Source organism: Cygnus atratus, chromosome 20 (genome assembly GCF_013377495.2).
Source record: "Cygnus atratus isolate AKBS03 ecotype Queensland, Australia chromosome 20, CAtr_DNAZoo_HiC_assembly, whole genome shotgun sequence".
Classification (NCBI taxonomy): Eukaryota; Metazoa; Chordata; class Aves; order Anseriformes; family Anatidae; genus Cygnus; species Cygnus atratus.
The window spans coordinates 4126204-4241115 of record NC_066381.1 but is presented as its reverse complement, the minus strand read 5'-3'; the positions used below and the strand labels follow the sequence as shown (position 1 = coordinate 4241115).

The following is a 114912-nucleotide window of genomic DNA, read 5'->3' as shown; positions in this document are numbered from 1 at the left end:
GCATTGTTCTTTGCTTGTCAAAAGCTGATTTAGTACCTACAGGCACAGAGTGCAGGGTTCATCTTTTTAGGAAGGATCTTCAAGCTCACAGCCAGTAAGACAATTTGGAGGAGTCACACCAACATTGACTGTGAAGACCAGGCCTTCAATGGAGCAAAAGATCAGCCCTGCAATGAATATTGAAGGATTTTTACTCTGACCCTAGGTTAAGTGGTAATACTCCAGAAACTGAGTAACCAACTGCCAGTCCCATAATAATAATTCTGGGTCATTAAATAAAGATATGTCGTAAGGAAAAAATATTGCTTAGGCCCCAAAATTGTTATGCTGCATTTGGAATCCTAATAATGGCAGAGGTTTGACTGGAGCTCCTAACGATACCTGGATCTTGCAATCTTATCTGTAGCTAAGATAATGAGCCTGGGTCCTATGCAAAGGTATTAGGAGGCCCTTCTTCTGCTCAGAATGGCATATCTTTACTTTTAAAGCAGATCATTAAAAGTATTATCTAATGAAAGCTCCATCTGTTTTCCATTGAGCATACACATGGAAGCATTGGCTCCCCCCCCCCGCCAAGGTTGCATGTAGTTTTGCAGCACACAGTGCTGACACCTTCACAACATAACAAGCCAACCCAACCTTTGATGCAGTTCCTTTGCCCACAGAAGTTAAATATTTGGTATATCTGGATCTATTAAAATAAAGCTGAACTTCTGGACCTTAAATTTCTCCAACAACTGGAGAGAGATGTAAGTCTTAGGTCGCATGTGTCTGAGTTTGCAAACCATAAAGGTTATTTTACAAAGCACTACCAACAAAAGCTAAAACTTGCACTCCGTGCACCCTTCTCTACTCAGCTAAATGGGAATTTCCATGGCCTGTTAAGATACGGAGTCTACGACACAAAGCTGGGCCGTTCTGATCCCATCTGTTAATGCCCTTTAGACATTGCTGGAGTTTTCACTAACATGAGCTCACAGAGGCCAAACAGATACACACACATTTTCTATTACTAAATAATTTGTTTGCCATCCCCATAAGAACCTAGCAGTATTAGATAAACATTTTATCCTAAGTGCCATTGAAGACTAGTTTCCAGCAGAATTCTGTCTTAAGAATTCACCGAAGTGTAGGTTTTCTGTCTTCTTAGACAGGTCTTCCTCCCTTATTCTCTACAGACATGGCTACCTATACACAAGAGTTTTTTAGAAATTTCATAACTTCAAGACTTCCCATTCTGTGAGATGGGGTTGAAAATAATAAGAAGGGACAAGTGAGATAAACAACCGAACACACAGCTAGAGAGCACATTCTTATAGTCATGCTAACAGTCGAAGTTAAGTATGAAGGTGGAATCACACGACAATGAGATCATTAACAACACTTGTGTGGTGATCAAGAATGTTTGTGCACTTCTGTGCTGGTGATATGAGTGTATGCTATGTGCCTGTGGTTGCTCTTTCTTATGTCATTTGCTGAAGTCTAATATTAAAAAAAAAAAGTTGGGACATTCATCCTCAATCATCTGCAGTTTCTGTTAGACTCCGGAGACTCCATCTGATATTTCCTTTTTCTTTTACACCCAGACATGGCTGGCCAATATCCACCATCTTTCCAGTTAACAAAGACTTGGAAGACTTTGTCACAAGTTGAGGGTCATCTGGCTTCCTTTTGTCAGCCCTGAAAGGGGACAGAAAACAGGAAAAATCCCTTCCAACCTCAATCTGCCAGGCACAGGGGAGGTTCCTGGGTGAGGGCTGGCCACCACGCACACCCTTGCAGCCCCCTGGGACAGGGTGAGGCTTGGAGGAGGCAGGGAACTGATGTGGAAGATGAGTTTAGCTGCATTCCACTCCAGTTATCTTTGGCTGCCGATATGTTTGGGGAACAAGGATGAGCAATGTTCAGAAATCACTCAGATCTGAAGAATTTGAAGGACCTCTCTGCACCCAGTGTCTGAGAGAGCTGCACGTGGTGTCTGAGCGTGGCTGCTCAGCACCGAAATGTGGGTAACTGCATAAAGCAGACACTGGTTCCAGCTGACAAAGTCTCACGAAGGAAAAGCTCCACAGCAAGAACACAGTCCCAGACCTGGGGTTTAAAATTTCCATTGCTGTCTTTCTTAGGACCCTCCAGATTCAACTCAGAATCAAAGGCTTAATCTGCCACCATCAAATATAATGAAGAAATCTGGCTACTTTGCAATGGAAGATGAGTGAGCCCTGATCTCCAGATCTTGTTCTCTTTCCATGTAATAGCTCCTCTTTAATCACAAACAGATGCTACATTTTGTATTGGCACAACAAACATATCACATTCATGTCTACTTCTTGCCTTCTTGTCTGATCTATTTCTCCTGCCTCTTGAATTATTGCCCTCCTTCTTTTTCATTTTTAAGTTAATTTACATTAAGCAAACTAACCTTGCAGAAGGTTAAAAAAACACAGTGAGAGGGACTTCCAGAACTGTCTGGCTTTGTTCTCAAGTTGAATGCAAGGGCTGTTCTCAAGTTGAACACAAAAAATTGGATAGGTGCCTTTTTTCTTCACTCTTTGTGACTTTAATGTATCAAGGAGGTTTGAAAGAAGACACTGTGATTTTTTTAAAGCTTTTTTCTTAAATCCTACTCACCTTTTCTAACAGTAATGGAATCATTTTTTTCTATAGGGGAAGCAGAAGTTATATTTCCATCGTAAAAAATAACCAGGCAGTTTGAAGAGCTCGTAGGTTTATTAATTGGAAAGATGAGAAGGTTAATCAAAGTTACGCAAGTAAAATGAATAAAATGAAGATGGACTCTTCTCATCTCTGAGAAGGACTTGAAAGAAAGGTTTTGTGCTGAAACTCAAGGAAGCCTACAGTTTCGCAGATCAGGCCACAAGAAACCCCTGTTGAACCATATGAACCATATGACCGGGTGTTACCAACATATGAAAGATCAACATGGAAGAAACAGGGAAAGATTTCAGGCCTCTCATTTTGTATAAACAAGCTAAAATGGCTGTGATCTCCTCACTTTTTTCATGGTGTCCATAACTTTTATATGACCCCTTTAGGCTGTGCAAAAGATCATTCTTCTATAGTCAGTGAAACTGCTGCTAACCTTCCCATTGCCATTCTCAGTTCTTCTATTATCTTGGAAGCTTGACCAGTTCCTCTAATTATCTATGATCCACAAGAACTTTCTCCTTGCTTAATATGACATATCATGACATAATGACATAAATGTACCATGTTGCGCATTTTAATGACATAAAATGCTTAGCATACACTGTTGATAAGAATTTGCTCTAAACAGCTAAGGTATGAAGGAACCAAGTGAAGGCTGGCTACAAAGACTAGCTCCTGCCTCCTTTCCTGGACTTGGCACAGCAGAGCATGTTCACAGTTTCACTGTAGTTCTATGGAGAAGAAAAGAACTAATCAGCCTAAGGGATGTTCCTGGAATAAGAACAAACACGCATAAATTGACCACGGAAATTAGCAGGTTTCTTCGTATCAAAACTAGGAGATTCTGGAGCAGTCTCCCAAGTAAAGTAGGTAACTGGGAGGATAGGAGACACATCAAGGAGGAAAGAGTACATTTTTTGAATAGCACAATCTGTTTATGAAAAGGATTGGGAACTTGGCTCCCTGCAGAAGCACAAGACTGGACTCAGCAACCCAAAAGGTCATTTTCGGTTCAATGTTTCCGTCCTTCCTTTCCAAACCAGGACTGGAGAGGTCTGATTCTAAATGAACAACGATCTATTCTTCGTCTGCACTCACCTGTGCAAACATGGAAGTTAAAATGTATGGCACCTCTTTTCCATGTCCAACAAGGACAAAAAAAATGTAATCTCATCTGGCCCATAACAAGAATAAATTAAAGATGCTTTAATGTGCATTCAGTGAAGCAAAAAATACCATATTTTAGAGAGGTTTACAAATAAAACATATCCTATATGATTGGTCACAAATAGAATAGGTAATACATAGCAGGTAAGGACAAAATACTCAAAAAATACATTCTTACATTTTGTTTTTGTAAGAAAACAAGATTCACATTGATATTTGTTTATATCGGTCAGCCCCAAATAACTCTAGAACTTGTTCATAAATCCCAGTCAAGTTTCACAGAGGGCATTGAAGATATTTAATTCCAGCAAATTTTGTGAAAATAGATGGCCAAATGAAGAAGACAGATTATTCATCCCTAATAGAAGAAATAGGCTAAACATGAACTCAATCCCCATTAAACACCAGAGAATTCTTGCCAAAATGCAATCCAAGATATAAATCCATAGGAAAAAAAGGTTTCACTGTTTACAGAACTACTTGTATTGGATGAGACCACAGAGAGATAACATCAGTATGACAGAAACTAATCACCACTCAACAAACCTTTTGGAAACAAGTCAGCAAACACATCTGCTTCGACAGAACCAGAGCCTCATGTGACAGGAAGCTTATTAGAGACCCTGTCTCTCATTATTTTGTTTTTGCTTATAACTTTCCCAGCATGAATATTCAATATTGCAAAATAAAGTGGTTTCCTTCACAGACCATCCAGAATGGAGAAAGAAATTGGCCTAGACATTCCAGATCCTGAAGAAATTGGTGCCTGTGGAGCTATGGATTTCTACCAGCAAAACATCTGGCACAAAGTAACATTAAACATGAATAACTTGCTTCTCTTTCCTCTTACCATTGGTGTGAGGCAAGAATGACTCCACTGAAGTTCGTTTGATGTACAAAGCCTGCAAAGAGGAGAAAAGAGAAGAAAGTCAGCCCTTTAAACCTAGCAAGACATCTTAGAGGAATGTAATTCAAAATATTTTATTTCCTCAGTAGCATAAAATTGTGAGCTGTTTTTCCTGGTTACTACATGTGAAACAGTTGCCTTGTAATATTATAAAAGTATCTTAGGAATTCCCATTTGATGCTCCTTCATGGCTTTGGTCATAGGTCAGGTAAACTCTGGGGATCTTCTACACCACCGATCTGAAAATCTGACCTGGTGTGGAGCCAAGGCCCAGGAAGGGTAATGGGAGCCCCATGTGCTCAGCCTTTCTTAGCTTTTCTTTAAACACTTCCTAAAGTGAAAGGAGTTAATCTCGAACACCTCTAAATTAGATGGTGTGTATGGATCAGCCCTCAGTGTGCCTCTGCTACCTCAGTTATTAGAGCGAAAAGCATGTAGGCCTCTTCCTCACTGTGCCCAGTGGCTTGTCATTTGGAAGGCTGGGGCTGAGGACCTCTAAAGCACAGGCACGTCCATCTGTTGTATGGCATCAGTCATACAACATGACAACAGCTCCCATTTCCCCTTCTCACTCTTCAACTCTGCAGGACTTTTCCTCACACATAAAGCAGGACTGGCAGTGGGGCCTGGCAGTACTGAGCAGTGGGATACCATTCACCCCCACCCCCCCGCCAGGGAAGTCTTACATGGATGTATCCACACTGGGACTCTACAGGGGCAGAGAGGTTTTATACAGAAAAAAACTCTCACACAGCTACACTTTGCAGACATATCAGGCAGTATCTTCCCTCAATGTCTGGGTGACCACTCCTCCCTTCTCCATCACCTTGCGGGCAGATAAAAAGCCTTTCAGGGACACTTTAAGTCAGCCTTGCCATTTCAACCCCGCAGATGCCAAAGTGATTTTTATATTCTTTCTGCTCAACTAATTGCCAAGCTCCAACAAAGGGACTTTAATGGGTTGTACCAGGCAATAAACCATCTTCTACTGGCACCAGAAACAGGAAAGTAAGAGAGGGAATGTAAAGCTGGAACAAGGCACAGACCCAGAGCAGGTCCAAATACTTGCAGGAACTGATTTATCTGAAGATTTGATACCAGATGTTCTATTCAGACAACTTTAACAGAGCTCCACAGAACATTAAATGCTTCTCATGTTTTCAGCATTCAAGCCACTCCATCTGGGCACTTCTGCCACAGGGCACAAACAAAACATTGTTTAATATTAATCAAAGAAGTGAGTCCTGCTCTGCGAGTCCAATATAAAAAGGGTAAGAGCAAACACATGCTAAGCTGTTCCTGGGAATGCTGAACACAACAGAGGGGCAGTCTTGGATTACAGTATTTCTAATGTATGCCAGCCCAAAGTCTGGTTTCAGGAAGGATATATTACTGATACGTTACTGCGAACATTGTGCTAAACTGGAGCAGTCTGCATCTTTGATTAATAAATATAGTTCATAGTATATCCAAAATTTCTGTTTCCTTGTTTACTTAGGGTTTCAATAGACTGTTGCACAACTACTATTCCACAGATAAATTGCAAGCTTTTACTTGGACATTTATTTGGATGTCACTTCTTCACAGATAATGTTAATTGTTGCCTTTTCCTCAGACTTCTGACCATTTTTAGCCTTGCAGTCTCCTTGTTCTCCTATTTGCTCCTTCTCTCTGGCCTCCCCAAATCCTACAGCCATTTGTGATAAGAACTGCAGCTCATTGCACCTTTCTGTGCAAAATCTTTTTCCAAATCATTTTAATTCTTAAAACCCAGGGCTACCTACATTTGTCAAGCTATATACAAGGCTGTCAAGACTGAGCAGGGGCAGCTGAAGTCACTTCTCCCTTTACTTTCTCAGCTGCCAGTGCAACATCCCAGCCTCTTTTGGCTGATTGCTCTCTACAAGGGGGAAGGATTACAGATAAGGATCTGGCCCAATTTTCTCTCTCTGCCATGCCTCATTCCCTTCATAAAATCAATTTGTTTACTATTCTTGCCCAACCCCTATCTATTGCTACCTCCACCTCGTCCTGCTTGTGTCCTTTACTCCCTCAATCATCAATAAATCCAGTTCTTTTTTTTAGAAGTTGTGACCTTCTAGGTTGTCTCGTGTTTTCATGACAGGCTGACAACTTTGCCAGTCTTCCTTCAGAAGTCCCTTCTATAATGGACTGTAGCCTCTTTCTATTTAGATCACCATGTGTAGCTTGACTATGGGATATGCAGAGATGCTTTTGTATCAATGACATTGAAATTGTATGTATTTACTCTGATTAGACACTTGATGGTGCTCTTTGCACTTTCATGCCAGCAAAAGCTCTTTCAAAGTAAGTGAACGCCCTCTTCTCATGAGAATTGTAAAAATTCCCCAGGGTCAGATACAGTTATACATCTAAGCCTCTAAATCCTGTGGGAAGAGCATGTTTTGACTACATAAAATGTAGCTCAAGCTGCCGTGGAAGAAGCTCAGTTAGGTAAGGACAAATGCCAAATAAAATGTCACTGCCTATTACACACAAATCCACCAAGTAGCGGTTTTCACATTCCTCCTCAAATATTTTATTTGCTAATTGGTTCCTTATCAATGTTCCCCATAGCAACAAGAGAAATCTAAGTGGCACAAAGTGGGCTGAATGACATTATGTCTGCATGTAAATGTAACTTGGATTTTGCATGGAGGAGATGATCTGAAGGAGGTTAACAACATAATGTGAAACCTCCTGTGGTCTCAGAGGAGAAGAGAGCTCCTTAATGCTGCATGAGTGGTGAGAGAGTAAGGCAGGAAAGCATATCCCAGTGGCAAACATTTTTGAAAGAATCAAGCGGAGTTTTTGTAGAAAATGAGTCCATTTGATCTCTTTAAGTGTTAAGAAATATTCATTTTACAACAGATGTTTGTCTTCAGCTATTTTCAAAGGTCAGAAGCTTTTTAATATTTTTAAATGTGTAATGAATAAGTAAAGGGAAGAAATATATTTCATGGAGAAACAAAAAACAACTATAGGGAGATAGGAGATATAAGTTTTATTTTTTTCCCACTGTGCTGAACTTCTATGTATCCCTGAGCAAATCATGCTCTCTCTCTGGGTCTTAGCTTCCCAACCTGTGAACTTGAGATAATTCCTTCTCTTCTGGCTGTACTAAAAGACTTTCTCCAGTGAAAGGTACCATAAAAGTACAAAATATTTTGTGTTGGCATGTAAAGGACACAGCTCTGGAAAGGACACCCTACTAAAATGAAGAGACAAGTAGAGAAAACATTGTAACTCCAAGGAGAAATCAGGGAAAATAGGACATAAAAGGATTCATAATGGATGGCATTGATGAGAAACAGTTGGACTAGCTGGGTATGCCCATTCACCTCCATGTGTGATTTCAGTTTGTACTGACAAGTATTTAGGTAAGTCGATCTCTGGGAATACGGACACAGGCAGAGCCACAGAAAAGGCTCAGGAATCACTGAAAAGTCTCACTTGGAAGGAGGCCTCAAGCTAGACTTTTGGAGCATCCAGAAATCCTATCTGGACCAAACTGTTCAGAACAGTGGATTTATTCAGCTGAAGGATTTGCAGGGATTTGGTAATTCAGTGAAACCTTATCACATCTCTTCAGCTGCAAAGTCCACTGCTTCTACGAAGACTGCTCAGACTTCTTGGATAACATGTTCTAAATATCTCCAGTGACTGTTCTGAAAGAGACATAGTGAGAGTTAACAGTGGTTGGATTAATAAAACACTCCAAAGCAAGCACTGCTGTTGAAGTCTTAACACGGAAATCTTTTGGCCACACCATTTAATACAATACACATGGGACAATGAATTTTACGGTACTTGTAACATTCTCTCCTTCTCTTGGCAAGTGGGCAAGGCAATCATTAGAATTTATGGGATATCTGATCTGCTTGTGCCTTAGAGGGAGAAAATGGGATAAAAGGCCCAATCCTGATGATCTGACAAGACTCACTGATGTTAATGAACTGGTCTTCTCAAGATCAGGAAGTTGAATGAATGAGATGTTGACATGGTCTGTTGTTTTGAAAAACACTGCTACATGTGATACTTGCCACACTGCCATTTTCATGTTCCCAATTCCAACAGATCTATCTTAAACAGCCTCAAAAAGCAGAACCCGCTATTGCTATTTTAGCTTTTTAATGAAAAGTGTAATCCCTTAGAAAGGGAGACAAACAACAGAGTTCTCTCTGGGGTTCCATTACCCTTGTTGTCCCCGCTGCTGGATCATGTTGGGCTTTGCTGGGTGAGGTCCGATGAGCATGTGGTGACTGACATGGGCCTTGCTGGTGCCTTCTCTCTTTTGTTAGAAATTCCTGCTACAATAACAAGGCTGGCAAGAGGGACTACGAGTGTTCAGACTCCAACTACTGCAAAATGAGGTACAACATCTCCACTTAAATCACTGATGAAGGCTCAGGATAAACATGGCTAAGCACAGTCCTGCTCTTCTCCCTCTGCTCCACTCCAACAGTTCTCTCTAATGCAAGGGCAGAGCAGGCTACGTAACACCGGCAGTTTAAACCACTATGGGAAGGTTTGCCAGTATTGCCTGAACTCCTTTGCATCCTTCTCTGTGTGTCTGTAGACAGAGGCAGGTGATTGTGTTAATACAGATGTGAGTCTGAATGGTTTATGGCATATGTTTAGATTTTTCAGTGAAGCAGCATGTAAGCGCAAAGTGGTGTTGTTTTTGTGCCTCCCTGCAATGACAATTCTAATGAAGTATCGCTGAGCAAAGTTACCCAAAAGACTACACTCTTAATGTGTCGTTTGTTACGCACACGTAATGAGTTTCTGGTTCCTTGGTTATTTTGCAATAAGAAAAATTGTTTAGTTTCACGGTGCATCACAGTATTCAATGAGCTTGTCCCTTAGGAACCCAGAGAGCTTTCGAATCTTGATATAGACATCTTTCAAATGAGATCATTAATGTGCATATATCTAGATTTAGAGCCAGTGCAAGCACTTCAATTTTTGCCTGCCATATTTTCTTTTCTGGCTTCATTCGCTTCCCATATATTCAAAGAACTTTACCACATGGAATCCTTTAAACGATCGATGGGATAACATAATTTTTCAATTGCTCTTGAAAAGGTTTTTAACCACATAAACTATTCTAAGGTTTGCTAAGAAGTTACCATTGCAAATAATGTAATTGTTCCAGATTAAATTCCTTGCATTGCAGAATAGCTTTTGAAGCAAAAAGCATGACTGGTTTGGGATTTTTTACCAACCTCTTTATGGTAATACTTAGATGAATGTAAATTTTCTCCAAAAGCTTTGCATTAAAGAGAAAGAACCAAAGCCTACAAACACTCATGTCTGCAGGACTAATACCTAATGCTAATGACCCATCAATCTCAACACGAGGGAAATAAATGTTTAAACATTAGGAAACACGAGGGAAATAAATGTTTAAACATTAGGAAACTCAGAGCACTTTTTTCTTTAAGCTTTTTTATTTGCTTAAATAAAAAAGTAAGAAAACAACAACAACAACAAAAAAACAGTTGACAAATTCTGGCAAACCTAGAAACATTTAAAGTACAAGCAATAACTTCTGTTTTCCCTCTTCTCTTTTCCTAGAAGGCCAAGTCTGTTACTTGCCTGTTGAATGAACCCAAGGCTTGCTGCTGGGAACGGCTGAGTGCTTCCTCAGAGATGTGTGCAGCTTCTGTTCTCTCAGGCTTCACCTGCAATAAGAATACTTTTTTTTTTCTGGTCATATATTTACTTTCCCCATCCAAACCATATCGGGTCTTTATTGTTGCATTAATCCAAAGACAATGTCTTTTTGCGGTTTGTCCAGTGAAGGAGACTGTTACCAAAATCTTCACTGTGTAACACCTACTGGTTGAGTCACCTGGGATACAAGCTGTTGCTCCAAAGTTAGTTCTCCTAGTTGCTCAGGCAGACAGTCCTCACTTCTGCAATTTTCTTCCACTGTGGAATGGCTGTGGAGTCTAGCTTGGCAAGCAGCTTCCCAAATCTACCTTGTTACTCAGCTTTCTTGGATGAATTGAATTAAACAGTGGGTGGTTTATGAGATGAACTACATTGGGGAGCAGGGCCTGTAATTCGCTGCATACTCCTACCATGCAGGGCACAATGGAATTGGACTAATTTGTGGCCAGCAGGCCAGCACAGCAATATAAATGGGAAACAGCACACTTTGCTGGAACTTTTTGATCTCCATTTTGATTCTGTTCTACAAGCCAGCTTCTCATTTGCCACACATCAGCCCCTTTCCACTGAATCCACACCAGATGTAGACTTGGCCTTGCAAGTCAGGAACTTCAGTTTATCTTTCTAAAGTCTGTGCTCTTTGTAGAATCGGCTTAGTTACGGTACAAAACAATGGTATCTTGTACCATTTGAAAGCAAAGGAATTAGCTCTGTATTTTATTAGCTTCACTTCCCAGTAAAATAAAGCTGCTATGATCATATTCCTTATTGGTCTGATCACAGTCCCAGTCCCCTGAACGTCCACATGAAGGGACTTGCTGTGACTTCTTCCTAAGCTGTGTACTTTGCTTCAAGTGGACGTAAAACATATGTAATTGGGTCTTGTTCTGACACGGAGTTGGGACATAGCCGGGGTAACTCAATCAGACCTAGGATTTGGGGCTAGTTACACAGATAAAGGCAGCAATCATTACATTCTTCAAAGCATAATGAAAATACATGCTTCAGTTAAGATTAAAGTACTGCAATGAAAGAAAAAGGGAAAAAGCAAAGCCACAAAAAGAGAAAGATCTTTTTACATGCTCAAAAAGTAGGAAAAGTTTTAATTTTGAACTTAAGTGTTCAAAAGGACTGAAGTCAGTCAACCACAAGACACAGATCTATCAGGAAAACAGATTTAATTAGCTCTTCTGCTTTTTATTTATTTCTTAGGGGAAAAAAAAAAAAAAAAAAAGAAAAAAAATGCTGCTTCTCTCCTGGATGTGTTATGTAAATGGCTTCACTACGCCCTACCCAACCAAATAACCACAGTCCCCTTCAGTTTACTCTGGGTCTCCAGACAACCATGGACTGTACACACTTGCTGCCTGTCACTGGATGTTACTGTTTAAACAAAAGCTGCGAACTTATCTTTTGCAGTAAGCCTGCAAGATTAAATTTCAGGCAGAGTGCAAGGTGACAGCTCCTCCTGCAGCTTGCTCTAATGAGCACACACCTTTCTGTCTGCTGCTTGTGGTACTGACGCTGACAACGCCTGTGCTAGACTTTTAGGCCAAATACATTTGATAAAAGTGCATGTAATTCTAGGAGCTTAATTATCGTTGGAGAAAATTATTCTGATGAATGAACAAGTCTCTGCCCACCTGCAGCTCTCTGGAACTAACTCATGTGTCATTGATTCATTAACACTACACTTGTCTAACATTTACAGCATGGAGATTGGGATTTGGGCCTTTTGGTCTCTGCTGGATCTGCCACTGCAACAGGCCTGTTTCCATGACTGCAAACTGCTGTTAAACTTCGCCTTGTGCTTTTCAGGTTTAGCTGAGTCATGTTGGAAAATCCTTTGAGGCCAAGACTATAAGGACTACAAGTGATTAGCACTAAATAGTACATTTTGGGAGGCACAAAGGAAGTTACCCAATTGTCCCAGGTTTCAAGACATTGTGAATAGATACCCCATAAACCTTTGGATCTGTCAAGTCCAATTGCCATCCAGAAAAAGGAGGAACGATTAAGTAAGAACTATACCGATAAAGCTAGTACATTGGAGAACAGGAAGGGAAAAAAAACAGTATGAGCTCCTGTAGGAGTTGTCTGTTCTTCTTCAAAATTCTGTATAAAACCCATTTAATATGTAAGCTCAGGAGTTTTGATGCAGATTTTGAAATGTTTTGATTCCAATAGTCAATATTTTGGTGGTAGAAGTGATGGAATGGATATGGCATTTATCCTTTCATAAGTGTTTGTAGGTAGACAGTTATCAAGCTTGATATTATCTTACTCTCTTTGCAGCAGGGAGTGATGCTTAAGAGTGTGATCCTTGACCAATTGACACGAGCGGGAGTTTTGCCTGGACAAGAACAAGATCAAAGTAGCTGTTAATATGGGTGGTTGGGGGTACTTACTGTAACACACACAAGGATAGAGTTCCCAAACCTCAGTTCCCACAGTTAGAACTAGATTTTCAAAATGATTTATTGTGTTGAATGCTTATAATATCCAGCTACTTCTAAAAGAGCATAAGCAGGAGCCAAGAAATTTTTGAAATGGAGCTCAAGTGATAGAAACTCAGTCCTTTGAGCATTTTGTCACTAAGCCAGCAATTTTGTGACCATTTGTCAATTCTAAGTTTTCCAATGAGAAGAAAAGCCTCACATCTCACACTGAAAACATGGATTAAGTAAGTCTTTACTTCGGGACCACTTTTTACAACAGCAAAGACTGAGAAGATTTAATTCAACTTGGGCAAAATGAGCAACTTAATCAAAATTGGCAAAAAGTAAAGGAATATTTTTAGACTCCTTCTCCATTTCATGTTTGCATTTAAGTGAACAAAAATGTAATATGAAATGCAGAATCCTGTCTTGCCATACCAAATAGTTTGATAGCAAGGCCTAAAGAAATGTGGCTAAAAGTAAGGGGTAGAAATGAAGCCCTGTGAGCCCCAGCTTAAAAATGACTGATTTTTTTATGTGCAATCCGTAAGACAACCAGAAAGATCTTGCTCTTGACAGGATTTCTTATAATACTATCCATTCCAATTTTTTTTTTTCCTGTGGGTTTATGTGCCCCTGAAGGATGTGTATGTCTTTCTGTATTGAAAAAGACTGGGTTTGAGACATATTTTCCCAGTTAGGTGGAAGGATTCACACTCTCCTCTGTCAACACTGACCAAGGCCTGACTTTCAGTGGGCAGGAGCTCCCGTGACTGGACTCCTGACTCCATCTATCCAGACCACGCCTGCATCCCTCGCCGCATTAAACACCAAGAGTATTTCGTTGGTGTCACACCAACCCCACGAATAATAAAAGCTAACTATATTTTTATAGGAGCGGACCCAGGGATGTTCCCCGGCCTGGGCAGCCCCGGAGCCCTGCTCTGGGGGGAACCCGGGGCCAGCAGAACCCGGACGGGGGCCTCCAGCCGGGCCGGGCCCGGCCCTGCCCGCCCTGCCGGCCGTGAGGTGACAAAGCACCGCGGCATGGGGCCGGGCGGCAGCCGGCCGGGGGGAGGCCGCCCTGCCCCGGCCCTGACGGCCCCGGTGGCGGCGGCGGCCGGTCCCGTGGTGGCACCGTGGGCGCCTGCGCGGCGCTCCACCTCCTCCTCCACCTCCTCCTCCTCCTCCACCTCCTCCTCCTCCTCCTCCTCCTCCCGCCGGCGGCGGCCGCTGTCAGGATGAGGCGAAGGAGGCGGAGGCCCAGGCCGGCAGCTCCCGTCTCTCGCCGGGGCCCCCTGGCGTAGCGGTTCCCGCTCCGACGCCGCGGCTGGAGGCGGAGGAGGCCGCGGCGGCGCCGCCCGCCCGCCCGCCGGAGCCATGGCCCAGCCGGGCCCGAGCCCCCCGACGGACGGTAAAGGGGGACGCGGCCTCGCTGCGCCGGGCCGGGCCGGGCCGCCGCGGCCTGCCCAGCCCCGGGCTCGCCTGCGGAGCTCTGCCGGCCTGGGTGGCGGCGGCGGCGGCGGCGGCGGGGAGGTGGCGGCGGCCCGGAGCGGGGGCGTACAGCGCGGGGAGCCCCGCGCCCAGGGGAGAGGCGGCTGGGGGAGGCCCTGCGGGGACGGAGGGGGCCCGGCGGGGGGCTGGTAGCCTGTGGTGGGGCGGGGACGGCTCCCGAGCGTGGTGGGGCCGGGGGAGGCCCGGCGGGGGAGCCCCGGAGGGCTGGGGGGGAGGTCTGCAGGTCCGCGGGGTTCTGCGGGGCAGGGCTTGTGGTGCACAGGGTTCTGTCGGGCAGGGCTTGAGGTGCTTGGGGTGCTGCCGGGCGGGGCTGGCTCGGTGCTTTGGCCGCAGCAGGTGCGCCGGGGTTGTCCTGGCCCTGTGCGTGCAGCCAAAAGGCGCCCCAGAAGGCTGAGGTCAGGATCCTGGCGGGGACAGTTAGCTCCTGTGCTGGAGGAGACAAAGGAAATGACAGCTCGCCTCTCGGGAGGAGCCCTCTCTACCTGTGTAGGAGCAAGATAAGCTGTCCTGAAGGTTTTTATCATCAGAAGGTTACTTGTTTTGGGAGGGATTACAGGCAAGGAAATATTATTTTTTTTCCCCATGGGAAAAAAAAGGTTACAGAACTGCGTACGTATCAGAAGAGCTGTAATCAGTGCTTGGTTTGGGAGATGGGATTGAAAGGACAATCCCATCTGGGCATCCCAGAGTTGTATGGGATGTGTGGGAGAAGGGCAGGAGAGCAAGAAACTGAATTGAAGCTGGTCATGCTGTAGGAGGGCTGGGGGGAGATGTGCAGAACCTTGAAGGATAGGTGCTTACCTGGCCATGGCGCTATGCCAGAGCTCTCTTTTTTTCTTCTTTTTATTTAGAGAGCAGATGAGTTTCCCTGGGAAAGTACTCTGTTAGAAAAGGGCAATGATGTATTCTTAATTATGCATATCTAGGGAATTGTGTGAGCTTTTTTTTTTTGGTGCCGTTACACAAGAAAGTGCTAATCTATGGGGATTTCAGTCTACCTTGTCAAAGTGTTAATGATGGAGGTGCTTGGATTTTTTTTTTATTTTTATTTTATTTTTCTCCATTAAGGTCAATGATTGCATGTTCGTCCTTTGAGAGCACTAGGGGGAAGGTGAATTTACTTGCTTTCGTGGTTGTAAGGTTGTTCTTGGTATGGGTTATTCATGTGCTTTCTGGCAAATAACCATTGTTTATTGTTCTTTAGCGTTTTCTTGTGAGAGCTGCAGAACAGCTTGCAACAATTTTTCTTCTTGGCTCTTGCAGAGAATCTGGCTGCAGGTGTGCAGTGGAACTGAGCAAATGTTTGCTGCTTCTTGACCAGGAAAGGTAGTTGTATGTTAGTTGTGTATTAGAAGTTACAAGTTGGATAGAATTTTGTTCTTGCTGTTGTTGTTTAAAAAGACACAAAGGTGCGAGTAAAACGTAGTAATTTGATAGGTTGATGAAGTCTGTCTTGTAAGAGATATGGGTTGCTGTCTTTCTCATGTCTTTTAGCTGTGGAAAGATGAGGATGCTGTAAATAAGACCCATGGTTGAGAGGGAAGTGGCTGGAAGTTGGATGGATTCTGAAAGTTGTTGCTGTGTCCTCGCATTGAAGAATTGAGAGCTTCTAAAATGGCTCCTCTCCCCCATCCTCCTTTGGCAGTGATAGGCCCAGTTTTTGATTTTGTTCTTTTCGTCCACTTTGATCACTATACTACTGTTCTCAAGCCTGATGGGCTTTTTTTTATGTAACTTGCAAAAAGTGTGCCTTGAAACTTCTCCGTTGTGTTTTAATATGGGGAAAAAATAGAAGTGATTTATTCAGTGTTTTTGGCTGTCTGCACTGAATTCATCGCTTAAAGGAGCGGTGTAATTTCTGTTTTAAGATTACATGTGACAAAATAGCACTGGATTAGTATGGCGCTTCAAGAAAAAGTTACAGCTTTTGTATAATTACTTACATTGATTGTAAATACTGTGCGCATTCTTTACCTGTGCAAGATGCATTGGCTCCAATTTTTTTTGTTGAAAGCAAGTATAAAAGACTCTAGTTAAAAAAAATAATAATGAAACAACGTGAGAGGAATATTATATAGAATATATAGTCAATTCTAAAGCCCATACTGAAATGAAAATGGTACCAAAAGAGAGGTAGAATATCACAAAGAAAGAGGAGAAGAATGGATATTGGGTCCTACCCTGTTTTTGTACTTTGGCTTAGTGTAGAAGTTAATAACCCTCTAATTCTTTTGTATGGGGTAATAGTTTCCATATGATAACAATCGCAAAAGGCTAAGTGCAGAGTCCTCTGGCTGCTCATGTGGCTTTGTGCACTATGCTGTTAACTCTTAGCTGATTGTGTCAACCTGTGGTGCAAGTAGGTGTGCGCTCATTGATCCTGGTCAAGGTGGCTTTTTGTGGATTTTTTTATTAACACGTCATCTAGATGGTATGACTGGAACAGTAATGCCTGATTTGTAAAAAAAAAAAAAAAAAATAAAAATAAAATAAAATATATATATATATATATATAAAAAATCATATTTTCAAAGGTGGGCAGCTTCTTTGGGCTTAATTCAGATCTGGATGCTTGCCATCTCTGAAAATAAGGTTACCAAATAAAATGTTTTGACATAGTTTTTCCCTGTCAGATTGTTTGGGGTTTAATATCGCTCCTTCTTATATCTGGAAAATGCTTCAATGAGGGAGCTGCTACTACAAAAAGTACTAATTCTTCAAGACTTAATTTGCATATCCTTGTTGTTATTATTTGCAAATTATTGAATTCTTCTTACTGCGCTAGTGAACTTAAACCGTTGGTACACTCAGCCTGGTAAATAGTAACTGCTGATATTCTGTGATAAAGGAAACTGTTAGTGGCATGGTCTACTGAACGCTATAAGAAAAAATCACCAGCCAGGTGATCAGAGTCACTTTTTCTTACTCCTGTGCTCAGGCCAGTAAAAATGCTGTCTCTTTTTTGTGGTCAGAGTCAGATGGCAGTTGTCAGCGCAGAGAAGGGCTCAGCTGTATGCAGGAGGCTGGAGGACATTGCCATGTTGGTTTTAGCACCACTGGCAGCACCGTGGGCTGTGCTGCTGCCCCGTGCCAGTAACGTGGGATCCTCCCGACAGGAGCAGAGATCTTGCTGTCAGTGTACTTTTCACTTATCTCAGAGGTTGGCCGCTGCTAGTGGAGGGGTCTGGAATGTCACATAGAAAATGAACTAATAAAAACTTAAGCCTTAGCCACTAATATGTTTCTAGTTATCTTCCTTATACATATCACTTTTAAAATGAAGTTGAAGTATCTAAATATGCTATTACTCATCTCAAAAGCTAGGTGTGGCTGGTAAGGGACTGGTTTTGAGCACAGCAGTTTAGCTCGGTGTTGTTGATGTAACTGTCAAAAGTTAAACTTTTCTCTTGGGTACTAACTGCAGAATTGCCGGTACTTTCCAAGAGCCCCAAAATTCCTTCCCTTACTTTCATTTTGCTTGCTTTTAATTTAGCATGCTATTTAATAGTTATTAAACAAATATGTTCAACTTAAAAACAATCAACACAAATGAACACATCTCTTTTTTCAGTTGTACGGTTTTCTATGTTTATTCAGTGGACCCGTCTGGAATTTGGCTTCGGAAGTGAGGCAGACACCTCGAACATACACCTCTTAGAATTTCTGAGGAAGTTTTGATCAGCTCAGCAGGTCGGTTTGCTCTGGAGTGGAAATATGCACATTTGGGGTGTCTGCTTTCCATATGAAGCCAAGTCCCAAATCTCTCTCTTAATTTTGAGAAATGCTGTGACCCTGTTTGTTAAAATTAGCTGTTGACTTGCCTGAAGGCAGAGTGAATATACTTTACGACACGGACTGTCTGTCTCTCTCTTGCATTTTAAACGCTGGAAAATATAAATTCTCTGCCCGGTTTTATTGCTTCTTGGCCAGTTCACCATCATCATCGACAAGATGGCCTTCCTAAATGTTTTCTTTCCTTTCTGGCCTGCTGCCTGAAGATGCTTAGCTGCTTTCCAATAGCCCTCTGTGGGTGGAGCGGATTCCCACTGCGGAACTAGTTTGTGTGCGCTCCCTTGAAAGTGATTGAGGAAGGAATTTTGTTTTAAAACTTTTAAGAAGCTAAAACAAACAACGTCTCCCAGCGTGGGAGTGGACCAAATCCCATCGGCTTCATAACGGGTGATGGTTGAATGGCAGGCTTCCTGGGTTTTCACTCCAGGCACTTTATTAAAAAATTCTTGTAAGATGTGAAGTTTTCTGTGTTATATATATCTATATTATTCTGTTTAAATAAAAGTTTGTATTTAAAACAAAAAGCATGAGGTTATGGCTTTACTCTGACTGAAGTCTTCCAAGGTAAGCACTGATAGCACTGGTAAGCAGCACTTACTAAGCAGGCTTCCAAGCAGTACCTGACAACAAGGCTGGGATGGGAAAAGAAAACAAGACAACGACTAGCTGTAAATGCCATTCTGTGTGTGTTTAAGAGTAACATCTTTCATTCCAAAGGTCTAGTGCTTCTGAGTGGTTCGTAGTCGTTACTTGCAGAATTGTTTCCAGTACCTGCGCGAGTGGAGTCTGAGTTACTGGTACTAGTCTCTGCAAGTTACTCTATAAATAGGGTAAGCGTTGTGTAATTTTAGTCATGGTATAGTCAGTTTAACATGATGATGAATTATCTCTGGAAAAATGTAAATCATTTGACATCTTTATGTAAATTGGCATAGGAGGAACACGTGGGGAGTGTACCCTTAGGTAGGATTTCTGTATTTTTCAGAAAATACAGGGTTGCTTTTTAGTACTTCGCTGAAATATACCTGGTGCTTGAGAAAAATGCCGGGTTGTTGTGTCTCTTTATTAATGGTGCGTATCGTACCTTCAGAATGCAGAACTGCAGCACATCCGTTAATATAATGATGTCTTTCATTTGCATAGTAGCTTGTAAGTACAAAATGAAGATGGATGGCCTGACTGATCTATTTTCTTTCTAACCCAGTGGCATTTCAGCCTGTGGCCTTCAGACCCCTGTCACTCAGGTGCTACTTCTGTGCTGCCTTCCACAGACCCCTTAAAAAATAACTCTGTGAGAAGGGTTTAAGTCTGTTTTTTTTTGTTTTTGTTTTTTTTAATAAAGGAGGCCCGGGGGGTTCTAGGGAAAAAAAAAAAAAGGACTGAAAAAACACTGATTTCACCTGTCAGAACAGAGGAATCCTCCCTAGGTATCCTTAACACCAGAAGGGCCACTTGATGTCTGTCTCTGTAATTGCTTTCTTCTTAGCTTACAGTGTGCCCAAGTCAGTTATTGAGAAAACCTCGCAAATTACTGTGTTTTGTTTTGTTCCTGTTTTCCTTTTTTCCTACTCATGTCTGCTTCTTTTGGCCACGACTTCTGTTGGCAGCCAGCTGCCTTGCGGTGCCTCTTTTCTCCCTCCTGTCCTCATCCCGTGCTCATCTTCTCTGGTCAAACCCTTCCACATACAACAAAGCGTAAAATGAAAGCTTTCAAGTCACCCTTCACATCTGTTTCCGTCTCCCCTGGTAATTTCTGTTTCCACACAGCTAAGTGACTGGTTAATTCCTCTGAAACGTTGCCTTGCGTGACCTTTGGATGCTTCCCCTCCAAGGCCAAGCAGCTGTTCGACTGTCCTGGACAACTGCTGCTGCTCAGCTCATCCTCCGGTTTCCTCAGGGCTCCTTCCCAACCACCAACACCTCCTCTTCCTTAAACACTGCTCTCCCTCTCGCAGGCCTTTTGCTGCCTCCCGTCTGTGGACGTCCCCTGTTTCTTGTTTCAGCTGCTCCAGCCTTTGCTTGCTCCGCTCTCTGGTTGGGACGTCCTCAGTATCCTTCCTCCATGCCTCCATTCTTCTGCTGGAGAAAATTGTAGCAGTGCGCGAACTTCATGAAAAGTTTCTTCTCTTTTCTTTTCCAGACAGCACTGCTTGCCAGCTATGCTGATTCTTAGCTTGTTTGCTGTTCTGTTGTTGTGGACTTTTTTGTTAGTTTATTTTTAAGATCTCGTCTGCTTTTATTAAAAAGAGACGGTCTTCTCTTGCTTTCCTCTTGGTACAGAGCAGGTACTCACCTGCTTTTCAACCCCCCTGCCTTATGCATCTCATGCAGATGCAGTGTTTTCTCCGAACCAGCTGTAGTGTTTGGCAGGTGTTGGACCTCAGCTACTCACCTATTTATCATGAGTTTGGCTGACATCTGATTCTTTAATACCTTGGTTTCTTTATTTGTAAACCAAAGCGGTTATATGCGTCACGGATTGCAGAAATTAATTGCTGGAGGTTGACTGCTGATCTCCTTTGGAAAGGTAGAGAAACACAAGAGCTCCAAACCTCACCTGCCAGAGCAGTTCTGAAGACATGGCTTGGGTAGGGAGCAGGGCAGGCAGCCCGCTGTGCGACTCCCCACGTCGTGCTGCAGGCTGCTAGAGCCCTGTGTTGCCTTGTGTCCCCACCATAACTGGAAAATAGACCTTAAGATCTTAAAACAAACAAACAAAAATCTACCAAGCCTGATTTAATAAAGAGGAGAGGCTCGTTGTGCCGTGGTGCTTCACAACGAGGGAAGAAATTTAAATTTAGGTGGAAATTTTTTTTGTATTTGTTTCTCCTTATGTTTTGTGGTTTCTGAAAATAACCTTTCTAGTAAAACTGTTATTTCATTTGTGCTCCTTAGAAGCTATACATGGCAAAGAAAATCAGAATCAATAATTGAACAAAATCATTTCTATGGGATGCTCCTGAGGGTATGGCTTGTAGGTGAGAGGAAGCGATTAACTGAGGATCAGACCAACCCAGCTTTGTTGATTGAGCAGTGTTGCCACGGCTTTTAAGAAAGTATCCCAAATAGACTGCGTGATTTGTATTGCTGCTGTTGTTGATGCATGTTTTTAAATTATAGCCAGTTGCAACGAGGCTTGAAATGCTATTTAAATGGCAACAAAAGAGAAAAATATGCAAAATTGTAAAGAAAAAAGATCGCTCTTTCACCTTCTTAAATTTTTGTTTAAGTGCTTCCATGCAGAACTGTTTACCCGCTGCACCCATGCCTTGGTAGGGTAACTTTGTGTTTGCAGGCGTGGTTACCATTACAATATTCCTCAGCAAGAGATCTTTATGCCCTATGTTAACTGCTGCTACAGCAGTGCTCTATGAAATGATTAGGTTGGCAACGTGGTTGGTTGCGTTAAAGAAAAAAAAACACAGAATTGAGTAACTTGCAAACAGTAACTTGTCTACAAGCACAGAATGTAGAGATATTCCTTACATCTGTATTCTCAGTGTCACTGGCTTAATCTATAAAGGGAGAGGCACAGATGAGTGCTAGAAGTTAGTGCTCGAGCAGCTGATTTTCTTAACCATCCCTATAAATGTCAGTGTCTGGTACCCCTTCAGAAAATTGTATTTCCTAAGGCCTACTGAAGATGTTCTAGACTCCCATTGACTACAGACGCGAGAGTTGGAACATCCATCTTACATTAGCGGTGGGCTGTGCCAAGATCCCTGATGTAACTGAGCTGCGGTGTTACTTGCTTTATTTTGGTGAAATATGAAACACAAGTTTGGCTCTGTTTTCTCAAAGCGTCTCACAAACTGACATCTTTATGTCCCGTGCTACATCTTTTACATTTTCTTTTAGGGATGATAAATTGGTTTCACGTAATAACTTTCTTAATTGTCAGCTCACAATGCCTGTTTACATTTTTTCTTTGTGTGTATCTAGAGATGTGTGCTAAATTAATGGGAAAGCAATTAGCCAAACTCCAGATTCTGTGCTTGACTGACGCCTCTAACTGTGAACAATATAGCTGACTGCCTGGTCTGCACAGCTTCTGCTTGACTTCTAGATGAAACCGGGGGTGAAGATGCTAAATCTCTAAATAGTATAGAAAACCCTGGTGGATTTGCTGGAGGCACAGAGGCTAACGTTTCCCTGATGATACACCAGGAGGGGTTGTGATGGCACATTATAGGGTCCAGTCTAACTGCAGTTCTGTACTTGTGTACTTGCTTTCAAAAAAAAGTAAATGTGAGCCTAACCTGACTCTGGCATAGAGCTGTTTTCCCATGCATTTTTACCTCCAGCTCTTGTTTTTGTACCAGTCTAAATGTGCTTACACCGTAGACACACGCTCAGTTGGGTTTGTTCAAACTGTGTGTATACGAGCACGGATGGGAAACGCGAGCTTTGGAATTGGTGTTCTGGCACAGGTTGCATTGCAGCTGCCCCTGGATGGCCTGAATGGAAATCAGGATTTGAAGCAGGCCATTTATCACTTACAAATGACAGCCATAAAGTCTTGTAAAGAAAGAAAAAGGGGAAAAACCCAACCCAGCCCTACACTGAGCTCAGTCACCAGGAGCGCAGGGCAGAAGGAAAGCCAGGCTCCCACAGTCATGTTCCCCCCTCACCCTTGTGCCTGCTCGGCATGTGGCACCCACCGCTGGGCCACTTCAGCTCAGCCACCCGGTGGAGACCTGCTCGCTGCTGGATTAATGAGTTTAATTGATTTAGTGAGTATTAGAGCTGGCACAAAGGAAGGGGTGGAGACCTCACGGTGGCGATACGGATGTGCCGTGCAGACTCCTTTTCATGGTTTGAACCAGCCTACAGCCTCGCTGCCGTGTTTGTGGCAGTTCTGGTATATGCTCAGCCACATGACGAGTGTGGGCAGGGTCCTGATGGGCTGAAAATAGGTGGTTTGACACCTCTCCATCCCCAGCTTTTTGCTGTATCACTTCGCTGCGCCCATCGCTGCACAGCCTCACGGGTCCTTGTACCATGGTGGGGCGAACTCAGGGCGACGTGGGGGCCCGGGTTACCCAAAAGGGTGAACACCAGTGCTTGAGTTTACTTCAAATGATCATAACAACTGCAGGCTTAGTTAAGCCTTCATGTTGTTTTGCTTATACCCCAGGCATATATATATATATTGTAAATGTTGCAGTGTAAATGAAAAGTTCATGCTGGAAGAGGAATTTCTTCCTCTTTAACTGCTCAGAAATGCATTTAATGACAAGTGGTAGCAAAAAGTAGAAATATATAGACTGATGGCAGTGCTTCCTGTCAAGAAATAGATTATGGAGACTTGGGGGAGTAGTAGGCTGTTGTTCTCAGGGAAACTATTAAATTGCTGCAGAAACCTTACTCCGAATGATAGGGACTGTATCCTGTTCCTTATCGAATAAAGATGTTAATCATCTTTTATTAGTTGTCATACTGTACTTATCACCACGGTGTCTCCATAAATACATCTGGCAGCCGCATTTTCCAGGCCATTTATCAAGATTTATATCCTGGAAGTGGTTACTCTGAGGCACCATGTGTTCATGCCTGCAACGGGCTCTTCTCAGAGCTAACGCTTCTGAAATGACTCTGCCTCGAGATCGGGTCCTAGCCTGGTCCTGTCCTCAGTTCATTCTCTGGCTACCCGTTTGGGCCACCAAATGTAGGAAGGGACAGGGAACCGCAGAGGGAATGACGTGACATTAACCCCTCTTACGGTGCTTGTTCGCATTCATGACTCTTGGGTCCCGTGTGAGTTACTGCTATCTCAGAAGCTTTTCTGGTACCTGTGACAATACGTGGGTGCTGTCTGGTAGCTGCAGGGGTGGGATGAGTTTGCGTGCTGTTACTGACCGTGTCGGTTTTGAAATTGTGCGGAGAGAGGCAGACTTGCTTTCAGTGGTCGTCTCCTCGTACCTGTAGTAATGGTAAACTAGAGAAGCTTTCTGTTTTTCTCTGTATCATTGTCTTTTCCTGTTGGTTTGCCTGTGTGTTTCTCTCCAATTGGATATTTCAACTTTATCTTCCTTGGAGTTTCTCAGTCAGGTATATCATCGTTACTTTTTTCCTTCTGCACAGAAACAGGGTGGCAGGGCGTTGGGGATGGTACGTAGCCTGAAGGCTTTCAAAGGCACACCGCACTTAATCAGCCCTACGGCAAATGGCAGGACAGCGGACAGCGTGAGGTCTTGCATTAGTGGTATCCAGGGGAATTTGGAAGTAATAGGAATGGGTATGTTTTATACGTTCATCTACTTCATCGCAGAGAACAATGCAGTGGGGTGGTTTTGTTTCTCTGGGAGCTGAGTCACACTTTATTCACTTTTTTTTTTCCAAAAGAGGACAGCCATTAATAAATCTGTGAGCGATGTGACAAACATGTTAGAAGGAGTCAAAGGGATTTTTTCTCCTCCCACTGCAGATGAGTCAGCAATTACAGTATTGTGAAAGAAAATCAGCACCGAGTTTGTTGTCTGGGCATGGTAAACGTTTACATCTTAAAAAACATTTATACTAGCAGTGTTCTGAGTGCTGGCTTGTGTAAGTGGTCTCCTGCATAGTGGAGTGAGTGTCAGAAGCTTTCCCTAAATGCCCGTCCATCTGAAATGAGAATGTTTGATCAGAACAGCAGATTTCTGGTGGTTTACTAAAACAGATATCAACCACTGTTTCAATTCTGTCTTCCTTGCAAGGTAAGATCCTCTGAAAACCTCTCTGTCAGGTGTAATTGCCACGTGAAGTAATCTTATCCTGTTCTGAACTTTGTGGCTGTTTTGTACACGTGATGGTTAGATCTGGGAGCGTGGACAGGCTTGGCAGAAGCCTTCCTGCACAAACACGAAGGCTCATTCATATTTTCAATATTACTTTGGTCAAGAAGAATGGAGCTGCCTGGCTGTTTATTGGAACTTTAAAATACTACTGGAGGGGAGTAGCTGGTGCTGCTGGAGGGTTTTGTTTATGGGCTGAAGGAGCCTCCACTGTGTCTGCTTGAAACACCTTTCTGCTGCCTGCCTAGCTTACCACTTAGCGAGGTAGGACAGACTGATGAAATAAAAGGAGTGGCAAAGCGCACGTGAACGCTGACATGTTTGACAGATGCATTGTTTAAGCGTAGATACTGTACTAAATGCTTGAAAAGCTTTGCCAAGGGATCAAGTTGGACTGTGACTGCAGGGTATGTAGATCTAGACTAGCTTTAAGCTGATAGTGGTGTAATCGTAGCAGCAATGACACACGGCACAAGCTGTGAATCCTTTTAGAGAAACCTGACCAATACTTGGATGCTTAACCTTTGCTGAGTTTTGTGCTGTCATCACCATGCTCTCTTGTTTGCTCAAGCAGTGACTAGCCTGAGTAAATGTACACAGCCTGTAGAGTAAATAGACCCTCCATAAACCCAAGAAGTCATTGAGTTTTATTTCTGCCGAGACTTTTTTTTTAAATGAGCCTCTTATAAAGAGCGGTTATAAAAGTGAAAAATTGTTAGTGTTAAAGCAAGGGAGAATAAGATAGAAGCACAGAGAGATCAAGGAACATGGTGATGATTGAGATGAGGCTAGTAACTCAGTTCCCTCCTTTTTTTTTGGTCTCTATAGGTGAATTCAGTGTCTCTGTTCACTAAACTGTAACTTGCTTGCTGTTGACTTACAGGGAACTCAAACTCATTGTGTTTCTGAGCAGATTCGCTGATGGTGGCGGTAGGATGACCACGTGCAGCCAAAATACTTTCTCTGGGTTACCATCCGTCGTGATGTCTAGCTGACTTTTCCTACACTGTGATTGATCCACTGCTGCCCTATTTAAATTAGCACTTAACTGATGGGGCAGAGAGGGTGGTGATACTCTTGAAAAAATGCCGATAGTGTTTTCCAGAAGCTTTGAGGGATCATACTCCTCACTTCCCAAAGCATCAATGGCAGGAATTAATTAGAGGAAAAACTAAGGACAACAAAACCCCACGTTCATTGGGTTGAAACTTGCGTGGAGAAGGTCAAGTGTGTGCACAAAACTGCAAAAGGCTGGTTAAAGGGTAAAGGAAAAGGACCTGCTACTGTGGTGAGGGGTGCAGGAAAAACCAGGCTACTGATGGAGGTAGGGGACTGCCCTTGGGAGGTGAAGGTGTTTTTGGCAAATGTAAGATAAATTACTGGGGAAAAGAGTCCAAGCCCACTTCTATGCATACAAACCTATGTAAATAGCTGCATTCCCGTGATACCTGATGCGAGTGACCGCTGTTCCATTGCATTCTAATTTAAATAATGTTTAGCTAAGCATAAACTTAAAACTAGACTTAAATTACCTGGGGCCAGAATGACTAAATGTGTGGAAGAGGTGAGGAGCATTACTCACCACGTGAATCGGGCTTATCAAGATTGGGAGGAGGTAAGTTGTGATTCCCCTTCACCGAGGGTGAGGGGAATGTCAGGGGACGGAGGTTTGGACTCCAGAACAGCAGCTGCCTGGTTTTGTGTCCAAGAAGAAAGGCTGAGGGAGGCAGTAACAAAGCAAGGAAGTACCTAATGTGTTGTGTGCACCATAGGAAGGGGAGAAAAAGAGGGAAGTGGTAGTGGAGAAAAACAGAGAAGGAGAAACAATGTCTTTGCTTCTTTTTCCCCTTATAATTCTGCATGACGACATTCGCTGTGTAAACACGCTTCCAGGATGATTTGGGTAAAAATGGTTGCGCATCAAAGAGAGAGGACAACAAGTTGCTGTACTAGCAAGTACTACATGACATTTTTGGTAATCAGTGGTTGACCTGAACCTGGAAACGCTTTCAGAGTTGTTTGCTGGCCGTGCGCTTGGGCGCTGTTGCAGAACAGCAGTGCCAGCTGTCATTGCACTCGGGGTGGCAGCGGTCCCAACCTCAGCTGGTGGGCGCAGGAGCGAGTTCCTTGGGGACACCTGCAGCATGCAAGCAGCTCACTTCAAACGCCGTGGAGATGGTCATTCAAACGGCTGCATGGGTTTTTACAGTACCACATCAAACATTATTTAGTTGTTAATTAATCCTTGAATAGCTAGAAGTCACACAAAGGACCCTTGTTTTCTCTAGAAGAGACTCATTCTCATCTCACCTTCTCCATTTCTTTAGACTTTAATTATTTAAGTGTTGTGTTTCTTTGAGATCCTTACTGTAGCATGTCATACAGTGCTTAAAACAAGGAAAATAAAGAATAGGAGTAGGCATTACTGAGACTACAAGTTACAGTGGAAAGTTAGATACTATTTTAATAGCATAATGCAAGCTGTTCTGCTTGATGTTATGTATTTATAATGTGGTTAGATGTTTAATGTGCAGTGCTCAGTTGAATGTTTTTGATACTGCAATTGTTGATTTACTGCAATAAAAAGTTGTTATAACTGATATGCTGCAGCAAGGCTCAATTCAGCATCTGAAATGATACGTCCATTTGACTCCACCACCAAGTTTTAATGAATGTAGCATTAAATTTGTACTGGATTCTTGCTTGCAAATGTTTAGTCAGTACAGAAGGAATTAGGGATGTCAAATAACCTTCAGCTGTACCATAAACTATAAGTTGTTGGGCAGATGTAACAAGGTCTCTGAAAGCCACAGTGCTCAAAAGAGGGAACTGCCTAAAAGTTACTTCTGCAGAATTGCTGGTAGTGATATTGGCAAGCAGCAGCACATCTCCCATAGCACAGCTGCAGGATGGGCCTCTTTCCTTCTCTTTCTGGAGCCTGGCTGTCACCACTGCGTGCAGTGAAGTACTCGGGAAAGGAGATCTGTGACAATGCAAAGGGTTTTGTTGCCTCTGAAAATGAGTTTTATGTCCTTAAATCAAACTAAAAAAATGTATGCTGACCAATAAGCTTTAGACATTTGTCCAGAAGAGGTAAATAAAATGCTTGATGCTTACAAATGCAAGTTTGGGAAAGCAAATAATTCTTTTCTTCCTTCTACACCACTCCCCACCCCCTTTTATTTTCCCCTTCAGTTTGGTGTGCTGCTGCGCAAGTGTGTAAAGGAAAACTTTGCTCCTTGAAAAGAACACCAATTCAGTTTTATAAATCAGGAATTATTTCTGTTCAACTTGCTTACTAAAAAAAAAAACGTACTTTTGGGTGCCACTTACCAAACAACTGCATTCTTTGGATTATGTTTTGCAAGTCGTTTGTTTTAATCAAATCTTTAAAGAAAATAAAATTAAGAAAAGCTATTTGCAGTCAAAATACATGTGCTGGTGGCAGACTTTTAGACTGCAAATTTATATAGCACTGTAAATGTGGCTCCAATATGACATCATGGTGGATAAAAATTAGGGCTATTAGGAAATAAGTATGAAAAGAAATGAAAGAAATGTATGAAAGAAAAAAATGCTTGAGACGGAGGTATGGAAAATAAAAAGATATGGCTGCCCAATCATAACAGGAAAAGGAAGAGGTGGAAAGTGACACGAGTGACTTATGTCTAGCAAATATTTTGGAGGCAAGTAGTTTGTTTCTGATCTGTTTTTCAGATTTCAGCTGTAGGACTGAACTCTTGATGTCATGTTTGACATTCTATATATCAAGTGGAAAGCTTTGTGGTATTAATTTTATAAATAGACCTAGTACTCAAAAATAAACTTAGCGATAATCGGCTTTGTCTGCCTTAATTCAGGAATGGCCACTACATGTTTGCATAACTGGAAACTGTCATAGATAAAATTTAATCCTTTTGGGAGCTGATCTGTGAAGCCGCGTTTAAGTAACTAGTCTCATACAAGACGTGCGTGCTTGTTCGTGTGTTTGCCTTAAGTTGAAATCTTGCAGTGTGTTGGTTTAAGAGAAAGTTCGGTCTTTTTTTCACTGTAGTTTCTTGTTACGTATTCCAATAGTCTCACAGTCTTCCTGTAAATGGATGACTCCACTTGTAAGTGGATTTTGCTGCCCTTCTTTTGAGTTCTTCTGCCTGGTTAAGTCACGTAGTAGCATGCAGTATGTTTTATAATGTTAAACAGGTAGATGGTGATCCCTGCTTCTGACATGACGTACCTATGCGACATCCATTTAGTCCATTAGAAACAAAGCTGATAATTCCCTTGGCGTGTCCGACTGCCATCAGTAGTCCCCGATACTCTGAAAAATGCCTTATTTGCAGCTAATGGTTGGCCAAAGTGACTACTTGTTTGCTTGCTTCATTTTCAGTTCAGACTATCAATTTTAGTTTAAACTCTTCTCAGTGCTATTTCGGGAGTTACCAAGTGGGTCTTTAGGGTTTTGGTTTGCTTCTTCATAAGTTAAGGCCCAAACTGGGGAGTTAGGCCTCCCATATTGCCTCTCTTAGGGGATACAGTGTGCTCCCTGCCTCTTGGGGGCTGGCGTGTAATGGCGGCTCCTGTTGTAGAGCTGTTCGCTGTGTGCTTCATCGATGTCCTCAACCACTGATGGCTGCCACTGTGTGTGGGAGATGGGGGCACGGGCACAGTGACTCCAGCAAATTCATGAACACTGTCATTCAAAAATGAATGGGTTTTGGTGGTTTGGGGTTTTTGGTGGTTTGGGGTTTTTGGTCATCTTTAACCAAATCAGCCTATGATGGCAAATAAAAACTTTTCTTTCTCAGCTCTTTTACAGAACTGAGGTGATTTGGGCCTAACTTCCGAGCAAGACTTCAGCTATAAATGACAGTGATCTAATTGAAAATCTCTGAATGTCCGTTTCCTGCCAGTGACTTCAGTGCTTTTCCAGGCAGACTTTAATCCGTGTAATGTAGCCTGCGGTTACCTGCAGCTGGCAGTTTGAATTTGAGTTCGTTCTAGAAAGTGGAGCGTCTGTATTGCTGTCGTACAAATCATATCCACAGAAAAGGTGATCTTTTTGTGAAAATATGACCATTTACACTTAGTAGAGAAAAGGTAGTTGTCATGATGTCTTAAAAAAAAAAAAATCTGCTTTTCTTTTTACGCATTTCTGGAGGTTGACATATTATATGATTTATTGTCCTCAAGTGCGTGTGTCTTGTGTTAGTGAAATCACTGTGGATGATGCTGGTGCAGGGAAACTCCTCTTCTGTGCATGGAACACCAGGATCTGTCCTGAACATACCTCGTACGGGTGGTAAAAACACTTTGAGCCTAGTACGTAAACGAAAGCAATAATGCTAACACACAGTTGCGCTGATGTGTGGCCTGCAGTTCTCATGTGTCACCGTTTGCTGTTCCCAGTGCCTACAGCTGGCCTGGCAGCAGCCAGAGCGTTGTTGTGCTGGGTTATTCACTTCTTTCTTTTTACACGCAACTGGCAGGCTGGAGAGAAAGGCCACACTGTAAAAACAAAAACACTTGAAGTTTCATTTCCATTTCCTGCTTGGTGACTCTGCCACCCTTCTCTGCTTGGGCGGGAGGGTTTAGGAAGGCCGAACCTCTTGTTGGCTTCAGCTTCAAGTGTCTGCTCTTGTGGTGTCCTCTGCCCTCTGTCCTCAGCAGAAGCAAGTCTCCTCTTCAGAAGAAATGTAATTTGCTTGCTTTGCACAGCCAAAGTTTGCTTTCTGATGGGAGAAGTAGCACAGGCGCTGTTGTGAGGTCTTCAAAATGGCGGTCATACGGTGAGCGATGCCTAGGTTCCTTTTTGCTTTCTTTTCAATTTGTGTGTATGGCTTTGGACACCTGCCCGGCCGTGGCACAAGCCAGCCTCCCCTAGGCTTTAGAGCCTGTCATCGCATCCCTTCAAGAGCCAAAGCCGTGGCACCAGAACCACCACAAGTCCGGTTTGTCCATGCTCTGAGGCAGCGGCGTGGTGGCTGTGGGGGCTCCGCCAGGCGCCTCCAGCCCTGCCGTCTGGCTGCCTTGGCTTGCAGCATCGATCATCGATCTCTCTTGAGCCAGCAGGGAGTGGAAGCGTAGGCTTACCCTTCTGCAAGAGATCGAAGGCAGCTCTTTAGCCTTGGGAAGTGCTTTCGAGCCTGGGCCTGGCTCCACGTGTGCTGTTTCTACCCTGGTTTTGATCCAGCCACTTTCTGAGCTCCTGTGAGGCTTTCCTCTCAGTGAGCTGTCTTTGCTGCAGGCTTCTTTTGTGTTCTGGAGAGTACCCCTGTGCAGTTTGCCTTGCAGAATCCAAATAAGAGAGGGTGGCCGGGAAAGCTGATGTCTTGATATGTAAAGTTCAATTGAAAAAGCAAAACTAAAATTTCTTTGGTTCTGTAGCTACATATACCTTTTATCCAGCATGGAGTTGAACAGGTAACTTAAACACTGCATTTTATAATACCATAGGCCCTCATAAACAGCAATCAGTAAAACATACCCTTGCTTTTAAAAGATCCTTTTGTTCGTGTCTGCAGTTACTCTAAGTCATCTGGTACTAAAAATAAATATAACTCACACAGCCTCAATGGCGTTCACCAGCCAGCATTTTACCACTGTAAGCTGTAGATCTGCTGCCACCGCTTTGCGAGTCTAAACGTTTGCTGCTGCTGAATTTGTGTGGCTGTCGTACTACGTTTTCCCTACTTGTTTTTAGTGGTAAGTGTTTTGGGTGGGCTATGTAAGCTCTTCTGATGGATCAATATTTTGTGTATCTAGTCTGTGCTGTGTAGGGACTATAACTGAAACAAAGTGATTCAGTCTTTTCTACCAGACGGAGTTGGAACATGTCCATAAAATGCTTTTGCAGAACAGATAGAGGATTGCTTAGAGGAACGTTGTTTGCTCAGTGCGTTGCAGCATGGAGATGGGTTTTGTTCGAGCTCATCTGCCTCTTGTTTCTATTTTGAATTTGAATTCTGAGGTGTGCAGTAGGAAACCTTCTGGCACCTAAAGCAGACCTGTACTTCTTGGGGTGTGAAGTAGTTAATATTGCACATGGTCAGTATTACAGGGATGGTGCTTGTGCTTCTCACTCTGTGGGATCTTTATAGCGTCATACAGTGTAGTGATGATCATGTTGTAACAGTCTTTAGTGCCTTGTGGACTTCATACTACTCCTTTTGTTTGCCATACCACCAGATCATCTGCTAATGTGATAAATACTGGAAAATACTGAGATGTATGTGCTCACTTAAGGATTTTTAATTGCTGGAAATGAGAAGAATTTGATCTGATGATCAAATCTTCTCCATAGATTGCAGTCATCTGGCAGTTTGGCTGAATGTAGACTGAAAAACCTGTTAGTGGAAGTGCAGAACTGAAGGCAGGAGACGTCAAGGCATCATGTTTTAGCTTATGATTTTTCTTTGTCTGTAGTTGTTAGCTCAGCAGCTGTCGTTGAGTTGTCTTCAACCTCAGCCTTTGAGAACTTGGTGCTTCAATGCTCAGCCTTCACGTGCTGTTCCTATGCATGGTGGCTAAATTCCCAATGGTTTGGAAAGAAGCACCAATAGAGATCATTCTGGCACTGTTTTTTTTTTTTTTTTTTCCCAATTTCTTCCTTCGGTGTATTTACCGAAGTATGATTTTCTTTGGGGGAATTGTTTTCTATAGAATTCCCTGCCACATGGCCACCTAGCTGTGGAGATAGCTACTGCAGTTTGATGCTGCAGTCTAAGAACTTATCTTCCCTCCATGCTTAAAGGACTCTCGCTAGTTGTTCTGATGTATTGTGGGGCAACAGTTGAAATAATTAATAAATATACTTGAAAAAGCAAAAGCCTCAAACCTCTAAGTTGCAGAATGGGATGCCTTAACTGTTAGTGACGTACCTTATCTTCTGTTTTATTTTTAGTTGCTCTTCTACAACGGGTAGCAGAATTGGAAAAGGTCAATGCAGAATTTCTGCGTACAAAGCAGCAACTTGAGCAAGAATTTAATCAAAAGAGAGCGAAATTTAAGGAGCTGTACTTGGCTAAGGAAGGTAAGTTCCCTATTTCCTGGATTGTTTGAAAGTTTAATTAAACTTTAGCTGCACATAAACCCTATATGAAGAATAACCTTTGTAATGCCAACTATTACTCCCCATTTGCACATGCACACCGCATACTTTTTTTTTTCTCTGGTTAAGGATAATCCTAGTTAGGATTTAAGAGAGTTTTCTTCCAATACTGGGATAATTGGCTACATACCCATTACTAGATAACACATTGTTTTTGATTTGCCAAAAATGGAAAAGTGATAGTAGTCTTAAACAGTTATAGTAAGAAAATAAGAGATGAGCAGGGAGTAAAATTCAATAGGTGGCTATTTAGCTTACAAGAACAAATCTTTGGAATGAAATTAAAAATTTGGCTGCACAGACAGGAGTCTGCAGAGCGACTTGTTGTACATCTAGAAACACCATCCCTGCATTTAATACTAACTCTAAAGTCAGTGTGCTCGTTTTCTCTGAACAGCAGTTGAAGTGGCAAGTGGAAAAACGTAGTCTAGATAATGTGCTTTTCATACTTTGTGGCTAGCTGCTTTCATATAATATTAATTTGTCTTACTTTTCAATCTGAGCTAGAATGTAAGCAGAAAAACATTGTAAAAATTTTAATACTAGCCAAGGGCATTTATTTCAATAGCACTCTGTAGAAAAATTTGAACCATATGAGCTCAAATATCCAATGAAGACTTGGAGAGTAGTGATAGTTGCTGTTCTGAGAGCCAAATTGGTTTACTTCTAATTCTGATGATTTTCTGTCCTTAACATATGAAAGCAAACCCAAAAAATAGTGCATTAGGACTGCAGCTGCTTGTATTAGCTTATGAGAGCAGAAATACAACAGGCATAATGAAGATCAGATCATACAGAAGGCCTATTTCTTTTTGTTTCTAGCAGCTGGATGAAAGGAAATTTGAGATACAAGACGCTGCTGATGAGATCAGCAGTACTTCTCTCTTCTCCAAACAGTCAAAAAATAGAAAATAAATTATGATGAGAAAAAAAACAATTTTCGTATGTACCAGAGTGAAAGGATACCCGAGAAGAATATACAAGCAATTACTTTCCCCCCCTCCACCAAAGCTTTTTTCCCCCCTCTTTGTTCTTTGAGACCCTTTCCTAAAAATACATGTGGGACAGTGGCAGGCTATCTTTAACACTGTCATTTAGGAACTAAATAACATAAATGCTATAGGATTTTGTGGTGTTTGTTGTTGTTGTTTTAATGCAAGGATTAATGTCCTTTTTAGTACTCAATTAGCTTGAAGTTTCATATTCTTTATCAAGTAGTAAGGTCTTGGGCACCAGGCTTGATTAATGGAGATAGCTTGTTGTTTTTGTATGCTGGCCAGATGTTTCTACTAAAAGTTATTGCTGTTGAAATAGGCTACATGGGCATAAAACTATATTCTCTGTTAGTACTTTTAGAATGAATTGTATAATATGTAGCATTTAAAGCTTTTGCTTCAGATTAACTGAAACCTCAAGAGGATAATATGAAATTAGTTTAATCTCTGCTTCTGGTTGCAACAATTAGGGAAGTAGTGGACATTCAGTTGAATGTATCTCTTTTTCTAGTGGAAACAGGCACAATAAAGAGCAAATTTGGCTGCTTAGTTTTCATATACGGGCTCCAGGTAGTGTTCACAGAGTGTTTCTAGTCTGGAATACAAAGTGTTCTGTCCATATTTGGGACCAAGTTGGTGTCAAAAATGGGGAAGAACTGTCTTCTTGTCTGTTGGTCTTATCTTTTCCAAATTCATTGCCAGAATGAATTAAATAATACTGAACTAATTAAAAGCATAGTTCACCTTCACCAGGCATGTTCATTCATAGGTTATAGCTACGCTGTCTGATTTGTGGCTGCATCAGCAAAAAAAAGAGTTACTTTTCAAATAAAAGTCAAATAAAAGACAAGGGCAAATGAGTTCAAGAAATAATGTTCCCTAAAGATACCTGCTAACGTTTGTTCAGTTGTTACAGGTAGATGCTCTAGTATCAGCGCTTCCCTCCCCGCCCTTGTTAGAGCACTGCTCTTTGTCATAGCAACTGTGGATAGTCTTCAGATTGAATTTATTAATCAAGCTAAATGGAAATAATACTTCTTTTCAGAGGACCTGAAAAGACAAAATGCAGTGCTTCAAGCAGCCCAAGATGATCTGGGACAATTGCGGACACAGCTGATGGAAGCTCATGCTGAAATGGAGAACATCAAAGCTATAGCCACTGTATCAGAGAATACAAAGCAGGAGGCTATCGATGAGGTGAAGAGACAGTGGCAAGAAGAAGTGGCCTCACTGCAAGCTGTAATGAAAGGTAACAACCACACAAGCTGCTGCCACTGAGATCAGACACCTCTTTAGCACGCATTCAGTGATTTATGTATGCTCTTGCACAGAGTATGGAGAGTTGCTCTTCATGGCTTGGCAAAACTGAGCTACAGAAGGGACAGATCAAGCATAATTTCTAGGCTTGTCAAAAGGAGCTTGGTTGTTCTTTTCTGGTAATATGGAGATAGAAGTTGGAAGGAATTGTGGCAGTGGGAACATGCACATATATACAAAACATTTCTGAGGAACTAGGAATGTGATACTTCATCCTTCATGAAGATAAGTATAATACATGTGATTTGGCAAGTCTGAAAACAGCTCTAGGCTGACAGCATGATTCTCTTCTCTCCTGTGTAAACACAGTTCTGCTGTCAGACAGTTGAGTGTCCCTCCAATATCATCACATGGACTTTTCCCCAGGCTAGTGATTGCATGTGCTGCTGTTCTTCAGTTGTGGGGTTTTGTGTTTTTTTTCTTTCTAGATACTTCTGAGCTATTCTGTATTATCTTTGCATGTTGCACAGCTGTTCTCGTTTTTGAGACAAACTATTTTCAAGGAATAAAATATAGGATGTAAACTGGGGACGGATTGTTGCCATAGCTGGCAGTTTTCTTCAAGGTTCACAAACAAGATCATAATATCCTGAGTCTACAGTCTGTTGGCTGTAGGCACTTTTTCCATCACCAGATAATGCTTTTCCCCAAGAGAACACAAATCTTCATGCATAGTGAGTTGACAAATTTCTTTTTATTTATGATCTACATGAACCTAGATCAAGGCTTTCTTGTGGCAGCTGCTGTACGTATGTAAACAAAGACAGCTCCTTACCTGAAGGGTAGTAATAGTTGCATTTTAGAAGAAGTGGGGTTTTAGTAGTTTGTCTGGATAATGTGCTTAAAGGTGCAAAACATGTTGCTAAATAGGATGTTAGATATGTATGCTGTTTTGAAGTTAGGGACTGTACAGTTTGGGGGGCTGGTTTGTTTGTATTCTAGCAATGGCCCAAACTGAAATGTAGTTCCTTAGGATCTTTTGTTTATGTAGTTGTTTTCTGGGGAAAGAGTCAAAGGGAAGAGAGGGGAAGGAAGGCTTAACCGTTGTCCTACTTTTGGTCAACTATGATAAATCATTGGCTGGTTGGAGATGGAGTTCATAAAGCTCTGTTGTGCATCTTGCATTGAAAGTAAGTTTTGGAAATGCTGTTTTATAGAGACTGTTCGTGACTATGAGCTCCAGTATCATCACAGGTTGGAGCAGGAACGAGCTCAGTGGAATCAGTATCGAGAAAATGTGGAACGGGAAATAGCAGAGTTGAGAAGGCGTCTGTCTGAAGGTCAAGAGGAGGAAAATCTAGAAAACGAAATGAAAAAGGTATGTTGAGATCTAGCTCTCCAGTTACAGTTTCAAGATGTATTTGTGTTATGCATGGGTTCATTCCTACACCCTGCTATAATTCCCCATAAGTACACACAGCCCAGTTCTGCCAACTTCCAGCTCTTTGTTCGTGGAAGTCATCGTGACCTGATCTTGCTTTTGAATCCGTAGAGGTGTTATATCTGACTATGTAGATTCAGTAAGATGGTTCAACTTGAGAAGATGGTAAGGTTTGGTCTTCAGTTGGTAAAAGCAAGAGGCCTTGTGAAGTCTTTTGTTGTTATGTCAATTCAAATAAAGCCCCCCTTAGATTTTTCTGGAGTGACTGCAGATTTGTAAAGCTTCCTTTACTTTCTGCATCTTTGTTCTTTCTCTCAGATCTTAGTACTTCTGAGGTTTTTAACGGGCACTATTTCTAAAATGTCACTGGCCTTTGTTACGAGGTTAGCCATGTTTGTGCAACACCATTCTGCTGCCTTCCTAGAAAATACTGAACCTTGATGCCATAAAACAATAGGCCTTAGATGGTGAAAGGTAATTGTCCTGGAGTTTGGAAAGGTGGTGGTGTTGTTGTTCAAAGATCTGTGACTTTGAACAGTTCATGGAAGTAAGTTGAGGTGCCTTGGGGTGAGTTTGGATTTTCTTGTTGCATTTGAAGATTTGTTATTTGCTCTCCTTCAGGTGGGAAGGAGAATGAACTGGTCCTAATAGATAGGTTTTGAATCTTTGTATACGTTGTATTATTAACAACTCGTGTTTAAGTGAACTTGTCTTCTCAGCATGCTTACAGTTCTCTTTAAGGTATTCTAAGATCTTTTTAAAAGGTAATAAATAGTCCTGTGTTGGATGAAGAATAGTCTAACCATCTGATAATGTGCCACGTCACTGCATTTCCATGTTTCTGCTTGCTGTCAGCAGAAGAAGTGGAGTATTGAATATCACAAACGTTCTAAATGTTACCTAGTCCTACTGTATAGTAACAAGCAATAAGTATTAGTGTTTCAAAATGAAACTTCTTTTCTGAGAATTATAAAAGAGGTTCTTGAATATTGCTAGTTTTTATTGGATGTTTGCTGTTCAGTGACACAGTTCTTCATGAAGTCCTTGATTTATAAAGGTGGAAGTCTGAGTAAAGCCCATTTGACAGTGTTATATCTACTGAACTACTGCTGCTGGAGTTTTAAAGACCGCACCTTTTTTAGAGAAGGTTTTAGCCCTAATAGGAGGAAAAAAAGATTTTGATTAAAGCTGGAGGAATTTGATCAGTGTGGTGGGTCCCTTACCAACAAACCCAGAAAATGCAGAGCTCATAGTGTAAAAGTCCTGTCAGTGCATTACCAACAAACTGCCGGTAAGAACTTTCAGAAAATAATCTCTCTACTGAAAGTTTTCTAGTAACTAAAACCTCAGCAATTTCTTTTTTTTTCCTAGCTGGCTGTGGTGATCATGTACCAGTTAGAGCTGCAAGTTGCTCAGGTGGCAGAGCAGCTCACCCAGGCTCAGTAGCTCTGCTGTGAGCCAGTTAGCACTGAAAAGTTTAGGACAGCAGATAAATAGTGATTTCAGCGGTACTTCTTCAAAGGGGAAATCAATGTTTCTTGTGATCCTGAAGGAAAAGGTGATTGGCTTATTAATCTGTGATTAATATGAGCTTGGAAAGGTTTATAAGCCTGTAGAGGAACATATACTTTATGTAATAAGAGGGGGAGGGGGAAAGCTGGTCTTTAGAGTGCAGCTTGAAATAATTGCTTAAACTGCTTTGCATGGGGTTTTTTAATCTTCTTTCTCATTAAACCTGTGAGGTTTTTCCTCAAGGAGACTAAGAATTAGATCAAAATCAGGAAAAGGACATTCAATTTCACCTAATAACAAACAAGCAAATCCCAAGCCCCCAAAAAGCTGTGTTTGGCTAGCAAAATAATGAATATTCATGTCACAGCAGTCAGTGAGGAAGGATGAATTTTCTCGATCATTTGGATGTACTGTTTGAATACTTGGAATCAATTCCTCATGCAAAATGGTATTGCCATCCAACAGGATGGTATTTATACTCTGTCCTTATAAGGATGAGGGATTATAAAGATGGATTTATTTCATTGTAAGGCATGAACTTATAAAGAGTTTAAAATAATTTCATCTTCAGTTCCAAGGAATCTCCAAACATCACAAAAATTTAAAAAATGTTGCTTTGTGTTGCAAATAGGCCCTATACCAGCATATAAAATACAACAGTTCTTAAAACGAGCAGAAAACACCACCATTGTCTAGCATTGACAATGTGAGGTGAGGTGAGAAGAATGGACAGCGCAGAGACAAGGTCACAAGTGTTGTGTTTCAGTCCAGGACACCAGCCTTGTTGGCTCTCTTGACTTGGTAATATCTCAGTTCAGCTGTGTTCAGTTTGGCTATAAAATCCATTTTAAACAACAGAGTATCTATGAAATTCAGTACTGCACCCACATACTTGCTAAAGGTTATGCTTGTTGTCTGCATGTTTTTCCCCTTAAGGAGGTAAAGGGTGGATAACAAATGTTGCTCCAAATTCTGAAAATATCTCATTGAATTTAAAGCTTATTTATTTGGTCGAATGCACAGATTTGATGTGTGTGCTATCAGGCTTGCAATGTGCTTGGTTTTCATCCTGGTTCGGGAGCGCTCAGGTCAGGTGGGTAATGTTTTGATAAAGGTCTAATTTGAGCTGTATTTACTACGTTGTGACTGCTTCGCAGGCAGTCTCCAAGTCTAGTCTGCAAACCTGGCGTTTGGCATTCTCGAGCGTCTCCTTGTCAGAAAGAGCATGTCTGGTGGAGCACAGGCTGTTGTCTGGAAGCAGCTGTTCTGCTTTTCCATGTAAATATATTTCAAGCTGCAAATTGCCGAATGTCTGGAGGAAACCTAGGCATTTTGTGACTTTTATGATAAAGCAACAATTTTATAGGAAATCTGTGCTGAAAACTTTGTGTATGTTCTATAGATCTCCGTTCCCAACTCAGGAAAAGTAAATACCATTCTCTAATGATAATGTGCCTACCTGGTGATTAATCTTTGAGAAAATGGATTATTGATTGATAAAAATCTCTCTTCCTGTTGCTTTGTGGTCCCAGGTAGGTTCTTTCAGGTAGCACAGAAGCTGGAAGAGGTTTGGCCATAGCAGTGTGCGCTTCCAGCAAGCTCTGTGCTCAGCAGTGACTGGGCTCCATCTGGAACGTGGCTCGGTGGGGAGGCATCCCGCACGCTGCCAAGCTTTGGCTAGTCCATTTTGCTCAGACCTCACTTTCCATCCAGGCAAGGGGCTGGTTTTGTCGTAGGAGCTATGATGAATCTAGGCCCTTCTTGGTACAGCTGTCACCCTGGGAGCAGCAGAAGTCTGCAGAACAAACGGGTGCTTTGTGCATTGAGCGAGTGAGAAGGAACAGACCTGTCCCAAAGTGTGTTTGTTGGGCACGATAGGGGAGATAGGAAAGGGAGGGTAATTTGATTTTTGTGGCAGAGCTGGCCATAAGATCTGATGTCCAATAAGCTGCTTTTGTTGTTCATGATAACAGTGGAATAAACTTAGATGAACTGTAAATGCTTAGTCCTACTTTAAGGAGAGATTCTCAATTTGTCTCCGTATCTGTAGGGAGCAGTCAGGTGTGCTACTTGCCTGAGATTTCTCCAGCTGAAAATGCTGGTTGGAGTAACAGTAAAGGGCACGCAAGATTGCTGTGTCGAGCTGCCAGATGAATAATGCAGTCCTTGGGGTGTTGTCTTGGGCTCCTTTTTAGGGTGTTCTGTCTGTGGGGTCGTCCTCATGTCGTGGTCCTCTGCTGGGCTGGGGGGGCAGCAGGCTGCTCTGGTCTGGGGAGGGGTTGGGGATTGATTGCAGAAGCAGTTTTGGTTCTGGTTGGTTGGTTTTCATCAGGTGATGGATGAATACAAGGTGGTAATATGTGAAAACTAGGCCTGTGGCAGTCAGTTTTGGAGGAAAAAAAAAAAAAGAGAAGAGAAGGAAGTGCACGTTTTAAGGATTTAAGTCTCCTCTGGAGGAGACTTGAATAGCTCCTTTTCACAGAGGCAATGTGATACTGTGACACCTCTTGCCACATGACAGCCTGGTTTAAGAGTCTGAGCTGTTCAGACAGTGACTGCTCCAAGTAGGTTAAACTCTGTGTGTGCTGTTGTTACGTGGAGTAAAAAATAATGACATGGCATATTTCATTCAAACGTGACTTTCAAAAGCAGACTGACCAAGCAGCACTCCTATTGCTACCAGAAATAGGCTGCTCGGAGTATTTATCTTAGTATCTCTTAGTATCATGGTGACCTTTTGTGTGAATCCTTCCCCATATTTTTTAAGAGAACATTTGCAATATGTTGCAAGGACAGTGTCAAACTTCATTACCAAAGAAGTAAAAGCTAGAGTACTTTTTCTATCACATGGAATTTGATACAAACAATTTTGTCTCTTCAGTTGTTTGCTGCTGAGCAGTCTGATCTTGTTTTAGGAGGACTTTCTGACTGTTTCGCCAAACTGGTTGGTTCTGCCATAGACATATTTGTTGCTTTATATTCAGCACTGAACAGTGTGAACTGGTGATGAAATGTTCCTGCAGTTATCATGAGTAATTAGGAAAAAGCTTATTCAGCAGTCCTTGTTGGGCTGTCTGTGTGAGCCTGCTATAGGTAGCTTCAAGTGAATGGAACTGACAGAATAAATGAAATATTAAAAAATAAAAACCTGTGAAGTTGAACTTCTGCTCCCATCTGTTCGAAAAATGTGACTGATGAGTTAGTTGCTGACTGCTAGTGACGGGATACGTATGTATGTGTGACACTGTCACATGTCCCCAGTATTGAATTCACTGGGTCAGGTGATGTCCCTTGCTTTTCCTCGCAGATTTTATTTGTGTGCTTTGGACAAGCAAACTGGCAGTGACAAAATATAGCAGAAGTAAAAGAAACATGAAGAAATTTAATTTTGTTTTGCCTGTAGAATTTTATTTGTAGCTTTTTTGACCTTTTTTGACGGGCCTGGTAACATTTGTATGATTGCTATGTATTGCAATAGTATTTATGTATTCATTTTAATTCATCTCTGAAACATCAAAGCTTTCCATTGTCTGCTCTGCTTAAAAGCCTTATTTAGGATACAGTTGTCAATAAGCTTACCAGAAAATGAAAATCCAGTGAGTAGTCTCTGAAACCTACGTTCTAGTCTAGATTTAAAACAAGACATGAATATTTTTTTCTAGCAGTTCACATTTGATCGGGCTAGGAGAAGCGTCATCCTTAGGAGGCTCTGCTTTAGGACACGGTTCTCTGCCCTCCCCCTGTCCCTTCCTGAATTCCTCCAGTAGAAGGCAGAGAAAAGCTGAGCGTTCTCAGCCTCCATACATAAAACCAACCCAAATCAGGTGGTTTAAATTCTTCCTGGCATAAAGAATTTTACTGCGGTGAATATTTGAGTCTCTTTTTTTTTTCCTGAGTGTTCTGCTTGTGGAGTCTGTGGGAGCTGTCGCTCTCACTTTGAAAAGCTTTGCTGGATACATGAAAGAAAGCCTGCACACTGGATACTATTTCTCATTTTAATTCTTGCTGTTTTAACCTCATTCTTTCTCTATTCCCCCTCATCAATCTTCTCAATCTGTTGACCTGGCTTTGATCTTTGCAGAACTGTTTTCTTGAATATATCACGGGTTTTGATGGATGGACTGTATGTGGTTTTGAAATACCTAGTACAGTAACACCAAAAACTGATGCTACATCAGTAGTAATTTTAAACTGAAAAATAATCTTCCAGAACAGAACAAAGCTGCACTATGTGTTACTTTGCAGATCCTTTTCCTTTTAACTGCAGAAGTAAGTAAATGAATGGTCAATCACTCACCATGAAGTTCTCGTGATACACTTTTTTTTTCTTATTGTGAGCCGTGTGGCAGCAGGCTGCAGTACAGCTAGGCCTTTAATAACAGAATAGGATACACGTTTTGAAATGCATGTCCCCCAAGTTTTGAGAGTACTGAGATTTAAAAGCTCATGGCCCAATCCATACATGGATTCAAAATTTAGTCGCTGTCTCTGAAGGGAATAACATCTGCCCGTTGTCATAGAGGCGATAGCTGAACTAAATAAAGAGTATTAAGTGTTGAAAGTGGAAGTTTAGTCAGCAGTTTCTACTGTCATGGAAACTTCCTCCAAATGTCTCCCACAATGGAAAAATGTTGTGGTGAAAACTATGATAATGTGTTATTTGTAATTTATTGCATTAATTTCAGGCTCAGGAAGATGCTGAGAAGCTTCGTTCGGTTGTGATGCCTATGGAGAAAGAGATTGCAGCACTAAAAGAGAAATTGACAGAAGCTGAAGAAAAAATAAAGGAGTTAGAAGCATCAAAGGTGAGGTGGAATTGTAACCGTATCCTGACAATCATACTATTCATACTATTTTGATGCAGATAAATAATGGCAAATGTGGTAAGAGATAAAAAGGTATACTTTTCTACTGCTTTGCAGGTAACATTTTTGACCTGTATACGTTTTTCTGTCTTTCTGTTTTCAGGGTTGTTTTATATTTGTGTGTCATCTCTGCTTAGATATAACTGCTAAAGTTCAGCTCTATTGCAAATGGAAAAAAAAGCTCTAGAAAAATAGCTGCTTTGCACCTCTCCGACAGCCTGGCCTTTAGATTACTGTCATGCTTAAAGCCCCCAAGAGATTTGCATTTGGCAGATTTTTTTTAATCTACTACCACCTAGCATCTGCTATATTTCCTCTTCTAATCCTGGGCATAAAGTTGAGGCAATAGCACCAGAATTCTTGTATCTTAAACTTTAAGCAAAGCTCAGATTCATAGAAAGGGATACCAGATCTTGCTGATAAGAAATCAGTACGAGCAATTTACCCAATGTTCCTGTATTCTTCAGAACCCATATTGAGCTTTCTCATCAGTTGTGGTGGTAAATAATATCTACATCACATTAAGATAGTTGCATGTAATGTACTGTCTTATACAGACATGAAAATGTCTTCTGTAACAACTATTTTATCTTTGAGGTCAAATAGGCTGAAATTGCAAAATAACCTACAATTTGGATGTTTCTAAAACATCCAAACAAACACCTTCCTTGTGGTCTTCTGGAGCACTTTCATTGAAACTAATCTCAGTAGATGCTCAGCATTTCCTGGAATTCTTTCTCTCTCTTTCTTCTTTTTTTTTCTGTTTTAGTCTAGCCTGCAGGCCTGTCTGCGATTTGAGGAAGCGGTGTACTTCATTTAAGGGTATTAATTGTACTAGATTGATTGGGAGTCCGTGCTTGAGCTTTTTCCTTCTTCATAGATTCTTTACGCAAATTGCTTTATAGGTCACATTTTGAGACTGAAATGTTGCCTAGGAATAATAGTTCTCTAGGTAGTTCTGCTTGTTCTCTTGATGCAAATAATATTTTCTTTTCATTGCCAAGCTGCCAAGGTGACAAAATGGGAACTGCCTCTTTTCTTGCATGCTCTCAAAACATGAGCACGGTGCTCTACAGGATGAGTAAAATGCAAGCACATGTCTCCTGAAAAAAGAGAAAAATGAGTTTATCCATGCTTATAGTTTATTGCGGGATTTTTTTAAAGAAGTCTCCCTTTAAATGGTAATTTTTACAAAAGAAAATCATTTAGGTCTTAATTCTTACCTGTGGTCAATTTAACTTCATTATTCCTTCTGTCTGAAGTTCCCAGTAATCCTATTTCAAGCACCTTTTAACCTAATCAGAGAGCATTGCTGTTTTGTATATAGCAAGGAGGGGTTTAAACATAGACATAGGAAGTTGCTAAAGTACTTTAATCTATGGTTCTATAAAAATACAAGGCATTTATTTGCATGATTTGTATTATGAGACTGGTATGAGGACTGGCAGGTTGTGCAGAACGAGCGGTGCAGTTGGCTTTTCCATTGCTCATGGTGAAATCCCTCAGGTCTGCTTTGAGTCATGTTATTTTTTGTGTCAGGTACTTAACTGGATTGATGAAACAATGCTGCTTTTTTCTTTCTTTTTTTTTTTTTTCCTTCACTGTTCTGCCCTTCCCAATGGCTCTTCTCCAGACTTCTCCATTTCAAAGGCTTGCAGACAGAAAACTTCTGTCCTAGGGCAGGAGAAGCTGTCCCCACCATTAATGGAAAATAGAAGCAGAAGGGCTTTGTTGAACTCTTGAGTCAGTGCCTGTGGCTCCTCTACTGCATTGAGGAAGATGATGAACAACTCTGTGTAGCCAGTCAGGAATTGCCTGAAGGCTTTTGTTGCTTTTGATATAAAAAAAACTCTGTGATTCCTGACTCAGAAAACCATAAAACCCTATAGGGCCATAAAGAGATCTTTCAGCCCATTCCCTGCTGCAAGATGGGATCCGTTTCTACATGCATCACGTTTGGCAGATGTTTATGTAACCCTGTCTGAAAAGGCTCTCACTGGAGGTTCTACAGTCTCTGTGGGACATTTGTTTCAATTCTTTGTTAGCCTTTGCTGTTTAAAAAACAAACAAAAAAAAACCTACTAATATATTTCTTCAGTCTTTCTTGTTGTAATTGTTTTTCATCCCATCCAAACATATTTTCCTTTCTCTTTGCAGCAGGCCTTCATGGGTTTGAATGGTGGTTGTTTTTAATGTCCATTCCTAGGTTTTCTCTCTTCTGAGGTTTCATCCAATCTTGCCATATAGTCATGTATTCTGAATACTATTTTTACTCTATTTTGAATTGTCTTCACATCTTCTTTTGAGCATGAAACCCCAAATGAGACGCAGACCCAGCAGCGAGTGCTTGCAGCCCAGAAAGCCAGCCGTATCCTGGGCTGCACCAAGAGCAGCACGGCCAGCAGGGCGAGGGAGGGGATTGTCCCCCTCTGCTGTGCTCTCGTGAGACCCCACCTGGAGCCCTGCACTCAGCTTTGGCCTCCCCAGCACCAGAAGGACAGGGAGCTGTTAGAGCCGGTCCAGAGGAGGCCATGAAGATGATCAAGGGGCTGGAGCACTTCTGCTATGGAGCCAGGCTGAGGGAGTTGGGGTTGTTCAGCCTGGAGAAGAGAAGGCTCTGGGGAGACCTTACAGTGGCCCACCAGTGCATAAAGGGGGCCTACAAGGAAGCAGGAGAGGGACTCTTTACAAGGGTATGTGGAGATAGGACAAGGGGTAATGGCTTTAAACTGAAAGAGGGTAGATTTAGATTAGGCACTATGAAGAAATTCTTCACTCAGAGGGCGGTGAGGCACTGGCCCAGGCTGCCCAGAGAAGCTGTGGATGCCCCAGCCCTGGCAGTGTCCAAGGCCAGGCTGGGTGGGGCTGAGGGCAGCCTGGGCTGGTGGGAGATGTCCCTGATGGTGGTCAGGGGTTGGAACTAGGTGATCTTTAAGGTCCCTTCCAACCCAAACCGTTGTATGATTCTATGTGATATTTCCCTCTTTACCACCTCTCAGTGCTGCCACTGTTGTGATCCATCTGTAGAAATTAGAAATCGAGTCACTTAAATGTTTCATTTTGTGGAATTTTATAAGTAAATGATTTATTCAGAAAAAAAATACAAATGCTACTTGCACACTGATAGTTGAATACTTTTGATTTCTATGAGTAAACTGCTGTCTTCAGCAGCTGTATGTTACTGAAACAGGTGACACGATGACTTCTAACAAAAAAGAAATGCCTGAGAGTGTTGCCTCACTGAGATTGTGGATTTCTCTCTTTATTCAGGTTAAAGAACTGAACCATTATTTGGAAGCTGAGAAGTCATGTAGGACAGACTTAGAGATGTACGTGGCTGTTCTCAACACGCAAAAATCAGTACTGCAAGAAGATGCAGAGAAGTTGCGGAAAGAACTGCATGAAGGTACCTGTGTACTGATAATCCTTTTGACTCTTCTATGCTAAGGATGTTAAAAACAAACAAACAAAAAAAAACAGTAAAGCTGTTACTTCTCTTCTGATCTTGTATCTGAGTTGTATTTGGGGGGAAAAAAAAATGGGACGGAGAGGAAGCAGTGTGTTTATATGTGAAAGTCCCTGAAATGTTTATAAAAGATTTGACTTTGGAGTCCTCTTATGATGGAGAGAAATAACATCCACTTGGTCTCTCTGGGGATGCTGTTATGCCGTTGAATTTGTGTTAGGTTCTCATAGTAATGCAAGCTTCATTCTTACTAAAGTGATTTTACTAGTGTCTTTTATTTGTGTAGAATTATGAGCATTATTTCCATAATGCAATCTATTGATATATCTCTCTGAGGTATGCCAATTCTGAACACCTGGTGGTGGAACAGATAGATGTGTGAATGTATGTCCATGCCAGTACAGCACAGAATCACTGTAGAGGAATGTAAAGCAGAACCTCCTGTTGAAATAAATAGGGGCTTAGAAGACTGTCTTTTAAAACCAGCACTAAAAAAGAAACTGTTAGAACTCATGAATGAAGTTAAGATACTAGTTTTCTGATTGGGAAATCTTGCATTTTCAGTGATACATTCCTAGTCTCAAGCCAGATTTAGGAATTAAGAAAATGTCTTATTTCATCCTACATAGTTGTTGAACAAAGCTATATTGTTTTTGATTAGAACAATAATTACTTTTATTCGTGAGAATGCCTTGTTTAAGAAGACAGGTTAAAAAAATGCTGGTTCAGAACGACTCTTTCTATTTTTGAATAGTCTGCCATCTCTTAGAGCAAGAGCGGCAACAGCACAACCAGTTGAAACACACATGGCAGAAAGCCAATGACCAGTTCTTGGAGTCTCAGCGTTTGTTGATGAGAGACATGCAACGTATGGAAATTGTTCTGACCTCTGAGCAGCTTCGACAAGTTGAAGAACTGAAAAAAAAGGATCAGGTTACTTGCTGCTTTCCTCTTTTTATTTTATTATTATTATTTAATTAAAGTACTGTAACTTGAATGTGGTATGGAAAGGTATAGAAAACACGTTGGAGGCAGAGGTTATTTGTGTGCTAATATTTCCAAAAAAAAAAATGACAGCTGTCAGCTTTAATAGAAGTTTTCCATTTAAATGACAGCTGACGGTTGTAACAGAAACTCCCCATTTATGTGAATATTTTAATACTGTTACCTATAGTAACTTTAAAAGTAATGTTGCCAATATTGTTAAGTGAAAAGGTATTAATATCAAGAAGTTAACCTAGTTGTTTTCCATCACAGATGACAGTGTCTTACTCCAAGATTAAGGATGTTAAGATAGCAAGATTCACTTCCTTCTAGTTGTTTATTTTATTTACTTAAGACAGAACCTAGCTTAGGCATAAATTTAAGAGCTTCATTTTGAATTCTCTGATGCAAGTGATTGTGTTCACGCTTTAGGGCTTATTAGTGTTCTATGAGGTCTTTATTTAATTCTTTTTGTATATATTATTGCATTGTTTGGTGTGATCAAAGCACTTGTTTTCACGTTTATCTTGAAGGTTTTTGCTTGTATACTGGCCATTAGTGCAGCCATTAGATGAGTGTGTGTTATCAGGTTCTATACAATAGCCATGGTAACAGCTATTTTTATTGTTCCTTATTTGGTAATTCCTATAAGAATTTGGATCTAGATAATACGTTCATTGGATAATTTTTTTCTAGAATATGTGTTGGACACTGAACATGAAAAATAAGTCAGTTTGGGTGCCTTTTGAAATGAACACTAGATTTTTTTAATGAAAATCTCCCTTATGAGACAAAATACAGGAGTATTTAGCCAAAAGAAAAAGTCTTTCTGGTGCTGTCTTCCTTTGTAGTTTAGTGTATGATGAAAGCTAATGTTATGACTACAGTGGCAAAATTAAATCCTGTTTATATGCATTCACTATTGACCGTTGATTTCTAGGAAGATGATGATCAGCAGAGACTTAGCAAGAGAAAGGAGCAGAAGCAAAAAGATTCAGATGATGAAACGAAAGCTTCATGTTCTCTAGCCCATGAGGAATCCCTTACCCAGCTCTCTAATGAAGAGGTAAAACAACTGAATAGTTCCAAGCAACTTCGAGTACTTGTGCGTTCCTCAGGGTGATTACAAGTAGAAATGCAAATGTAGTGACTTTGTTCTCTGTCACTTATAATTCTTATTAAGCAATGAAAAACCTTTGGAGATGCACTTGAATATATAAATTCAAATAAAGATTGGAAGACAATACTGTAAAATCCTCTGAGAGATGCTGTTAAAAACTGTAATTTACCTTTTGCATTCCAGTTAACTTCTGTTAAATTCTCTTTGGATTTATATCCATGTTCTAACACATTTTCAGAATTAAATTCTAATTAAATTCAGAATTGAAATCTAAATTTTCAGAATGAAACCAATTAAGTCTGAACAGTAAGCAAGCATTTTGTAGCTAATTTGCTAACCTACTTCTTCAATTGAGTGCATGCGCATGTGTGTTTTAAGATGTATCCAACTGTGTAAACTGAGGGTTTTGACCACATCTGTTCTGCAGCCGAAAATTAGTTTTTTTTTGTTTTTTTATCCAAGCAGGTAGCTGGGGCTTAGCACCGAGTTTTCGCTGAAGCTGCTTGAGCTCCATTAGTAGCTTCATTAGACAGCCAGAAAAAGTGATACTACAGGATGTCATTGGTTAGCAAGCCGTTTTGGTGTTGTAGGAAGTCATACATTGGGACAAGCTGAAATTGTATTTGGGATTTACTTAAACTTTTCATTTGTGAAGAAACAAGTCCAAGGAGCACACAGGTTGGAACTTAGAAACAAATAACAGACTGGGCGATTATTTCTCCTTTTCCAATGTATTTTGCTTGCTTAGCTGATACCCTAACAGGTTCCATTTTGGTTTTGTAAGTCGAAGTAAGGACAAAATAATAAAGACTATGTTTTGCACTATAGAAGCTTGTGTAAGCCCCAAGAGACTTGAGAATTTGCAGTGTGAACTGATATTTTGTTCATTTTATTTATCCTTTTTAAAGAGAAAAAATGTATGTATTCCAGAGTCTGCCATTCATTGTTTATCAGTGCTTTGTAACAGTTCACAATGCAGAAAGATGTTCAAAATCATAACATCTAAATGGAGCAGAGGTACCCTTTATAATACACCAAGGATATGTTTTTTTTCTATTTCATATACAGTGTTCAATACTAACATTTCTTTATCGAGATAGGTAAATAAGAACAATTGATGGCAAACAAAGGTTTTGTCTTCTGATGTTTTCTTTATAATTACAGTTCTTGGGATACATTTTAGTCCCTTAAGTACTGCGTTTATTTAATTCTAGCAATTATATGCAATGGGAAATCCTATATTTTGGGGAAGGATATGGTTTCCAAAGTAACTTAGGATTTGTTTTCAATTGCTATTTATGGATTTGTTTCCTATTGCTTCTTAGAGCCTTTTTAGCTGCACAGGAAGTGTTTTACAAGTGGCAATAAATTGTGTTATCAGTCATGTCTTATCTCCTAATTTAAATTCTGAGCTCTTCTCTGTTGAGCATTTAATAGGCTTTGCAGCTTGCAATACAAAAAAAAAATTACATCATCAATCAGTTGTCTGATGATGCAATTTTATGTAGGTCCGTACTCTCTTGACTTTTTTTCATGAATTTCAACTGATATATTTGCATTTTAAAGTAAATACATAATATTATAAACACATGGAAGTACCAACAACCTACCAGTTCACGCTGGAGTTATTTTGGAATTCAGTATTTTTCTCAAGAGACTTATTTTCAGTGTTGCTTCCTTTACATGTCTAATGGCAAAGCAGAAGTGCACCAGAATGGAAGGTATTTTGAAAACAGTCATATGCTGCTTAAATAAAGCATTGCTACTCTCTTTTCAGTGCTACAAACAAATAAAAATAGATCAAGAGACTTAATGTTCCGTATACAGGTCACAGGACAATTACTGTGGCTTTTGGTATTGACGTTCCCCATGATGCCTTTCTGTTTAATCCCAGCCTTTTGCCTTTTCATTTTTTATTTTATTTGCAAAGAATATTTTAAATATCGTAAGAAAATATTGTTCTCTTGCAATGTTTTATCAGACACTCAAAGCAGAAGAAAGAAATGGAAAAAATACTCACTTGTCACTACAGAGCAGATTTTAAATACATCATTCTCCACTCACTTTTATGTTGGTGTTAAGTCTCTTTTCATTTTCAGATGGACAGACTTCTGAACTTAGTTGTGGAAGAGGGATACTTGTGTTTTGTTGTTGATTATAGTTCTAGAAGCGACATTGCAAGTGTCTCTCTTCTCTAATGGAAGAAGTGCCTTGTTGCAAATACTGGAAGATGTAAGGTGACTATGTCCTTGCTAAGAGCTGGCAGGAAGACAGATTCTTACAAAAGCACTCTTAACAGAAGACTTTTTTTAATTGCAGCTGGAACATTTCAGCTCTATATCCTTTTCTCTTCAGTCTTAAGTTTGGCGATCAGATGTTCTTGCCAAAGCCAACTTAAACCTCCCTCTACTATGTCCTATACTTGGTGTCCAGCATTCCCCTTGTACTGTGCTCCTAGAATGGAATATATAACTTTTTCTTTCTTGTTTTCCAATTCCAGGTGCAGTTAAATAGCACCCATGGCTCAGTCCATTCGTTGGACGCAGACTTGCTTCTGTCTTCTGGTGAATCTTTCAATAAATCAGAAAATGACATGTTTAAAGATGGACTACGGAGAGCACAGTCAACAGACAGTCTGGGGACATCTGGATCTTTACAGTCCAAAGCTTTAGGATACAACAACAAAGCAAAATCTGCTGGGAATCTGGATGAGTCAGATTTTGGACCACTTGTTGGAGCAGATTCTGTGTCTGAGAACTTTGATACAGCTTCCCTTGGGTCTCTGCAAATGCCAAGTGGGTTTATGTTAACCAAAGATCAGGAAAAAGCAATCAAAGCAATGACGCCAGAGCAAGAAGAGACTGCTTCGCTTCTTTCCAGTGTTACACAAGGGGTAGAAAGCGCTTACGTGTCTCCTAGCGGGTACCGCTTGGTGAGCGAGACGGAGTGGAATCTTCTGCAGAAAGAGGTGAGTGCCCGCCGTGCTTCCACGTGTGTCGTGGGCTGCCTGCCGGGGGAAGGCTGTTCAGCTCCTGCTGCTTTGCTTTCCTTGGAGGTCAGTCGTGGAAGAAAATCTGCAGCATCATAGGTAGCTATTCGTTTCTCTCTCGTGAATACTTCTCTAGTTAAAGCAGACTTAATGTAAGGGGTATTGACTGACTGCTCGTGGCAAAGTCAGCTTTCTTCAACGCAGAGCGTTTTTAAGGGAGAGTCTGGCAGAGGTTGCTGTTGATTTCATGTGAGAGGGGAGCTGGGAGTGACTAGGAAAGGACAAAGACTTAACAAAAGGATCAGGGCTAACAGTGCTGTTTTGTATGCAGAGGATATTTATTGAGAATTATGCATGGAGTGCGAGTTAGAAAGGAGCAACCAAGATATTCATAACACACAGAGCTACCACAAAGGAAGCTTCAGAAAATTATCAGGGACTTGCATCATCAGAAACTAATTCTGGCGAGCAATGAGCAGCAGATTAGACTTAAGGCTGTGCCAATTTCAGTATGGGTGACCAAGGAAATATTGCTTCTGGGTGTTCTGCCTGGCAGGTTTTCAGCAGCTTTATATGATGCCAGTTTAAAGCCTGCGTTCGGTTTCCTGCTGAAAAGAGGAATATTACTGGGGCCTGGATTTCAGAAGAAGAGAGGCCAAGGAATAATGCTTTAGGGGGAAGAAAGGGAGGCGGAAGAGAGGAGTCAGAAATGGGTGAAGATGATGCTGGGGGAGGGAAAATGAATGTAAGAATGCAGGTGGAAGAGAAGAGGCCAGGCAAAGAACAGATGAGGTGAAGTGTTCATATTTTATTTCCTCAACTTAGTGGAATTCAACTTATCTGCAAATCATTACTTAGGGGATTTCTCTAAACCTATTGTAAAATTGCTGGGTTTGTGTTGCTACTAGCTTGTAGTATCTAGAGGGAGAAACTGTGCTGTTGCAATCTCAGAGCTGACTTCAGTCCTTTACTTTGAGTATTTCCTTGCCCTAATGACATTTGAATGACATTTTACTCCAACCCTGTCCTAGAATTCAGGGGAGAAATACCCTGCTTCCCACGTATTTCTGGGGGCAGGAGCACTGGTGGGGCTTGTGAGCGCTGTTCCGTGTGGGAGAGGGACAAGGAGCAGCAAATACAAATGAGACTTCAGCTCCGACCTGACTTGCAATAGGAGCTTTGAGAAAACTCCCATTTGTCCCCTCGGCCAAAAGGGCTAATAAATTCTTTGTTTCCTTGCTGCACACCCCAACACTTTTTTCCCCCTCCCGTTTGTTGGGATTCTTTTTGTTTGTTTTAAACTTTTCTTCTACTTGCTTCTTTCCCAACTGTTCTTTTAGCTGATTATTCAGTCTCTGATACTGAGCTATGTTCAAGGAGGATATTAAAAAATAAATAAAGTTTGATGGCTATTGTAGCACAATTAGTACATGCCATTGCAAAAATACTCAAATCTCAGTTTCAGGGAGAGAAAGATTAAAGGAAACCCTGACCAATGAACTGATTTGCTTTTTAGTTGGCTTGTATTCATTTAATTAAAAAAAAATATATATAAAGAAAAAAAATAGTAGTGTTGTGTTGATAATTTGATTTGTAATACAATATAATTGCATGAAAAAAGGCTAAAGGCTGTTAAAAAGTGTTCTCCAAGATGTTTGTTTCTATGCAGGTAATCATGTGATATATTTCAAAAGGACACACTAAATGACCTGATAAACTCTTGCATGTCATGACTTATTGCTCTTCACTAATAGTGGGATTTGTGCCAGGAAAATCTATGTACAGCAGCTGATTTACGTTATCCTTTACTTCTAGAGCAATTCGATTCTGCTGCTGTCTTTTATCAGTAATATTCTGTGAACACACAACACACCTGAGAGTATGTATCACTCCTGCATTCCTTGCATTTTATAGCCTTTATTGGAGGTGATAACTCTGTCCTCTAGGTGCAGAATGCAGGGAACAAGCTGGGTAGACGCTGCGATATGTGCTCCAATTATGAGAAGCAGTTGCAAGGCATCCAGATTCAGGAGGCTGAGACAAGAGACCAGGTAAGGTTTTTCTTCTAGCTTTAGCAAGATTTTTGCAGCTGCTCCTAGGAATGAATAAATATGCAACGATGAACCACTTGCTGTTTTATTCATTGCTTTTAATTGAGCCAATGCCAGCACACTTGAAATCTGATTAATTTATGTAATTTTATTAACACGACCCAATTTGTTACTGGTGTGTGGCCATGAACACCACGTATGTGTATTTCTTAAATATTTACCTCGGAGAATCACTTTATCCAGTGCTGTAAAATCATGAGGTAAAGTCACCGTTCTATAAAAAGTGTTGTGCTCATGCTGAAGTCAGTGTCTTTCATAATTTATATTCTAAAATGCTTTTCATGCATTAAATTCTATTATCTTTGATACTGCAAGAGTTCTTAACAGAGAGGGACCTCATCCTAGCAGCATAAAATGACCGTAAAGTACTGGAAGAGGTTTGTTTCCTAGCATATTCTGAAGAACAATTTTCAGTTGGGTACAGAAGGCGTGAGTCATGTTCTGCTTTGAAATAAGTGACTGAAGTCATTACGTGGCAAAGGTCCAGTGCAGCTCGATGTCCCGTGTTTCCTTATAGGTGTAATCTGTGGTGCACAGTATTTCAGAGCAGCAAAGGAACTTCTGGGTTGCATAGGATTTTTGAGAGATTTGTTTTGTTTTTTTGGGAGTGTGATGTGTCAAGTTATATTTGTGTTCAGGGAATAAATATTCCCAAAAATAATGTAAAATTAAATTATTTTGTTGTAATAACACAGGTGAAAAAGCTGCAGGTGATGCTGAGGCAGGCCAATGACCAGCTGGAAAAGACTATGAAAGATAAACAAGAATTGGAGGATTATATGAAACAAAGTGCTGAAGACTCTGGTAATCAGGTATAATCACTTTGTAATAAAGTTGCTAGGAATGAAGAAACATTATTCAGTAGTATATAGCAAGAACTCATCTCCTCTTGGATGAGGGTGAACTACCTGCAGCAGAGGCAACAAAAGTGACAGTTTCTAGGGTTAGTTGTGCTTTGTCTGAGTCTGCCCCTGGTTCTAGCTGTCTGACATGTTACCCAATTTTGGCCCTAAGGTTTCATCTCTGAACTTTAAATCCCGTACAGAGGTGATCATTGGAATTTGTGTAGTGTTTGAGTTTGTGACCTGTGTATGAAATCACTCAAACATGCAAAAGTAGCCCTGTGTTCTTTGTGTGTGATGAGTGGAACTATGATACCACACACTTGACACACTGTTAATGGACTTGTGGTGAAGACATGCAGTTATTGAGTATCTGAGTAGGCATTAACACTAGTTTGTCTGAAATATGCACTAGACTTCTTCAAAATTGAAAAGATTTTTCAGTCTGAGATGTGTACAGATAGGTATTTGGCACAGTGAAGCCAAATAGGATGTGTGGTAGTCATAGCTGTAAAATATAAAAATAAAATAAAATCTTGGGCATATTAAAGGTTACAATATTAAGTAGATACGATATACAAGCTATTGGATTTGCTTCTCTTGAGTTGCAGGACTTTCCCTCTTTCATCCCACCCAATGTTTTATTTTTTTCCTACTAAGGAAATAGCAGTCATGAGACAAAGTCTGTCCTAGGTGACGTGAATATGTGGGGGTTTTTTGGTGTACCAAAAGTAATCGTAATTAAGTAGTATTTAATCTTACTTCACTCTACAGTTAAGTTATTTTACAGTAACACATGCTTTACGGTATCTGGAGATGTGTGCTTTCAGAGAAAGGTATATTTTTAAAAACCATTACCATAAAGGAAATGCTGAAAACTTTGTAGCTCCGCAGTTTCTCTTCTATGAACTGTTTTAACATTGAAGTTTGATGAGAATTAACTGTTTTGTTGTTGCTTAGAGTTTGATAAATAGAAAATAAGTTTACTATTGTTATAGAAGCATAGCATCACTTCTTTCTGATTTGACAGTTACTGTTTTACTGAGTAAGCAATTAACAAAAACTTCAGTAGATTAGTTTGAAATTTCCAAGTGTATGTTAGCAGTGATAACAGGGAAGAGAGCTTCAGGGGCTGTTTCTTCTTCAAAATGTTTCATGCTTTGTATCTGTCTGTATGTCTTTTTTGTTTGTTTGTTTTTTCAGATCTCTTTGCTTATGGTTAAGTGTCAGAAGTCGGAGAATTTCCTCAGTGAACTGCAGCAGGCGTTTTCACAAGCAAAGAGAAGTGTCCAGGAGCAAATGGTAAGACAGCTCAAGTCAAGAGATCACTTGAACAATGCTGTTTGTCTAACCCTTGGGGCTCAGAGTGTTTGTAAAAGACTGTTTGTCTTGCTGTCAAACCAAGCTTGGCTGGAGAGAGCTGTGAATCTTAACATGTAACCAGTGACCGAGGGAGCTCTGATATGGGTGCTGACCCTCAAACAGTTTGTAGGGTCAGTCTGTCACACTTTGCGTGTATCCATGTAGATTAATAGGGAGCTGACTAGACAATTGTTTTTTTTTCCTCATTTATTATGTATATTTAATGACCATTTAGTATCTTATTTCACGTCAGATCTGAAGACAGTAGATTTTTCTCAAGACAATTTTTTTAGGATTCATCACAAGTAGCATTACTGGTGAATATTTCCTTCAGTTTGAGATGAATGCTCAGTGTTTTTACAGGTCAGACTTAAAATATCAGACCTAACACCCAGAAAGAGATATGTATGGGAACTTACTTTTTTAAAACTATTTTGAGCATCTTGTAGGAATTATGCCAGAGGACAGGAATAGGACCTCATTTTCTAGGGCAGAACAAAGTCTGACTTCCTTAGAGCAATCCATTCCCTTTTGTATTAGAATCAAGTTTCTTTTTTCCTCCCTTATGCAGCAGTGCTGGGAGAAAAGCTTTTGTTGTCCTGAATCCCAGTGTTGCACTTCTGGCATCCAGGATTGCCTGTAGCACACCAGGAGATCACTTGCAGAACCATTCTGTTTGCTCTTCTTTGTGAGACCATGCCTAATGGAGATGCAGAAGATTCAGAAAATGTATTGATCTGGGTTTACTTTTCAGAACTACTCACCTATAATGCAAAGGGCAGCATCAAAGTTTGTCTTGGTGCATCCAAACCAAGATTTCTCTCTCAAAAAAAAAAAAAAAAGTTCACTGGATGTATTTCTTTTGTAATGCAAGCAAAACTGTTTTCTTAATCCTTGTTCTTTACAAGGGAAAAGCTATTTTGAAGTTTTCCTAAAAGATGGTGGGAGGCAGACAAGTACCACTGAAAATTTTAGGTTGAATATTTAATTTTTCAGTAACCTGATCTTACAGCTGAGTTGCTAGGTGGTTTTAATAAACAGCTCTGCCAGTTTCTGAAACCATATTTGATTTTTTTTTTCCTGCCTGAATGAGCACAGCTAGCTAACCAGATAAATATGGAAGAAAACTGGGAGATTTAGCAATGCTGTATTTATTGCTTGCTTCCTCTTATCTGCCTGCACAGTTAACATTGATCTTGCTTTCGTTTCTGGTGCCGAGGCTAGGCAAAAGAGAGGACTGATAATGCTGATCCATTTTGTTTCCCTTCTTTACAACAAATTCAGTCTTTTGAAAGCAGTGATAGTAAATGGGGCATGAAGAGATCTGAGCATGACCCTAACTGAGATTTTTTTCTTGTTTTTGGAAGGCTGTCCTGACACAGTCAAGGGAGCAGGTTTCAGAAGAGTTGGTGAGACTGCAAAAAGATAATGAAAGTCTTCAAGGAAAACATAGCTTGCATGTGTCTTTACAACAAGCCGAAGATTTCATTCTGCCAGAAGCAGCAGAGGTAAAATACTTTGAAATCATTAACACAAACAATGCGCAGAACTTGATGGCATTGGAAGAAGCTTCTTTATCAACAAGCTGCCTCAAAACAGCACACTGAACAATAATCTGGATTTTAACCCCGTAGTCTGTGATGTACAAAATCAGCTGATTGCAACTGGTGCTTGCGAGCTGTTCCATGAGCATGATTCTGAGCATAGGTAGATAGATAATAGTTTAGTTAACTGTGGCCTGACAGCTGCTTTGTTGTCAGAGGAGTTCAGGCGTGTCCTGGTTCAGCTGGTTTAATCTGTGTTGTGCACACCTGCCCAGTCACCATGACTCCAATGCAAGTATTGATTCACTACGTAAAGCTAAGTCAATCATTTTAATTTCTGCGTAGGCATTAAGGTTAAAACCAGTAATAGTCCTGAGCCTTGAAGAAGTGTGAGCCATCCTGGCCATGCTCACTAACGCTTAAGCACATCAAGCTTAAAAGATAGGGTAGGGCAGGAAGTGAAAATCAGGGGTAGAGGGTTGTAAATAATCCTGTGGAGACAGTAATGTTTACAAGCTTCTCATTTACCAAGTCCAAGCAAGCTGTTTTCAATTTTGTTTTAATACCTTGGTGGATGCAAGATCTGGTATGGCAGGACAAACCTTGGGGGAGTACAACTTTGTGTTGGCTATAAATATGGTACTTTGCTTATCTGAAGATCATAACACAACTCCTTGCTAATCGTTAATTCAGGAGCTCCGGGAGATGGTTTTAAAATATCGTGAAGACATAATTAGCGTGCGGACAACAGCAGATCACCTTGAGGAGAAACTTAAGGCGGAGATTCTGTTCTTAAAAGAACAGATTCAAGCTGAACAATATTTGAAAGAAAACATAGAAGAAACTCTACAGCTGGAAATAGAGAATTGCAAGGAGGAAATAGGTGAGCAAGGATAAAACAATGTCAAAATGAGTAATTGAAGACTTGATTTTGTGATAGAATATACTTACCTGAACTTTTAAAACTGTCCATTTCTGATAGAGTATAAACCAAAGCTGTGCAGCTGAAAATAAAAGTACTATTATTTCTCTTCGAGGTACCTTTGGTGTAGCGCACGCTTAATTCTCTGTTGAATATTAACAGAAGTAAACAGGAGCTGTCCAATTTCTTATGCTTTTCTTGCATTCAAGTTTTAATGTTACTGTTTTTCAGCTTCCATTTCCAGTTTAAAAGCTGAGTTGGAAAGAATAAAAGTGGAGAAGGAACAGGTAAGGAGTCCTTTCACTGTGGGGTGTGGTTTTTTGTTTGTTTGTTTTGTTTTGTTTTTTGGTGTGTGTTTAAACAAAGAGAATAAGATTCTTTTTTTTTCTGCTAGTTCTATCAGGACTTTGAAAGTGACACTGTCTTGGTGTCTTTGTTGATATCAACCTCTTCATATCTGAGGAAATGAACTTTTTTCTCCAGCTGCCTTAGAGGTGTCAGTAACACTTCAAATATATTTTTTTGTGTGTGATGTTTGGTATGCCTAGCATTGGGAGAGAAAGAAAGCTGAACTAAGGAGAGAATTTTGAAATATGTAACACTATTGTTCCTTCATCTCATCCTGGTTGTGGGATGGTGGAGGGCTGGTTTATTTGCGTACATAACCTTTCCTTTCTGTAAGAAGGAACATCAGTTTATGCATTTACAAATTTTCTTACTGAAAGCACTGACATTGTACTAGACATTCTCAGACCATTGCAGCTCTTGATATTAGCTAAGAACGTACGTGCACCTGTGCTGTAGGTATTTTCTGTGACCTTTACAAAGGAAACACATAAGGTCATGCCTGGAACTTTGAGGGACAGAATTGCTCTATTGATGCCAGTGTGGGATAGGGAAACATTCATAGTTCTGTTACTTAAAATGTATTTTGTCTGTTTATAAATCTGCAACCAAAGTATTAGTGTAGCTAATTCCTAGCTAATATTAGGTTACCCAATTAATAACCCAAATATCAGCTCTGGTCGGTTCTCTCCAGCTCCAAAAGGAAGATGGGGAGAGAGAGAGAGAGATTATTGGGGTATTTTCTATCTCTCTAGGAGAAGTTATTTAGGTTTATTTCTGAATCCCTGGGAGACATTTGGACTGTATTTCCTATAAGGAGGGACTATGAGAAATTGAAGTGTCAGGAATTCTACTTCTAATCTTTTTTGTTTTGCTTTTGTTTTTTTTATTTGTCTAGTTGGAAAGTTCTTCACAGGAAAACCTGCAGCAGCTGGAGAGTCTGCAGGAAGCAAAAAACACTCTTGAAGAACAGTTGAAGAAGGAAACAGCAGCAAAGGTAGCTATGTCTGGGTGTGAAGTATATATGCATCTTCTTTGATGATCTACCTGTGCTCAGAGGTTATATTACAACACGGGAACAGAAGAGGAAGTTTTTGAATATTGATAAGATTGCATCCAATGGAGCTGATTTCACTGACAGTCTAAATCTTCGTTCCAATCACTTTGCACTTGGATTTTTAAAGCACTGCATCTGAATTGCTGCTGACTTGAATATCTTTTTTGGGGTGTTTTCCAAAGTTAGGCTTCAGTCTAAGACTTCTTTGACTAAAATTAAAGGCAGTAAGAGAATTTTATTTTCACCAGCAGATTACTGCCTTTCCTCTACAGTACGTTTTCATTAAAACTCAGAAACCTGCTCTTTCATTTTGAGGTCCCTGGACATAGTGCTGTTAAAAAGACGTGAAGCTTTTTCATGTTTTAACCAATCTAATCATGAGAAAATTTGTCTGATAGGTACTAGCTCCATATTTCACAGTTCAGAAAACTGAGGTGTGGAAAGAACGATTGGATTAATTTCTTGCCAGGCCTTTTGAGATTAACCATGCTTTGTTGCTCTAGTGTGCTCTATTCAGTTTAGATGAGTTTCTCCTTTTTTTAATTCAGTTTAAGTATAACATAAAGATTTTTTTTTTGTCTTTAGGCAAACCTTGAACAGCTGGTGTTTGAAGAGAAGAATAAAGCTCAGCGGTTGCAGACTGAATTAGATGTCAGTGAGCAAGTGCAGAGAGATTTTGTAAAGCTTTCTCAGACGCTTCAGGTAAGGGAAGTGCAATTCATAAGGTGCTACTTCTTTGTTTCTTTACTTGTCCAGGGCTGATTAAAATAAGAAATAGAAGTTGTAAAATTTCCTTATTTTGGTATTAATGAATGATTTTTAATTACTAGGGTAGTAAAATGACCGAGTATTCCTAGTGTTATATTAGTATTAGGGGGTTTTTATTCTGATTACTTAATCCTAGCATGTTCTTATCAGCAAAGGTACGTGTTTATTGTGCTAAATTGAACTGTAGGGAGCCGTAAGTGATGATAACTTTAGGCCCTAGCATTTCATTGTCCATCTCCTGACATTTTTCCTGTATGTTACATTCCATAGCAATTTAAGGTGCGTATATTTGAGGATAAAATCAGGAACTTGTACTGTTTGATCTGAATATATGGAATTGTTCCTCTTTCTGCTATACTTACTGCTACTACTAATTCCATTTTGTCAGTTTAATCTCTCTTAATGCTAACTGTAGAGCCGAGGGACTTGCAGTTGTAGTGTTTGCAGGGTGGCTGTCTCCTCAGGTAGCCAGGCTAAATAGGTTTCACCTTAAGTGTCTGGTTTTGGAATTTATCCCCCTAACACTGCTAAAGTCACTGTCCAGCTTACTAGAAATCTTGCTCACAAGTGGTATACTGAAGTTCAGCGGTCTCCCCTTTGGGTTCTTGCCCAGTCCACTCAGTGAAATTCAGTCGAATTAGAGATACAGATTATTTTGAGTCAAGTGTTCAGGTTTATTTGGAAAACAAAAGCAGGAATATTGGAGACTGTCCATCCAGCTAAGCTCTGCCTAGTAAACAATAGGGAACTGTCCTCTTTTGTTCTGGCTGTTTCTGGAGGAGTAGGTAGTACAAGGGAGGCTATTGAGTTGCCCTGGCTGGTGAAATTGTTTCTTGCTTGTCATCATCCCGCCTCTCTCTCTCTCGTCTTAAAAGTACTGAATGGACTGGTTTATGCAGTTCTTAGAGCAAAAACATACACGCCACTTTGAAAATGTGTGCTGCTGTTTCAAAACCTGCAGGTAGTGTGGTAGGCCTTCAGTGATGAGCTCACTGAGTGTTATAGCTCTGTATTTTCTTTTCTTTCTGCCCTTAAGTAGTTATTACATGTTATATTTTTTTAGCACTTAGTGAGTCTTTATGCTAAGAAAAAGCAATGGCTTGTGCTGTCTCTAGTGTCCATAGCACAACGTCTGCTGCATTACACAAGAATACAAAAGGAGAGGTTGCTGCTGGATGAGGATTTGGGTTTCTTGCTGTCATTTGTGTGTGAGGTGTCGACTGGCTGAGTTTAGGTATCAGCAATGGAGAAGAAGAGCTAAAAATCAATTGACCAATAGCTGGGAATTTACAAAAGAAAACCCAGAAGCTGATACAAAGAGCACAGGAAGCTGAATGACTGCCTGTGCACCCCCACCTCCTTCCTCTCAAAAAATATTGTGATCTCTGCGTTCATTTACATGCCGTTCTTCCTAGCGGGCACTTCTTCAGTATGAAATGGCTTATCAGACAAGCAAGTGACAGGATTATACTTGGATGTAGGAACATCTCATCCAAAAGCATTTCAGCTTTAATCATGAGAGGTTTGAAGGCATGTGCCAGGCAGGTCTGTACTTCCTTTACATTCTTTCCATGAACGTTTGTGGCTTTACACAGCTCCTCTGGTTTGCCTGGCCAGGACAGTGACAGTGGCTTGTTATTAGGCAAAAGAGAGTGACAATGAGGGCTTGTGTGGGCCCCCCAGAGAGTGGTTTTTATTTTAAAAGCAAAACTGTGTTGTATTTTGTCATCTCCCACCTCCCATTCTTGGTTCTGAATTAATTTTGTGTTCCTTCAAGCATTGCGTCTTTCAGCTAATGATATGTCTGTTGGCTCAGCTCTGCTTATGGGCCTATGGTCTTGTTTCGGCACGTTTTACTAGCTTGTTGTGTCTGTTGGTTTTCTGTAGGTGCAGCTGGAGAGGATCCGGCAGGCAGATTCCCTGGAGAGAATCCGTGCAATCCTGAATGACACAAAACTGACGGACATTAATCAGCTACCTGAAACATGACACCCTGATGAGCTGGCTCCAAGGCTGCATTTGGGGTTTTTAACTCATCTTTATAGCAACATTAATTATTATTTAACTCTAACCGAAAGAGCAGAAGACAACAGAGGGGAGCAATGACTAAGTTTTGTTTCTAGAGGGGAAAAGGTTTCATACTGGGCAGGAAGAGAGCACAAGGGTGACTTGCTGTGTAGGAAGGAGAATTTTCTAATGGAAACACTAATGAGTGTGGTGTTTCGTGTTCCACTGAGTGGGATCAGTCCTTACATTCTGAAAAACTTCCCCTCTTTCAGCCAACTTTGTAACCTAACATAGATTTTTTGAAACATTTACCCCCGTTTTTCCCTTTTTTTTTTTTCCTTTTCCCCCATTACTGTGATCAAAGTAGCTGCTGGAAACCATATTGTCCCTCCAAAACATTGAAGAGCAAAGTGGTTGAAGTTTTTCTGTTTGACTAGTCAGTAACAGTATTCAGCTAGCAGAGAGAATGAGGTGTAGAGTATGCTGTATGAATATTTTATATTAAAATATGACTTTATTAGCAGGACACTGGATATTGATCTTATTTCATAACTCAGTGCTTTTTTTTTTTAAACCATTGATTTTGTGTTGAAGAACTTGAATGCTGCTGAAATGTGGTGGACATGAGTGAGCTGTGTGTCTCCTGAACAAAAGAATGCCAATCCAAAAAACAAAAAACAAAACAAAACAAAAAAAAACACACCAAACCTGGAAAAACTGTACTGAGAACTTAGCTCCTTGAAATATTGAATTCTGATACTTTGGAGGAAAAAAAAAGCACAAGACATGTAGTGTTTTGTAATCTCTTCTCACAAATGTAAGTTTGAACATGGAATTACAACTAGTTCTTTCCCATCTCTAAAGCTGAGCAGTATATTGGCTTGGGGTTTCTACAGGTCTGTTTTGCTCTAGTGGGTGGCAATAGACATGAAGTCGCTAGCTTTCACTGAAATGGTCAAGGTAAGATGCTGAACAAAGCAAAGTCAGCTTGACCCACCTCTCCTGGGTCAGTTTAATCGTATGCAAAACAGTGACTGCACCTGGTCACAGAGCACAAGTGCACTGGAACTGTATTATTCTGCTGGTTCAAGTTTGAAAGGTACAGTGCATCTCTTAAAAGTATGGTATCATGTTACTGCTCAGAGTTGATTCCTACACGGTCCTGTATTTCTATAAGCATACATTTAAATTACACAACAGCAGAGGCAAAAAAATGTGATCAAACAGGCTTTAGTTTTGGGTTTCTTATTATATAAATACTATGGTGGTACCATGAGCATTACTCCTCCTTTTTCTGCTTTTATTGGAGATTCATGCATGCAGTTGGATAGCAATGGTTTCATGTATGGCTGTTGGAAATAGAAATGGAGTTCTTGGACTGGTGGTCCCTCATTAAGACTCAGTTAGAAGAAAGGCTGAGAGAGCAGCTTGTTTTTGTCCAAAATTTATAACTTAAGCTTGCCTCTGTTGTTTACTGTGTTTTCTTTACATACTTGGTCACAGATCTGATGGTGGTGAAGAAAGCCAGAAGTGACAGAAAATGCTCCAAGCTGTAATGCACATGACTGTATTTTTAGCAGTGTATATCCTGCTACTAACATAAAATTGGAAGGAACTGGTGATTTCAAAGAGGGTTGCCTTAAAAACAGCCAAAAAGCAGCACACAAGCTCAATTGCTTGTAATTTATTGCAAGAATTAAAGCATTTTATTCATCCTAGTAATTAATTCCTTTCATAATCCTGACACCCAACATTTTTCCTACCTTGGTAACAACTAGACTAATAGACAGCGGAGTTATCCTCTTCCGGGTGACACCTTATGTCACTTAGCAGATGTTGAAATGTGGCTTAGGTTCTTTATTAATTGGCTATTACCAGATTTTGGGTTTGTTAACCTCTCAATTTGCTGAACTGTGAGGTGACAGCAGCTGCCTTCTGATGCATAAATCTAATACGAGATGTTTTGCGTTCAGTTTTCCAACGGTTAGCATACTGTTCTGTTGAATAAACTCTTTGGAGTGTGTGGGGAACAGGCCTTTGTTAAAGAGCTGCAGAATGAAGAGCATTTTCCTGTATGCCCTTTCTTCCTGAAGACTAACTCTTAACTGGTTACTGATACTTAACGTGTGCAGCAGTGTTTCAAGGAAGCCTGTTGTTTTATGGCTAAGCTACGGTGGCTAATCTCAGCAAGCTGAATACTTGAGGAATTGCACATGAAGACCTATGCAGAAAAAGACTTTTTAGTTGAGTTTATGGACTGACGTCCTAATGCAAGAGCTGTTAATGGCATTTCAACACCCCTTTCTGGTCCAGCTGTCAGTGCCCCTTCTCAGCAGCCCTGCCGTCCTCTCTGTTCTTGCCTTAAACAACCCTGGCCTTAGCTGACTGTTTTAAGTAAGTTGTTCTTGACTAGAGCAGGGTTTGTGTGGCTTTTCCTTAGCGTATCTTTACAGATTGTTGCCTTGGCTTTATATAGGTGTGGTATTGTCACGTTGCAGTTGGTGGCTGCAGGGAGCCTTTCCGCAGTCTGTAGGGGAACAGGTGAGTGGGCAATCAGTCTGATCAGTCAGAGGCACAGTAACAAATCTACCAGTCGCAGAATGGAGTTTTGCATGTGTGTGTCTTCATATGCATGCCTGTGTGTTTTTCTCAGTGGACAGCGATGGCAGGTAGGGGCAATTTGAAGAGGCTGGAGGCACGTGCAGTAGGGCGAAAAGGGGACTAATGAGAACTCACCTGAAAGGAGTGGTGCTGCCTGCTGAGTTCCTTGCTTGTAAACCAGGCACTGCGTGAGTCAGTGGGGTAATTTCCTTTGGTTTGGAGAGGAAGGGTCTACAGTTACTGTGTGGTGGTTTTCCTTTTTACCATTTTATGCCATCATGCAGCCTTAGTCCTGTTTAAGTACCAGCTATGACCATTTTCCTAGCTGGAAGGTAAATACTTCTTTTTTTTTTCCACCAGCCACTGATCATCCCTTTTAAAAATGTATTTTTTAAATTAGAAACCTGACTAACCACAGGCATGTAGGAGATTTGCTCACTACAACCAGCTGTTCTGCTAACCCTGAGGGGAGCTCACTCCTTGGGAAGGAAAACACAGCTTCAGAAGCAGTAACTCAAGCTTGTGCTGAACTCAAATATAAGAAATTCAAAGCAGCCTTCAAAAAAAGTGTGCCAAATTTGCAGAGCAAATTTAAACCACTGTCAATTAAGTGTAGTTAAAAGCTTTTTCTGTATTCACTCAGTGGATTCTGGTGTCTCTAAAAAAAAAAAAAAAAAAAAAAAACAACCAGCAACTAAATGCTTTTCCCTCCAATTCTTGGTGTCCTGGAGCTTGATTTGAATGGGGTGGTAGGTTTGCCTCACACAGTAAGAGAGTTTGTTTTTTTTTCCTCCTTTTTTTTTTTTTTTTTAACAGGCACTACTTCTAACCTGGCAGGTCACAGCTCTGATGCACAGGGTGAGTGGATTAGAAAGCTGGATTCTGTTCGTGCGGACTGTAAAAGGGATGAGATCAAGTTTTGTATGCATTCCTATACTTGTATAGTCTTAATCTGTACAAAAAAAAAAGCAACAAAAAAACAAATGTTCTTGCAGCATGTCTGGTAACCTCGTTACCTAACAGGTAATAACAGCCCTCCTTTCCTTACAGCTTTATTTGGCACCTCTTGCTGTGCCACTTTTGTAGCAGTGCAGTACTACTTTTCAAAACTGAGCTTGACCACGTCACCTTTTCTAAGGGGAATTGGGGGGGCAGGGACAACAATTATTTATTGTCCGCTAAAGTTTGTCTACAGCAGATAATTGGTCTTTTAATGTTAAGACGGACTTCAGAGCTATCTTTTGACAAAGGCGAACAGTGTTTGGAAGTTAATACTGCATTCCAGTGAACCAAGCCATTGGTGTCCTGTGCAATTGTGGATGTAGAATTCTCCTGTCTACAGGATTCAAGTGTAACCATTTGTTAACTGTACTGAAGGTGTGTCCTTTATGAAGAAAGTGTTCCAAATTAAAAAAAGCTGCTGAAGTGTGTACGCTTCTCTCGTCTTTCTACTTTGCCTTCTGCCACAGGCCTCCCACTGCAGTAACTGTGCTGTGGCCCCAGGGTGGGTGATGCTTCCCAGACTAAGCCCAGGGAGTTTTCTGAAGGAAGCAGCAATGCTTTTCCACAATACTGAGCTAGCTGTGAGTATTACACTGTAATAACTTAAGGTTTAAGATAACCTACTGCACAATCTCCTTCCAGGAGAAAAGCAAAAAACACAGCATGTAAGGAATCTTATCAAAAGTATTTTAATTCATAGTTATCTTTACAAAATAATAAAGAAAAGGCATATTGTCCATCTTACAAATGTTAAATTATACAAGGGGAATTACCAGAGAAAATTAAAGCTCATCCAGCTTTTCATTGTAGGTTCATCTTCATGGACATGTTAGAAGTTCACGTGGCTTCTGATGTCATTGATCTGTTTTACCATTTCCCTTATGTGTTCTCCCCTTCAAGAAAAATAAATTTAAGTCAAAAAGCTGTAAGTCATTTTTGTTCAAGACCAGTCAGAAAAATAATTTAAGTGGTAGAAGCAGAGCATGGGAACACTTTTTGCAAGTGATTTTGTTAATTACAGGCCTTGTACAGACTGCCACAAGGTACTCAGACAAAAAGCAGGCTTAAAAGCAGATTTAGTTTAGTAGTAGCATAAGATGGACCAGTGCCACTGTCATAAGCTGGCATGCTTTATGCTTTAGACTATCTCTACAACCTGCAGCTGGTGCAGCAGTCAGCCCCCTGCCCCCATGCATCGAGGTTAAACTATACCCTACAAACTTGACTAGGACAGCTTATGTAAGTGCCAGGGCTTGAATTCTACGGGAGAATCCAAGCTTTAACTTACTCTTCTTTCAGAACGGTTTGGATGCACTTGCTCTGGTAGGCACTGAGGGTGATGCTGGGTTTTCGTGGGCTAGTACCTTTTTCCATCTTTTTCTGCTGGTATTCCTTCTTCATTTTAACCTAGAAGTCACACACAAAAAGAAGACCTGCAGTCAGCCTTGGTTCTGCCTGCCAGAGTGAAAGTAAGTTGTAGCTACAGAGGTGTCACATTGCAGTAAATTCTGATTCTGTCTGGGTTAAAATCAGCTTGCTTTTGCATTCTTCCACAAAGTGGAAGGGGGTAGGAGGATGGTTGGACCAGATGGTCTTGCAGGTCTTTTCCAACCTTAATGATTCCCTCACTCTACAAAGAAGAGAAAATTAGTGCTAGCACTGAGGAATGGTGTGGAGACTTTCTTAGGGTTTACACAGGGTTCCAGAGGTTGGTTCTATCTGTATTAGTAATACGGTTCAGAAGTTATTTTAGCATGATGTTGCTAATTTAATGAAGGCACGAAGCTGCTCTATGCAGAAGGACTGTATTCTAATTCAGCACGATCATTGTGAATGAAGTGTAATTGATAACCTACCAGCCAGGTATATTATCTCACCTGTCTGATTGCATTGCTCAAGTGCTGCAGCTGGTCATGTATTGTCTGCAATTCCTTCTTCATATCTTTTTCACTGTCTGATAGAACAGGAAGCTGAGAGTGGAAACTACGAAGTACTTTCTTCATCCTTCATATATAAAGCAAGAAATGTTGCTGAATTAACTCACCTGTTAGACTAGTTACACTCAGATACCAACAGTCTTCCAACTACCTGTGAAGCATCATTTGTCATCCTTCCTAAGTCTTAGAGGCTCAAGACTCTACTCTCCTCTTTCAGCTAGCCTCACACAGCATTTCTCAACAACAAGCGGACTCAGTACTGAAAGTCACCATTTAGCAAAGAGAATTTCAGCAGCCCAGACTTCCAACAAACCAGTGAGGCACTGTCCTGCCTACTCTGTTCTTCTGCCATGCTGGCAAACTTACATACATAACAGCAAGTAATCTGTGATGAAACAGAGTAGTTTGCACTCACCTATTCATAATATCTTCTTGCTTCTCTTTAGCTTCCTCATACTTGTCAGCCAACCGTTCAGCCATTTCCCGCAAACTTTTCCTTTATGCAATTGAGAAAGGGTTGTTTATTTCTTATTTACATGTAAATTAGTCTGTATGTAAAAACAGACAGAGCCTGAAAAAACTGGAGTGGGGAATGCCTAATTAAAGCCATACTGCCTTCCCTTCTCAGATAATTATTTCATACAGGGCCCCTTTTGCATGAAGTTGCATCATTCTGGATTTTGACTTGACAGATGTAGACAGATTATACTCACTTTTCTTCTCGACAGTAATTCAGATCTTCTAGTTGCTTCTTTTTCTGCCCCAACAGCAGCTTCACTCTTAAAAATAAATGTGTACATAAAATCAAGCCACCCACAACAACAATCCACCTGAATCTGTATTTAGGCCACATAAAGAAAACACAGAAGTAATCAATACTCCTTGAAGAAGGGAGACCTAAAGCCACTGAGACAGGGGCAGTGTTGAGAACTAACTCTTCCATTCTGGCCCAACTTTAAATACCTTTAAATAAATCAACAACTATAATTGAAAAAAGCAGAGATTTGTTTAATGCAATTTCTCCTTTTAGCAGCTTTGTCAGGATTATTGCTGAGGTCAAAGATTTCCTCTGCCACGCCCAAGCACAGGCAGACTGACTTCCTTCATCCACACCAAAAAAGTTCATCTCTTTTTACTTTTTTTTTTAAACACATTTTACTCAGTTATGCTGGTTAGTCCAGCAGAGGAGGTTTAGTGCTAGGTACTTAGTGGCATCGTTCCACCAGGACACTGTACAGCACTTTTTATGAGGGATTTTTTCTTACCTTTGTTGAATTTCCTCTTTTGCCAAATCTTGTTTCAGTATATATTCTTCTCTGAACACTTGTGTGGCTCTGCTAAGAAGCTGAAGGCATTCTTCAGGGGGAGGAGCAGCGTCTTTATCAGCAGATCTGAATAAACAGGAGAGGTTTTTTTGCAATCCTACTCTTCCCTGTTCCTTGGAAAGGTTAAATTAGAGCACTTACAGTAAGGGCTCTGGGGGTTCAGATATGGAAACGAGGGGCACAAGTAAATCCCTCTGCTATAAAGCAGTTTTCCCAAGGAGGAAATCACGAGCTATCTAAAGATGCTTAAAACCCAATGGGACAGCCCTGAACAACCTAATGTAGCACTGCAGTTAGCCCCGCATTGAGCAAAGTGATTCCCTTTCCAGCCTAAAGGGCTACATTATGTGATGCCACGTCTGTAGAGAGGCACAGGTCTGCTGCAGAAACTGCATCCCTGTTACTGCTGGTCAGTCAGGAGCTGATGATGAACACGTGGTGTTCCTAAAGAGTCCTCCCTCTTCACCTTCCCTAGGAAATGGTTTTTACTTACTTCAGGAGCAAGGGATTGGCAGTACTACGCTGCAAGATGCTTCGGATGTGCTTCTCAAACGAGTGCTGGGAGTCAGCCAGGATCCGGAGAGGGGAAACAGCAACATCTTTGTCTTCCCTGGTACACAGTAGAGGAGGGGATGCAGGATGGACTGTACTTCTGCCAGAGAACATCAAATACAGAACACTGGTAAGGCTTACACTGCACCAGAGTTTAAACAGTAGTTAAAACAAAGTAAGGAACTCATCCACTGCGGGATTAACGTATTACAGCAGCAAATCAGAAGTGGTCCAAGAGGAAATATTTCAATTATGTGATAAATCCAGCTTTAGACAGGGCTGGTGGAGCTCAAATCCCCACATCTTTGGTCATAGCTGAAAAGGTCAAGAATCACAAATATCTTCTTATTTAAAAGTAAAAAAGTAACAAGGCAAGCAAATATTCAAACGGCAACATGACCCAATCTCTGAAGAGTTTCAGATTTGCAGAATCCTCATATAAAAGTGAACAAAAAGTCAACAATGATGTCAAAATGTAATATTTGTCTGAACCCTCGTTAAAAGTGATACAGATTAGTTATATCCCCTCTAACCACCTTATCAGTACTAAGCAACTACCCTGAGAACACTTAAGTGCTCTGCCAGAGATCGTTCAGCAGGTAAACTTCATTGTGCTTCATTGTGCAGAAGTCCAGGGTGAAAGGATCAAAAGAACAGATGGGGGAAAAAAATCTGACTTTTTTATAGGACAGTCATGGACTTCGGTCCAATTAAGACCCACGTACAAGAGCGGCCTTGTAATACACTCATAGGTATTTGTGATGCAGATCATCGTAGGCCCCAGGATGTCAGAGACTATCCAAAATCCTCTGATAGGAGCAGGTTGCCTGAAGGGAAGAACACACAAGCATTACTCATTCAAAAAAAATCATTCTTTGTTCCTGAAAGTTGTTGTGCAAGTTCTTTTGGAGAATTTCTATTTATAGCAATCAACTTAAGCCAGACACATGTCACAAAGCTAAGAACCACTCTTCTGAAGGAGTCCTGCAAAATAATTCTCGCACCATGCAGTCTGACTGAGTCAGATGTTACCAGGCAAAAACTCATCCATCCTGAGAGAGGGAGCACCGTACAACTTAACTGTGAATCAGAAGCTAAAATCTGCCGTGACCCTGGAAACTTCACCCCCTTCTAGTGCAGGGCACAGACTTCCTCAGGAAAAGACTGCTTCTGCCAGTACACAGGTGCTCTGCACACCACCTCATCTGCTCTAAATGTCACTTCCTCAGGTGGAAATTCACACCACTGGATATTTGCCACCTATACTAACTTAGGGAACGCTTTAAATTAGATGACTGATGTCTACTAATAGCGTATTTTTTTGTATTTTCAATATGTTTAATACATAGCATTCCACAGAAGTGATCAGGCCATATAAAAGTGAGATGACACAGCCAACATAAGTATCACACAGCCCAGCCAACGATGCCTCTTAACCCTGATTAGGGTACCTTATGAGCTAAAAAAAACCAAGCTGTTCTATCAAGGCACAGCTTTGTCTTTTAACATGGGTAAAAGGAACACATCGGTGCTCAAGGCTCTTAGATTAATCAGGCCCCAGAGTTTTACTGGGATAGGTAAATGGAAGTGAAAGTTTCTGCTGGTCTGACAGGTAATTTTCAGACACAAAAATTTAGCTCACGTACCTAACTGTGCATTAAGAATCCTGATGCATGAAATGCTTATTTATATTTATTTGAATTCTGTTAAGCTGATTTCATTATTTTTAATGATAAGAATGCAGCAGCAGATGGCTAATCATAAATATTTTTCCAGAATAACTCACTGATTTGGAAGCAACAGAAAGGGTTTTTTTTACCTGCATGGCAATGGTTTTGTACAAAGAATGTGTTCAACAAAGCACTTCTGTTCTGCGCCCAGCTCCTGTAAACTGTCTTTATCTTCTTCATCTGCAAAGAGATTTGTCAGAATGCACACATCCACTGTGCAGGGTAAGGTATTCTCAGTATTACTCACACGTTCCCCAGCTTGTTACTACCAAAACATAGCTGTTCAGACAGTAATCCCTTTCCCCCTTTCCTCTATGTGCAACAGAGTCTTGCCACTCACCTGAACCAAGGAATTTGTGCAGTTTGTTGATCCACGTCAACCCCACGCTATGGACACCAGCTTCATGTGTGCAGTGGTATCTAGAGGGACATTTTGGATCTGAAATTTAAACAGCAAATGTAGCAAATGGCACTGAACGAAGAAAATCTCATTCTGCAGCTGTGCACTGTTGAACATGTGTATTGACCTATTGTCCAGTCAGCATTAACATCTCGTTGCAAGTACTGACTAGCACCTATCCACAAAATGAGCTAGGTGCATCAGCTGCATTATTAGAATTCTGCATATAAATCAATTACACTTGCAACGCCTGTTACTAACTCCTCGTGCATTGTTTAGAACTACTTGTATTACACGACATCTGTCTCTATCCAGCAGACTATCAAGGGAAGATCAGTCAATGGCAGCCGACCAGCTTTCAGACAAGCTTCTTGTTCAGAAAGACCCCAACCCTTTGTCCTACCCAACCTCCTGCCCCACATGATAGGCTGATAAACAGACACCAACTCTTCCTTCAGGATCCATCCTCACCGGTATATCACTTGCTTACACGCATAGATCAGCACAGGTGCAACAACTTCAGCTTTCTAATCCACAGCTGAAATAATTCAGTATTTTGTAAACATCAATAATCCGCCCGTGAGTAAACAATAAAGCGCGTCCCAGCCTTGCTCTTTCTTTTAGTGATCTGCAATATTTGCCATACTCTACCAGGTCCTATTTACGAAACACAAATCTACCAAATGGCTTTTCGCACATCTGTGGAGAAGCACACGCCCCCTTGTAGATACACTTTACATCGGGAAGGATGATGAAACACCAGTTACCTTTCTGCCATTCATTTGAATACAGCAAGTGGTTAATAAAAATGATACCAAAAAACCCAAATGGTGGTAATAGGTACTGAATGCTCACACCTACTTCAGAAGCAAGGTTCAGCAGTTCCTAAGTTCTTTTATGGCAACTTCCCTTTTACCCTGCAGATTTTCCACAGCTTTATTGAAGACATCATGCAAATGCTTATTCTAATGCTGCTGTTTGAGACCAACAGTAATTTTAAAATAACTTGATCCTAAATTCATGAAATAAAGCAAGTAAAAGACAACAACCTGAACCACCACCCTACCTTGATGCAGTTTGATTGGGCAAGAGAAATCAGACTCCAAAGGCTCTTCCTCATCTCCTGATGCCAGTTTCAGTGCAAGTTCCAGCTCAACACATTCAAACACGTACAGGGAAGGAATAAGATCAGATCTTGGGTCCCATGACTTTTCTGACTGTAAAGAGCATTGAATTCTTCTATGAGTCAGCACTTAAACAGAAATACCAACACAAATAGCAGTAGGAAAGTGTTACGTAATATAGGCACGTGTATTAATCGCTACAGAAATTAGTTTAAGTCCCCTTATGTTTTTCCACTTAAAAAGCTTCTCTCTGACACGTGGTTTCTTCAGAAGATCCTCTTTAAAACAGCTCATAGCAAGTTTGATTAAAAACTGCTATACCTGCAGGATACACACAAGCGACATTTAAAACAAAAGCGAAAGAGGATCACGGGGACTGGCTGGAGTAGGAGGAGGACTCACTACTTGGTTATAGAAGAACACAGCTTTGGCACTTGGCATTCACTGCGAGGCATTCACTGCTGTCTTGAACTGTGACTGAGGAAGCAAAACGAACGAGACAAGGTACCTGCTCATCATCCTCTTCTGCATCCAGTACCACACAGTGATAAAGCATTCCCGATTCAGTGGCAATCACCAGGATGTTTGGAACACAAGGCAGGCAAAGGACAGCACAGGCATCATAGCCGTAATTATCTTCTGCAGCAGGGTGCATGGGCAAAGGGCCGAGCAGCTTGCCAAGATTTCCAGTGCTGGAATAAAGAAGATGTGCTCACAACACTCGGTGTGGAAGGAGAGTTCCCCACGGCTGCCTGCAGGAGTCTGCTGAATAACAACTATAGAATAAGGATGATTAAAAAAAAAGAACAAACGTGATGGTTTGGAGTTCTAACACACTGTTCTTGGAGTTATGTCTACTAGCACTGCCACAAAGAAATGAAACAGATTGGAATACAAGAAAAATCAGCCCAGCATCCATTAACAGAGTCCCAGCCAGGTGAAGAGACGGCTCTCCAGCCAAATGTACAAACGTACAGGCACCCCATGAAACACAAGGATGAATCTAAGCCTACCTCTGTATCAGGCTGATATACGTGAGGAACGTCTCTCCATTTTCATATAAGATGTACAGCGGGTAAGCCAGCACTTCATCGCGCCCTCGCTGTCCAAGTACGTTCTTTGGGACTGGCACCAGCGGGCCAAAGTCAAACGCCACCGCAGTCTCTCCCAGTGATGCTGTGTAGGCTCTCCTAGGGACAGGTCAGAACAAAACCTAGAGTCAGCGACGACTGTGAGAACACAAGTGTTTAGCTAGGTCCATCCGTAAGTTGAATTACTTCTGAGCACCTGTCCATCAGTCCTTTGATATATGCTGCATTCAGCAGCAAAAGCATACAGGTAACGTCCTTCTTAAGAGGCCTCATTTCTGAAATGCACCCACCAGCCAGCACAGTTTCACTGAGTAAGAGGCCCTCAAGTTTCTCCCTCTCAATTAGGCCAAGGAGAAAATAAAAAGATAATCTGTTTTCTGCATTCCCCACTCAAAAAGCCCTTCTTAATCCTTAAAGATAATGCCTATTTTTCAAATGACTATTCTAACAAACACTAACTGTACAGTTTGTTCCCTCTTTTAGAGAGATCAGGAAAAAAAATAGTGCAGCTACTGTGCTAGGAAGAAGTTCTAGCACAGAAGAAGTCTGTGACCAGTAAGTCATGAGAAAATTCATAACAGAATTTAAGGTGGATTTATCACTCGTTAAAAACATGACTGAGAATGCAGAGCTTATTCTGTCAAAAGCATGTCAAAATGCAAGAAGCCACACAAACCCTTTGTTGATTGTAAGAGTCTCCTCCTCTGAATCTGAAAGAGTAATCACTTTGATGGGCGTCTGAGGTACCTTCAGGCTGTAAATCCTAGAGGAAAGAAACAGCAGTAACGGTCATGCAGGAACACCAACTGATATCGGCCAGAAATTCCTCCCATCCTATCTTACATTGCTGATTCTTGTAAGAAGGACAAAGCACAAATACCTAGCGAAAAATCAGGCACGCCCCAAAGGAGAACACGAGCAGGTTTTACCTTATCGTGTTATCTGAAGTCAAGAGCACAATGTGGGGCTCCAACGTCTCGCAGGGATACCACGCGGCGTGCTTCAAAGTCAGAGACGTCGAGCTTGTGAAGAACCTTTCAGCGATGGGAATGGTGCTGAAACACAGAGCAGAAACAGGCCCAGCGACAAGAGTTACCTCTTTGGGTGGGGGCAAGAGGGGCTGGGAGGAGAACCAAAAGGCTCCGTCAGCATTAGCGCTGGGTGTTAAAGCTGGGCCCTCCAGGCGTTGTGCTGCCAGCTGGCGCCGACCCACCTGCAGTTCACTGTCGCCTTCCCACCCTCGAACTCAGAGTTCTTGCCCCAGCGCTTGGGCAGCTCCAGGGCTGTGAGCCCCTTGGTGCCGACAAGCGCCACATGGTGCTGCGTGGGGCTCAGCAGCGTCTGGTACACCTCGAACAGTGGCGGGTTTATGCACAGCAGCGTCTGACAAGAGAAGGGGGGGTCAGTTAGTGCCGGGGGGGTGGGTGGTCAGTGCTGGGGGGTCTGTTAGTGCTGTGGGGAGGACTGTCAGTGCCACGAGAGGTGGTCTGTGCTAGGTGGGGTTGTCTGTCAGTCAGGGCTGGGAGGGTCAGTCACTCAGTCAGGGCTGGGGAATCTGCCAGTGCTGGGGGTTGCCCACCTCACGGACAACCTCCTCATCTCACCGACCACCCCTGCCCCACGGAGCTGCCCCCACACTCAACTCAAAGCCCCCCCTCACCCTGCCTCAAGTCCCCCCCAACTCATGGACCTGCTCCCCGCCTCATAAACCCACCCCTTCAGCCTCACGGCCCCTCTTCCCACCTCATGGACCCCTCAAGCCCCCTCCCTGCCGCAAGCTCCCCCCCCCCCCCCCCAACCCCCTCCCCCCAGAACCCCTCTCCCCTGGCAACCCCAAGTACCCCTCCCAGCCCCACGGACACCCCCCCCCCCCCGCCTCAAGGACCCCCTCTGTGCCTCACAGACCCCTCCCCACACACACTTCAAGCCACCCCCTGCCCCACAGACCCCTCAAACCCCCTCCCCGCCTCAAAATCCCCCCCACACCTTACGGACCCCCCCTCCCCGGCCTCACGGACCCCTCGAGCCCCCTCCCCCGCCCCAAGCCACCCCCCCCACCTCGCGGACCCCCGCCCAACGACCCCCCCACGCCTCAGCGACTCCCCCCCCACCTCAGGGACCCCCACAGGCACCTCACGGACCCCCCCCCACGCACCCCAAGCCCCCCCCACCCCATCCCCACCTGGTAATGGCCCAGCCCCGGCTCGGGGCCGCCGAGGCGGCGGAGGCTGATGGCGTGCAGGGCGCCGCTCTCGCCATCCCACAGCAGCAGGTCCCCGTCCAGGCCCAGCAGCAGGTTGCGGCTCAGCGCCGCCCTCGGACCGGCCCCGGGCCGCGAGGGGCCGGCGGCGGCGGCCGCGCGCTCGCGGAGGCGTCCGAGCACGGCGTGCTGCGGCAGGGCCGCGCGCCACTGCTCCGCCGGGCCCCACTCGGCCGCCATCGCCCCGCGCCGCGCGCACGCAGCCTCCCTCCCCTTCCCCCGCGGCCAATCGGCGCCGCCGCCGCGCCTCGCGACGTCATCGCGCACCGCCGCTCCGGACTACAAGTCCCGGCGTGCCGCGCGGCGGCGGGCAGAGCGAGGCGGGCGGCGATGGAGGAGCCGCTGCGCGGGCACCGCGCGCTGTACAAGGCGCCGGGCCTGGCGGCGCCGCCGTGGAAGGAGACGTACCGCCGGGTGGGTGAGCGCCACGGGCACCCCGCGACCCCTCCCCGCGCTCCCGGGTCCCTCGGGCGCTGCCTGACGCGCCCCCTGCGCTCCGCTCCGCTCCCCCCGCAGCGCTGCGCCGAGAGGCTGAGGAGCGGCCGCGCCAAGCTGCTGGAGCGGTACCGGCGGGCCGGGGCCGGGGCCGGGCACGGGGGCGGCACGGGGCCGGGAGCGCTGCTGGTGCCGGAGGTGATGGAGCTGGAGTGGCACAGCCTGCAGGCAGCGCGGCGAGGCGACGCGGCGCAGGTCAGTGCTCGGGGCCCCTCTCGGGACCCCCCCTCCCGGCCTCCTCTGGCTTCTCCCGACCTTGCCCCAGCGGGGCCGGAGCCGCCTCCCGCAGGGCGCTGAGCTGGGGGGGCTGCTCCAGGCCCGCTGGGGGAGGATTGCGGTGTGTCTGGCTTTCTCCAGTGCACGTCCGTGCAAATAAAGAGGCTTACCAGCCGGGAAACTGAGCAGAATGGATTTGCGCTACCGTAACAGGTGGAAGTCATGGGAGAATGTAGCTGCTATGGGACAACTGCTGACTGCTGTGCCTTTCAGATGCTAGAGGACCCCCATGAGCTAGCTGTGCTGGATGAAATCCAACAGGAGTTGATCTTGCAAGGTAACTTCTCAGCACGTCTTCTAGCTCCTGTTTGAATTGCATTACTCCTTTCTAGTAGCTCCTGTGACTGCACTTCTCAGTTCTCATAGACCACGTGACAGAGGGGAAGAGCCTCCTTAGAAGTCTCTGTAGCCTCTCTAATGCACTGAAACCCTGTTGGAGAGTTCTAAGAGTTACGCGGCATTTTAAGGTGTCTGTGAGAAACCATCAAGAGGCTAGCAGAGACAGCACTGTGGTGGTTGGGAACTGTAGGCATCTGTATAAATAAACTCAGAATATTTCTAAAGTGGTGGCTGGAAAGTGTTAAAGTCACCCAGTTGAGATCAGATAAAGGATGAACCATATGGAAAAAAAAAACTAACAGCAACAGCTTCCTCAAACATAAAATCTGCTTCAAAGAAAGAAAAGTTAGAAACTAGTGCCTGCATCCAGCCAGCAGCTACGTGTATGCCTCAATGCTGTATTGAGCTTGTAACAGATACCTGAGGATATATATGCACATATATCTTTCAGAACAACTGGTTATAGAAGAATACGAGCAAAGCCTGCAGTTTGACGAAGAATGTCTCAATGCAATGCTTGATGGCTTGGATGCCAGCAACAAGATCATCTGCCCGGTGTGCAGAAAGTAAGAAAGCCCTCAGCACTGGAACAAAATTCTCCGCTCTCTTACAGCAGTTCGTGCTCAGAAACAGGCAAAAGCAGTAGGCAAACAGGCTGCTGTTGGTGTGAATTTCAACAAAACAGAAAAACGAGCAATGTTCTGGCTGTTCAGGTGCTCATTGTACGCTCTTTCTAGGAACACCCTGACTGTGAGTTGTCACTCAGTTTTCTGCCAGTGTGGCTTGTACATCCTTACACAGGTAAGCTGTGCTGTGAGTGATGTCTTAAGTCTGCTGTGAAGAGGCAGCTATAAGTAAGCTACAGACAAGAACTTACGTGTAAAATTTCTTCTTAACCCAATTTTTCTCAGGGTATGACAGAACAGAAGCTTCGGGCACTTCTAGAAAACACTTTAACAGAACACAGCTACAGGTGCTTTCACAACCCAGAGTTCACAGTTACGGGTGGGATGGAGGAGGAAACAAGTCTCCTCATGACCTGTCCGGTGAGTCGAGTATCGGGATCCTGTCTGACACCAAGTCTTTCTGCCTGGATCCATTTCTTGATCACGTGGGCAGCCGCAAGTCCACGGATCCCAGGGGTTGTGTTGCTGTTTCCCCCCCAGCTTAAACTTTCTGGAAGTGGTTTTACTTGTGACCACCAGTAACTGTAAAAGAAAGAGCTGACTGTCCCAGCTTACCTTCCCTGCTGAATTAGGGGATCTTTCAAGGCTCCCTCTAGCTCAAGCTCACAAGTTCTTACAGCTCTGCTGCTTAAGTTGAATCCCTGTGCGAGTCTACTTGTGCACACTGTGTACCTGCATGGGGGGTACAGGTTAGGAGCAGAGCATTTCAAACAGTTTTGAACATCAATAACTGGCTTTGTACACTACCATAGCTTGTCTGTTCAACTTAACCTTACCTTTTGTAAAGGTCTGTGACTCCTGGACGGTTCTCCTGTAGGCTGTTTCAGCTGCTGCTTTTTCACTGGAAGGACTTCAAGATTAAAAACCCACTCACAGCTGCTACTCTCCCTTAATGTATACACTTGTATGTGCTGTGTCAAAACTTAACGTGGCAGTAGTACTGCCTTAACCTGCACTTTTGATGGCACAGCACAGGTTTTATAATAAATATACTTAACTTATTTTCAGGCTTCTTGTTGTTTTTAACAATGGTGTTTTTATCAGTGATCTCACAGCTTGCACTGAACTTTAACTTTGGTTTTTAGTCAATGACAGCACTTGGAAGGGACCTTAAAGGGATGTTTAGTTCCAGCCCTCTGCCACAGGCAGGGACACCTTCCCCTAGACCAAGTTGCTCACAGCCCCACCACCCTCATAGGAAAGAACTTCTTCCTTAAGTCTCCCCTCTTCCAGTTTAAAGGCTTCCTGATAAAGAGCCTCCCCCATCTCTCCTGTAGCCCCCTTTAGATCCTGGGAGGCTGCTCTAAGGTCATGAAGCCCTCTCTTCTCCAGGCTGACCAACCCCAGCTCCCAGCCCCTCTCCATAGGAGACTGCTGACCAGCCTTGACCCTCCCCTGGCCTTGCTCCAGCAGCTCCTTGTGGGGGAGTGGAATGCAGTGCTTCTGCTGGGGGGGGTCTCACAGGAGCAGAGCAGGGGGCAGAATCACCTCCCAGTACCACAACCCGGACAGAACCCTGCTCCTACATCCAAGGTGCTCAGTCAGGTACTGCCCAGGCCTTTATAAACAGTTACCAAAAACTTGTCTCTCATTCAGCCACAGTTACCTTAAGCTGAAGCAGCAGTAAGGCAGCCTAACCCTCCCCCTCCTTCTTCCTGCGCCTCCTGCACAACTCTGCTGAGCCTTACCAGCCGAGTTACACAATTCCAGCCTAAAAGGTAATCCTGGATAAAATTAACAAGAAACAACCCATGGAGAGGTACAAGTCAGGTGACAGTAGGTGTTCTGACAGTCTCTTCTTATTCTGTTCATGGATGTGCTCAAGCTTAATTAGAAGCAGCTCTTTAATGCACTGCCAGCTGGCGTGCAGTTCCCAAACGTGGCAGAGCACCTTCTGCAGTTCTTCTGCTCTGCCAGCAAGACTTACCGTGACCTCGAGGCAACAACTGGAGACACCAGTTTGAGCAGAAGGCCACAGCTGCTGCCCTGCAGCAATGCTTTTGCCATTAGCAGCCACAGAATTTGAATCATTCTGCTGGAACTGAAGCGTTCCAAACTCCCTGTGGTATTTTTCTGAAGCAGATGTATTAATACTAATACAATAGGTTAGCGCAGCACTTTCCTATTTGAAACAACTCAAAGTGAGTGTCTGAGAGACTGAATACTACTCTGCAGCGCAGGCAGCCAAGACTTCAGTCATACCCTACTACCACAACCTGCCACAAATGAGATTCACAAACATAATTAACACAGCCTGGCCAGCAAAATTCCTCCTACAGCCACAACTATGCTGACAGAAAGGCATGCTGTGTGTTTGAAGGTGCTGGAATAGCTCTCCCTGGAGAAAACTGGGACAGCACACACCAGCTCTGCAGCACCAGCTCTGCAGAAAGCTTTACTAACACCGTCACCCTCCTGGACACCCAAACATTATTGTTATGGCAACTCTCTTGTCAGCACGAAGAAGAGAGACCACCCGTTTTCAGTGACTCGTTGAACAGCCTTTATTCTTCACATTCGTTCTTAATTGTATGAAAACCACCAGGCAGGGTGAGGCAATTCTACACAGTAATGTTTGAGAACTTGATCTGGGCAGCAACATAAATACAAAACCCAAAATACAAGTGAGATTCCTCCCTCTCCCATGATGCGCACTTCCAAACTCAAAGGTACTTACTCTCCATAGCTGTTGAGAAGATACATTTGGGTATTGCTGGCTGGAGCACTGCAGTGTAATGCCCACAGCTGAAGATTAGTTTCCTAGCCTAACTTACTGACATTTGACAAAGCTTTTAAGGTCTTCCAGGAATTTAATGTACTCCTGGTGTTCCAGCGCAGTGCTGAGCTCAATTAACTCATCAGCAAACGTGTTGTCCACTCCTCGATCAGCCAGGAAATCCATTAAGTGATCGTACAGAGCCTGCAAGAGGTTGACAGAAAATGTCCTTAGCAGAGCACACCTGGATAGGGGTTGCTTTTGGGATGCCCTGTGGCAGTTGGCATCTCTCGCAGGATGATCAGGCTGCCTCCCTTGGGAGACCTCTGCACCTCCCCATCCCCCTCCTCAGCAGGGCGAGGGGCCTGGAGGAAGGGGACAGGGCACAGGTCATCGAGACTTGGGTGTATAAACCCAAACCCAGCAGCATGCACAGGCTGTGCCCTGGAGTTGATAAACGGCCTGCAGGGCCAGGAGATAAAGGCTGTCAAAGGCAACGCGTACCAAGCTCTGCCTCTCCCCTCCGCATAATGTAGGGGCCTTGGGAGTAAAGTGTTTTAGTATCTGGAAAGGGTAGTATCTGATGGTTGGTTTGAGAGACCAAATCTTTTACCATCAGCATTTTTTCCTGGTTTTAATCCTCCTTAACTATTGCAACTGCAGCACCTTGATGCTTGCGGGTTCCCCCCCTCGCTCCTCACAAGAGCTGCTGCTTGGTGCAGTGCTAACTCCTGTCACACTGCCTTTAAACAGACCAGTGACAGCGAGCAAATGATTCCTTTTGGACTTCTGCAATCTGAGTAGATAGTAAATCATACAGATTTCTAAATTAATTTGCTGTCTCAAGTCAGACAGAGGGGAAAAAGGCAGCGTGGAACATTCTAGAGCACGCCGACCAATTTGAATATGAATGCCTCCTAAAGAGATGCACCCGAGGAGTAAAGCTTTCATCATATGATACATGGCCTCCAACTCAGCTGTAACCTTTTGGAAGCCTGGCATTACGAACAGATAAGCAGATGCCAGATAGCTGGATGTTAGTTCTTAGTGTCACTACTATGAAATCATACATGGAGAACCTAGAAAACAAAGACATCTACACCTGGTATCTGTAAGCAACACTGTTAAAGTCATAGATGAAAGCAGATTTGACCAAGTGTCAAAGCACCTGTAAAGTGTGTTACAACTGCTAGGAAGTCATCAGCTCACAAAACCTGGAAGAGAATTAGCTTCAGCATATCAGTCCCAGCACTGTGTGACTGCTGGGACCACCTAACAACCCTCATTTTGCAGCGGAACTACTGCCTCGTGGCACGCTGGGAGAAAGCAGGGGAATCTCCAGGGTGACACATCCTGGCCAGGACTCATTCGTAAATCAGGAGCAAACGGGGAGCAGCTGGAGTGCCCCCTGCAGCCTACGGCCATGTCAGCAGCACTTACCCAGTCAAGGGAATCTGTATTGAGGGTGTAATTGGTGTCCTTCCAATCTGCTTCTCCAGTGGGCTGAAAGCTGACCTCCCTGATTGTGAAGATGTCGCTTTCCTCCTCTCCCTCATGCCCAACCTGAAACAGGAAATGAGATGCAAGACATTCATTAGCTCTAATTACAGGGCACCATCAGCCGTTCTATCCTGAAGCCTAGAAATACGGCGACACTTCAGGCAAAACCAGGCAAAACCTCAAGACCGGTACTAAAGCTGCTCCTCTCCCCTCAGCGTGTGCCTGAGGACGAGCACACACGTGCCCGAGAACACAGGAAATCCCACAGGAGGTCAGCCTGCCAGCTGCTGCTGCCAGAGAGACCTGAGGAAAACCAGCAGCCCGACCTATTCAGAGATGTACAAGTCTCTTCTGCATGGTTCTCAATCGGTCTTCAGAAGTTTGTCTAGCCTTTGTCAGCTAACACTGCTTGCACAAGAGATCTGTTAAGGTTTACAAAATAAGCCACAGAGATCAGCCTGAAGCCAAGTTCTCAATTCAATTTTATCCCTTCCTCCCTCCCTCTTTTCAAATCTCTGCATCTCTTTGCGATGATGCCTCGTACCAGTAAGATTTGCAAGTTACTGCTGCGTTGTATTAAATCTATCTCGTCTGAGCTGTTCTTGTTTACCCCTCTCGAAGTGTCACTCCGTTAAAGAAGCCGTGCCTCCCTTCTCTAATTTCACTCAATAAGCTGGCCTACAAGCAGCTGATCAGAAAGCCAGGTCAGGACATAAGGAATGCAATGGAACATCTCCCCAGAGTTTATCCTTGCAAAGATAAAGCCTCTGAGTTAAAAAACAGGTAAAAGGAAACTGCATTTTCTGCAGATTCAGGAAACCAAGAGACTATAACCAGCAGTTAGACCCAACAGCGGCACAATTAATTACACTGCAGTAAAAAGCAGGAAATGCCCATGCAGTGAGCCACAAGCCAAAGCTGGCTACAGCTGACACAGGACCAGCTCGATACTCACCTCATCTTCGGGATAATGGCAGTCAAGAACAAGGGTCTGTTTTGTATCGTCTTTAACTACTTCCACAACAAAGTTCGGAGTTGATGTAATATCAGGCTAAATAAGAAAAAAGTTGCATCAGCACTGGAGTCTGAATACGAGCCCAAGTGACCGCAGCCCAGCCCAGCGCTGCCGTGCATCGCCCCCTTCCTGAAGTCCCTTCAGCCTCCTTCCCCAGCCTCTGGACAGACCTGCACAGCCTCCCCTCCCCGAGGTCTCTCAGCTCTTTCTCTGCTCCCCATCTGGTCACAGCGGGAGAAGTCACTGGTCACAGTGCTCGCTCAGCACCAGACACTGCAGATCAAGCCACCAGCCTCAAATTCCATTGCTCCTTTACAGTTTTTAGCAGTACTTTGACTAAAAGTCTTATTAAACCAGACTGGGACCCTTCTGCCCAACACCACTGTGCAAGGGCCACTGGAAAAAAGTCTGCGTTTTGCAACTTGATACTTCCAAATATCAAGTGTGCGGGGGGGGCGGGGGGGGGAACATAACACTTCCTAGTGTTCTACCTCCTAGTTCTACCCCTCCTTCTGTTCTACCTTCCAGTGTTCTGCTTTCCCCCTGTGCTCGTACCCACCACAAAAGCTCCCACCAAGACATAACTTTACCTCCTGCTCATCGGGTTTCTGATCTTCTTGTGTTTCTTCATCAACCGAAGGTGGAATGCTGTTGTTGATGTTGAACGTAACCGTTATCCTTCAAAAGAAACAACAGTAAAGACTTTACACACACACACTCACCAATTGCGCTTCTCTTATTTAAAATGTTTGCCTCAGGCACAGAATTAGTGCTGACGAATCTGCATGCCCTGAACAAGGCTGTACTACAGAGAGACACACCCTAACGAAGCTGACTCTGATTGTTCTTGTGAGCATTTTTTCAGGTTTTATTAGACCGAATTTGCTGGTTTTAGGGCAGGAGGAACGGATGGGGGCAGGCCGCGGCGCTCACCTCTCGCCGGCCACCTTCCGGAGCAGCTTGGCCTCTGTGCCGTGCACCTCCAGCTCCCAGCCCCCGGACACCTTGGGCAGCGCCTTGTGCTTCTGGATCTTCTTCTCCTCCTTGATCTCATCCGCCAGGAACTGCGCGAAGGCTTTGTCCCCTGCCAACGGGACGGGGGGGAAATGTCACCGGCAGGGGACAGCCCCGGGACCCCCCCCCTTCCCCCCTCCACGTGCAGCCCGGGCACGTGTCCGCCCCCCCCGGTGTCCCCCCGCTGTCCCCCCGGTCCCTTTCCCCCCTCACCCTCCGTGTGGAGGCCGCCGCAGCCGCAGGAGACGCCGCCGGCCGAGCCCCGCCGCGGGCGGAGCAGCGCGGCCCGGCCCCCGCCGCCCCCCAGCTGCCAGAGGGAGCGGGCCGGGGGCTGCAGCGCGGGGCCGGGCGGGGGGGCGCGGGGCGGGAGGGCGGACACGAGGCGGCGGCGGGGCGGCGGCGGCAGCAGCGGGCGAGGAGCGGGGACGGCGGCGGCGGCGGCGGCGCGCAGGGCCCGTGCCAGCAGCATGGCGGGGAGCGGAGCCGCCGTGAGGCAGGGAAGGGAGGAGGAGGCGGCCCCGGAACGGCTCGGCCCCAGCGCGCCGGAACTGGAAGCGGCGCCGAGGGTTCGAGACCGCCCCCGGCGGGTCGGGCGGGAGGAGGAAAAAAATTTAAAAGCACCACAAAAAAACACCACAGGAACGAATTAACAAACCGAAAACAAACAAATGAACACCATAGTGAGGGCAGGGCGCTGCTGCTGTCACTGGGAAGCAAGGACGGGGCTGTTATAAATTACTCTTAGTCGGAAAAAATTTGAATTAAGTCAGTCAATTTATTGAGTAAGCGACCAGCAAGCAAAACAGCGCTGGGCGGCCGGGGGAACTCGTGCTCCTCCAAGCGGCGCGCAGCTTCCCCCCCCCTTGCAGTCCCCTTTTATCATCAGGCTCTTCCGGGTTCCGTGACAGCTGCGTCAGTTGTTGCTAGGGGGTCGTCTCGTCCCTGTCGTCTCTGTCCCTCTGGTGGTCGCACGGATGAAGACAGCCATCCTCCTCTCTCTTCCTTATTCGGTTATATCAGTCCTTGAGACAGGGGAGTACGTTACCGATTTAGCAACCTACTATTTACACAATGTTCTCTCCGCATGTACCTGAGATATCCTGTCTCTGGGAGACGTCTCAGCATTCCAGCCACTGTTTGAATAACTCCCTTCGTTCCTTTAATGTAGCAAAATAATGAACAAACATTCCTGTCGTCTATCACAGGGGCAGGCTGGCGCAGTGCCCCGTACCCATGCTCCCACAGCAGAACCCAGAGAAGGGCTCGTAAGGGTTAGAGACCCACCCTCGGGAGATCGGGAGGGAGAATGAAAAAATTAAAAAGCACCACAAAAAAACACCACAAAAACAAACAAGAAAAACCAAAAAAATGCCAGAGCAAGGATGTGCCACTGCTGTTGTCACTTGGAAGCAAGGACGGGGCATGCTGGCACAACGCCCCATACCCACGCTCCCACAACAGAACCCAGAGAAGGGCTCATATGGGTTAGAGGCCCACCCTTGGCAGATTGGGAGGGAGAAGGAAAAAATCTAAAAATGCCACAAAAACAAACAAAACCAAAAACAAAATCACAGAAAGGATAGGGCACTGCTGTTGTCACTTGGAAGCAAGGACGGGCCAGGCTGGTGCAGTGCCCAGTGGTGTGAGGAGAACGCAGCCACCACATGCTGAAGCACCTCTGCACTGCCCCTCTCTGTGGTAAAAGATCCAGCTTTTGGGCAAACCCCCGTTTACTCAGAACACCATCACTGTTTGCCTTAGGGAGGCTCGACCAAGGCCCTGCACGCCTTTGGCAGCTGGCCCACTTGCCCTCTGGTGAGGCACAGCACCAGCACAAGGCCACAGGCGAGGCTCAGGCTCACGGCCCCGCGTTAACTTCGCACCTCCAGCTCCATGCTGATCATCATCGCCACCCCAGGCTGCTTAGAGCCAAGGCAAACCCACAGGAACAAGTATGGCAGCTGCTCATCCTGCTTTTTCTGGCCAACCACCTTCCCCCTGCCTCACAAAACACCCCCCGGGACCTGGATTTTTGCCATCACTCTTTATTATGGGAAAAATACACAAATCAGTTACTTCTAAATCAACTCCCATGCCCTCCCTCAGACTGTTTAATTAAGACTGTCCAAACAAAATGTGCTTTTACTCCATTTTTCCATACAGATGCAGAGCCTGGAAAACCAAGGAATAGATACATAGAGTGCTTTGATAATTCCCTGCAGTTTGTGAGAGTTACAACAACTGAAGTAACAGCTTACTCCTGAAATACCAACCCCAAGTGTCACGCATACAAAAGTGACAAGTGTTGTCTGTAACACAGTCCTTTTTTTTAATTACCAAAGAACAATACCACAACAGCAGGATGTGGCCATTCCCACTGGACCCCTGCATACATTCAGTATCACCAGATCTCTCCAGGAGGCGGCTGAGCCAAGACACTCCAGGTACGCCGGGTACCTATTTCACTACTACTTTGGCAGACAGCAATTTGAAGATCAGCACAACTGAAATTCCAGTTTTAAAAAGAGGTCTGTGTCCCGGTTTTTAAAGAGACAACCAAGGTAAGTCCATCTGGGAGACCAAAGAGAAGGCATATTACAAAGTACTGTGTGACCGTGATGCATGTAACCAGAAGGACACACTGTGACATGTAAAATGTAGCTTGTCCCCACAGATCACAAGCAAAGCCAGCAGCTTTCCCCAGAAAAATAGTCAAGGGCTTGCCAATAGACTGCATCCCTGAGCAGCCTCATTAATATGTCATGAGCTTTTATATTTGATATTTGAAGGATATAAGAACTAACCATCACTTTAATCAGAAGAAAATCCTATCATGGCCTGCATGAACTAATCCCCCTATAGTACAAAATGACACTGCATGTACAGAACAGTTTCCTCCCCCATCCTTTCAGACACCTAATCTTCTTTAGTTCAACTCATCCCAAAATCTGTATAAATTAACAAGCTATATCAACAGACTCTGTTGAAACTGTAAGTTACCTCTCCCAGAGAGGTTATTCTACAAGGATATCTTTTAAAAACAACTTACTTTTTATCCCACAACAGCACACAGTGAGAGTAGAACATAAACGCTTTCCTTCAGATTAAAGAACGAGTTTGCCCTTTGGAGCGGTTCTAGTTTCTTAATTCTAGGATTTAAGATCAAGTTTCATAGCGTCAGTTTTCTCCAACTGAAAAAAAAAAGGTAGATGCCAAAACGATATGGAAGAAAATACAAATAAGAAGTACTAATGGCAGATCTATGATTGTTGACAATGTCAAGCTCCAGACTTCTGATGGAGGTGGAGAAGGTGGAAGGGGGAAGAAGCACTGGAGCCTGAGCAGAAGACAGGAATGTTTGCTGAATCAAGGGCTTTTAATGAAGTCCAGTCTCTAAACCACGTTTTCATTCTTGTTTTGCTGAATTTGCCTCAAGTTGGCCTGATTAGCTACTGTGGATGGGGTGCCAACTCCAAAGCTAGAAGTGAATGGACAAGAGTGAGTCAAGACAGAAGCATTTGCTGAGGAATCACATGCCCCAACAGGAAAAATGAGAACCAAGAGGACATCAAATGCACAGGTGGCTGGACAGCCCCTCCAAGAAAACACTGGCAGCCTCCAAGGCTTAGAAACAAACAGTGAAGACCTCTCTGGGGTCTATCCCCATTAGAGGCCTTCACACGATCCCAAATAGGTGGTGAACGTGACATGCGGACAGAAAGATGTGTGATGAGGTAAGACAGTAGCACCTCCCTTCTAGAAATAGTAAAAGGAAAAAACACCATTTTCCCCCTGTATGTAGGGATTTAAAAGTAGACATTTAAAATTTGCCTTTTTTTTTTTTGTCAATAAAACTTGCTAAAGATACAAGCACAATCATCAAAAAATACCCAGTCTGCTCAGAAGAGCTCTTAGGATTTCATTTCCTCTTATACAACCTGTTAAACTTCAGTAAGTGTTAAAAACAGGAGTCTGAAAACAGCTCCCCTTTCTGCCCCCCGCAGTAGGGATTTATCAAACGCATGTACACACACGCACAGAGTACACACTACATTCCCCTTTCACAGATTAACTGTTAAAAGGATGATTGTTCTAAACCATGGAAACTTGTGAGGTCTGGCTCTCACAGAGAAGCCATTTTCCTCTAAGGTTTTTACCTGATTGGCAAGGCAAAGCTCTACCATTCCTGTACGTTCATTACAAAACAAGAAACGGTCTTATAGGGTGAGCCTAAAAGCAGTGCACCTGGTGGTCCCAGACCCCCAGCTCAGTTCTTGGCCGTTCTCAGCCTCCTGCGGAAGTAGTCGGGCGCCGCATCGTACAGCCAGTCTGCATCCACCACACACAGGTCCTGCATGTAGCACTTGTTGGTGTGAAGCAGCCCGTTGTACACCACGCAGGCTGGCTTGCAGTGGAAGAGCACAGAGGAGGGGTGGATGGCCACCAGCTGGTGAGAGTCCACGGTGCTGTACGTGCCGTCCGGCTGCAGCTCGGCGGCGTTCATGAAGAGGCTGTGAGCCAGGCAGCGGCGGATGTTTGCAGTGTCCCCGCGGGAGGACTCCATTGGGATCGAGAGCTGGTTAGCAGCGAGAGAGAGACAAGGTGGCTGGTAACACCTTACAGAGCAGCCCGGGCTCAGAGACCCCTAACATCACACCTAGCAGGGCCAGACAGCAAGCTGGGGCTCCAGCTCCAGCATCACTTTCTGATACTCCTTCCAATGGCTCCCCACAAAGAGGGGATCTAGATCCTACAGAGCTAGCTGAGGTGCTGCCCTAACTTCACTTGCAGGCTTTCAGAAAACCCTTTCTGCCCAGAAGCGCTGCGTGGAGAGGACAGACTGTGCCTGCGGCTCCATCTGGGCTGGCAGCCATGCTTTGCAGAGAAACAGCAGCCTTGGTGAGGTCTGAGTGCTCCTATTCCTCCAATGCTACCGGGCCCATCCAACCCGCCCCAGAAGTCCTCCCTCCCTCCTCGGCAGCTTGGAGGAGAGCTGGAGGCCATGGCATCGTGTGCCGCAGGGACCTTTGCCATCTGCATAGCTATAGTGCAAGGAAATGCTCGCTGCCAAGTGTCATTTGCTCTCACTTCCCATACAGACCTGTTTGTCCAGAAGGACTCCAGCTGGGAGCTATTCTCGCAGAGTGTGCTTGTGCTGAAGAGTAAGCAAGCGTGTATGGGCACCCTCGTGGGGAAACACAGCCCTGTTCTAATGGGCTCCTGAGATCAGGTGAGATTGTGTCATAAATCCAGCTGGGGTGTGAAATATAAGAGGCCCGTTGGGAATTCAGCCCAGGTAGACGTTAAGCTAATCCGGACTAATAGCAGAGAGATGAATCACAAAACAGATTGAGACTCTCCGCCTCTAGGAGCGAGTTTCAGGCCAACCAGCATCTGCAGGACAGGGGAGCTGAATGGCAGCTCCCACTTCACGCACAGACTGCGAGTACCTAGCGGCAGCTCCCACGCTGTGCCTTATGCTGTGTGACTGGCAGGAACGGTGCTGACGTGCAAGCTGCTGCTACACCGACTGCCTGACTCCATGAAGAAGCCAGTCAGTGGGGGCTGCAGGGCCGACGTCACTCAGTGGCACGCACAGCACAGCCCAACCACATTAGAGCAGCGAAAGGCATGAGGAATAACCACCCTCTGAGAAGCCTTCCCAGAGCTCTGCTTCTCCCTTCACCTCTCCTCAGCACTCTGAGCCCTGCGGCTCCAAGATTTTGGGACACAGCTGCACAGTCAGGACTTCTACATGACTGCTCATGAGAAACTGAAAACACAACCACGTTTTCTCACTTCTGGGACTTGGTGCACAGAGAAATCAGTTTGGGGACAAAGAGAAAGATACAAACAGATGAAACAGACAAACACAGTATGGCAACAAGTTACCTTTACACAAATGTCCCTGAGCTGAGCTCTGACGTCTGACACAAGCAACATGTTCCTGCTGTTGACAAAGTTCTCTTTGCACCATTCCTGCAGCAGAAGCACAAGGAGTTAGAAGGAGCCATTTCTTCACCCAAGAAGCACAACAGTCTTTGGACACCAAGCAAGGCAGAATCCTCCAAACACAGAATCTGTCTCAAAGAAAAGTTGCTAACCCATTTCCTTGTCAGATTTCCAGCCCTGACTACCCTCCTTTGTCTGCATTCCTTCCCACAGCACCGAGAGACTGACTGCTGTTCTCTTCCAACTAAGAGCTACTCTGCAAGGTCACCGTGTGCTGCAAAGCAGCACTTGATATCCCACAGGTGGTGAAAACAAATTATCCAAGAGTAACACATGTTGCACAGAATGGGGTGTGCTAGCCTACAGATCTACAAATCGAACTAAGAAGTTTATGGAGTAGTATAAATCAACATCTGTTTTTAAATATAGTCAGTGTTTTTGCAATGACTGGGGTATGTTCAGGTATTTATCAGTCACGACGCTCTCCCACTCCCTCCTGTTTCCAGCTGTAAGCAGGCAAGGAAGAAATCCAGCTCTGTGATTACAGAACCGGTCTCACAGAACTCTGATAACCAGATCTGCTGCAGCCTTCTGGGGAAAGAAGGTGCTCGAACAGCTTTCTCCCATTACCCAGCTGTAAAGTACAAGTGAGAGCTCCCTTCTCGCAGGTGCGCTGGAAGGATGCATATTGCATCAGCTCTGAAGGATGCGGGTGTCACTGCTGCATGCCAAAAGAACCCCTCACCACCACAACCCCTGATGGCCCCGGATCCTCAGAGCACCCTACCTTGTTGCCACTGACGTTTCTGAAGGCCCTGTACACGTTGAGCAGGGTAAGATGATCGCCCTCACTGGAGATGAATTTCTTCCTGACAGACTGCACTTCTTCCCGCCGGGCTGGGGGGTTGTAAAGGACGCTGTCCACTGATAACAGCGATATGATGGTCAGAATCTCTTCTGTGCAGTGGAACTTCGGGGCCAGGAGGATGGTCTGCAAACCACAGAAGAAAACTGATTGACCAAATGCACCCCAGATGGGCAGACTTTTCTGCTCACTGACAGCCAAGGAACGTTACCAAGCACTGTTTAAGGAAATTTCATAAACATTTGGACCTAGGGACAACTGTAAGTCCTCTTCGGGGCCTGCCAAGCACCTTTAACAGAAATTGTCATGCTCTTTTTTGAGACCAGACAGCTCAGAGTCAGTACAAACATGGTGACTAAAACCCACTACAGTATCAGACACTTCATGAAACTGTCAAACAGTGCTACCAGCAATCCCGGAAACTGCAAGAGAATCGACCTTGTTTCAGCTTCAGGAGGTGCCAAAGGAAATAAAATAGCTATTAAAAATCTCCTTTAAGCAACAAATGACAGGCAAACCAGCACAGCTGCTGTAAAGAAAGCTGTGCTCATTAACGTACTGCAAATACAGCAGTACAGCTGCAGTCGCCCCAAATTCTAAACCTCATTTTAGGAGTTTGAAAGAGAAATGCTAATGGTACTGGGAAAAGTACATGAAATAAAAGCGAGCTAGTTCTTCTGCAGTTGTTACTTTTGAGAACTTTGGTTCGAGTGGGAAGGCAGCCATCTTCTTTCCCACAGGAGTTAGGACAAGCTGATCTTCCTTTCGCTCCACAGCCCCCAGCAGGTCCAGCTGCTCGATTGCTGCTTGAATAGCATCTGTCAGAACAAGAAGGTTCAGGCTGTGACATCACATCCCTGCCAGTGCCAACCAGAGGGATCAGCAACTACCACCACCACCCCTTTCCCCTGAGCAGGGGGACAAGCACTTTCAGTTTATCAATTCAGAGAAATGAACGTCCCAGGGATCCAGCAGAACAATCACCTTTTCCTATCAAAGCAGCAAGAACAGAGGCAGACCTAAAGCTGCCATCTGCAGCTTTGAGCAGAGGCCCTGTGAGATTCTCTCTGGCTTTCCCTGGCAGTCAAGGCCAAGTTCTTTATGATCCAAGACTGCTCCTTGCTCTGTTTGGAGGCTGGGCTCTCCAACTCTGCCGTAACCATGGCTGCTCTGATGAGGCTGAGCACAAGTGATGAATGAATGACTCAAGACTGTGGGACCACCAGGAGCAGATGCAGAGAGAGACAGCTCCCCTTTCGCAGCCCTGGCCTTCCATACTCCATCTTCTCAGGCTGGCATGAAGATATTTTTAAGCAATTCCTTAGTGACTCATTTTTCCATTTTTTCCAAACCCGCTTTTATAAGCACTTACCAGGAGATGGTTTGGACATGAAGTCAAAGGTGAGTACATTGGGAATTCTCAAAGCCAGGAGCTGGAGCATCACGCTGGCCAGGTTACACCTGCACGGGCAAAAAACAACTGAGATTATCTCAGTTTATAGGCAAATAACAGTGAAGGAAAAAAAAATAAAATAAGAGAAAACAGAATCCTTAGCTCTGTTCAGATCTGTGCTGCAACTTGACAGAGACCAGTCCTATGCTGGCTGGTGAAGCCTGACTTCCTGAACAGCCATACCCTAGATCCAGTTTTGCTGTTGAGTTTTCACACAGCTCCATCTGTAGCAGTACAGAGAAGAGGTGTGGCAAGAAGCGTGACAGTATCAGGGTTCTGTTTGTCAGGGAACATCAGTACTCCAAGCACGTAATATCATGCAAGCACAATTTAGGACAGGTCAGACAGAAGTTTTATTAACTATGATCGTAGAAAGAGCCTGCTCAGGAAGCATCCCCCCCTCTGCCCCTGTGTTCTCTCATGATGACTATGAAGACCAGACTTATATACTGCTTCAAATGAAAGAAGCAAGGAAAATAATTCTAACGTTAACTAAGCCAGGTGCATTCCTTAGGCAGGGTGGACTCCAGATAATCATTTATATGTTAATAAGACCAAGTACCCGCCTGGAGATGGACTCAAGTAGCCTGTTAGGGGCCTGAATCGCAGCATGGAGATGACTCCTCGTGGAGCCTGTCGGAGTGGCACACCCAGCATTATCTTCACAGGAAAGTAGGGGATGAACAATCAGGCTGCCAGCTTTGGTTGACATTAACAACTTCCTGGCCAGACCTCTCAAATCTTTGATATTAATAATTTTACCACCACGTTCTCACCTCTGTATCTCGGGTACTGTCATTTTGTCAAACTTCTCAAACTCGTCCTCTGTGTAGAGCCGGTAACAGATCCCGCTGTCCTCCCGCCCTGCTCTCCCTGTTCGTTGCCAGGCCTGGGCCTTCGACACCCGCTGGACTGCCAACACTTCCAGACCAATTTCTAAGAGTGGAAGAGCATCCTTTCAGTCAACATTTGCACAACACAGGGCTTTGAAAAAACACAACCCTGTGGAATTAACAACAAAACATCCCAGGAGTCTCCCATCCAACTGCTGCTCCACCTTTTCTTGATGTAGCACCCTGAAGCAAAGCTAATTATGCACTGTGTCTGTGAAGAGAAGACTCATTTTGGATAGGGTTTTACCCCCACATGGCTCGTACTCCAAAAAAAAATACGCATCCAAAACCTGGGAGGTTAATTTAGACAGTGCAGAGGGTGTTTTAAACGAGCTGCCAGTGGGGCAAGTTACCTCAAATAACTTCTACAGAACTGCAAACAATCTCTCCATTGTTCCTAAAAGTTCCTCACCAGGGTTGTACTTCTTTGCTTTCACCATGCCTGTGTCCACAACATATTTTATTCCCGAAATGGTGATGGAGGTCTCTGCAATGTTGGTGGAGAGGATCACTTTGCGGCAGCCCTGTGAGGAAGAACAAACTAAAGCCAGTCAAAAGCCATCTTTGGTTAACTGCCATGGGAGATTCCACCACTTTCAGCCAGCATGGGCCAAGCCTCCATATCATTATAGCACGCTACAACCACACACCATGTCTGCTATGCCAGCTCTTGTAAATTAAGATAACCTCTAGTTCCTAACCAGTTTTTAAAACATGCACCTACAAGTCTTGCCACAAAATACACCACCCAGGAGAACAGTTATCAAACACGTCTTTAAACCATTTTGGTTTCATTTCTTGCACAAGCACAAAATCTGAATTCCTGTTTATCTGCTGAATAAGAGACAGAAGGGCCCAAGGCCACAGATTTCCTCTTCTTATGGCCCTGCCAAATAATGGCCAGGTGTTTAGCTTTCTTAGCATTTGGCTGGCCTATTAACTGCCACAGCTTTTTATTCGATATAGACATAAAGTCATATGAAAAGGGGCAAATTTCAATTCCTCTGCCCCTTTTTTCCTCTCCCTAATCATTCCCTCTTTTCACAATCCCAGACAACTTACTGTATGCCTCTGTTAACACCATGCCAGTTGCATTGTCTTATATCACACTGGAACCATTTGGCCTGAAGTAAACAACCACGCAAGTGAACAAACTCCTCCTGTTTACATTGCCTCACCTTGGGGGCAGCCTGAAAGACTCGGAGTTGTTGAGAGTAAGGCAGAGAAGCATAAAGAGGCATCACCATCATCTGCGGGCAGCCATCAGGGAGGTGCTTGGAAATGTCTCGACAGGTTTTGGTCATCGCTTCAATCTCTTCCTGACCAGTCAGAAACACGAGGATGTCCTGAGAAGAGGGTGCTTCCTGGAGCCAGAGGAAAAAGCAAGTGAGAAGTTACAGTAGATTGGAGAGGGAGGGAGAACTGAGGATGTAACAACAGCAAGTCTTCCAAGATGTCCAGACAGCAGGTCATTGAAGCATGTACAGAAGAAAGGAAAGACACATTCCGTGTGAGCTGCGGATCAGCCTTAAGATCCCAGTGGATTCAGCAGAGGTGAAGGGTAACAGCATTTTGCAGCGTTCAGGATGGAGGAATCACTTGAATTCATATATCGGTTTCATTAAATAACTGTCCAGGACATGCAAGGGACAGGGCCAGCAGACACCCGGGTACAAGACAGAAAGCTCAGGTGAGAGGAACACGTAGGTATTAGGCAGGAATTAACGTCAGAGAGCTTTGCATAGCAGTCTGCTTTCAACTCCAGCCTTGATGTACAAGCCACGGAATCCTACCAAGATCATCTTCAAAGCAGTAGACGCAGGGTAATAAACAGATTGATTAAATGATTTAACTACCTGGCAGTTTGGGGTTCAAACATCCAGTCACAAAATGCCTATGACCTGTCATTTTAATACATTCCTACTTGCTCTGTAGTTGCGCTTTGCCAGTAAATTAGAATTGTCTTCCGTTAGTTCATGCCCGACTTTCCCTTCACAACTCAAGGCTCTTTATAATTGACACAAAACCACGGGTTACATCTTTCTGTGCATTTACACACCCACTTTCCGTGTTTTCTACTAATGCGAGTGCTTCTCTCCATCTCCCACATTTGCTCTCTGATCGGGGATGCTCTAGAAGATCCCCACCCACCTCAGGGACACCTCTGGTTCAGCAGCAGCAAGCCCAAGCCATCTCAGGGACACCTCGGTGCCTCTGGCACAGCAACCGGCGAGCCCCCTCAGCCAGCAGCCCACGGCCCCAGGGAGGCACAAACTCGACGAGACCACCGTACCTGGTGGATCTGGAAGACTGACACCAGTGCTGCTTGGAGGTAATCGCTCTGAGGCTGTTTGGTGTAAAAGACCTGAATGGGATGTTGCCTGCCCTCTAAATAGAGAACGGGAGCTCCGTTGAAGTACTGGGAGAACTGGTCAACATCCATCGTAGCCGACATGACGACCACCTATAATATGAGCAAAAATGGGTTAGCACTGCAGCTCGGACCCAGCAGAACACTTACCAGTCGAGGACTAACCAAAAGCCAGCTTCCTGAGACTGTGATATAGGCTCAGAACAGCAAAAGCACACAGAGTTTGGGACAGAAGAGAGCGATCTTTCCTTGTTAAAGCCATCAGCTTTGGTATGACACAAGGGTAACGTGTTGGTATGATAAAATGAGTGGAGACATGTTCAAATTCTGACATTTAATAAACAGAGCTGAGCACCCACAAAGCTAGACTGCACAAGAGTCTTTTGAAAGAAATTGTACCGGGACCCTACAAATTCCCTTACATGCCTTTCACTCACACGCTTTGTCATGTGCTTGCACCCACCTTCATTACATGAGCAACATCTGCTTGCTCCAAATCATAACCTGACACACACGTGCAACCTCCTTCCCCACTATAAGCATGTCACAGAGCTGCGATAACAGACAAAAAGGTCCTGTATCTAGGGCACTCTCAGGAACACATCATAAGTTGGCCACTCTAAACTATTCGGATTTAAAGGAACATTTTAGGAAGAGGAAAATATTCAAGACTGAAATTTCAAGCACAATGGAAAAGCCCAGGGGTTAGTCAGAGCGCAGAGGCCAAGCCCCATCCCTGCCTCTCGCTGCCATCCCAGCCAAACATACTTTTAGTGGCAGTTTGCCCAATTCCTTTCGTTTCTTTTGGGCGGCTTTCACCACTCCGAAGAGCACATCAGTATGGATCGTCCTCTCGTGGGCCTCGTCCAGGATGACGACGCTGTACTTGCGCAGCAGAGGATCCCCGATGGCCTCGCGCAGCAGCATCCCGTCCGTTAAGAACTTGATTCTCGTCTCATCAGACGTAAGGTCATCGAAGCGCACAGTGTAGCCCACCTAAGGAAGCAACCGTTACAAAAGCATAAACACAACGGGATTTACGTTTCTCACTGCTGTTGTACCTCACAGGAGGACCACAAAGCGTTCTCATCAACACGTCAGCCAAGCCAGAACTGTGGGAGAATGCCAAAAAGCCTACAGTGCATCCGCAGACTGTGAGCAGTTTGTCTTGCAAATCTAACACTCCAACCAAAAGAGGGTCCAAACACCGCATTCCAATGAGCTTTTTCCCATCCATCATAAATGCTCCACGTTTTCTCTCTTTCCTCCCCCTGCTAGGAACTACTACATGCTCTCTGAATGCTTTTATTTAGGGAAAGTCCTCCTCCTCCTCTTCTCTCCCACAGATTCACAGATCTGCATGGATTCCGTACTCTGCTCTCCTCGACTTCTGGCACAGGGAGCAATGGGAGAGAAGGCCTAGGAGGGGAATGCAGTTTTTTTATTTGTTTTATTCACTAACTAGATTTTTTTCAAATGGAGGAACACGGATAGTAACCAAGAAGTAAAATACTGAAATCAAATACAAGTTCCCTTGAGCAACAGAAGCAGGCAAAAAGCTATTTTTTTAATTCAAGCATATTATTAAACAAAGACTACCTACCAGCCTCATGGTTCTAACATTTTTATCATACCCATGCCGTTCATGACACAGCCCCATCAGCACTTCAGTGCCAAAGCAGCCCTGTAAAGCCCCTGGGAAGGCACCCACCAGCTTCCCCAGCTCTGTCCTCTTCTCATCCGAGACTCGGGTGGCCAAGGAGATGGCTGCTACTCTGCGAGGCTGCGTCACCGCGATGACGCCTTGGCGGCCGATTCCTGCTTCGTAGAGGTACTGAGGGATCTGAGTGGTCTTCCCTGAGCCTGTTTCTCCTGAGGAACACCAAGCGAATAGAGTTTTTCCATCAAACGAAAGGCCCCAGTTCAACTTTTAGGTTAAGTTTTAGGTGTGTTTCAGCATGGGGAGGGAGAAGGCAAGAGGAGCCCACAGGCAGGCAGCAGCAGCACATGGAAGGAATCCAACGCCTCGCCCTAGCCACTCACCCCCTGCTCAGCAGAACTCTTTTACTTCACCCAGGTTCTCTCCAGCCAGGGTTAATGAACACATTGCTGAACTGTTCGTTGTGTGCACGGCCAACGCAGGAGATAACCATGCTGAACAAGGAACAGACACTGCCTTGGGTTTGCGTGCACGTTCTCACTCCCCGCCAGCAAGTTCCAAAGCAAAGCTGTAAGCAACTTAAAGCAAAGCTTCTGTCACAGCAGCAGCGAGCGAGTTAAGGCTTGGGACTCTTGGAGGAGCACTCGGGGCACCGCCAAGCCTTCCTCTGCCCTCCTGAGATCTGAGGCAGCCCCTCAGGATCAGCTCAACGACTTCCCCGTGCGGACAGCAGCGGCACACGGCAGAACCAACCCCGCGGGGGCGAGGAGGAGGAGGAGGAGGAGGAGGAGGAGGAGGAGGAGGAGGAGGAGGGCCGCCCGCCCGACCCCCCCCAACTCCCCCCCGGTGCCCCCCGGTTGCTCACCGATGAGCACGGCGCTGTCGAGGCCCCGCAGCTGGCCGAGCAGCGCGGCCCGGGCCCTGCAGATGGGCAGCGCGCGGCGGGGCGGCGGCGGGCGGCGGGCCGGGGGCAGGCCGGGCCCGGGCCCGGGGGGAGCGGGGGCGGCGGGCAGCATGGCGGGGCCGCCCCGGGACCGCCGCCTGCAGCCGCTCGGCACCGGGCACGGCGCTGCTGCCGCCGGGGGGGGGGGGGGGGGGTCACGCGGTTCGGCGCGGGGTGTTCTGGGAGATGTAGTCCGCCACACGCAGGGCTCTGTCGCGACAGTCGGCTGGTTGCTTTTCTGTCGCCGCACCGAAGCGGTGCTCGGCGATGGGGGTTTAGGCACGCTTCTTCGCGGGACGGGCCGCTCGGGAAGTTTTAAAGGGCGATTAAAGGCAGGGCAGGCGGCAGTCGCCACTGGGAGCGGCGGTCTCCATTTTGTGCCGTGGCTCCACACGCACGGCCCCACACACCGCCAGGGGCCGGCGAGCACCCACGGAGGGCGGCCCCAGGGCGGAGGGGGGGGCCTCGTCCCGCACCCTGAGGCTCCGGGGGCCTTATCCCAGCCCCAGCCCTGCTCGTGTCCCACCTGCGGACCACCGCGGTTTGGGAACGCTCAGCTAAGTGAAGGGGTTTGATCAGTTCCCTGCCCCAAAAGCAGCCGGACACAACATTGCCGAAAGCGTTTTTAGTAATCCTGGAAAGTAAGATTTAAGGTCGGTTTTGGAGCAAACCAACCAAAACGCTCCCTCTCCCTTTATGTATCCATAAACTTTAACAGAGGGAATCCAGGTACAAAAGTACTCACCAGTTTTGCGTGCCAGACTAACACACCACTTGCGGACAAAGCATTACCTCACAAGACCCCAACACACCGCTCTCCCACACTACAAACACCTGTAACCTTGTTCTTAAGCGCAAGAACAGCAAAAATCTGCACCTAAACACGATGATCATGTGTGTTAAGGGTGAGCCTCTCCTCCTAAATTTGGAAGCTGCAGATCAACGTCATGTTTTCACCTGTTACGATACAACCAGAGCTACTCAGCACAGCCAACTGAGTCTGAGTGACTGAACCCAACGAGCTGAACTGTGCTCTGAATTCCTTGTGTGGCTCCTCATACAGGTATTTACAAATCAGCACAGCTTCAAGCTAAATCCCACTCAGTGTCACCGACTCATGCTGGAAAAGATGCTCCTACCACTCAGTGCTCCTGCAACAAGCTTCATACAGGGACTACAAGTTAAACATGCTGAACAATCCTTTGTCTTGGCAGTTCCGAGGCATTTCTGGGGAAAGCTTGCATTAATGTTCTCTCTTCAGGGGCCTGGTTTTCCACCTCTGCTTTTTCACCAACTGCCTCAAGATTACAGGATTATTATACAAGAGTAACAAAAAAGGATCCACAAGACATTTTATTCAACTCATCATCTGAGATATTTGAGCAGTTCCAACTCCAGACAAGCTCTCTTCCCTAGTGCTCCAAGTAATAAAATGACTGCTAGAAGTGTGCATGTGTGAGGGGGCGATGAATTTTGCAGAACTACCTATTTAGACAAACCAGTAAGACTCAGACCTGGTTATCAGAACACACAATCTTTGGGGGAAAAACCATCAAAATGTAGTCTCAGCCTGCAAGTGTGTTCACACAGAGGCACGTTCCAGAAACAACTGGCAAAATAAAAAGCCTGTATGTATTATGCTGAATGCTGTATTTCCTACAAGTCAAACAAGACTGGAGACGTTAGCATCTCAGACTAAGAAACTTTTGCCATTGAAACAGGGACTTACACTTCCAACCATCTTGTAGCTGTTTTATCCAAGAATAAAAAAAGTTAAAAAATGTGTTTTTTTTTGTCCCCTGCAAAGTTTCCCATATAGTTTCCTGTATCAAATAACTTGAAAAAATGCTTTAGAAATCACTTCAAACAAGTACTCATGGTCTTGTTAACTGAAGTTGACAGGAAATGGTTTCCAGTTTTAGTTTTTTTGGCTCCACTGGATTAATATTTGCGTTACCAGCACAATAAATTCCCCGACAAGGGAAGACACTGGTAGCCTGGAAGCATCTTGGATTAGACTGCCATTTCATAAAGTGCTTGTATTCAAAACCATAGAGCTGTTGAAAAGTGTTCTTTCCACGATGGGGAACGAGGGACTCCCCGGTACAGAACATCAGGTTAGTCTCTCCCAGTTGTCGCTGGGTTTTGGCACAGCCACCTGTTAGCCTCCAAGGCGTTGACCTTCTCCCCACGCAAATCCTCCTGGCCGTTCTTCTGGCAAGGGATTGTAATTAGGATCATCTTCTGGCGTATCAAATATTGCTTTCCTGGAAAATATATTTTTTTCTTTAGAATACAGGTTTCACAATAAAACCTAGACTGCTCAAATTCTACACGCGTACACTGCCCTCCCTCAGAAACAGCCTGCCAGAGCACCGCTGATTTACACCCAAGTCACACGTGCTCTCCAATTAGCAGCCATCTGGAAGGAGGTCTAGAATCATGTGGCTAAATCAACCGAGACTGATGAGATTTAACTGAAAGTTAAAACTTCCATCTCCAGCGTAAGGCAGAATTTCATACAGCTAGAATGTTTTCTCAAGACTGGGTAAGAGAGAAAAACATGAACAGAATTTTGAAGTGCTCTTTGTGTCTTAAGAGGCAGACAAAGTAAGAGTCAAATACAGTTGGCATTATCTCAACTTCACAGACAAAATGCAGGCATTAACAGGCAGACTTGAAATCCACAGAATATTTTATGTTTGAGACAACATTAGAGATCAGGAGTTTACAATTTACGAAAAAAACTAATCATGCTTAATCTTGTAGGTTATTCAAACTACAGAACTAGTTTTGTTTTTCCTCTCTTTATAGTTTTTTTGTGTGTGTGTGTCCAGAAACAACAGTGTAGTAGATACTTTGAAAAAAAATCAGGAATAAAAAAAACACAGGCTGCATAAGAACAACTATTATATCCAAGACATCTGAAAAGTAATGTGTTTAACAAGACAGTCCTTAGAGCAGCTGAGGGGATTATTTCTCTTCACAAGAGTGACAGGCCGTTTCAGAGGTATTTTCAGAGTGGGGAAAATGGAAAATACCAAGAGTATTAGAGGATTACAGCTGACACATCAAAGAAAATTAATGAATCTGGGAAAAAAATCCACAAATCTGGACCCAGACGAGTAATGAGCAGCCTTCTGAACACAGACGTGTAAAGGGATTTAAATGGCAGCCTGAGAACAGGGTGGCACTTTTTCCACAGAGGAAGAAAGCTACCGAGGCAGCATGCACTGCTCTGGCAGCTTTGCGATTCCTCCTGCACACAGCTGGGTGTGAATACGGGAAAAGAGAAATCTCAAGCACTCCCTCGTTGCACACCTGTAATTGGGCTCCCCGTTTGTCTGAGGCTGCATTTACAGGCAGGCAGCCTGCACCAGGCTCAGCCTTTGGCTGCTCAGGCCAGCCAAGAGGAGCGCAGAGCTACCGAAGTGACCAGCGCAGCTGTTCCAGGACAGCTACTGCGGCATGATCACCCGGAACAGCTGCTGAAGGCAAAGCCCTGCTGAACAAAAAATTCTCACTGCAAGTGTACTCGACCAATCAGTTAAACGAGTCTGAATATGGCACTTTAATTACTGAGAAGAGAATCAGCTCAGCTCCAAGAGCCCCACAGACCCCACCTTCTGATGTCTCAACTGCCCCGCTCCAGCCAGCTGCTCCCACCCACGCTGCCGTCCCGCTTACAGAAATCAGGGCCCTTTGTGCAGGAGGCACCTGAGCAGCACCGCTCAGTGCTATAAACACTGACATCTTCTGCGAAAGTTGTGAAAGGAGGGCGATTTACAGACAGAAAACATTAGCTATACAGCATTTAACAACTGCTCTGCTCATACCTAACCGAACGTACTCCTCACACCTCAGTACTACACGCACCTTTGGTGCCACCAACAGGCAGAGCTCGGTTAGCAAAGCCTACCAAGCATTACCAAAGACATCAAGGGTTACAGCAACCCTTCAGCCCTTCCCCTCGAGCTACCTCCCACCTACACATCTGTACGCCATCCCCTCCTCTGTTTGGCAACAGAGTTAAATAAAACAGCGAGTGCCTCATACTGCTGTTCTGTCTCAAGCTGCCTTGTTTACCGGGAGTCAGTTGGACTGAATTACGAACAGCTTTCACACCAGCCCTGTTGTAAATCCATTCCAAATCAGAAACCAATACTTACAGGACAGATGGTGTTCTCAGAAGCCTTCCTCCACCAGGCTGATTGGGAAAGACATCCTCTAAGAAAAAATATATATGCCCAACTGCAATGCCTAATAAAGAAATATCAAACGGTTATTTCCCCAGTGCTTCTTTACAACTTACAAGAGCTTCACAAGAGTCTTCAGGGGAAAAAAAACAACTGATTCCTTCACAGGAAATACTAAAATATAGAAACATATATAGAAACACAAAAAACAATGAAGCACGTTGACATCAGGTGATAAGCTTAACTTACACTGCAAGACGTTAACACAAGGAAAACAGTCGTTACTGTAAAACATACTGACGTTAAGGCTTTACTAGAGTTAATAAGACTAGTAATTGTAAGGTGTTTTATACCAAAAGTCTCACATCAATAATTAGATTATGCATCTGTGCTGATGTTATCTGCGCTGACATTATTCCTTCAGCTCAAGGCTCCACTGATTCCTAGCAATAAGGAGCCAAAGCCTCAGAAACTCTTTTAATCCTTATTGCAGTCAAAAAAAAAAAAAGTGCTACAACAGTTAGAAATCAGAAAGGCCTGGTATAAATACACAATCGTTATATCAGATTAACTAATGGTAAGCCACAAGAAAGCATTTAGCCCCAGCTTTTTTTCCCCCCACACTCCTTGTTTCACGTAAAACATCAGCAGGACCAGATCCTTGCGATTTAACAGTTCCTCACCCAGAAGATCCACGATGATGGAGTTCCCCAAAAGCAGTGAAAAGCCCATCAATACCCACGGTAGAAATGGGGCTTGAAAAATGAGAAGACCAAAGAAGTTCATGCGGACGTAGGGATTCCTCCGGCTCCACACATACACCAGCATTATCGTGAACGCCTGACCCAAGAAAACCAGGTTTACAAACAGGCCAAAAAGCTGCGAGGGGCGGTTAAAGGAAACAGTTCACCAAGTAATTGTTCTGAATTCAAGCGGGGAAAGAATTTGTCAGCTTGACCTGTAATCCCACATCTTCCATACAATTCTTCCTTCTACCTTCCCGCGTTCAAGTAAGTTGGATCTATGGTCAAATTCAACATTTAAATCAGGATTCAGACTGCCCACAGCATGAATAACCTCTTTAAAACAGAATTTAGCGTGAAACCACTGAAGCAATAGCATTGCTTAGGTAACCCGGGCACGACTACGCACTTGAGCAGTGCCCTCACCTGAGGATCTCATTTCCGTAATTCTGCTGAGCAGCAGAAGGTAAAAGACCTTAATAGCAATGACAGTCACTACGCATTAAAAACCACTTTAACAAGTACTACTGTTCCGCAAGCTACAGGACAAACATGCTATCACCTGAGAGTTACGAGAAATTAGCAGCGTGGTAGATTTCCTAAAGTAGCTTGGAATAAAACCAGAAAGGATACAGTCATTAAAAGTCCTCCAAAAAGGAACATAAATACAAAGTCTGCCGTCCGACCTCGGAAAGAGCCTTCTTCAAGCATTCGGCAGTAACGGTATCTGAAGTCACAGGTCAGGAAAATTTGATAGCAAGTAAATTTAAAGAGAGAAGGTTTCAATTACACAAGATACGCACCTACGCTCAGGTATCAACTTAGTTCATTAATTGGCTCAGTCTGGGCGCCGCAGCAGAGGTCAGACCCAGGAGAAAAACATTACAGGGGAGAAAATTCCCAGTTTCAGAGCCAACCTGCTGGAAAATCCATGAAGGATCAGGCTTGTACAACAAAGGCTTAACGCCGCAGAAATAAATGGCAGGCCTCTTGGCAAGTTACAGAGATGCTGCTGATGTCCACGACACGGGTGAAGTCAGCAGTGCTGAGCTCCTGGGCATTTCACAGTGGAGGAGAACTGAACCTTTGGCTACGGGCACGTACAGTGACAGACCTACACTCTGGAGCTGTGCTTTCTAAGGAGAGAACACAAACCCGATGAAGGATACAGAAAGATCATGTTAAATAAAAAATTAAAGCCAACTGGTCCAAAGAATAAGTAGTTTGTGATTAACCTCCATACCTGGAAACAAGACAGAAACAAGGCATTTAGACACGATGCCTTATTTTTACCTCCTAAAGAGAAAGAAAAGTAACGGTGTAATTGAAATTTTCTTTATAGTGAATGAGTTTAAGGCTTGGGCTCCCATCCACCGATCCCTCTTTGGGTTTTTAAATGTACGCTTCTGACAGGAAAAGTCAGCGTGGTTCGTGAGGCTCCATCCCCAGCAGATGAGCCCTTGCGCACCCAGCGGGCACCTTTAAACCCCCTGCCCCCCAGGGAACGCTCACCTGAAAGTGCTTAAATATGAGCTCGGGGTTGAAATACAGCTGGAAGGGCGTGATCAGCTCGAGCTGCTGCAAGGGAAGAGCAGAGAGCGGCGCAGTGAGCGCCCCAGGAAGCTGCCCACGGCCTCCAACAGCCCTCCCACAGCCCTCAGAGCCCCCCTCAGGGCCCCCCACACCCCTCAGGGCTCCCCAATATCCCCCTCAGGGCCCTTACAGCTCCCCCCCGGCCCCTCGCAGCCCCCCCCCCCGGCCCCACGCACCACGGCGGCGGTGGTGAGCACGCAGGCCGTGGTGTAGGCCCGCGTCACGGGCGGCACCTGCAGGTACTCCTGCCGGAACGTCTGGTACGCCATCTTGGCGCCCCCCGCCCCGCCGCCGCCGCTTCCGCTTCCGCTTCCGGCCCCGCCCCTCCCCGCTCCCCCAACCTCCTCGCGCCGCGCCCTCATTGGCCGAGCCCCGACAGCGGCCGCTCCCCCTCCCACCCCCGATCTTTTTTCCCGCCCAGGAGAGTCGGAGCGGGCGGGGATTGGGCGGCGCGGCCAGGTGCTGCTCGCTGATTGGCTAGGCCGCTGAGGCGGGAAGCGGCGGAGCCGCCTGAGGGGAGCGGCGCCTGAGGGGTCCCTCAGAGCCCCTCAGAGCCCCCCCGCGGTCCCTCAGCGCCCCTCAGAGCCCCTCACGACCCCTTCAGGCTCCCCCCCGGCTCCCCCGTCGCAGCGAGGCTCGCTGCCCGCCCCCCCGGCGCCATGTCGGTCAGCCCCATGGCCTACGAGACGCAGTTCTTCGGGTTCACGCCGCAGACGTGCATGCTGCGCATCTACCTGGCCTTCCAGGACTACCTGTTGGAGATGATGGCGGTGGTGGAGAGCGTCGTGCTGAAGAAGCTGGACGCCTCGCCGGGCGGCAGGGTGAGCCGCCTGGACGTCAGGAAGAGCACGGAGAAGTTCCTGCGCTTCATGAAGGATCACTTCGACCAGCTCTTCGGGAAGATGGAGGAAGTGCTGCTGCAGCTGGTGCTCAGCATCCCCCCGAACGTGCTGCTCCCCGAGGACAAGGTCCACCAGCAGTACCCCTACAGCGAGGAGCAGTTCCAGGCGCTCCAGGACGAGATATCTCACCTGCGGCAGGGGTGCAGGGCCGAGGCGGCTGCCGGGCAGGCGCTGCGAGCCGAGCTGGAGGAGCAGAAGGCCGTCCAGGCCGAGCTGGAGAGGATCCTGCAGTGGTTCGACGGGCTGGAGAACACCTGCAGGGAGCACGGGACCAGCAACTTCAGGGAAAGCTTTGCGTTCTTGACGCAGAACTCGAAGAAGTTGCAAGATGTGCTGAAAGACGTCAAAGAGAAAAGCAAAAAAATAAAGAGAGGAGATGAGTGACTGTGATGGGCATTCCGAAAAGGCGGCAAAAAGCATGTAGACAGCTCACCTGAAACGATAGTGGCTTAACTTCCTAGAAGCATTGCCCCGATGCCTTTACTCCTCTGATCCTGCCAGCATCTGGACTGAAAGCTGCTGTGCTTCTGCTGAACTCTGACAGTTTGTGCAAACTTAGCAAATTCGGGAGTAGGGAGCGGAACAAAGCCTTGGTTTTCTGCCAAATGTAGCTCTGAACGTAGTGACTGAAAATGAATTTTTGGTGGGATAGCTTGACAGAGGGTATCTCTGTGGCCTTAATGTTAACTTTGAATACAACGTAGCATTTGTTTATTTTAATATTTACTGAAAATAAATAAATACAGCCATAAGAATGTCTAAGTGTGATTTGCAGGCTGATAGCCGTTCAGGTAAGGATCTGATGTAAAACATGAAGGGCAGTGAGCTGGGACAGTCCAAGGACCTGTCCTGGGGTGCCTCAGGCTCTGGCAGCACCAACCCGCAGACGCCCTTCCCTTTCTGCTCCTTACAACAGCATCAGATTTTTTAAAATTTCCATATTTTAACAAAAGCTTTCTAGGTCCCAAACATGCCGGCTTACCTGCTGCCATCCCGAGGTAACTGGCTGGGCTCCTGCGCATGCTCACGCACCAACCCTTCTTCCTGGTGTGTAATATTGGGGTGGAAACAGCAGCGAGGTCCCCGGGGGACTCGCATGCATGGGATGGGGAAATTCTTCACAGTACAGAGCAAAGGGGGAAAAAAAGGGGGGGAAAAGATCCCTTCTTGTCCCCATCCCGCAGCAGGGCTGAAGGGACAAACGGGACAAGGAGGAGCTGCCTGCGGGATGCTCCCCCACACCCTGCTGTAACGACGGCGAGCCCCCTGCTCTGCCAGATATTTTCCTGCACAGGTGTTTTGGCCGGCCCAGGGCAAGCGAGAGCAGCCCTGCTCTGAAACAGCCCTGAGAAACTCCCGCTGCCGGAACAAAATCAAGACCCACAGCAAAGAGGTGCAGGGACGGACGGGGTGACAGGGGGTCTCCCTCTTCATGTGTCTGCACTGCTCACCCTCCCTGGCTTCCTCCTGAAGGCAGTGAAATAAATGGGGCACAGAAAACGCGCGTTCAGATCGCATTAGTGGCCAAACATCCGATTTACTCGAGTGAAGAAACTCGGTCAGAGCTCGGTGCTGGCAGCTCCTGGCGTTTGCTGCTGGGCTTCGGGAGAAGCCTGGAAATTGCTTTAGAAAAGAAAATGATAAGCAGCTTTCCCCTGCTCTGCTGTACTCTAGGAGAAGAAAAAAAAATCCCTAAAATACTTGGAAACAAAGGGAACGCTTTCACATGTAAGCCCTTCTTTTTTCCCCATCATTAAACAATAGGAAAGAGGAGCGGGATTAAGCAGCGTTTGCCAGAGGGAAGCCTTGGAGGCAGCTTGGTGGGTCGGGAGCAGCGCAAGCAACAACAAAAGGGCTTTGACAAGCGGCTTTCTGCGGGCTGGAGCTGCTCGAGGTGTGCAGGCCCCTTCGTGGACCTGCACTGGCGGGGGGGCAGCGGGAGCAGGCGCCCGAAGCCCTCTCCGCGGGCAGCCTGGGCTCCCCGTGCCTGCTGGTGGGGATTTTCTCGCCTCTCGTTTCCCTGCAGAAAGGAAATTCCCCCGCTGCCCTGCTCTGCGTCGCCCCAGGCTGTCATTCCTGCTTAAACTATTCGGATTATTATTCCCTCGTGTCACCTTAATTTCTAATAATTAGTATTTGGTACAGTGCTGGAGGAGAAGTCAGTTCTTAATGAATACGATAATAGGCGTGAAATTATAATTTACTGCTTGAGAAAGCCATTTGGAAACGCAGTCCGTTTGAGGAGCGGCTTTCAGGCCGTTACCATGCCCCAATTAAACCCCGACCAAGTCCTCAGCGAGAGCCTAAAATTAACAGAAGCGCAGCAAGGAGACGCTCCCGGCCTGGGAGAGGACGGAGAGCACGACCGGTGACCGGCACGGGGGTGCCGATGCAGCAGAGGGGACCGGGCAGTGCCATTAGCGCAGCAGAAGTCCTTGTGCGTTAACGGGTTCTCGGTGTCGTTCTTTCACACCTCTGCAGTCCCCGTCACGGGGCATTTCTGCTTCCCAAGGTGCATCCCTGATGATACCAAATGCCGCTCCTGCTGGTCAGGATGGCTGCGGCCCCGCACGACCCTGCCCCAAGCTGGCTTCAGCTCTTCAGCTGCTCCCTTGGGCTTTGGTGTGCTGGAAACAAGCTAGAAAACCCAACCGGGGGAAAAAAAGGGGGATAAAAGTTTAAAGGGATGGTCTGTGGCTGCCTCGAACACAAAGGAGTGAAGAAGCACATCGCCTAATTTGGGGAGAGCTGCAGCCGTCCTTGCCGCCACCCCAGTGAGGGTCCAGCCTGTAATGAGAGCGCAGAGACTGGATGTGTCTGGAAACGCATCCCTATGGGAGAAATGAAGCTACGTGGCTTATAAAATCCAAGTAACCCCCTATTTTGTTTTTTTAAACAGGGCTGCATCTAGAAGGTGGTGATGGCTACATCCCTGGTTGCACGTAAGGTTTTTGCGAAGTGTTTCCAAAATAACTAGTGGGTTTTGCCTGCCAAGGAGCCAGAGCAGCGTGGGACCTGTCCTGGCCGGGAGGTTTTGGTCTCCCCACTCCTGTCGCCAGCCTTGGCTTGGCTCAAGGGGACAGGGAGCGGGGTCTGCACCATGCAACCCGAGCGAGGAGCCCCTTCAGGTGACGCACGACGCACGCTTTCTGTCATGCGGTTCGTCCTGCGCAGCTTGCTGGGACACCCGGGACCTGGCTGCGAAGGCATCAGGAAGGCAAACACAGCCCAGGACACCGCAGCACACGGACAAGACTTGATCGAACCCGTGCAAGCCAGTTCATCACACCCGCCTTGTAACGCGCATCCTTTTAAATTCAGGCTCACGGGGTGCTACCAATTTATAGACCAATAAATTAACATGTTTAGAGTTAGCAGTTGTTGGGTCTGTCCTGTGCCGGGTCAGGCAGAACAGTCATGACAAATAATAATAAAAAAAAAGCAGGCATGTCTAGTTTTTGTTTTTACAGCAGCCAGAGATCACCTGGGGGAAGGTCCGGGCGCAGCACGGCTCTGGCCGGTCCTGCCCAGCTCTGGCGGAGCCCCGCTCTCCTTCAAAGCAAATGGCAGGAGTCGCTGGAAGCAAACGCCCGAGGCAAGACAACTCCATCCAGGGAAGGGACAAGGACAGACAGGGGCGGCAGGACCGCTGGCAGCAGCTCTGCGATGCAGCTGCAGAGAGGCCTCCAACGCCAGAGAGCAGCAGCAGGCTGCACAGTGCCCCCGTAGGAACCACACACAGGCCAAGCGTCATTTCTACGGACTTTATTGTCAGTTTCTTTTTGGTTCTAGAGTACAAAAGCATGCAAAAAATAGCCTCTCTATTCATGGTACATATTTACAGTGTAATGGCCACGTGCCATCACGGTACTGAGTGCATATACCTCATGCTGGAATTAGAGCAGAGCACGAACAGAGCCAAATATTTAACACCGAGGAGAACGGGAGACTTAAATACCAACAGAACAGGTACACAGCATGAACCAGGTACACAGCAGCAAGGTTACGGCACAGAGGATTGGAATTACATCCTGAAACGTCACAATTTCTCTTTTTGCTTGAATTTACAGAGTTTTTCGGAACACATGGCGTGCTACCGATGTCTTGTGGCCACTGCCTGAGGGCCTGGGCATCTGCGGGCTTTGCTCAGCAAACAACACTGCACACATGCCCTGGTAAGGGGGGCAAGTTTGGTACCCAGAGTAGGTTGAATATACACAGGAAATCGTGTGTTACCAGTCTCCAGACCCCCTGCTAGATGCCTGCTGTGCTCCTAGCAGGGCTCCACAGCCCTCCTTCCTTTGCAGGCACCTTCCTGTTCACCCAGCTCCTGCCCTTCCTTTCTGCCAGCACCACCCGACAGTGCTGAGATCACCTCTCCCGAAGCAGGACCCCCTTTTATTGCAGCAGGACAGCCACACTGAGCAGAATGATGGTGAAAACAGTGAAGATGTGGGCTCTGCTCCTGGAAATCACCAGTGGAGGTGCTTAGCACCATAAATAATCCATTTAACTCACACAGCCAGGCTGTCCAGACAGATTTCAGTGTTTGGGAGAGGCACAACTTTTGCTGCACTTGTTCTGAAGCTCCACATTAGCTGTACTAGCAAAGGACCATTTGCAATCACACACCAGCTCCTCACGTACCTGGCTTTGCTGCTCGGTGGAGGAAAGCCCACGGAAAGCCCCCCCGCCAGCCCTGGCCAAGGGGACAGGCACGTACAGGCAGGGGCACAGCAGCAGGGGGACCCCACACTGACCAGGAGGTGTCCCCCCAGCATGTACCACAGGGGACATGCATGGAGAAGATACACAAAGCTGCCACGGTTTCCGTGGCCAAAAAAAACCCACCCCGACCTCTCTCTGCATCGAGGACAGTGCCACAACCCCTGGTGATACCCCACGGCAGGTCACATCCCCGGCTGGACCCGCAGCAGCACCCTGCACCACTTCCTCAGCACAAGCTTCCCAGTGAGCTTTCACCTTTCAAACTCCAAGGTGTCTCTAATCTGCAACTTCCAAGATGCAAAGAGTGAGACACCGCCCGGACAGGAGATGCCGACCCCAGCTGCGACACGAACAGGACACACTGCTGATGCCACCAGCGTGTGACACGCCTGGCCTTACCTACCCTCCACGTTGCAACAAAGGAAACACGGCAGAGACATTTGTGGCACTTGGTTGTTCAGAAAACCCAGCTGCTGTGCGGATTGCTTCTTGTATCTCAAGGTACTGAAAAAAAAAAAAAGACAGCACACGCTTGGTGCTGCGGGTGATTTCATTTCCCTTGTGCCCGGAGGTGGCCGCAGGACTCAGGCTGCCCGGGCTGTGCCACAGCCAGCACCTCTGAGCCCTGCCCGCAGCAGCACCGACACCTCCCAAAAAACCCACCCAGGGGCTAGCTACGAGCCCAGGCTGCTCTGCTCCCCGGCTCGAGCCACGCTCCCGCTGAAGGGCTGACTGTGTGCATGCACCACGGTTCCCCACGCTGCTTTCTCGGGGCTGTGTCACTGAAAATCGCTGTGCAGCCCCAGAGGCGGCACACACGTGCACGTCTGGCTGAGGCAGCTTCCTAAATGCCGTGAATTGTTACCCATGCATCCGCTGTAGTGTATCATTGAATAGCTGAAAAGCTCATTCATTTGCAAATGTGGTATTGATACTGATGTATTCTTGCCCAGAACGTTAGAGACACACTGCGGTATTCCTTCACACCAGACAGCAGATATTAAAACCGGATTTTTAAAGCAGAGCTCAAACAGATGTGTATTTTCTCCAGAAGAGAAATCTCCCTCGCAGTCTCTCGATGCGGGCCCATCCCCAGGCCAGAAATGCTGACCGGGGCCGAGCGTGCCCTCAGGAAGAGGAGCCCTTTGCACAACCCAGCGAACGCTGCTCAGAGCGGTCAGGATCTGGGTCTCACGGGAACAGCACAAACATTGGATTTGGAGAGGACCAAAAGGATTGTTTACTTTTTTAAAGCATCAGCGAGTGCCTACGGCAGCTCCTCGCACTGCTCACAGGAGCCCTGCCACGCCGAATCCTATCCCTTGTTCAGAGAGAGAACCGAGACAAATATTCAGACACCCAGCAAATGGGAACGACTTTCTGGAATGAATAAACGGGCCGGCTTGCCAGAGATGTTAGCGTTAAATGAATTCTCTCTTTAGTCTCTTCCTCTCCTCACAGTAGGAACAGCACTGCTCCTAGCCGCCCTACACACATATAAATGAGCAAGAATTTAACTTCAGCTACGAAAATATCTTTGCAGAAGTCAACCCAAGCCTTTGAATACAGCCAAGCGTTTCTCTTGCTGCTAGCGCTGCTCCTGCCTGTCTCATCTGTGCAGCTCTCAGGCTGCCGTCTGCAACACGCTTTCTAGAGGTATAAAGGGAAAACCCACACGGCTGGCAGATTTGCTGGAGAAACAAGGTCTGACAAAAGCTCAGCTGTTTAATTCATTTCGTTTCCTGTGGAAACGCCTCCGAAAGGATTTCTTTCACCAAAAAGGGCAATATTAATCACAAAAAACACACCCATTCTCCCCCATCACCCTCCAAAACTAAAGCAGTGCTCTAGTTACTGCTAGAGCAGGACATAGCCAAACTGTAATTTATGACTTGTTTGGTCTCATTACCCGAGGCTGAGAGCAGCCTCCTGCAGCCTCACCCCATTAATGCACCCCATGGGCATTTTTAGAGTAACCCCAACAACCAGCTGGGTCAGCAAAGTTCTCCCCCTCCCCAAATTATTCTTACCAACTGATAAAAATACAATAAATAAAACCACATTTGCAGCCTTGGAGCTCTTTGAGCAGCACCGAAGTATTCCTTAAACCTCAGCAGACCCACGTTGAGGAGATAACTCCCTTTTCTCCTGGGGCTGTGCTCCTGCCCTGTGCTCCTGCCTCTGTGGCCAGTCCCCAGGGACCTGGTTAGAGATCCCGTTTCTCTGCAGCCTGCAGAAACTAGCAGGGTGGTCCTGCCGTTTCCTGGGGCTGCTCAGCTTGGCCCCAGGTGCACAGCAGGGCCTGCCGGCACCCTCATGATTTATCCCCAGTGAAGACCCCCTTGCCCCCAGACTGGACCGGCCGCGTGCGCCCACTCCACGCACAGAGACCGTCCCCTCCACGAAGGCAGCGCAGGCCGTCCTGACTCGTCCCTCCTGTGTTTCAGAGCCCCAGGTGCCCTCTCAGACCTGCCGAGGCTCCATCTCAGTCTTCTCTCCCCTTCGCCGGGTGCTTACATCTTCATTACGAGCCAACGTGGTTCAAGCACATGCTCAAGCACTCCGATGTGCGGGGATGTAGCGCAGCGCTCAGTGGGAGCAGAGCCACAGCCCCCGGAGGATGCTGAGCGTAGGAGCATGCAGAGGTGCAAATCCAGGCTTAATTTAGTGCGTGGATGTGATGAATCCAGCCCCGGAGCAGCAATATCTACAGGATCCAATCCTGCTGCTTGATTTAAAAATTGAAGGTCTCCTTGATGAAATACCTTACCTACAATGCTACTTCCCAAACCACAGGGCTTGGCCGATATTTACAGGCAGGACGTGGGGCAGAGCCCAGGCTGGTGGCTGCTCCTGGGGTTCCTGCTGGCACTGCGGGGCTGATGGGGACGAGCCGAGGGTAGGATGGGGAGGTGGCACGCTGGGGACAGCAAGCAGAAGGCACTGGGAGCGAAGCTCAGCTGCAACGTTGTTGGGAAACAGACTAAATTACAGTAAACAGAATGGGAAAACTACTATACACTAATAATCCTTGTACACATATCCCCTTGCACAAAAAAAATAGGGAACTAAAAGTCCCAAGCCCTCACAGTTAACCTAAAAAAAAGGTCTGTAAGATGATTATGCAGGAACCAAATTTAATTGTGTCCTTTAAGTACAATAAGAATTCAGTCCCATCAGCTTTCCGGGGCACGTTCAGACCCTCCAAATCTCCAGGAAAAATATTGACATGTCTTTTGATGGATGGATGTCACTGGCTTTTACTCCTGGAGTGCAAGAGTGAAATTCCTGATTATACACAGTCTGAATAGTCAGCAGCCACTGAAGTGACTGCATTTGCCCTTTGAGTGCAATCTCTCACCTGTTGTCAAAATGCAGAGATGAAGCTTCTAATCCCAAGGTTAGAAGCAAACTATGGATAAAACAGCAGCATCAGCACGTGCATAAGAATCAGTCTTGAAATAAAATTAAAAACTAAAGCCTTAAGAAACAGAAGATCAGGTTTTGATTTGATCTCATTTGTGGTCTGTATCTTTCCTTAGTCTAAAAACCCTCCACCAACATTTCCATCCTAGAGAGCTCTCCCAGTTTGGGCCATTTATCAGGAAATCAGTTTAAAAGCATCAGGTATGCAATTTGAAAGGAGCTAAGAGATGAGTGAGAAAGGAATTCACCCTTAAATGACATGAACGCCAAACCTGCCACTTCTTTTCAGCATTCAGTACAACATGCATGCGCACAGGCCTGGGTGCAGCTGATGGGGTGAAATTGCGGCTCTTTGGGAAGAGCAATTTCATTAGCAGATGTCCCCAGTACACGAAGCCTTTATGTGTAAAAGCACATCCCGATGGTCCAGATCTCTACAGCATCCAAAGGCTCCTTGCATGTTCC

General features: G+C 44.5%; 7 protein-coding genes across 12 annotated transcripts; 3 read left to right on the top strand and 4 right to left on the bottom strand.

Annotated features, from left to right (window-relative positions):
* Positions 1 to 14083: 14083 nt before the first annotated feature.
* RABEP1 (rabaptin, RAB GTPase binding effector protein 1) lies at positions 14084 to 66077 on the top strand. Of its 4 annotated transcripts, none has more exons than XM_035559078.2 (18): positions 14084 to 14296; positions 32866 to 32994; positions 35113 to 35316; positions 36542 to 36702; positions 42963 to 43082; positions 46413 to 46548; positions 47363 to 47541; positions 48533 to 48658; positions 51213 to 51680; positions 53648 to 53752; positions 54508 to 54624; positions 55858 to 55956; positions 57384 to 57524; positions 58254 to 58443; positions 58714 to 58769; positions 59726 to 59824; positions 60470 to 60586; positions 62540 to 66077. In XM_035559078.2, the coding sequence occupies exons 1-18, from the start codon at positions 14263 to 14265 to the stop codon at positions 62639 to 62641; spliced, it is 2583 nt and encodes an 860-aa protein (XP_035414971.1). In that variant the 5' UTR covers positions 14084 to 14262; the 3' UTR covers positions 62642 to 66077. The 4 variants fall into 4 exon arrangements, with proteins under 4 accessions (XP_035414971.1, XP_035414972.1, XP_035414973.1 ...); XM_035559079.2 differs by lacking the exon at positions 14084 to 14296 and adding an exon at positions 15705 to 15723; XM_035559080.2 differs by lacking the exon at positions 14084 to 14296 and adding an exon at positions 29907 to 30015.
* Positions 66078 to 66931: 854 nt separating this feature from the next.
* On the bottom strand, positions 66932 to 76880 carry NUP88 (nucleoporin 88). The gene is made up of 17 exons (XM_035559081.2): positions 76604 to 76880; positions 75635 to 75804; positions 75351 to 75476; positions 75098 to 75184; positions 74344 to 74520; positions 73839 to 74022; positions 73273 to 73423; positions 72147 to 72245; positions 71896 to 71986; positions 70802 to 70903; positions 70018 to 70176; positions 69465 to 69590; positions 68913 to 68978; positions 68615 to 68695; positions 68140 to 68266; positions 67551 to 67669; positions 66932 to 67155 (listed from the first exon to the last, which is right to left on the bottom strand). The coding sequence occupies exons 1-17, from the start codon at positions 76859 to 76861 to the stop codon at positions 67092 to 67094; spliced, it is 2187 nt and encodes a 728-aa protein (XP_035414974.1). The 5' UTR covers positions 76862 to 76880; the 3' UTR covers positions 66932 to 67091.
* A 106-nt stretch (positions 76881 to 76986) lies between these two features.
* Positions 76987 to 79478, top strand: RPAIN (RPA interacting protein). Of its 2 annotated transcripts, none has more exons than XM_035559077.1 (7): positions 76987 to 77095; positions 77198 to 77371; positions 77666 to 77729; positions 78243 to 78357; positions 78529 to 78592; positions 78703 to 78837; positions 79265 to 79478. In XM_035559077.1, exons 1-7 carry the CDS (start codon positions 77012 to 77014, stop codon positions 79292 to 79294), a joined length of 666 nt encoding a protein of 221 aa, XP_035414970.1. In that variant the 5' UTR covers positions 76987 to 77011; the 3' UTR covers positions 79295 to 79478. The 2 variants fall into 2 exon arrangements, with proteins under 2 accessions (XP_035414970.1, XP_035414969.1); XM_035559076.1 differs by having other exon boundaries at positions 77606 to 77729.
* A 1478-nt stretch (positions 79479 to 80956) lies between these two features.
* On the bottom strand, positions 80957 to 85206 carry C1QBP (complement C1q binding protein). The gene is made up of 7 exons (XM_050714736.1): positions 85085 to 85206; positions 84936 to 85012; positions 84642 to 84792; positions 84299 to 84386; positions 83649 to 83744; positions 82634 to 82756; positions 80957 to 81397 (listed from the first exon to the last, which is right to left on the bottom strand). The coding sequence occupies exons 1-7, from the start codon at positions 85189 to 85191 to the stop codon at positions 81248 to 81250; spliced, it is 792 nt and encodes a 263-aa protein (XP_050570693.1). The 5' UTR covers positions 85192 to 85206; the 3' UTR covers positions 80957 to 81247.
* A 328-nt stretch (positions 85207 to 85534) lies between these two features.
* DHX33 (DEAH-box helicase 33) lies at positions 85535 to 98870 on the bottom strand. 2 transcript variants are annotated; one of them, XR_007709058.1, is made up of 12 exons: positions 97968 to 98109; positions 97025 to 97252; positions 96179 to 96349; positions 95064 to 95249; positions 94298 to 94409; positions 93769 to 93928; positions 92912 to 93000; positions 92230 to 92357; positions 91462 to 91665; positions 90615 to 90701; positions 87772 to 89298; positions 85535 to 85744 (listed from the first exon to the last, which is right to left on the bottom strand). XR_007709058.1 is itself a non-coding variant. In XM_035559167.1 (12 exons), exons 3-12 carry the CDS (start codon positions 97181 to 97183, stop codon positions 88990 to 88992), a joined length of 1605 nt encoding a protein of 534 aa, XP_035415060.1. In that variant the 5' UTR covers positions 97184 to 97252; positions 97968 to 98128; positions 98782 to 98870; the 3' UTR covers positions 86752 to 88989. The 2 variants fall into 2 exon arrangements, 1 of the variants encoding a protein (XP_035415060.1); XM_035559167.1 differs by lacking the exon at positions 85535 to 85744 and adding an exon at positions 98782 to 98870 and having other exon boundaries at positions 86752 to 89298; positions 97968 to 98128.
* A 1324-nt stretch (positions 98871 to 100194) lies between these two features.
* DERL2 (derlin 2) lies at positions 100195 to 105700 on the bottom strand. Its single transcript, XM_035559165.2, has 7 exons — positions 105568 to 105700; positions 105311 to 105376; positions 104968 to 105041; positions 104432 to 104525; positions 103739 to 103934; positions 103029 to 103119; positions 100195 to 101126 (listed from the first exon to the last, which is right to left on the bottom strand). The coding sequence occupies exons 1-7, from the start codon at positions 105658 to 105660 to the stop codon at positions 101021 to 101023; spliced, it is 720 nt and encodes a 239-aa protein (XP_035415058.1). The 5' UTR covers positions 105661 to 105700; the 3' UTR covers positions 100195 to 101020.
* A 165-nt stretch (positions 105701 to 105865) lies between these two features.
* On the top strand, positions 105866 to 107035 carry MIS12 (MIS12 kinetochore complex component). The gene has a single exon (XM_035559127.2). The coding sequence runs from the start codon at positions 106051 to 106053 to the stop codon at positions 106675 to 106677; it is 627 nt and encodes a 208-aa protein (XP_035415020.1). The 5' UTR covers positions 105866 to 106050; the 3' UTR covers positions 106678 to 107035.
* Positions 107036 to 114912: the final 7877 nt, after the last annotated feature.

What these genes read in the sequence shown, in the direction of transcription:
- NUP88 (XM_035559081.2), bottom strand. Translation starts at nt 76,861, where the DNA reads ATGGCGGCCGAGTGGGGCCCGGCGGAGCAGTGGCGCGCGGCCCTGCCG. An exon ending in ACAAAACCATTGCCATGCAG is followed by an intron (nt 70,904 to 71,895) that starts GTAAAAAAAACC and finishes TCTTCCCTTCAG; the next exon opens with GCAACCTGCTCCTATCAGAG. An exon ending in AAAGAGGAAATTCAACAAAG is followed by an intron (nt 68,979 to 69,464) that starts GTAAGAAAAAAT and finishes TTTATTTTTAAG; the next exon opens with AGTGAAGCTGCTGTTGGGGC.
- RABEP1 (XM_035559078.2), top strand. Translation starts at nt 14,263, where the DNA reads ATGGCCCAGCCGGGCCCGAGCCCCCCGACGGACG. An exon ending in ACTGCAAGCTGTAATGAAAG is followed by an intron (nt 35,317 to 36,541) that starts GTAACAACCACA and finishes GCTGTTTTATAG; the next exon opens with AGACTGTTCGTGACTATGAG. An exon ending in AGGAGTTAGAAGCATCAAAG is followed by an intron (nt 43,083 to 46,412) that starts GTGAGGTGGAAT and finishes CTCTTTATTCAG; the next exon opens with GTTAAAGAACTGAACCATTA.
- DERL2 (XM_035559165.2), bottom strand. Translation starts at nt 105,660, where the DNA reads ATGGCGTACCAGACGTTCCGGCAGGAGTACCTGCAGGTGCCGCCCGTG. An exon ending in TTATTTAACATGATCTTTCT is followed by an intron (nt 104,526 to 104,967) that starts GTATCCTTCATC and finishes CTGTGACTTCAG; the next exon opens with ATACCGTTACTGCCGAATGC. An exon ending in CATCATCGTGGATCTTCTGG is followed by an intron (nt 103,120 to 103,738) that starts GTGAGGAACTGT and finishes TTTCTTTATTAG; the next exon opens with GCATTGCAGTTGGGCATATA.
- C1QBP (XM_050714736.1), bottom strand. Translation starts at nt 85,191, where the DNA reads ATGCTGCTGGCACGGGCCCTGCGCGCCGCCGCCGCCGCCGCCGTCCCC. An exon ending in CGGAAGGTGGCCGGCGAGAG is followed by an intron (nt 84,387 to 84,641) that starts GTGAGCGCCGCG and finishes TTTCTTTTGAAG; the next exon opens with GATAACGGTTACGTTCAACA. An exon ending in ATACAGATTCCCTTGACTGG is followed by an intron (nt 81,398 to 82,633) that starts GTAAGTGCTGCT and finishes AACCTCTTGCAG; the next exon opens with GCTCTGTACGATCACTTAAT.
- MIS12 (XM_035559127.2), top strand. Translation starts at nt 106,051, where the DNA reads ATGTCGGTCAGCCCCATGGCCTACGAGACGCAGTTCTTCGGGTTCACG.
- DHX33 (XM_035559167.1), bottom strand. Translation starts at nt 97,183, where the DNA reads ATGCTGCTGCGCGAGGCCATCGGGGATCCTCTGCTGCGCAAGTACAGC. An exon ending in CATGTCCAAACCATCTCCTG is followed by an intron (nt 92,358 to 92,911) that starts GTAAGTGCTTAT and finishes TTGTTCTGACAG; the next exon opens with ATGCTATTCAAGCAGCAATC. An exon ending in GAAACGTCAGTGGCAACAAG is followed by an intron (nt 90,702 to 91,461) that starts GTAGGGTGCTCT and finishes CTTCTGCTGCAG; the next exon opens with GAATGGTGCAAAGAGAACTT.
- RPAIN (XM_035559076.1), top strand. Translation starts at nt 77,012, where the DNA reads ATGGAGGAGCCGCTGCGCGGGCACCGCGCGCTGTACAAGGCGCCGGGC. An exon ending in GGCGAGGCGACGCGGCGCAG is followed by an intron (nt 77,372 to 77,605) that starts GTCAGTGCTCGG and finishes CTACCGTAACAG; the next exon opens with GTGGAAGTCATGGGAGAATG. An exon ending in ACAGGAGTTGATCTTGCAAG is followed by an intron (nt 77,730 to 78,242) that starts GTAACTTCTCAG and finishes TATATCTTTCAG; the next exon opens with AACAACTGGTTATAGAAGAA.